This window comes from Arachis ipaensis, chromosome B8 (assembly GCF_059453495.1).
Source record: "Arachis ipaensis isolate K30076 ecotype BB chromosome B8, ASM5945349v1, whole genome shotgun sequence".
Lineage (NCBI taxonomy): Eukaryota > Viridiplantae > Streptophyta > Magnoliopsida > Fabales > Fabaceae > Arachis > Arachis ipaensis.
Window position 1 is genome coordinate 6677081 of NC_142443.1, and position 142572 is coordinate 6819652.

Below are 142572 nucleotides of genomic sequence, written 5' to 3' on the forward strand. Positions count from 1 at the left end.
AAAATAAAAATTTGCTGTTATTTTTTTCCTTAGCAAGTTACTTTGTATATCTATTTCCTTCTTTATGTATGTGCTAGAAGTTTAGATCCTATTCCTTATCAATGTAGATTGCAATGTGCTTGGTAATATTGTCAGGATGTTGTGAAATTTTTTCTTTATTCAAAATTGTTAAAAAATAACCGCTCTAGAAATCGTATTTCACTGTTACCTTTTTTTTGTCTTAGGTCCCACAGTCTTCAAATCATGTAAAATTTTCATAATTCATCCTAAAGGTTGTGCACACTTTCAAATTGACCTTGTATCCTATAATCCACCTCCCTAGATAGATTCATGTTATCCCTTTGTAGTTTATTTTACTATCATTTTCCTCCGTTGCACCATCCAAATTTATCTTAATATAGTTTTCTGGAGGGCTTGCCAACTTATGGAAGCTTCTGTTTTTATAGGTTGAGATTTGAACATTTGATACTTTTTAAAATTTTTTTAAATGATCAAATATAAAGGAAGATCACTAGATTCGATTTAGCTAGTCTCTTATAGGAAGGTAAAAATTAAAAATCTCTTTATTACTCGATTGGATTGACCTAAATCCGATGTTAGATTTCATCGAATCCATGTATCAAAGGGAGCTCTAAAAAGGTAAGTTAACTAGTAAGAATGTTCTATACCCATATTTGGATGCTGCCGGATAGTCTCACACCACATGAATCAAATATTATTCAGTATTCTTAAATTTTTTTTACGTTCAAAATCGTGCTTATTTTCCTAATTTTTGGACAAAGATAATCTTTTTCTCTCACCTTCTCCCCACGCCTATTTAATCAAATATACGATGGACAGTTGTAACGGTAGTAACACTATCATCATCAATGAAGTAGCCAGAGAGTCCTCCACTACACCAACCAAACAACAATGCCACTCTTTCCACTCTTATCTAATCGCACACACATCACACATACTCAGAAAACGCAAAAGAAAACAGAAGGAGGGAACGAAGAAGACAGAGAAAGAAAGAAAAGAAGAAGTTGTTCGATGATGTGGCTGCAGTGGCTGTAGGTGACGCTGAACCAAGAACAATATGGGGTCAAAATCATAGAGACAAAATCATAGGTGACGCTGAACACTATTATTATTATTATTATTAAAGAATTTAGAATGATCTAGAGAAGGGGGTGCATCTATGGCCTCCTTTTGAACCCTTTTGCCTTTTTTTAATTTTGACTATAAGGAGAACTTAGTTGCTGAACTGTCTGTCAAATAGAAACTCAAAAGACAATTTTATTTTGTCTTTCCACGATGTTTTAAGAAATAGAGCAACTTTTTACTTTTTTGAAAAACTGTAACTTCTGAGATAAAGGTAATGTAAGAGACATTTTTATGTTGTCTCTTCATGAAAAAAAAAACAGAAGAAGAGTATAGAAGAGAGATTTATATAGGAATGACAATTTTTTTCAGTGGGGAGGGTATCCGCTGGGGAGCAGATTTGGGGGTATTTTTATCCGTGAAAGGTGGGTATGGGTACCCGTGTAATAAACGAGATGGAGGCAGAGGCAGAAATCCCTATCTCGTGGGTATCCGTTTATTACTCATGATCATAAAATTACAAAAATAACCTCATATATATATATATATATATATATATATATATATATATATATATATTTGTTGAAACCCTACTCCCAAACCACAATTTCTACGCTTCTCTCTCTGACTCTCACTCACTCCACTGGCACTCTCTATTACACGAGCCTCTCTCTCACTCAATCTCACCAACACCTCGTTACCTCCTCCTTCTTCCTTCTCACTGCGTCGCCGACGTTCTCCCTCTCTGTTCCTCATGTCGTCGTCCCTCACCTTCCTCTGTCACTGCCGCCGTTTACTTTCTTCTTCTCACTGCTTCGCTCGCTACTTGCTTCTAGCTTCACCACCGCCTCCACTTCACGACAAAGCCTCATATCTACGATGTCGACGACAACCTTCCTCTAGCAATGCCTCTAGTCCACGACGTTGATGATGGCTCTTTCACTAAGACTCTGCGTCACCTCTACTCAGTGAAGACAACAATGACTGTGCTCCGTGGTCGGCCACCTTGTAATAAGTTGAATGTTTATGTTAATTGATGAAATTGGTTTTAATATATACTTTAATTTTTAATTGATAAAATTGTTATGAAATTGGAACATTGGAATTAGGGTTTAAATTCTGTTAATGTGAAATTGGGTTTAGGTTTAGGGTTTGGATTCTATTAATGTGAAATTGGGTTAGGTTTTGGGTTTGTGTTTGTTAATTGATAAATTTAGGTTAGATTTAGATTCTGTTGCTGGGGAACTGAAATTAGGATTTTGATTCTTAATGTGAAATCGGACATTGGATTATAATACTAAGTTTATTGTAAAACTTTTGTTGTTTACTGGGGTTTTTTTTCTTTTTAAAGTTTTTTTCTTATTTGTTTCCTTCAAACCCGTAGATATCCGAATATCCGACGAGTACGGGGTCTCCGTTACCCGTAACAGGGACGGAACAGGGACATGAAGGGTTTCTGGAGGTGAGGGGCGGGGGCAGGGGGCATGTCCCCTCCCATGGGACCCGTTTCCATCCCTATTCACACAGTCATATATCTTGGTTCAGTCGCCATGTGCAATGTGACCTACATTCAGTCTCTCCCACAATAGTGGAAGAATTTTCGCTATCTTTCATAAAGATTACAAACACCAATTTATTTAGGATTCAACTCAATTTTATCTAGGACAAACCAAGCTTCTACCCAAACTAGATTTGGCTAGGTTCACTCGCTAGACTTGCAACCACTAAGTGCTCACCCAACTTAGCAAGGGAATCTCCTCAGGAATACGTGTACAAAACAAAAAAACTTACAAAGGAGTTTTGATATAATTTTCTAACTTTTTCTTATAACTCTTTTTGCCTTTTCTCTCAATGGCTTTTACTGATTTCTTACTTAATGTCTTTTTCTATTGAAAAATAAATAAAAAAAGATGAACACTGAAAAACAGAAAATTTAATGTAAGACTCTGAAGGAGAAAAAAGGGATAGCTTGTAAGCTATGAGAATCCAAAATGTGTGCTCACTTCTTTTTTTTTAGCATCACGATTTAGGTGGGTGGTTTCATATGCAAAGCATTTTCCTCTCAACTCATCATAGGACATTTGTTTTAGGTTACCACTCTCAGCAATAACAGTAACTTTAGTTTTTCACTCTTTGGTTCGGCTTCTCAATATTTTTCTTACTAGCACTTGTTCGGTGTGAGTCATTCCCATAGCATCCAAGGTGTTGATGATGACCGAGAATCTCTCACATTTTATCAATAGTTTCTCCTTCCTTCGTAGCAAACATCTCATATTATTTTCTTAGCATGTCGATCCTTGTTTCCTTCACTTGTTCGGTGCCCTTTTGAGTTATTTGGAATTTATCCCAAATCTCTTTTGTTATTTTGCACCTTGATACCTTTCGATATTCCTCAAAACTAATTGAGCAGTGCATCATGTTGATTGCCTTGGCATTTAGCTCTACCTTTTTCTTGTCTTCATCATTCCATTTAGCTTCTTCTTTGGGTGTTACTACTCCTTCTGCACTTGTTTTTGTTGGAATTTGTGGACGGTTCACAATAATTTTCCATTTATTGTAGTCAACAGATTGGACAAAAATCCTCAACCTTTCCTTCCAGAAGTTGTAGTTCTTGCCATTGAAGAAGGAAGATCTATTGTTGGATTGATCTTTAGTGAGTGTGTAAGCCACGATATTTGAACTTATGTTGTTGGCCATTCAGATATTTTCTCCAAGTTGTGAAGCTTGATCTCTTAAGACCAAGATTTGGTACCAATTGAAGGTTTCAGAATGGTTTAAAGAAGGAGGTGTTGAAGGTGGGTTTATTCTAGATAGGATTGAGTTGAATCCTAAGAAAAATTGGTGTTTGTAATCTTTGAAAGATAGTGAAAATTTTACCACTGTTGTGGAAGATATTGGATGTAAGTCACATTGCACATGGTAATTGAATCAGGATATATGACTTTATGAATTTTTCTTCTCTACTCTTCTATTTTTCTTTCGTGAAGAAACAAAATAAAAATGTCTTCTATATTACCTATATCTCAGAAGTCATAGATATTCAAAAAGTAAAAAGTTGCTCTGTTTCTGAAAACGTCAAAAAGAGATAAAATAAAATTGTCTTCTGAATTTTTATATTACTTGACAAACACTTCAGTAACTAAATTTTTATCCAGTCAGAATAAAAAAAAATATTCAAAAAAATCATAAATTCAATCTTCCTTCTCTAAACCATTTGAAACCTTCAATTATTATTATTATTATTTAAGTTTTGAGAGAATTAATAAATAGTCTTAGAAAATAGGAGGGTGTAGTCCAAAGATAAGGGTTAGCATCTATGTATTAAAACTTAAAAATATATGTCTCATCAGTGCAAAGTGCAAAGTGCAAAGTGCAAAGGCATCTTGATGAGGGGTGTATATGAAAATCTTACTTTAATGCATAAGATACCCAGAAGAGAGCTAGGCAGCAGCCACATCAATCACTCCCCTTTCATTATCTTTTCTTCTTTTAATTTTCTTTTTATCTCTTTGCGATTGTGATGACTTCATGTTGTCACCTTAGATACAAGATAGACAGATAGAAACAGTGCAATAATCATAACCAAAATTGAAAATGGAAATGTTTCATTGCCACCCTGTTATTACTATACCTAGTCTCCTTACCCTCAATGCTACAACCAATCATCACTGTAAAATTTTTACCTTAAAATTTCAGGTACAACCATTTGTAACAGAAAAATCTCAACGTATTACGTACTACTTCACTTGCAAATATTATTTTCATTTATTTATATCTTTTCATTGTAAAATAGAATATACAATTTACTTAAACTTGTTTATTATTATTATTATTATTATTATTATTATTATTATTATTATTATTATAAACAACTCAAACCCTACTTATTACATACAATATGTATATATGGAGTGCAAGTCTTGTACTTGATGATTTGCTAAATCTTCCATCAATTAGATGATAGTGACCTAGTGGGTTTGAAACCTATATTTATTACCAAAACCAAGTAAATTTTATTCGGTTGAAGTTCACTTTCTTCTTATCAATTTTCTCTCTCTTTCATTTGTGTCATAAGGTGTTAGGCGTCTAAATCACCTAGAGGTTTACATAACAACTTTCACCATAGCATTTTTTATTTTATTTTATTTATTTTTTACTTCTACGGTGCATATTGATCCAAAGAAGAGACAAAGTGTGAGATTTATAGTAGAAGGATCAAGAACTAAAAAAACAAAAGGTGTTAGAAATATACTACATTTATTTGTTACGTGTGAATTCTTTTAGCAAGTGTGACGTGTATGGATATCGGCGTTTGGATAGGATTGGATTGTTTCCGGTACCTTAAAATACCACTTTGAGAGTTGGAGATCCTTGCCGATAAGAAAAGAGCAGCGCAAGTTTTGGCTACTGGCTAGTTGGATTCTTCTCAGTTATATAGATTATTTGGCTACAACGGAATGATGTCATATTTCAGAATAAGACAACAGAAATTAAAAAATGTGTGGATCAATCATTTTCTTGTGCTACAAAATGATATAATAGATAACTCATGTTATTGATGGCTATGCCAAAAATGACACAGGAGTTGCTTATCCTTTATATTTATTGTTTACCTTTCTATGCTCCACCTTGAAAATAAAAATAGTGAAAATAAAAACATTAATATACAGCTAAATTCCAATTGAACAAATTAAAACTTGATTTTCAATGGTCTCAGCCAATAGAATTTAGGTACGACTGTATGATTGGATTGTGAGAGAAAAAAGTCAGCAAATATAATGACTCTAAAAAAAAAAAAAGAAAAAGTAATAATGTATGTATGTAATTGTAAACAGATTTTGAAACAGAGAATCAGATATGGGATAGGGGAAACATCATGTTGTGGCTGCCAATGCCCATGCCATTTGCCTTTTTAATCAAACCACCTACCAAAGCATATCCCCTTTTTCGTTCATTTTCATGTTTGATTTATTTATTAATATCTTTTGACATCACATCTTGTCATATACGTGATTATGTATTGAATTTAAGATATTATGAAAATTCAACTTAATCTAAGAATAAAACATAAAGATTTAATATTAAAAATAGATGTTAAAAAAATTACATAAAAGTACTACATATAACATATTCTTAAATATTAAAAATTTAAAAAGATAAAAATACAAAAAAAAGATGTTTCTATTACTGCTATATTTTAAAAAATTAAAAAAGTATATATTTTTCAATCTCTAATTTCAAATGCAAATTTTATTTTTTACAATAAAAAATTTGTTAAAAGCCAGTAATTTTTAGTATTTTTAATTATTATTTTATTAACATAAATATTAAATTATTTTTAATAAATAAATTTAACTAATTTATATGTATAAATTTTGAAAAATATAAATACAAATTATATTAATTTATGTGTATAAAATTCAAATAAATATAAATATAAATTATATGTTTCTTGTGTGTAAAATACCTATAAATATAAATATAAATTATTGCTAATTAAATGCTGACAAAAAAATAATAATATTTACTGAACACTTAGCATTGTTGTTTCCAATATTGTATCTCATCATATACTAAGCAATTATAAGCATAACATATCCCATCTATTACATGCATTGGCACCTGCCAAGTGATTTGTTTTCACTTTTCAGGTGGCTCAACTGCCACATAAGACGGCGCTGCCACAGAGAGAAGAGCAGTGATGGATCTTAGCTCATATAGGTGCTGCTTACTTGCAATGATTATATAGCTCACCACATTAGTAGTGTCTTCATAAAATGGCTGCATGAGCCATCATTCAAATCCTTGAATCCACACACCACTATAAAAGGGTCAACTAGGATACCCTTCCTTCTCTCAACTCGCATGATAAAAAAGAAACTAAGTCCCTTCTTCCCTCCAATGGCATCAAAGTTCTTCTTCACCTCTCTCACTTTGCTGGTTCTTTTCTGCTTGCTTCTTGTGAAAGACACTTCTGGTTTGTCAATAATCTTTTTCTTCTCGTTTCTGTCACAAACTTGGGAAGAAAAAAAAGAAGGTATCATTCATAACATGTTTTGTTTAATGGCAGATTATTGCAATGCTAATAAGCATGGATGCTTTGATGCTCAGGCAGCTGTTCTCAAGGAGATTCGAAATAGGAAGGTCTATCACTACTTATCACTACTTATCACTACTTATGCTTTAGATTCTATACTTTTGTTTGTGGTACAATTTATAACACTATTTCTACGTTGTTAATTGGTGCAGGTGTTTTTTGCTTTCAAGGATAAGAAAACAAGTCTGAAGGCTATGCTGCAAGGATCATCATCATCAAGAATGATAAGAGATGGTGAAAAATCAGTGAGTTGGGAGCTGAGGAGGGTTCCTTCTGGTCCAGACCCACTCCATCATAACGGTGGCATTGGCAACCCCAAGCCTCAAACCCCTTAACTTCATATATATATATATAGTTCTGTTCTCTTGACCTATTAGTTTTCTTTTTGTTATCACTGTGAAAACTGAAGAGTGTTTATCTACTTAGTAGCTATATATATAGTTTAATCTGGGGAAAGAAAAATGCAATGTGTAGCAGTGAAGTTCTCTTACTTTGACATGCACTAGAATATATATGTGTCAGCTTAGCTTGTTCCTGTTCTTCTTTTTTGTTAATTAGTATTATGTTTTTTTAATTTTAAGCACATCTAGTAAAATTTTATGAATCACACCATATCACAATGGCAAAGAAATCAGCTTACCATACGATAAAGATTTTAGTGATGTTAACCATAACTAAAACCAGTGAAGTATGGCAGATACTGAATCTAGAGAAAAAGGAACAAAAGAAACTGATCTTCCTTCTTCCATGACATTTTTTATATGCTAAATAGAGACATTTTAAAAATAACACGTAAAAAGTATATATTAATCGACGGTAACATTACTCTTAGCAGTAGATGTGATATTGGGTCTGAAAACCAGTGACATTTTCATTATGGCAATTTTGTGCTTACAGCTCATAGTGTTGATCATGGATTGGATTGAAACGGAACCTTTATGAATTATGACAGTTATGTGTTTTGGCCCTTTCTAATTCTTCCACCCGAATAACTACATAAATATGCAAGTATATGTACCATCTTCTCTGATAACTAACCTCGATCTTCTATTCTCAAATTTGTACTCATGATAGCCATAGTGAGAGAAATGACATCAGCAATAACACATATGCTGACGCAACCAACTATATTTTGTGACAATAGCCAAATCCAATAACCAAATCTGGCTAAACATATTCTCTGGCCCTACAACAAACGAAGATACTATTTAAGGATTTCAAATAAAATGTGGTAGTACATTTTTTTATTAGTTTAATTTTGCATCGATTATTTCCTTTTTAATCTCTCAATCAAAATTAAAATTCTAAAAATTGAACTGAACATTCGGAACCATGACCAAAACTCGATAGTGAACTTAAAGTTGAAGGTGATATTATGTATAAGTCTCAAGAACTAAAGCTCGTACCTTTATGCGCCACACTTCTTGACGCTTGCATTTCCTCAAAGAATTTGAAGAATTTGAAACGAATCCACGCGGTCACCATTACCTTAGGAATTTCAAGCCATGACTTCATTCGAACCAAGCTCGTTTCTTGCTACGCTTCCTGCGCCCAGTTGCACCATGCAAATACAATATTCTCCTTCGCAAATCGCAAACCCACTTTCCTCTTCAACGCTCTCATCAGAGCCCATTCCAACCTCAACAATTTTGCCCAATCGCTCTCCCTGTTCCGCTTCATGGTTCTCTCATACAAGCAGTTTGATCGCCACACGTTCCCTTCTGTGCTCAAGTCTTGCGCTGGATTATCGTCGCTGAGGCTCGGTAAACAGGTCCATGGAGCAGTTGTGGTTAATGGGTTTTCCTTTGACTTGGCAAATTTGAATGCTTTGATAAGCATGTATGCGAAATGTGGTGACTTGGCTTGTGCCCGCAAGGTGTTTGATGGAATGCTTGAGAGGAACGTGGTTATCTGGACAACTATGATGGCGGGTTATGGGATGCATGGAATGTTTGGGGAGGTGTTTGAGATGTTTGATAGGATGGTGGAGGCTGGGGAGAGGCCTGATGGCGTGAGTTTGACGGCGGTGTTGTCGGCGTGTAGCCATGGCGGATTTGTGGAGAAGGGAAGGGAGTATTTTGAGATGATGGAGGTGAAGTTTGGTATTAAGCCAGGGCTGCAGCATTACACTTGTATGGTGGATATGTTGGGGAGGGTTGGGGAGGTTGAGGAAGCAGAGAGGTTGATTTTGAGGATGGAGGTTGAGCCTGATGAAGCATTATGGGGTGCCTTGTTGGGGGCATGTAGAAATCATGGGAAGGTGGAGGTTGCTGAGAGAATTGCAGAGAGGGTTTGTGGGAGGGAATTTAGTTTGGCTTCATCAGTTTGAATCCATGATAATTCTAGCTATATGTATGAGCAAGTTCATATATCTTGCATGATCAAACTTAATTCTTTTATATAGTTTTTTTCCGGGGTCTAATCTTATATGCAAATTATAGTTAATCATTTATTTGAATTCGATTAACATTTACCAGTTCAGTAACAAAATTGAATCATTGGGCAAGTCAATTACAAAGCTCAATCACCCTCAAAAGAATGTTTTACAGATAAATCCGGAACATAGCCACATAATTGAAGATCAAAAGACAAGAGCTCCAAAGCTGCATAAATATGCTCATTCTCTTCATGAGATTTATCACCTGCCACAAACTTGTGCACGCTTGAATCAATCTCAATGGAGCTAAAGCCTGGTTGCTTTTGAATCCCACGGACCTTCATTGCCCTCCTAACTTTGTTTGCACCTTCCCACTTTCCAACCGCTGCATAAATGTTAGAAAGGAGCACATAATTGGAATCTCCACCAGGATCCAATTCAACAAGATATCTCATCACTTTTTCAGCCAAATTAATGTCCCCACGAGTCCTACAAGCAGCAAGCAATGACCCTAACACCACTTCATTAGGCTTCATGGGCATGTTCTTGATCACATTCAATGCCTCTTCCAATCTCCCAGCTCTACTATAGAGATCCACTAGACAACCATAGTGCTCAATCCTAGGCGCAATTCTGTGAACTCTCGTCATGTAATCAAAGATTCTTATGCCCTCATCTATGAATCCGGCATGGCTACATGCTGTTAGAGCACCCGTGTAACTGACCCCATTAGGCTCAAACCCTTCCCTCTGCATTGAACTGAATAAATTCAGAGCCTCGTCCGCAAGACCATTAACGGCGCAACCTACAATGGTTGAGTTCCAAGACACCAATGTTCGCTCCAACATGCTCTCGAACACTTGACGAGCAAACTCTATGCACCCACACCGAGCATACATATCAATCAACGAGTTGGCAACCTTAACATTGTGCAATAACCCTTGTTTCGCAGCAAGTCGATGCACCCACAAACCAAGACCAAGTGTCCCCAAGTTGGCACACGCAGCAAGGACAGCAATAACAGTAACATAATCAGGCACTGCACCAGCGAGCTGCATTGCCCGAAAGCACTCCAATGCTTCCTCGTGACAATCTCTCTTCACAAAGCCGCCAATCAAAGCAGTCCAAGAAATGGCATTCTTCACAGGCATTTCATCGAACAGGTGGAGAGCACATTCCGTCTCGCCGTTCCTCATGTATCCATCGATCATGGTGTTCCAAGTCACCAAATTTCTTACACCCATTTGGTCAAACACCAACCTTGCAGAGCCCACGCTGCCGCACTTTGCGTACATGTCGATCAACGCTGTGCCAACGATGACGTCGTTGACGTCCATGCAACCCAGTTTTCGAGCGTGCGCATGCAATGCACATCCGAAGGAGATGTTGCTGTGAGATGGGTAGTGAGCGCAACCGGAGAGAAGAGTAATGAGGGTGATGTGGTTGGGTTCGGCACCGGCTTCCCTCATGCGAACGAAATCGGAAGCAGCTTGGAGTAAGTTTCCGTTTCGGCAGTGCTGAGCTATGGAGGATGTCCATAAGACAGTAGGGTTTGGGTCTGAGGATTTTTGTGTGCGTCTTAACAACAAACTATGATGTTTTGTGATGTTGGGTTTTATGGAAGACTTGGAATTTGTCTGAGGTGGAGGATGGGGGAGTGATGATGTTGGGGTAGCTGTGCACGCAGGTTGCAGCATGGTTCCTTACGGTTATGGACTTATGGGTACCCCTCTTTCTTTTTTGTTTTGTTTTCTTTATCCTACTCTTTTTTTTTTTCAAGTAAATAAATAAAAAGGAAATATTATATTATTATGTTGAAAATACAAATATTCTCTTTGACAGAAATACTCTGATATTATGCCTTAAGTTTCATGTGGTACTCACTGGATCACCAAACTAAATTTGAAGGTCTATTATCTATTATCTCTTCGATTTGTATGCCATCGCATGAAATCAAAATTAAGAAAAAAAAAAATCCTCAAAAACATGTGACCATGTTTTATAGGATTTATGGCATTTCTGAGTTCGGCAGAATACTATTTCATATCACTATCAGCCTTCAATTTTTCAACGGCTATGGTCCAATTGAAGAAGGAAGAAAAATGTCGGTTCAATTTTTCTTCCCAATACAACTATACAAGTGACATTTTCAACTTCTCATTTTTGGTGACAAGCATGAATGAGATTGAAGAACTCTGCACTCTCTTTTGCTTGAGCTTTAGCCCTACCACCAACTTCCCTGCATTAATCTTGCACCTTTTTAAAGTCTTTTTGGACAAAGAAGTTGTCCGGTAGGAACATAACACACAAACTACAAGTAACATGATAATCAAGTACTAGGACTAGTAGTTAGGCACCTTCAATCAATCAGTATCAAACTTGTAATATGAATCATAACAACCTTTGTTTTAACATTTGTAATATGCTGGCTAAGTTGTTGCTATGCATGTGTAACAATCAACCTTGTATTGTATGGATAACAGAAGACTTGCCAAATGAAGTTTCTATAAAGCCAAATACTAAAATAGGACAAAACAAAAACTCTTTATCTACATCTTGGAATAGTATTTTGAAGTGTTTCACTGTCCACAAACAACACAAAAATCACAAAACAAACAATGTAATGGAAAATTTTTTATTCAGGTAAATAGCACTATAGTCTATGGCAATAAGAATCACAAATTGTACCGGACTTGGCTCCAAAATCATCTAGCATCAGCAGAGGTAAAAGAATCAGCAAAACCAGAAGGCTTGGCTGCTATACTACTTCCTCTACTGTTTTCAGTACTGGCGCCATAGCTAAATTCATTGCTCTCTGCTTCCTTCCAAATCTTCAGCATTTGTGGGAGCGGTCTACTGTAGTCAATACCAGAGTCGTAATCTAACTCATCATCAACCGGTTTCCATTTCTCAACCAATGCCACGAGTACATTCACTACATGACTCATATCTGGCCGGTGGTGTGCCTCCCTTGCAGTGCAGTGTCCAGCGAGTTCAGATACAATGGATATGCTCTCGAAAGCCTCGTCAGTTGCTTCCAAAGCTGGATCAATGGCAGCCATGAGCTTTTCTTTGTTTGATTTGATTCGCCAAAACCATTCTGCTAGATATCGTCTTTCCTCCGGCCGGCTCTCATCAAGCGCTGTTAATCCAGTCAGTAGTTCCATCAGGACCACCCCGTAGCTGAACACATCAACTTTAGTGGTGATTTTCCCCATCACTGAAACATATAGACAAAACTTAGTATGCGGAGCTAGATGGATCAAACTGAGAAAAATTGAAGATTTAAAACAAGTGAAAGATGCTAATAAACAGAGATAAACTCACAAGTGTAAAGATGCTAACAAGGATGATGCAATGCATAGTAACTCATAAGTACTTAACTATAAGATAAAGGATACAAAGATCATATTCTGAAATATAAACTGATTGAACTTATAATTAGACATTATCTTCTTGTTAATTATCTAAATGTAGTAGGGCACCTGATTAAAAATAATTGTGTAGTATATTTAGCTAGATAATTTCCTACTTTACTAGGGGCATGATAAATAGTTGTGCTTTTAGCTACTCAATGAATAGAACTGAATTTTAGAAAGGCATTGACAATTACAAAGGTAAACAAAAATTGATAGCAGAGTACTATAGAACAATGTTCATTAACAAACTCAAAAGCAAGCACGAAAACCGAATTTACTCACTAAATTTTTCATCGGTAAATTAAGTTCTTTTAAGAACATTCCAGCTGAATACAAACATGCAGCAGATACGATGCCTTAAGAATAGTGTGATCCTGTTATTAAGTTCTAGAGGTAATTAAAAGTAACACCTCTTACCTGCATATTCAGGGGCAAGGTATCCAAATGTTCCAGCAAGCTTGGTTGCCACAGATTTTTCGCCATCCGGAGCAAGCTTAACAAGACCAAAATCCGATACTTTTGCGTGGAAATCATCACCAAGTAGAATATTAGAAGACTTGAGGTCTCTATGGATGAAGGTCTGGCAGGCAAGACCATGAAGGTATTCGATCCCTCTAGCAACATCTAGAGCTATTGCAAGCCTTTGTGACAAAGACAATGGTTTCAATTTCAAGTTTTTCCAATGGAAAAGATGTTGGCTAAGAGCACCAAGAGGCATATATTCATAAACCAAAAGTCTCTCATTGCCTCCAATGGAATACCCCAAAAGAGATACCAAATGCCTGTGACGAACCTTTGAAAGAACAGCGATTTCAGCTTCGAACTCCTCCAGCGCCTTGCTGCTGATAACACCATGCTCCATTCTCTTCACTGCTATTTTAGTCCCATCTTCAAGTTCACCCTTGTACACAGTTCCAAACCCTCCACGGCCTAGCTCATTTTCTGAAGAGAAATTGTTGGTAACCTTGCGTAGGACTTGAACCGAAATGACAAGGTTTCCAGCCTCAATTATATGAGAGTTTTGAGTCTCACCACTAATGTTACTCAGAGAACTTGTCCCAGTCTTAGTTGATAAGCTTCCAGTAGTGGTATCTGAGACTGTGACTTTAACCACATTATCCCGATTGGATGGATCTCTCGGGTGCACCACAATGGAACTTGGAGCATCCAAGGAGGCCTTTTTCTTCTTCATGGAACAAATGAAGAGGAAAACAACCAAAGGAACAGCAACTACAAAGACTGTAATTCCAGACACAATTGCCACTGTCTTGAATCTTTTGGAATGATCCAGTTTAGATTGACTTGAACTTGAATTCATATTGGGATCATGTGCCTTATGAGAGGAGGATGAAGGGGGTGACAGGTTGTCTGGAGAAGGATGTGAATTTTCAGGCGGCAGAGACATTCCTCCACTTTCAGTAGTAAGAAGAGGGTTTCCCACAATAACAACCTTAACATCTTCGCGAAAATTTGGCAATGGGGGCTCAAGATGGTTGTCACTTAAATCAAACAACCTCAAAGATTTCAATTCAGAAAAATTACTAGGAACCATGCCAGTTATGTTATTTCCTTCTAGCCTAATTTCAAGTAATGAATCTAACTTAGCAAGTGAGGGACTAAGAGTACCGTTGAGCTCGTGCCGTGGCAAATTGATTATAGATACCTGGTGGTTGGAATTGCAGCTCAATCCGAACCATGGCCCTGTGCTCTCTGTGCTTCCAGTGCATGGATTGTTGCCTGACCAATCCGAAATGAGAAACAATGGATAGTTCAGATTATCCAGAACATCTAGCAGTGCAGTAACTTGAGGATCACATTCATGCCCTGGCTTAATTTGACAAAAGAAATTGTTATTATAAGAAACATTTGCAGCCTTAAATTCTGGTATTGGACCCATTAACATGTTATTGTTCAACACCAGTAACTCAAGTTCCATTTCTGCTAGGGATTCAGGAATCAAGCCAACAAGTTGATTACTATTGAGGTTGAGCTCTTGCAAGGAAGTAAGGTTTCCAATATCATGTGGAATTCTCCCATTGAACTGATTTCCATGTAGCCAAAGCTGTCTTAGGAAAATCATTGAAGAAACAACATCAATAGGACCCGTTAACCCTTCACCTTCTTGATTGTTCAACCATAGAACCTGGATAGAAGATTGAGCAAAAGTTTCCGGAATCTTACCGGATAGCCTGTTCCCGGAAAGCCTCAGGTTCGTTAGGGAAGGCAATGTGCCTAGGAAATCCGGCAACGGTCCAACCAAATTGCAATTAACAAGAGAAAGATTGGTTAGTTGCACTGATTTTTCCAAATCAAGAGGAAATGACCAACCAGTAGTTCCATTTAATGGATTTTCTTCCAAAGACAAAACCCTCAAGCTGGTAAGTCCGTTGAAGAAATCTGAAGGGATTGCTTCAAATGCATTGTAATCCAAGAAAGCAAATTCCAACTTAGATAATCCACTGAAACTAGGCAACATCCCAGTGAGATTGTTCCTTTGAAGGCCCAAGTTGTAGAGTTCTGAGAGCTGATTGAAATTTGGAGGCAATGTTCCTCTGAGTCCAAGATTCTTGGCCTGAATCTGAGTGACTCTATCACCACTGCAGAACACATAAGGCCATGAAGGAGGGCCACATGGATCATCTCCATCTTCCGGCCATTTCAGAAGCTCAGGATTCTCTAACCCTTTTCTGAAAGAATTCAGAACTTTGAGATCATTTGGGTCTGTGTCACCATAACACATTCTCATAATTAGGCCAAAGAAGAGAAAGAACAACACTGCCATGATGTGGCTACCTTCCATTGTTACTCTATAAGGAAGAAAAAATAGAGAACCCCAAGTACTCAAGGAAGGAACTTTGACACTAAACTCAGAACCCCATGAAGGAGAAAAACCAATGTCTCTGTCTCTCTGACTTGTGTGGCCATAAAAATGAGGGGCAGTAACTGCAAGAACTAGAAACACAGAAGCTCAGAACTCAGAAGAAGATAATTACATTGAGTGTGTGAATGAGAATGTGAATGTGAGTGTGAAAGTGAGTGCTTGTCTTGTTTGTAACTTAACTAAAAATAGGCATAAACAAAAGGGAATTAAAATTGAGAAAATGTTGAGTACCTCAGAGGATTAGGAAGAATAGAATAGAGAGAGACAAGGACATTGCAATGTGGAGTATCGTCAGCTTTTACATTTTACTCTGCTTTTCATCAGAGAAGGAAGGAACCTCAAAAAAGTGTTAGTCCACTCTTTCCTCTTCAAACCTTCCCTTCTCTTCCTTTTCTTTTTCTCTTCATTTTTTATTATAATTCTCGGCATCTTTTATGGATTGGCCTTGAATGGGAATTATAAATCTTTTTAGTTTTTGTAATTCGATCTTTGAATCCTATTAACATGAAAAAGAGACAAATTTATTTACCATATGACCAGGTCAATGTTAAATAAAAGGGTAAATTTGTCATTGTGTGGTATAAATGGAAAATTAAATGGGTTCTATTGGTGGCTAGTTTTAGAATTTTATTTTTGATAATATTAAAGACAAAAAAAAAGATAAAATTTGTTTTATTTAATATTTATTAATTATTATAATAAATAAATAATTAATAAATACTAAAAAAAATAAATTTTTACTGTTTTTAATTAATTTATTTTAATTATCAAACATTTTAATTTTATTTTATAATTAGAAAACAGAGAGGTATTCGTAGTTATCGAGGTACCTAAATGAGTAACTCACTAATGTTGTAGGCTTGTAGCTGTTGACTACTTGTTGTGGGGAAATAAAATTAAATAAATAAATTAAACAAATATGTGGTACTAAAAAGAGAAAACAACAATGGTGGTGGGTCCCATGTGTTGTCCTAGAAGTTCCATAGATTTGTTAAGCTTTTGTGATGGCGGCTCAATTCTAGGAAGGCTTCCCGCTAATGTCGGTTAACCAATGCTAACAGTATCATGCATGATTCATGACTATGTATCTTTCTCTTAAAGTAAAAACTAAAACAAATAAATGAACCTGTTATAATTTAATTTTAATACTGCAATGCATGAAGAGTGGAGACTAGAAACGATTTAATGGTGACTTATGGAATTCATTACAGTCAACATGAAAAACAAGTAATCAACTAGTTGCAATAAATTATTTGGTGCATTGTGTAAGAAGAACCTACACATGCATATGCTTATGGAAGTTGATTCTGCTAAAGTCATAGGGTGGAATTAAAAGAGAAGTTTCTGTGTCTTCTTTTATAAAATACTGCAATTTAATTGGAGGCTGGAATTGAATTTTGAGAATTTCATAATAAGCTTACTCCACTTTCTACTGTTTACACATATATTCTCTCCACTTTTTGAGTTTGGCATAGCATCCTAAGTTACTTTGTCTATATTGTTAAATAGTAATTCTCCTAGAAATACTTTGTAAATGGACAACTTTGCATTTACATCCAAAAATAAATGTAGTTAATCTAATCCTATTGGGAATAATAGGATAATTTAATTTATTGCATGATGGGAGTGTATAATTAAGCCAAATTGTGATTGTCATGGAAATTCCTTATGTCAGTATAGCATCCAACAAGTATAAGGATGCATGAAATAAAGTGCACAACTGAGAATTCTGATCAAATTTTGTTGGTTCTGATTTTGTCTAACACATTTTTATCCCAAAGAATAAATTCTTATGTTAGTTTTTTAAGTGTACTTTGATCAATTTATGAAGTTGTAAGTTGACTAAAAGGAAGAAAAAACAAATTATTTTGCTCTTTCTTTAGTGTTACAATTAGAAGTTTCTTCTTTTGACCAAAATAGAGGTGTGTGAACTATGAAGAAGTGACAAGCATCAAAATAGGGTCTTCAACACATAACATATAAAGGTAAAGACACTATGCATTAGAAGATTGATTTGTCTTTTTCCAAAATATAAAGTAGCATATTAATACAAACTACTATTAATGTCAATTTTTCTCAAGTGTCGGTAGTGACAATTAGGCTAATTTTCTAAGTCTAAATAATTTGTAATGAAAACCAAATTATATATATAAGTATCATAGTGATGTTTGTCAAAGAATTGGACCCTTTGTGGGGCTAACATGCAGACATGTTGTTAGGCAAAGTCATGAATGTGAAACTTGTTTAATTAAGTCATTGGAAATGACAATGTTTGTTTCTGTGTTTAGATTGAGAACCATCTTTATCAAAGTATGCACGCCTTGTCAAAGCAATCATAATTTTACTTTTACATTAGTATCTTCATTCCGCATTTTTCGCATCTCCATTGGCTTCCAAAATCAAAGAATTCAGCTCCTATAAATATGGCAGTATAAAATCAAACTCAGTCTATAATTGTTTATGCAGATGTTCTAAGTTTTAACACTATTCATGCACTAGTAGCAGAATATTGTAATTTTTTAATAATTATGAAACCATGGCAAAAGTACAATCATAATATCTACTACTATTGCCTGAGACAATTCAGCTGCAGGGAAATTTTAAAATGTAGATTTTCCTTAACTCATTATTCTAGAGCTTTACAAATGAAATAGTAAATTTATACTTGAGAATAAGCTTTTCTCCTCATTTTCTTCCAGTGATATGCTTAGTGAAAGTTACAACAAATTCCTTCCTTCTTTCTTCTTACTTAGAAGATATAATTAAACCCTCTTGACTTAATATCTCTACTAAGGCCTGAGCACATAAGAATTTTTTTTTTCCAGATGAAATATCTCCAAAGTTAAGGAGTTCTCTCTAAAAAGGAAGTTTATCTTTTTGATAGTTTTTAATGGCATCTATAACCTTTGATGAAAATGTGTCATCCTCAGGGTAATAAGCAATAGGATCTGGCAATGGAGGCAATGATGCTAGGCTGAGAACACCCTCCAGAAATGCATGTAAACAGTATGCTGAATATGTAACATGGTATCCACCTTCTTGAACAATTACAAGGCGTCCATCACTGTACTGTTTTGCAAGATCATGAACAATCTTCCCAATTTTTCTATAACCCTCCATTGTTAAGCATTGCCTTCCATTTGGATCAAACTGAGGCACATAAAGTAAGTAAAGATTCTTTATTGTTAGATAATGAGGGAAAAAGTAAAGATAATGTGATTTAACTATTTTTAACATTGTCATGTTCCATTCAATTGAAGTATATAGAAGGAAATTTTACACAAGAAGTATTTTTTTAATATCTTATTTAAAGGATCCGATTGTGAAGGAAAACTGACTTAACTTCTGTTGTAATTGATGAGAACAATCTTTTTTGTGATTGAAATGAAACAGATAATTTCTAAGGGTATATTTGGTTGAGGAGTTAAAAATAGGTGAAAATGCTAACTATGGCAAGAGTATAAATCATGAACCTAAAAGAAAATGATAAACAGAACTTACTGCACTTGAGTCTAGTCCAATTGTCAAAACAATCAAATCAGGTCCAAACTTCTGGATTGATGGAATAACCAATTCATTGAATGCATAAACATATCCATTGTCCCCAGTTCCATTTGGTAGAGGTATGTTCAAATTGTAGCCATAACCTTCATCTTCTCCTAGCTCATCAATGGATCCATTATGGGGATGGGATGGACCCCATGATCCATGGTTCATATGAAGGGAAATGGTAAGAACCTTATTAGACCTATAGAATCCCTCAGCAGTACCATTCCCATAATGAACATCAATGTCTATAACTGCAACCTTGTTACACACACCAGAATCCAAGGCCAATTGTACTGCAAGGCCAGCATTGTTGAGGAAACAGTAGCCATCAGCCTGAGAAGGTTGAGCATGGTGGCCAGGGGGCCTAACCAAGGCATAAGCAACTTTTCCATGTCCATCAAGGACATGCTTCATTGCACAGAGTGTGGTTCCAGCAGCAAGAAGTGCTGCATCCCATGATCCAGGGTTCAAGAATGTGCCAGCACATAGCATTTTCCCTCCTCCTTTATCAGCTTCTACTAGTTCATTTATGTATTCTAGCAAATTACAAAAAAATTGAAACTCTATCAAGCACTATTTCATCTCAATTAATTAATTAATTAATCCTACTTATCACCATCCTAGTCCCCAATTAGACTTGCAAATTCCAATCTTAGCAAGTGCTTCTGCTGGCTAATGCAACAGGACTCGCATACATAAAAGTTCAGATTTTTTTTATACAAAGATCAATTTTTTACCAGAACCCAATTTCCCTCCAAACTTAAGAACACTAAAAAGCTCCCAAGATCAAAGCAATTATGGCAGCACAGAAATACAAGAAAACAGAAAACATAAAAAGCTAAGGCGATGGAGAAATGAAGAAGATAGTAAATAGAAGGTACCAGGGGTGTGAAAAGAGAGGAGCTGAGAGATGAGAGCAGGTGAACCAGGGTGCCAAGAAATGAAGGGAGAAATAGGACCTCTCTTGAGGATGGAGACCATGTTCCTAAGCCTGTCAGAGTTCTCAGGATGCTTCTCCAACACATCCAAGAAGCCAGGGTCGTCACCAGTGTCAAACACTCCAATGCCAGTTTCGTGCTTCAGCATCCCTTCGTCCCAGAAAACGTTGATGTGGTTCACTGTGACTGTTGAACATGCTTCAGTAGCCATGGCAGCAATGCTTCAATATCTTTTCCTCTAAGCTTTTCTCTCTGCCGTCTGCCCTTTTTTTTGTCATGGGCCGTCTGCCCTTAAGATATTATTTGCACAGACTTGGGCTGACACCAACAATCTTTTTTGTAAAGCCCAATTGATTTATTTGGGCCTATATGTATTGTGTATTCGGAATGAACCCTTTCCAGCCAAAAATGCAGTAAATGGACCTATTTGGACAAATAGGCCCAATTTAAAACTATATTCATCCTTCAGCAAAAGAAATTATTCACGTCCAAAAAAAAAAAGCAAAAGAAATTATTTAAAAGGTTATTTAATATGGTTACAACTTGCAAATGTACTAGACTACTAGGCCTTCATTTTTAATTAATAAAATTGAAAAAAAAAAAGAGTCAAAGTGTACAACCTTGGTGAAATTATTCGATAGTCCTCAACTATTTTTTATTTTTAATTTTCATTCTTCAACCCCCCCCCCCAATTTCTAATAAAACTTTAATTCAAATCTATAATATACTAAAATTCCAGTTATTTTATTGTACTAATTTGATTACATAATTGTGTCTAAAAACATTACTAGAAATTGGAAGTTACAAAATATATATTTAAAGAATCTACTTTCGAAATACATAATTTGGGGACCAAAAAATAATTATATTTTTAATCACGTTTGCTTAATGTTCTAGATTATTCGGGGAATATGCAACTGAATTAAAAAGTTTTCAACCACTTTCATGTAGTATCGACCCTACTAAAGCAAGTACTTTCAAGTACATAGAGTGTGTTCATATTACATCATATCATCATATTATATGTTTGTCTCAAAAAATAAGAATGCGGGTCAATTTAGTTCATGCAAATTGAAAGCAGCCTCTCTCCTCTTTGATGCTTTTCTTACCCACTTAGCAGAGTGCAAACTGATTCAGCCCAAAAGATTTGAAAAAAATATCTGACTTTCCGTAGTTTCAATATTATAAAAAGAATTTACGGTACTATCTTGACTTTTCACATCGAAGTCACAAAGAGTTAGTAGTGCTCTTTGGTGGCGCACGCATTAAGCTTGTCTCTCAAATATAATGCTTCTATTCTTTTTATGACTAGTAATTTTCATCATGTTCACTCTGTTCACCGATAAGCAGATCCCCTAATTCCTCACTCTACATATATATAAGATATCGGTTGATAAGCGAATTACATACACGCATGATAATATATAGTGTCCAAGAAAAAAAAATAGTATTAGTTAAATAAAATATTCTATGTACACTAAAAAATTAAATAATATATTATTCGGTTGGTCGGTTATCAGACGGTTTAGGGTTGTTAATTGGGTGTGAAGATGGGTCTCTGCCTTGGCCTGGGTCCTGGGGACGAGTAGTGTGAGCAGCCAACTTCTCGGGTTCTTCGCGAGTTGAGGGGGGTGCCACCTGCAAGGACACTCCGACGCTCAAGTCAGTCCGTGTACAAGTGGCGGAGAGGAAAAGTTATAATGACGTACCTTGGGGGAGGAGTAGGACCCTTTCCTTATATACCCTGTCAGTAGGGTGGGCCCCACGAGGGAAGGCCTCCTTCCAGGAAGCTTCGTTTTCCACAACTGTCATGCAGCTAGTAGTAAGGGTGCGTGTCCGGGCCGCAGACCGAGCGGGTACGACCCGACTGCACGGACCGGTCTGTTCATGGGTCGAGGCGGCCATTGTGCTCAGTTGGGCTGGGCCGTAACAGTGCCCCCAACGCGCCAGCTGCGGTCATGAGCGCTGTTGATGTCGCGTTCCTTTTCTCCTTCGCGAGATGTACGGTTAGTCGGTTACCCATGATGAAGACGCGCCTTCTACGCGCGTGTGGATCTGCTCGCTGCGGAGATGCGCCCTTCGTCGCCTCGTTTATCGCGCTGAGCATTTAATGCTCTTAATGGCAATTCAAAACCACGCGAGAAAAGACCATTATACCCTTGTCTTTTGCGCTTCTCGGAGTTAGTTTCCCTTGCAGTTTTCATTTGGTTTCACTCAGTCCCACTGCATCTTCTTTGCTTCCTCCTCGTTCTTTCAAAAATCTCCACCGCAAACCCCTGCTTCACACAGATCGTCATCGATTCTTCGATCCCCTTCCATTACCATCCTTATCCTGGTAGGCTTTCTATTCTTTTTCCCTCATATTGATATGGTATTGTTTATCTCTGTTGTTTGTTATTCTAGCCTTTGCATGTGTATTGTTGCCTTGATATGAATTGCATGTTTGTTTGAGTTTTAACATTAGGTGACATTAGGTAGATACTGTAGGGGGTTGCCATTCTAGGATTTTGCTTTTCCTGGCGCTACACTCGACTGTAGATTTATACCTTGTTTTGTAGTTATCGAATAGGCGAGTTATAGTTTCTGGTGTCATTATCGGCTTCTCGGCCTCTTAGACTGATATTGGTGGTGCCCCACTGTAGGTATGGCCCAGCGTCCCGTCGTAAGGGTCGTGAGACCGGCACCCTATGACCGATATGCTTGGGTGACTTCGGATGTGAAGGATTCCCCCAACCAGATGTCCCTAGAGGAACTTACGGAGTTCCGACAGGCCGACTACCTTTGCGGGGGGACCGACGAGGAGGCTAATTACGCGGCTTTCGTTCCTGCCGATAACGAGCGAATATATGAACTAAACTTGCACTTTCACCAGGTCGCTGACTGGATGTGGTTGTATAAGACCATGTTCACTCGTTTGGGAGTCCGCTTTCCCTTCTCCTCTTTTCAAATGGCGCTGCTCAATCGATGTGATGTAGCGTCGTCCCAATTGCATCCGAACAGCTGGGCTTCCATCCGCTGTTTCGAGATGGTGTGTGAGCACCTGGAGCTGTCGGTCTCAATTGAAGTATTTCTTTTTCTTTTTTACTTTAACAAATCCTCCCAATGAGGGGAGGCCTAAAAAGGGCTACATGTGCTTCGGGCGGCCCAGGGTCGGAGGATCTTCGGCGTATTCGAAGATTCGTATCACGGTTTTAAGGACAAGTACTTCAAGGTTCGTCCGGCCGAAGGTCGGCATCCTTTTTGGTTGACGCTAGAGGGAGAACGTCGCATACCGACGTACTGGAGCTTTGGAGTAGGGGCTAACACCTTTACCAATATAACGTATAAAGAGTTGTCCCCCGAGAACAAGAGGATTGCCGACGTCTTGTTGGCTGTTTTCGGAAAAAACCTTGTTAACCCTCATCTTCTTATGGGTGACCGGGATATGGCCAGGAATTATATACGTGAGTAGCTGTCTAGTGATTTGTTTGTGCTTACATGTTGTTTTGGTTTATCTTCCCGATTTGACGGTTAACTGTTTTCCGTGTTTCGTTGCAGTGTCAATGTCTGCCGAGGTGACTGGACTTGAGGGTTTATTCGACACCTTCTTGGCTGGTAGTGATGACGACTCCGCTACCCCCGCTCAGGAAGTGCCCCCTGAGGATACCGTCAACCCGGAGGTTCAGTCCCAGCCCTCCCAAGGGGGTGGCCAGTACTGGCTTTGGATCAGGTCCTCATCCTGAGGTGGAAGTCGAACCGGAGCCCTGGGAAGAGGCGGAACTGGAGGAAGAGGTGGTCGTTGTTGATAACCCAAGGAAGAGAAAACCATCCTCCAGTCCTGAGGGGGTTCTTACTGTCATGGAGAAGAACTTGGACGCCGGGACCTTCATTGATTCTCAATTGCTTTCCGGCACGGAGGACTTCTTCTTTGGCAGGGACCTTTCTTCTCAGGCGAGGTGGATGTACTGTACTATGCTCAGGGGGGCCGCCCTAGCTTAAAAGGCTGAATCTGCTTTGGCGGGAACCCGATCTCTTGAGGTGAATCTTGAATCTGCTGTTAAGGCTAACGCCAGGTACAGAGAAGAAGTGAAGTTGCTCCGAGAGCAGCTTTCAGCTGCCGAGTATAAGGCCAAGTCAACCGAAGAGAAGGCTAAGTCAGCCGAAGAGAAGGCCAAGGTTGCTGGCGACAAGCTGAAGGCCGCAGAGGAGAAAGTGAAAACCTCTGACGCTGCCGTGGCCCGGCTTACTGAGCGGGAGCTTACCCTGGAGAGTCAACTTAACTCTTTCCAAGGTCGGGTGGTTGAACTGGAGAAGGAGCGTGATAAGGCGCTTTCCTCGGTCAAGGCGGCTCAGGTTGAGACTGCTGAATTTAAGAAGAAGTATAAAGAGACCGTAAAACAGGGCAAGAATGCCATCCTGGTGACCGAGGAAGCTCTTAAAGCTCAAGTAAAGCTGCTGTCTCCCGACTTCGACACCTCGGCTGTTGGCGTTTTCAAGACTATCAAGGATGGCAAGATCATCGACATGCCGAAGAAGTGACTCGTCCTTGTAACTTGTATGCTTTTGTAACTTGTAACGTTCACAATCTTCGAACTGTTCGAATTTGTTTGCCGTTTAATCGGCTTGTGATAAACCGTTTGTTTCCCGCCTTGTCGGCGCTTACTTTCCTTTATTTTCTTTACCGTTTGGTTGGTATTAACTTATTTGTTCAAGAACGTTTTACCGCTTAGTTGGTAATTAGCAATGCTAGGTCATGGCTTTTGTCGTTTCGATAGCCACATGTTATGGCGTTTTCCTTTGTGGTGCCTGGGGTGATCAGTCCCGGTGTACCGTATCAGCTTGAGACCGTTTACTCGTCGTGGTGGCTTAATTAAGTAACAACGAATACGAGAAAGGAAAGAGATGACAAGTAGTATATAATTGGTAATAGTAAATGGCTCAAACGTAAAATGGTTTAAACGAATAAATGATAGCAAACATATGTCAAGGACAAGCAGTTCGTCATAAAGTGTTCTTACTAAGCCGGTGGGTTTGTTCTAGGAATAGAATCTTCTCAGATTGCCCGTATTCCACGTTCTCGAGACTTCTTTGCCGTCTAATCGCTCTAGCTTGTAGGCGCCATTGCCGATTACCTCTTTCACCCTGTAAGGCCCTTCCCAGTTTGTCGCCAGCTTTCCTTCCCCTGGTATCGGGAGCCCGATATCATTGCGCCTTAGGACCAGGTCGTTCCGTTCGAACTCTCTTTTGAGCACCTTGGTATTGTAGCGCAGGGGCATTCTTTGCTTTAGCGCTGTTTCTGATAAATGAGCCATCTCCCTGGATTCGTCCACCAAGTCCTTTTCCACGGCCTCTTTGACTCCTCCTAAGAGTAGTCACAAACTCGGCTCCCCGATTTCAACGGGAATTATTGCATCTACCCCATAGGTGAGCCCGAAAGGCGTTTTCCTAGTAGCCGATTATTGAGTTGTGTGGTAGGACCAGAGAACCGAGGCTTGTTCGTTTGCCCACGCCCCCTTCTTCTGGTCAAGTCGTTTTTTGAGGCCCTGCAAGATGACCTTGTTCGCGGCTTCAACTTGTCCGTTGGTTTGGGGGTGCTCAACTATTGAGAATTTTTGCTTTATGCCCAAACCGGCAAGGAATTCTCCGAATTTTTTATCAGTAAACTATGTCCCGTTATCTGAGATGACGACTTCCGGGATACCAAATCTTGCTATTACCTGTCTCCACATGAACTCCCGACAATTCACCGAGGATATGCTAGCCAACGGCTCAGCCTCTATCCACTTTGTATAATAATCAATGGCCACTATCAGGTACTTGACCTGCCCTGGCCCGACCGGAAAGGGTCCCAACAGATCGATTCCCTATTGTGAGAACGGTCGGGAAGCCGTCAGGAGGCTAAGTTCGGTTGCTGGTGCTTTGTGGAAGTTGGAATTCTCTTGGCATCTTTTGCACCTTCTCACGAATTCTGATGAGCTTTCTGGCTAGAGCCTTTCCTCCGATGTGGTGACTGCAGCATCCTTCGTGGACTTTCCTGAGGACGTAGTCTGTTTGGTCGGGACACAGACACTTCAGCAGTGGTTGGCTAAGCCCTTTCTTAAACAGCTGGCCCTGTATGATCGCATACTTAGCCGCTTCTCGCCTTATCGTCTTAGCCACCTTTTCGTCACTAGGGAGTTCGGCCTTTTCTAGGAAGTCGATGATCAGGTTCATCCAGGAGGGATTTGCCTGAGTCAGGTGTAAAGCTACTGCTGGTTCTTTTATTAAACCTTGAATGAGAGACCAGTTTCCCATCCCTGGTTTTGTACTCGCCAGTTTCGATAGGAGGTCTGCCCGTGTGTTCCTTTCTCTCGGCACGTGCTGGACCGTGACCTCCTCGAATTGCTTACTCAACTCTCTGACTTTTTTCAGGTATTTCTGTAATAGCGAGTCTCTGGCTTGGTAGGTCCCATTGATCTGAGAGGTCACAACCTGCGAGTCACTGTATATCTCTAGTCGGGTAGCTCCGACCTCTCTTGCTAGAGCCAGGCTGCCCAGCAGGGCCTCGTACTCTGCCTGATTGTTTGACACTGGAAACTCGAATTTGACCGACTACTCGTATCCAACTCCAGCTGGGTTTTCTAAGATTATTCATGCTCCTCCGAACGTTTGGTTGGATGCTCCGTCCACATGGAGCTTCCACCGTGTGTTCGGTGTCCCGGGCGGGTCCCCTGTTACCTCTACCAGGAAGTCATCCATGGCTTGAGCTTTGATCGCGTGCCTGGGTTCATACTGTAAGTTGTATTGGGAGAGTTCAATAGCCCAAGTCATCATTCTACCCGCCAGATCGGGTTTCTGGAGTACTTGTCGGATTGCCTGATCCGTTTTGACGACTACTTGGTGTCCTTGAAAGTACTGCCGCAACCTTCGCGACGAGGTCAGGACTGCATAAGCCACCTTCTCCAGCTTGCTATACCTTAGCTCCGCTCCTTGTAGTGCTTTACTCACGAAATATATTGGTTGTTGGGTTTTCCCCTCTTCTCGCACCAAGACCGCCGCCAAGGCCTCATCGGTTACTGCCAAATACAAGTATAGTGCTTCTCCATTTCTAGGCCTCGTGAGGACGGACGGCGCTGAGATTATCTCCTTAAACTGTTTGAAAGCCTCCTCACATACCGGAGTCCACTCGAACGCGATCCCCTTCTTCATCAGGTTAAAGAAAGGCTGAGCCTTGGCCACCGATGCGCCGAGGAATCAGGATAGTGTGGTGAGTCAGCCCGCCAACATTTGGACATCTTTCACACTTCCCGGGCTCTTCATCTGTAGGATTACTTCACACTTTTTTGGGTTGGCCTCCACCCCCCTTTGGGTTATCATGAACCCTAAGAATTTTCTGGCTTCGATAGCGACGGCACACTTCAACGGATTGAGCCTCATTCCGTGTCGACGAAGAGAAGTGAAGACATTCTCCAGGTCACCTATGAGGTCGTCGGCTTTGTCGGTCTTGACCAAGATATCGTCTACATACACCTCTACCATCTTGCCGATGAGGTCTCTAAAGCCCTTGTTCATCAGCCTTTGGTATGTGGCCCTTGCATTCTTCAGTCCGAACGGCATCACTTTGTAGCAGTATGTCCCTCCTGGCGTTATGAACGCCGTTTTCTCTTCGTCTGGCCGGTGCATCGGTATCTGATTATACCCCGAATAGGCATCCATGAAGCTCAGATACCGGTAACCCGCCGCTGCGTCAACAAGAGCATCGATGTTGGGTAGGGGGAAGGAGTCCTTTGGACATGCTTTGTTAAGGTCAGAGTAATCCATGCACATTCTCCATTTCCCACTGGACTTTTTAACCAGGACCACGTTTGACAACCAAGTCGCGTAGTCGAGTTCCCGAATGAAGCCTGCTTCTAGTAGGCTGGCCGTCTGTCTGGCCACCTCCGCTGCCCTTTCTTTGGACATTTTTCTCCTCTTTTGGGCGACTGGCTTTTCCTCTGGTCTCACGGCCAGATGGTGCGACATGAATTGGGGGTCTATGTCTGGCATGTCGGCCGAGGTCCAGGCGAACAAGTTGACGTTGGCCCTGATCATCTCCAGCAGGGGTCCTTTCAAGTCATGGGGTAAATTTCTGTTTACAAAGGTAAACTTCTCATCCGAGTCGCCGACCTTGAACTTTTCAAGGTCGCCCTCTGGTTCCGGCCTAGGTTTGTCATCAACTCTGGCGTCCAGGTCGGCGAGAAAAACACCGGATGCTTCTTTAGACTTCTTTCTCAGGGAGAGGCTGGCGTTGTCGCATGCGACCGCCGTCTCCAGGTCTCCCTTGATGGTCCCCACTGACCCATCATCAACAACAAACTTCATTAGCAGTAGCTTGGTGCAGATCACTGCCCCGAATTCGTTGATGGTCTTCCTCCCCAGGATGAGGTTGTAGGCCGTGGAGTCCCTTAAGACAACGAACTACGCCATTAGCGACCTCTTCCCCCTGCCTCCGCCGATGGAGACCGGGAGGGAAACTATGTCATTTGGCTTGATGAAGTTATCGCCTAGGCCTACTACGCCGTGTTGGTGGCCCCTCAAGTCGGCATCCTGTAGGCCCAGAGCATTGAATACATTGCGAAACATAATATTGGAGTCGGCCCTGTGTCCACCAGGATCCGCTTTACTAGGCCGGTGCCCACTCTGGCTGTGATCACCATCGGCGGGTTCTTCGCAACCTCGTCAAACCATTGATCTTCGGGGCCGAATGATATTAAGGGTACCCTTCGGGAGAGCAGCGTTGGGCCAGAGGACATAGCTAAGACTTTGGTGTCCTTCTTGCTAGCTGATTTCGATCTGGGAGGGACGTCTCTTCCGATCACCACATTTACCACAGTGAGGCCACGCTCACTGTCCTCCTCGGCTTCCTGTCTTTGCCTCACGGTGCGACTTTTGTCCTCGGCTGATCGGTCCCGGTCCCTCCTCCTTGGTTCCCTTATAAGGTGGGAGAAGTCAGCCAATTTTCCTTCTCGGATGGCTTGTTCCAGGGCGTCTTTCAGGTCGAAACAGTGTTAGGTCTTGTGGCCATAGCCCTTGTGGTAATCACAATAGAGGTTTTTGTTTTCTCCCGTCTTGTCCTTGAGTTGTCGTGGCTTCGACAAGATGCCCTTGTCGGTGATCTGTTGATAGACCTCAACGATTGGGGCCGCTAGGGGGTGTAGTTTGTGAACTTTCCAACACGGGGAAAGGGCTTGAAAGTCTTGGCTGACCCTCCGTCTCTGGAGTGTTCCTTAGACCTCTCCCCGCCGCCGGACGGGCGGGCATTAGAATATGCAGGCTGTCGTTTATTGGCTGCCATGACCTGGCTTACTTCTTCGTCATTGATATATTCCCTGGCCACGTTCTAGATTTCCTGCATCGTCCAGACGGGCTTGGTGGTAAGGTGTTTTCTGAAATCCTCATTTAGTAGCCCGTTGGTTAAACACAAGCTGGCCACCGAATCGGTTAGGCCATCAATCTCCAGGCACTCATCATTGAATCTATCCAGGTACTTCCTGGTTGGCTCGCTGGCTCGTTGAGTCACTCCTAGCAGGTTAATCGGGTGTTTTGCTTTAGCGATACGCGTGGTGAACTGGGCCAAGAAGGCGCGACTGATGTCGGCAAACGTGGTTATTGAACCCTGGGGGAGGGAATTAAACCTGCGAATTGCTGGCCCAGCTAAGGTTACTGGGAAAGCCCGACACCTTATCTCATCGCCTACCCCTTCCACGTTCATCCTGGCCTCAAAGGCCGTTAGATGTTCCTGGGGATCTTGAGTACCATCGTACCTCATATCTGTCGGCTTATCACAGTGCTTCGGCAGCCGTACTCCGAGGATCGAGTGGTAGAAAGAGGTCACCCCCATGACCACCAGTTGCCGGGTTCTCCTCGATCTCTCCCTACTATGCTCTTTGTTAGGCCGGCTTCTGCCTGCCCTTTCTCTGTGGTGTTCTTGTTGTGGTTGGCACGTTCTTCCTCGTTCTCTGTCGCCTTCCCAGTCTTCCTCTTTGGTATCTCTTGTTGGTGATCGGGTATAGACCAAAGGATCTCGTCGTCTCCTTGGCGCCTCTCTGCTTTCCTGGCTTTCTGATTCTATCCGGGGGCTCAGAGTGTGCCTAGAGTGACTTCTTCGGAGACTCCTTTCTCCTCTTTGAGTGGATCGGAAACACTCTTGACTAGGAGTAGGCTGACGACTTTCACGGTTGGCTACTTCTCGCTCTAAGTTCTGAACCCTATGGCGCGGCTCTTGTATTATTCTGGCGCTGTCACTGCCTGTTCCTCCAAAGGGTCGTCCCTCGGGATGCCGCGGGGGGGATCCGGCGCCCTCGCGAGTGGGAGCTCCGACGGCTACCCTTCTGCTTCTGGGATCCATTCCCTCCCCGCGGGGCCCGGCTTTGCCGTTAGCCCCACCAGGAACCAAAACAAAGTCCATATCGGCAAGGTCCCCACAGACGGCGCCAATATTCGATTGGTCGGTTACCGGACGGTCTTGGGTGTGAAGATGGGTCCCTGCCTCGGCTTGGGTCCTGGGGACGAGTAGTGTGAGTGGCCGACTTCCCAAGTTCTTCGCGAGTTGAGGGGGTGCCACCTGCAAGGACACTCCGACGCTCAAGTCAGTCCGTGTGCAAGTGGCGGAGAGAAAAAGTTATGATGACGTACCTTGGAGGAGGGGTAGGACCCTCCCCTTATATACCCTGTCAGTAGGGTGGGCCCCACGAGGGGAGACCTCCTTCCAGGAAGCTTCGTTTCCCACAGTTGTCATGCAGCTGATAATAAGGGTGCGTGTCCGAGTCGCAGACCGAGCGGATTCGACCCGACTGCACGGATCGGTCTGCTCATGGGCCGGGACGGCCATTGTGCTCAGCTAAGTTGGGCCGTAAGTCTGTAACATATATTATGTATTATGTATATTAATTATAAAACTTTTTAATAAAATAATCATTATCTGAATAATTAAATTGGTCGTGGTAAAATAATTAAATTTACAATAAATGAACAATTAAATTTATTTATAATAATATAATAAAAAATTATAAAGAATTAAATACGTATATTTATATGTTATAGTTAATTAGTGGTTAAATTTTAGTATATAAGTAACATAATTAAATTAAAAATAATGTTATATATCTAAATTTTTTTTATGAACTAAATTCAACCAAATTAAATAATAAAATTTAAAATAATACTAACTATAACTAATTTTTATTATATTAGACTAATTTAATTATACTTAATTAACAAAAAATTTGAATGCGTAGCATTATTTTTAAATTAAATAACTTGTCACATACATGAGAATTAGTAAAGAAATTAAAACTTTATGTGCTTAGTGGTTGTCGTAATTATGAGAATTGTAATAAGCGTTGTGGACTTGTGGTCTTAGATTTTTACAATCTTCCAAACGCTGTTTTTTTTTATGACAAGCTAAGTGATGAGGACTGTAGTTAATGCCCCACTTTCTCATGTAGTTTTAAAGTTTTCTGTTAAATCCATCTAATAAAACTACCAACTTTGTAAGTGGAAGGGAAAAAAAAGACCTGATTTAATTTGTGGCTGAAAGCACATACTAAAAAAAAAAAAATCAATATTGTCAGCTTTCAATTTAGAATTTTCTTACCTGCCGCAGGGATTTTCTTGAAGAAGAAGAAGCACTAATTCATTGATATGAGCAGCTATTGGTCGTTATATGTAACTTATAAACATATTAAATTGAATAAGAATGCATGCATAGTTAGGAGAAAAGCTTAGCTGGCACGTTTGACATACATGTTATTATATATATGATTTAATCTAAATAAAGTGCGCAAACTATTTTGCATGAGATATATTGACGCACGCCGCTGACTGCTTAGATTCAACTCAGTCAACTTTTTATTTGACCCCTGCCCCTTAACCTTAAAAGAATATACTCCATCTCTTCATTCCTAATTCCTTTTACCTACTAACATATACCGAAAGTGAGTTACTACTTATTCGTGAACTAGTTATGATTCAACCCATTAACAGAGTTTATGAGTTTATACGTCAAATTTGAATTCGAATTTATACATTATATATTTTATATATTTATATTTTTTATTTTTAATTTTTAATTGATAGCTCATGAATATTTTTTAATAAATTTATTTAAATTATACCACAAAAAAATATTTTATTCTATACAAAATAATTTAAAAAATGGCTTAAAAGATGTTAGAAGTACTATAAAAATTTGTAATGTCCTAATGACTTAGGACATTAAAGAAATACTCCACATAGCCACTAATAATTTAGAAATTAAAAAAAAAATATTTTTATAATGTATTTACCTAAATCACTAGAATATTACAAACTTTTATAGTATTCATAACATCTTTTAAGCTATTTTTTAAAATTATTTTGTATAGAATAAAATATATTTTTTAATTATTTTGTATAGAATAAAATATTTTCTTTCATTTCTAAATTATTATTGACTAAGTAGAATATTTTATTTAAAATTTGAGTACATGCATGTATTTACCTAAGTTATTATAACATTACAAATTTTTATAGTACTCCTAACATTTTTAAGCCTTTTTTTTAAATTATTTTGCATAGGATAAAATATTTTTTGTAGTATAATTTAAAAAAATTTATTAAAAAAATTTATTAAAAAATATTCATGAACTATTAAAAATGGACAGAAAAGTATTGTATGGAATTCGAATTGATAGCTCATTAAAGAAGTCTCGTAATTAAATATTTTGTTAGCTTTTTTTTAACGTATGAAATAAAATATATATTTTTTTAATTTTTAAATTATTAATTTTTTTAATAAATTTTTTAATAAAATTTTTTTAATAAATTATTAATTTTTTAACAGCATAATTCGAATTATACCATGAATTACTGTGTGTATAATTCGAATCAAGCTGGTTCGAATTAGTCTGTGCGTGTGTTTGTGTGTAATTCGAATTAGTGTGTGCATGTGTTTGTGTATAATTCGAACCAAGTTGGTTCGAATTATGTAGAAATAGAATTCGAACTAAGCTGATTCGAACTACATATAAACGTTGGTAGAGGCTTATTTACGTAAATTATTTTCTCTCTTACTTATTTCTGTTTTTTACCCTAGATTGAAAGTGAATAATAAATCTAATTAAATTATAGAAGAGAACAATATATATACACACACATTAATGTTTGGTATAAAATTTTATAATCATATTTTATATATAATTTTAATAAAGAGTATAAACTATAATTGATAAATAATATATATATATATATATATATATATATATATATATATATATATATAATCTTTTATACATAAATTATTATTTATTTATATAAAATTATAAATTGTTAATAAATTGAATCATAAGCCAAATTTAATTTTAGTGAATGGAGTTCAAATTTTACTTCGACACTTCCTCCCTTACCTACTATTAGTAACGAGAAACAAAGGTAGTGCATATACATATATAGAGGTAATTAATGTATGTACTATCCCAGTATATATAGCAGTGTGAAGTTTTAATTTGTTTGATCAACGTTATCGTATGGAACTTTGTATTTGCCATGTCATGTGTTGCATATATACCTACCTTGCTTCGTTGAAACTTGAAAATATAATAGTGAAGTAGAGTAGTAATGCGTCAACCATAAATGTAAAGCAAATTATACTTAAATTGATAAAGGAATCTTTAATTAATCTATACGAATTAAATTAGATAAAGATCAAAATATCATTGATATATAATATAAGTATACATATCTCGTATTTGTATATATAAAGAACTATATATATAATACAATAATGTTACAACTTTTTTATGAATGAAAGAATAATTAAACTCTTATACTGTATTTAATTAGTTAATTAAATTGATTACTGAACAATCACTTCTATGGTTGAACTCCTATTTTGTTTCGGCGAACATATTGAAGACTCATGAATTCTGTTGTTGTGATGATGTGGCATTTTGTCACGAGGGAAAAACCGTTTCATAATCCCTTCACGAAGCAAAGGTAACGGTCTTGTTCTCGTAGCTTTTGTTTGATCTTCATGAACATTATTATTATGACTCTTGAAATGTGCCAAGGATGCTAATTCATCAACTTGTTCCGAAATTCTTTCAATGCTAATCACAACATCCATTAGGAGTGAAGCCATTGCAGCAATTGCCACTACCTCTAGTAGATTAACCTCTACTACTCCTCCTGAGAGATTTGATTTTAACATAGTGCTTAGGGATTCAATTGCCTCTTTGGCATTTGCAATGTGAGCCTTATAATTTGTTTTTGATAAGCATTTCATTGATTTAATTGATAAAGATAACTCCTTCAAAGCCTTCCCGGATTCTAAGCAAATGTGTTGGCATGTATCCTTAATTTTGTTCCTTAGTTCATGTGTAATCTACATACAAAAAATCAACATGTATATGTTAGAAAGTAAGCTATATATATTAATTAATTTTATTCGAGGATTTATATAATGAGAAATAATTAATAATAAGAGAAATGCTAGGGGGCAGCAATTTTTGTGATTTGTAGCCATCAAATAGCCATCAAGATGATTTTAATGGTGTGAGATTGGTGTAAGATTTCATCCAATAGCTCACTTTTCTTTGCTAGTTACATGCTGATCAGAATTTAACAAAGTTGCTGGTCTCCTAGACTTTTCCTAATAATAATGCATGGTAGAATGAAGTGCTCTATTACATACTTGGATCTTAGACTTAATGTGGTAATCTAGGGCTTCAATTTTGTAAGCACATTGCCTCGTTGAGTTTCCAACTTTCAAGTATTGCTTCCATGGATGATTGAATTGAAACTTGCCATGTCGAGGTTCCCATGAAGCCAAATTAGCCTACAAGACAATAAGGATTGCACTTGTTGGTAAGTTTATGTATTTGACGTTTTTTCTTATTAATGTAATAATAAATTATTGACTATGTTACGTATATACTAAAATTAGTTATTAAAGTAATCATTAATATAAAATATATGTTGAAAATAAATTAAATTATACATGTATTTATATATAAATACATTGATAACTAATTTTAATAATTGATTTTAATTTGGTGTACGAATAATATTTTGCTAAATCATTATATGTTAGTTTATACGCATTAAACTAAAATAAAAGCAAACTTGGGATTTAATTTTACCATGTTTTCTTCCTTTGTTTTTGAATTAAGAACACTTTCATATTCCTCAGCAAATGATTTCTCATTCTTCTCCTCCGATACATTAAAGGAGTCATTGATGAACCCTACAAAGAAATAAAGTTTTATCTTTTAGTTAATTTCCTTACATAGAATTTAAAATAATCACCATATATATAATATCACAATTAATTAATATAGATGTTTAAATAGATATGTATATACCTTCTAAGAAATCGCCTATCTTTTCTATGTTTTTAGCAACGGAATTATGAAGATCCTCTCCTATCCACACCGGAAATATGCAAGCGGATACAATCATAGACAAAATGCTTCCAATGATAATTGTGAATAGTCTCTTGCAAGATAATTCTAGTGTTTCACTCTCATCATTTCTATAACCGGATATAGATACAAGACTGAAGGTTAATATGAAAATTGAGAATCCATAATCATATTTTGCTTTCACTCCAGGGATACACCTAATATATGTCATCACCGCACCTGTAACACAACAATAATAATAAATTAATGATAATGTATAGATGATGAATTCTTTAATTAATCAATAAATTCATACATTATATTATATTATATTATTTTTAATTAATTAATTTGGTACCTATGATGAAGAGAAAAATTGCCAATAGTATTGGCTGATTTGTCTTTCCAGGCAAAGTTGCTAGTTGTTGAACTCCAAAACCTAGAAAACCACCTAGCAATGTTGCTGCCATTCTATTTAGTCCTTTTCCAAGAGTTGCTCCTGAAATAAATGGAAAATTGAATTAATTAAGTAAGTCATGCTTATTAGAAGTTTAGACTATAGATATATATAAATCTAAAAAACATTTTTTTATTTAATTTGTATCGAAAATATTATTTACATCTAAAAGTCAGTTATTAAATCAGTCAATATATAAATATATATTTAATTTATTATTGTAATTAAATATTTTTTAAATATTGTCTTTTTATTCGGTCTTTAAAAAAAATAAAAAATAAGTAATTTTTTATTTTTTAAATAATTGATACGTGAAATGAGTATTTAAATTAATTAAATAATAATAAATTCTTAAAAAATTGATAAAACTGAATTTTAAAAAATAAATAGTATTTTTTTAATTTATTTTTAATAAATATTTAGTATTTTAAGATGATAGTTGAATTTGTATGTATAATAATGATGATGTAATGATAACGAAAGGTGAAGACATATATATAGGTACTTACCAACAGAAAATTCCATGACAACAACGACCGTCATAATAGCCCACAATGCATTGACACCAAAGCTATCATAAAGAGCTTGGACATAGAAGAACATGGAGACCAATGTGAGTGCAAATCCTACTTTGAGAGAATGAGTAATCCTTCTAGGATCATCTTGCCCCGATTTCTTTATTTTCTTTGCAACATTTGTAGCTTTCTTGCATGATTTCTTGGGCAATTGTCTAAGCCATTGACAAGCACAAGAGAAATATGTTGCATTTTCTTGAGATGTTATAGGAGAAGCCATTGCATATGATGAGAGTGTATATTACTAATTGTGATTAAGGGCATAAGGTTGGGTATTTATAAGGTTATTAATGAGTGCATATGGCTGCTGATAAAAACAAATAGTTATCAGGCTTGACTCAAATGAAATTAGTGCGTGCGCATTTTCTTTATGTTGCTTCCGTGATATTGCAATGCTTTTTCCACCACTATTCAGACTTTGATACTCACTACAATTCTTAATTACTTTTGCTTCTCTTTCTTTTCATTGCGCTTCTTATTTTTATATATATTATTACTAGTTTTTCAGATAAACAACTTGTACTTATTTTTTGCATGTATGTGTATGTTTTTATTGGTGGAAACAATCATTTCTTAATTGGATGTAATTATTTGAGTCACAAAATTTTTTTCTTGTAAATTCTAAGATAATTGCATCATTTGCATGCCTATGTATGTATGGCTTAAATTAAATAATATAAGACATTTCATTATAACACAATTTCTTGCTAACACATGCGCATGTTTGTTAGTATCGAGATAATTATAATGGGGTAATGTTTTTGTTTACTATGGTGATTAATTAATAATTTAATGTTACTTTTAGTAGTTTTTCTTTATTACATTTCTAACGTGTTAAATTTTTTTTATAGATTTTTTTCTTTTATTGGTCTTGTGTTAAAATTATAAGGATTGAACTCTTAATTTTTAAGTTACAAAGATTCTAATACTATATCATAAAATTACTTATAAATAAAAGGAGAGACATAATAAATAGTTATAGTTGTAACATTTTTAAAAAGTTAGAGGATAAATTATTTTTGTTTTGTATTACCGAATGATATAAATCAGTTATATACATATTTTTAATACACAAAGTAATCACATCTTTAACAATTCAACTTATAGTTAAATTTTAGACAAAAAAATTATCTTTGAAGCATGAATTAATTTTTTCTAAAATTATATATTTATGAAGTTTTATACTTCTATAGAAGAAGAAATAATGTGATAAGTTTAATTCTTAAACTGATTGAGAAAAGTCGTAAAGTGTAACTTAATCAAGGGTATGAGATGGGTAATAGTAATTTAGAAAAGTTTTAAAGAATAATAATTTATTAAAGAATATACATATATTTATATGATGAATTTTATCATACCTTCTTTAAAATTATCCCTTATGATATATATATTGAAAGTGATTCACTATATGAGTTTTATGAAGTGGAAGAAATCTTTACGAATGCAATTGATACACTTGAAGGTAGAGGAGAGCTTATGGTTCGTGATGACAGATGTCATAAAGATATTTAAAAAGATTTTTCAGATCCTCAAGTCATAAACACAGTTAAAGACATTGTTGTTGATGATGTAAAATACAAGTTTTAAGAGATGGTAGATTCGGATCCTCATGAGATTAAAAAGATTGTTGTCGATGAGATAGAGATCAAGTTGAATTGAATTGTAGACAACAATAAGATTTGCAAGATGAGGTGACAATTATGTACAAGAATTTAATCACTTTCATGAGACACAAGTTTTGCGAATAGTGAATTCCGAGGATGTTATCACCATACAAAAGAGGGTGGAGGAGGCACAGTAGATATACGCTGAGGTTGTGAGAAGTTCTCCATATCTCGGTAGCACAAATGTTGTCACGTGCAACGAGCTGAATACGTATACACCTTGTTAATGGGTTTATGAGTTTCCCGCAAAGAGATTTCTCCGGCAGTGACAACCACCACTACCACCATAAACTGGTGGTGCTAAACTAAATTTAAATAATCACAAAAGAGAAAAAAAAGATAAAAAACATATACCTAAGTATTATAGTTAATATTTAATTTAATTGTAATTATAAACACTATATATATTACACGGGATAATTTACTTTTTATTTTAGAGATGACATAGTAGCATTCACCTATTTATATTATTATTACAGATCAAAAGTATTTTGTTTATAGAGTAATATATAGTATATGAAAGAAACGCAGTCCAATCAGAATTTGTAAAAATTTAACAGTAGTTGTTGAGAATTCAGTTTATGCATGCATTATTATTTAAAAAAAAAAATACAAAAAGGTTCTTTAACCCTTAGGATAACTAACTATAATGAACTGTATAGTAATAATACATTTGAAAGGTCAATGAGGAGAAGCAAAGTTTCCTACCTAATAGAATTGATTTGACTTTAAGCATATGTGTACCCTTGATATTATACCTATACAATAGGATTACCAATACCACTACTCAACTTTTAAAAAAAGGCAAAATGGAACATAATTATTAGTGTTGAAGAAGTATTAACATCGCACTTCCACTACCAATATAAAAAGGCATTTCTACAGTATATTATAGAATTTACGGTAATGTAAAAAATAAAATAAAAAATTATTATATTTAATTTAATTTTTATATTTCTATATATAGAATATTTATAATTAAACACTTATTATATATAAATGATTTAATTAATTTAATGATAATTAAAAAATATAAAAATAAAATAAATATATACTATTTTTAAATTAATTTTTTTTATTTTTTTTTAAATATTTTGTAGCATTTAAGGATGATGGCTACATATATGAATTTGAATCTTAAACTTTGAATTCAACAAGCCTTCTCATGGCTGTTTCTATTGAATTGAATAACAATTTGCAAAAATGACACAAGTGAAAAAGAGCCTTTATTTTAATTAATTAATTAATTAAATGGGCTAGCAGACCGAAAAGAAACAAGTTGCGGACAAAGCAACCAACAACAATTAAACAATGTCTTAAACAAAATAAGAACATATGTATGCATAGATAAATAAACACATAATTAAATCACATGCCTTCTTTTTTTTTTTTTTTTTTAAATATATATAGTACATGAAAGTGGCGGCTTGATTTCCTGAGCAGCTAGAAAACAAGTTAATAATAAGGTAATGAACTTGGACATACATGATTAAAGCATTGAATAAAGTAAGAGTATTAAATAGGAGCTGTCACATGCTTAGAGAATAATGAGAATATGGAGGTGGTGGGCTGGTGGCTAGCAACCTCGTATGCGCGCGTTTTTTTTTTTGGTTATATGGATAATTTGGGCCAACATATAAGGTTGGGCTGAATCTTTTTGGAACAGCAGAGTAATTAGGCCCATAAAGAACAAAAAATCAACAAAAAAAGAAGCTGCAGATTCTGGAAAATTGTTATCATTTAATTAATCTGGAAATACAATATATAGTTCTTATCACATTTTGATCCAACACAAGTTCCATATTAACTGATCGATTAATTCCCATAATGAGAAAGTAAAATGCTACAAGAGAGGCTAGTTGATTGTAATAACATGATGAACTCCAATATTTTTCTCTTGAAGATCATGAGGAGGAGAATTTGGGTAATTTGGTGCAACTTTGCTGTCTTTGTTCTTGAATTTTGCTTGCACGGATAATTCATGTACTGACTCAGCGATTTTCTCGGTGCAAGAAACCACGTCAAGCAGCAAATAAGTCACAGTCATAATAGGAATATCCTCAAACAGATTGGTCCCTTCCCATAACCCTGATTTCAGAATGGACTTGAGGTTCATTGAAACAAGCTTAGATTTCTCAATGCTAGGGTTTGCAGCACATGGTGGAATCGTTTTTTGGATTGACACTGATAATTCCTTCAGAGATTTTCCTGTTTCTTTGCTTATTTGGATGCATGTCTCTTGCACTTTGTTTTTTATTTCTGACGGGGTCTGTATAAAAGGTCAACGTTATTTGAAGATTAATCACATTTAAGAAGTTTATTATAATTTAATAAAGGAGGAAACTCAGGTGCAATCAACTTCACGTGAAGTTGATACCTGAGAGCTGTTAAATTATTTGACTAATTTTTTATCTAACGGCTCTTAGATATTAACTTCACATGAAGTCGACCTCACCTGAATTTTCACCTTTAATAAAACTAAATGAGAATCCAATTGGTACCTTGGTAGAATCAAGGAAGCCAGTAAGAGAATCAATGAGGCAGGCACATTGCCTTAATAAGCTTCCAATCTTCAAATATTGTTTCCAAGGGTGACCATATCTGAAAGGACCATGGCACGGTTCCCACCTTGCAAAATTCGCCTTCAAAATATATATCCATATAATAATAAAGTAAATCATTACATTAATAATAAAGTAGTCAATTTCGTAAGTCTAAAATAACAAGAATAGCAAACAAAATATACTTTTAAGAGTCGGTTTTGATTCAACCGATTAATCGAAAATTAAGTATTAAATTTGTCTAATTTATGATAAATATCGATTATTATCATTGATTCAATAAAAAGTCGATTAAAAAAATCCATTAACTGATTAAAATATTCTCGTTTAGCGATTAAGGATATAAAAAATATTTTTATTACAAATATTTTAAACCTCTAACTTTATTGATTTGGCAACTGACTCAATTTTTAAAAAGTTAGACGAAAAGATAGAGTGAATATCTTACCTGACCCTTGATAATTAACTCGAAAGGACTACGAGACTTTTGATAAAAAAATATCTAACTTAGTTTTTGATTTTTTTTGGGACTGATTAGTTCTTGTGCCAAAAATTTTTTTTAATACAGAACTAATCAGTCCCATAAAAATAAAACTCAAGAGTCAAATTAGATATTTTTTTTTGTCAAAAATTTCATTGTCTTTCAAAATAATTGTCAGAGACTGTTTAAAATTTTTTCTCTGAAAAGATATAATTGATTAATTCTCCAATATCCTTACCAAGCTTTCTTCGGTAAGCTTTGAATTGAGAACACTTTTATATGCTTGAAGGTTTGACTTATTGGAACCTTCGCCCTCTGATGTTCCAAAACATTCATCTCCAAAACCTGCAGTATAACAGGCCATCTATTTCATATCATACACAACATATAATTTAAAATAACTTTACTTAAAATTGGATAATACTATATATATAGAAATTAAAGTATTTCAAGTGTTTTAATATTTTATATGTTCTACTAATTTAGTCATTAATCTCAATTAGATTTAATCTAAGCATAATTAAGATCAATAGCTAAAGTCACTGAACATTTGAAATACTAAAACATTTGGAATATAATGCTTTCAATATTATATATACTAAGTACCTTGAATAGAGTCTCCTAGTTTTTGAAGATTCTTTGATACTAACTTGTGAAGATCTTCACCTGCCCATATGGGGTACACAATAATGGAAACCAATATCCACACTAAAACACCTGTGAAAATTGTGATTACTCGTCTCTTTGCTATGTCTAATAAATCTTCGTCTCGGTAGCTAGGTAGAGATACTATGCAGAATGTCAAGATAAACACTAAAAACCCATAATCATATCTTGCTTTAATTTGAGGTACAAATCGCATATATGTCATTGTCGCAACTGCATTCATTTATTCAAATTTCATATTAGTCAAATAATTTTAATAATTAATTACTATAATATTCAATTGAACAGGCAAATTTTTTATATATATCTTACCTATGATAAAAATTAGGGTTCCAAGAAATACTGACCCCACAATATGTCCTCCCATTATTGAATCAACCAAGTAATAACATCCAAGTCCTAGAGCACTAGCCAAAACTGTTGCTAAACCTCTATTGAAACATTTAGCAAGTGTTGCCCCTGCATGTGTCACGCATATATAAGACTTAGTTAATTATTATTAAACTAGAAAACAATTCTCCAAATAAATTAAAAATTTAATTTTGATGCATATATTTAATTACGTAATTTCACATCAGCAAAAATAACTATATTTTATATTAATGACGTGAATGATTATCCAAAAGAATAAATATGATTGCACGACTATATAAAACGTTTTACACTGTTAGTGTATCAAAATTAAACTCACACATTAAATGAACAAGTTTAATTAAATGAACTTGCCTACGGAAAATTCTGAGACAAGGATGACGGTTATAATTATCCACATGGGGTTTTTATCAAAACAAACGAAAAGAGATTTAACAAAGTAAAATGCAGAAACTGTGGTGATGGAAAGTGCAACTTTGAAAGAATGAATAAGCCTTCTAGGATCATCTTCTGCCGGTTTCTTCAGCTGCAACATCACACCAACCATCTTAGCAACAAACCGTTGCCAAAACGTGACATTATTATTATTATTGTTGGTATCTGCTATAACTTGAGATGATGATGCCATCATCAGTTAGTTGCAGCCGAAATTGGACACACAAGTCCAACCCCAAAATGTTTTGAATTATTATTGTGCTTTGTGTGTTGTGTTTGAATGTAATGTAAGAACGTAACATTGTCCTATTTATAAGAGAAGTTTTGTTGACCAATGAACCCAAAAGGATTATAATAATCAACACTTCTATGTTTTCAATCCATTATACATTCAATGCATTAAGAATAGATAAAAAAAATCACGATTTTTTTAATTTTATCCAATAATATTCGTATAATTCTTTTTTAATCATTTTTAAGATATTTTTTTTGCTAAGAATTTTTTCCAATACCTTAAAATATTGGTTAACTAAATTCCTATTAATCAAATTTTTTGTTTCATTGTGTTCTTGTATCTGACAGACTAACCAGTATTTTATAAGGATATTTGTTAATATTATTAATGTAAATTTATTTTTATTGAAATATATGGTACTCAATTTTTATTTTTTCCCATGCATGAATTGAATAAGAAGTTTTAAAAATTTTAAAGGCAAATAACAAGTGATTGATCCATTTGGCAGAAAGGTAGACGAAAATCGGTATTTGCACTAAAGTTATATGTTTTTTCAACAATGCTAGGAAGTAAGAGGTACCAACTAAAAACCAGCAAAATGTTTCTGGATGAATCCAAAATATCTAGCTAGGTGGATGATATTTATGCTAGGTATTAGAATGTTTCTTCTACTAAGTATCAGAATATTTCTTTTTCATACTAAATGAATGTTCTTTTATATATTTTATAAATTTTTTTATATACTAAGAATCGAAATTGTTAGAAGTTCCGTGATCTCCACCCCTATTTCTCCAACGTATCGTTCAGAATTTTAATTTGGGGTAGAAAGCAATTAATATCAAATATTATAAATTAAAAACAAATAAAATTAATTAAATATAATTATAAATTAGTTAAGTTGTTTACTTTTTGGTTGATCACCTTTTAGTTCTATATATATATATATATATATATATATATATATATATATATTTAATTGATAATCTATCTTATAAAAAAAGATCAACGCAAAGGACACACATTATGACCCAAAATTTAAAAAAAAATAAAAGAATCTCCATTAGCGTATGGCTTGGGAGTGTGTTGACCAATGTAGGCCAACGTGTAAAACTATGTGTTATGAAAACAAATTATTGATTAATTGTCCAATAATCAAAGTGATTTAAATTGGACCACCAATTTAACCCCTTCTCTTTCCTTGTCTGAATAATGACATTGAAAGATGCTTGTTTTTAGATTAATTAAAGAAGTTTATATTTTTAGGGACGGAATAATCCTCCTGGGATCTGTCACTTTTGGGCAACAAAATAGGTTAAATTTATCCAACCAATTCGATTATCCGTTTAAATAGACAAATCTTTGTTTAAAAATTTAAATATTTTTTAATTTTAAATTAGATAAATTGAATATGATTAATCTGAAAAAATAATAGATTAAACAAGTCGGTCTATAGACTAAACAAGCCGTTTATTTATTTTTTTATATTTTTTAAAAATATCACTTTTTCTTAAATTTGAAATACAATAAAATTTAAGAATACCTCATGCAGACAGATATCACACGTCAATAAAAAGCTGGTCGCAATGTCTAATTGACTTAGGCTTGTGTTTTGATGCAATATTTTGGCACCACATTTTTGGTTACATTATCGCAGCAATTTTACTCACTTTGGGCACTGAAATAAACTCTTTAATTTTTTTTTTCTGCGTTTGTTTATAGATACTAAACACTTAGACAAAAACATAAAATTATATTTGATAGATAAAATATAAACAAAAATATTAAAATATTAATAAAACACATAATTTATTTTTTAGCTTTTTTATTATTTTTATCAAATTTTTTATAATTATATATTTCTTTAAATTTTTATATGAAAAAATAAGAATAAAATAAATTTTTATAATTTACTCTAATTTATCATAAAACAAAATATAAGAATATTAATTTTTATGTCTTTGTTTTTAATATCTTATTCTTATTATTCTGTCTTATTCTATTTATAGAATAAAATATAATTTTTTAAAACAATAAAATATTAGGCCATAAATCACAAAAAAAAAAAAAAATTAGTTGAGTTAATTCAGAAAAAAAAATGACAAAAGAAGCTGAAGATTCTGAAAAATTGTTCTCAATCAATTAATCTAAAAATTAAATACGAATATAGTTGTTATTCACAATGATTTCAGTAAATGATGAAAAACATTGAATATGTAAATTAAATAAACAATTTTACATAAACATCTGGTCATCCAAAATAAGTCTTAAGAAAGAGTAGCCAAAATATAAGCATCAGTTTTTTTTTTGTGCAAATTTTGATCCAAGACAAGTTCCCTATTAATAAGTTTATTTCTATTTTACAAACCCACATTTAACAGATTGATTAATTTATTGTTAACTAAGGATTTATTGTATGTTAACACAAGGGAGGCTAGTTGATTGTAATAACATGATGAACACCAATGTTCTTCTCTTGGTCCCCATGGCACGGTTCATCAAGATGAGGAGGACAATTTGGATAATTTGGTGCAACTTTATTGTCTTTTTTCTTGAATTTTCCTTGGATGGATAATTCATGTATTGACTCAGCGAGTTTCTCAGTGCAAGAAACCACATCAAACAGCAAATAAATCACAATCATAAGAGGAATATTGGTTCCTTCCCATAACCCTGATTTGAGAATGGACTTGAGGTTCATTGCAACAATCTTAGATTTCTCAATGCTAGGGTTTGCAGCATATGATGGTGAAATCTTTTTTTGGATTGACACTGATAATTCCTTTAGAGATTTTCCTGTTTCTTTGCTTATTTGGATGCATGCCTCTTCCACTTTCCTTTTTGTTTCTGATGGAGTCTATATATATAAAACGTAAACATTTCAAATTATTTTTACAATGTCAACTAATCACATTTAAAAAGTTTATTTTTCTTACTAATTGTAATTTTAGTACCTTGCTGGTATAATCAAGGAAGCCAATAAGAGAATCAATGAGGTAGGCACATTGCCTTAATAAGCTTCCAATTTTCAAATATTGTTTCCAAGGGTGACCATATCTGAAAGGACCATGGCACGGTTCCCACCTTGCAAAATTCACCTTCAAAATATATAATCATATAATAATAAATCAAATTATTACGTTACTATATAATAAAGTTGTTAATAATTTCGTCAGTCTAGAATATTATTCTTACCAAGCTTTCTTCAATTTGCTTTGAATTAAGAACACTTTTATATGCTTGAAGCTTTGACTTATTAGATTCTTCACCATCTGATGTCCCAAAATATTCATCTCCAAATCCTGCAATATAAATTTGTATTCCATTAGGAAAATATCCCAGCTATTTCATATAATACACAACATATAATATAAAATGAATTTAATCGCTCTCTTAAACCTTATAATTTTACTAAATTTTTTATTAATTAAGTTTTTATACTTTTTTTTCTTTTTAATTAGGTCTCTACATACTTTTAATTTTATAATGAAGTCTTTTTTGTGTCAAAAAACGTTAAAATTAACAAAATATTTCTTCTAAAATACATACAGTAAAAAATTTAGTTAGATTTTTAATTATGAATACGTTTAATTTACGAAGAAACATTTAGTTAACTTTAATATTTTTTACACTAAAAATGACATAATTTTAAAATTAAAAGTAATGATAGAAATTCAATTGAAAAAAAATATCTATAAACCTAATTACAAACTTGGTAAAATTATAAGGACCAATAGAATAATTCAACCTATAAAATATTAACTTCATTTAAAATCGAATGATATTATATCTACTAGATAGAAGTACCTTCAATAGAATCTCCTAATTTGTGAAGATTCTTTGACACTAGCTTGTGAAGATCATCACCTCCCCATATGGGGTATACAAAAATGCACACCGATACAGAAATTAAAACACCTGCGAAAATTGTGATCACTCGTTTCTTCACTGTATCTAGTAAATCTTCGTCTCGATAGCTAGGTACAGATACCATGCAGAATGTTAAGATAAACACTAAGAATCCATAATCATATCTTGCTTTCACTTGAGATAAAAACCGCATATATGTCACTCCTGCAACTGCATATATTCAATTTTCGCATTAATCAAACAATTTTAACTTACATAGTATATAATATTCAATTGATAAGGTATATTACCTATGATAAAAATTAGGGTTCCTAGAAGTAATGGCTCCACAATGTGCCCTCCCATTATTGAATTAACCAAGTGATAACATCCAAGTCCAAGAGGACTAGCCAAAACCGTTGCCAAACCTCTATTGAAACATTTAGCAAGTGTTGCCCCTGCATGTGTCACGCATATATATATATAAGACTTGGTTAATATATTATTGAACTAGAAAACAATTCTCCAAATACATTGAATGAACAAGTTTAATTAAACGAACTTGCCTACGGAAAATTCTGAGACAAGGATGACGGTGATAATTATCCACATGGGATTTGAATCAAAAGCATCATAGAGAGGTTTAACATAGTAAAATGCAGAAACTAAGGTGATGGAAAGTGCAACTTTGAAAGAATGAATGAGCCTTCTAGGATCATCTTCTCCCGGTTTCTTCAGCTGCAACATCACACTAACCACCTTAGCAATAATCTTGCTAAAAACGTTAACCAAGCATTGCCAAAACGTGACATTATTAATGGTATCTTCTATAAGTTCAGATGATGCCATCAGTAGCCAAAAGTGGACACACGGTTCCACCAGAAAATGTTGTGAATCAAATAAGAGGAGTTTGTGTGTGGTTGTGTTTGAATGTAATGTAAGAACGCAAATTCTATGATATAATGTCGTCCTATTTATAAGAGGAGTTTTGTTGACTAATGTAAACAAAAGGATTTTAATATTCAACACTTCTCTCTGTTTTCAATCCATTGGATGCATTGCTTACTTTAAAAATAAAAAAATTGCGTTTTTCTGAAAATGTTAAGGATATCATATATCCTACATATTTTTAATATAAAAAAATATATTTTTATGAGTAATGCTACATGAAATTTAAAATGAACTCTCAAAATCAATTATTAGTATAAAATATAAATTAAAATATAAAATATATATTAAAAATAAATTAAAATAAATATATTTATACGTAAATATATGATTGACTAATTTTAATATATAAGTAGTATTTTTTATCTTTTATACATTAAGTGCATGATGAATGACAAATTAAAAATATCACAGATTTTTTATTTTTTTATTTTTATCCAATATTTGAATAATGAGTTTTAACTAATTTTTAAGAGATTTTGTTTTTCTAAGACGATTTTGTTAATAAAATTCATATTTATAAATTTTTTAGTTTATTGTGTTCTTGTATCTCACTAATAAATATTTATATGAATATTTGTTAAGATTATTAATGTAAATTTATTTTTTTATAGTACAACTTTTTTTTTCCAATGCATGAATTGAATAAAAAGTTTTAAAAATTTTCTCTCTTATATTTATCCTAATTAACAGTAGTATAAATCCTTTTAGAGTTGGTAAGCTCTTAACAGGTTATTATTATGTGTGTGTTTAACTGTTTATTGAAGGTATCATTAAAGGCCGCAATTAGAACTGTCACTAACTAGGTGATATTATTAAAGTCAGAGTTAGTGAATAAATTCAAAACAAAAATGATTAAATGTATAGTACTGTAACTTGTTTATCCCTATACGAAAGTATTAATTAACATATTTTATTGATGAGTATGAATTAAGTATTTAGATTAGGATTAACTACTGTTCTTTAATTTCTGGGGGTGCGGTATCGTATTCATACTTGCATGTAGGTATGTGTATTGCTACTGTGGATTGTGTCAACTTGCATCCTTATTAATTAGCGGTAAAAACTCAGATGCAAATTAAAATCACGTAAAATTAATAGTTGAGAATTATTAAATAATTTAATAAATTTAATTAAATTATTATTTAATAATTATTTTAGTTATCAACTTCACATGAAATTAACTAAAATTCCACCTTATTAGAATTACATATTTAAGCATGCGTTGAAATATTTTGTAGACGTAGCCAATTTTGTTTTTTTACTTATTTGAAGGAGGCCAAAATGTGGCTCCGTACGAAACCATAATCTACCGTAACTCACCACTGGGTTTAAAGCCGTCATGTGATCTTTCCCTTTCAACTTATTGTTCTATATTTGTATTTGTATTGTTCTATATTTGTATTGTTATTGTTCTATATTTGTATTTGTATTGTTATATAATTAAGTTGTTAAAATTTAAGTATATTTTTTTTTTTGGTGACTAAATTTAAGTATATTTGATTTTTAACAATTATATTTTATACACATAAAAATTATTAATTAACAAAATCAATCATTTATATGCAATGCATTTTAAAGTATATATTAGTTGATTTGGTGTTTCATTTATTTTTAAATATTTATTTCTGTATGTAATAAAAGAATTATATATATGACAATTTTGATATCAAATTAAATTTTATTTATCATCAATCAAATTTAAGCTTAAAACGAAGAAAATAATGAAACTATTTTGATCATTTTTTTACAAGGAAAATTTAAATTGTTTATTTTGAATTAGACAAAATATCTCATACAAATACTTAATAATTTTAAACTTATTTTTATTAATATTTAAGCAAAACAATTTAATTTAATAAAATTAAAATACTCATAAAGAATATTTTTCCACTTCCAAGCCAAGTATTTTATCCAAATTTTAGTAAAAACAATGTACCAAAGTTGCGTTTGGTTTTAAACAATTTCTCTCTCTTCTGACTTTAGTTGTATTTATTAGCATTTAATCTTGCTAACTTGTGCAGCAAAAATCTTTTGGTGCTAATAAATAGCATAGCCGCCATTGTTATAAACTTATCTGGAGTGGATAGTTTTCATTTTCCGTTGGCTTCTTCTAATATTTAGCTGGCACTGGCTTAAGGATTTTGCTGTTATTACTAGTCTATTAATAAAAAAATCATCCACAAACACGTGCTTTATAGAATCATCCCTCTAAATACGTTACACTTGAGAATGCTAATTAAGAAATTAATTTAATGTGTTTCGATGAATTATCCCGCTTTACACTATTTTATTAAAACCGAATTAGTAATCGAACCGATTAAATTATTGAATAATCGAATTATTGATTTAACCAATAAATTATAGATTAAACAGATTAATTTAGTCATAATTAAATAATTATATAAAATTTTATTATTATTTTTATAATAAGTGTTTTTTTAATTTTATTTTTATATTTTAATAATTTATTATATTATTATATATTATATATAAGTATTTATTAAAAAAATATATTGTGATGAATAATTTTTTTTTATTTTTTTAATTTGTATATAATTAAAAATATAATTAATTTAATATTTAAGAATGAGTGATAAAAATTAAAATGAAATTAAATTAGTAATGAAAATGTTATAAGTAAGGTTGGGAAAATCGGTCCAATAAATGAATTGGTAAGGCGACTGGTTCATTGATTTAATGATCTAATTGAGGTTCAACTGATTTAATTAAATATTAAATAAAATTATTAAAAATTATATATATAATTTTAAATATATAAATTTAACCATTTTTAACCTAATAAAATTTAAAATTTTACAATTTCACATAATAACTATAACTTTATTGAATGAAACAAATTTTATTATTTCATTCACTAATAACTATTAAAATATCAAAGCATAGCATTTTCGATGTATAATAAACCAGCATTAATATATGAAAGCATATAACCAATTTGGGATTATTGGACATCATTAAAATTAACACACAAAATTAGAAAATCAAAAACCAACAACAATATTATTATAACAAAATATAACAAATAAAGAATAATAAAAAATTAATAAAATCTCAGCAATTCAAAATCAGTGATCTAACCCATCAACTCAATTAGTATTATTAACAACAAATCAACAGTACAAAACAAGCAAAAAATCAAAATCAAATTCAAGAAACAGTGCTTAATGCTGAATGCTAACTAGAAGAAGGGACAGAGAGACATCAGAAAACTAGCAACAATATTATTATGCAATCTCAATAACTCAGAATAATCAGAAATTAACAAAATCTCAGCAACTTAGAATCAGTGAACTAACCCAACAACTCAATCAGTATTATTAACAACAGACCAATAGTACAAAACAAACAAAAACAAATTCAAGAAGTAGTGTTTAATGTTGACCAGAGGAAGGGGCAGAGAGATAGAGAGCGAGCTTGACGGCGACAAAGAGAGAGTTCGACGACAACAGTGAGGAGAAGAAAGAGTTCGACGACAACAGCGAGGAGAAGAGAGAGCTCGACGGCGGCGAGGAGAATAGAGAGCTCGATGGCGACGGCGAGGAGAAGAGAGAGCTTGAAAACGACGACGACAGAATCTTCAACCCTACTTCCCATGACGAGACGACGCCGACGACGCTGACGAACACAGAGAGAGAGCTCGACGATGACAACGACGCAGTGCTGCGGTGCTATGGAGGTTGCGATGGGCGGTGGCTGTGGTCTACGGGACTGGGGGCCTAGGGTTTTTTCTTTGTCCTTTCAATTTTCAAAGAGGAGAGGAGAGGAGATGAGTAGGGCCTGGGAGGACTAGGTTGCTTTTCGGGTAGTCATTTAGGGTTTTTTTTTTCATAAAAGTCAAAACGACGCTGTTTTGGAGGGCTTCACTAAACCGAAAGACCTCTAAAATATCGGCCGATTTCGCCAGTTCATCGGTTAATCGCTGATTCGACCGGTTTTTTGACCAATTTTTTGTTAGACGATTCTTGAGGTTAATCGAACTGTCCTGATGACCGATTCTTGGTTAATCCAATTGAACCGACCGATTCGATTTGGTTTTTAAAACTATGGTTATAATATTAATATATATAATAATTAGAGAAAATTTCACTCCCCTCCTTGCGAGATGCTAAAATGACACTCCCCTCCCCTCTATTTATAAAATGTATATTCACCTCCCTTATAACTTTTAAAAAACCTCCTCTTTAATCCATTTTAATTTTTTTGTGTTAACTAATTTTAACTTTATACATTTTTCAAGAAAAAATAAATTATTTTTTAACAAAAATACCCTTTGACAAAAATTTTATTTTTTGTCATTAATTTTACTTACCAAAATATCCTTTAATAAATTATTTTTTTATTGATTAAATTGTATTTTTACCAAAATATTTTTAAAAAAATTTAATAATTAAATTATTTTTCTAAGATACCCTTCAATAATTTTTTAATTATTAATTAATATTTATCAAAATTTTTGTTAATAACTTTTTTATATTTTACTATTAATTTTTTGATATCAATATATATTATTTTAATATTAAAAAATTTTAGTAAGATTATTAATTGTTATACATATTAATTATACATATTAACAATGGTAAGACTTTTTTATTTAGTGTTAAAATAATATACATTGATATCAAAAAATTAATAGTAAAATATAAAAAATTATTAACAAAAATTTTGGTAAAATTATAATTTAATAATTAAAAAATTATTGAAGGGTATCTTAGAAAAAAATAATTTAATTATTAAATTTTAAAAAAAATATTTTAGTAAAAATACAATTTAATAAATAAAAAATAATTTATTAAATAGTATTTTGGTAAGTAAAATTTAATGATAAAAAAATAAAATTTTTGTTAAAGGGTATTTTTATAAAAAAATATATAAAATTAGTATTAGTTAACACAAAAAATTTAAAATAGATTAAAAAAGGGGTTTTTTAAAAGTTATAAGGAAGGGAAATGTACATTTTATAAATAAAGGGGAGGGAAGTGTCATTTTAGCATCTTGTAGGAGAAGGGAGTGAAATTTTCTCTAATAATTAGCATATAAAGTGTTAAACAGCAAGATAGCCTAATAGCAATGTTAGTTGCTTACAATACTAGTTTGTTTGGTCCACATTTCTACTTGAATCGATCATATTGTCGGTTTACTAATTTTTCAATCAAATCGATTCATCCGATCCGATTTTAATAACTATGTTTATTTCTCTATTCATTTGTATATTAAATTACTAATTAAGAAATGAAATATAAAACTTTGGTTACAAAATTATTTATGAAAATACTTTTTTTTATGAACATCGGGGCAAAAGTGCCCAAAAAAATAAGAAAACTAAAGAGAGACTACTCTAGGGAGAGAAATACCTATAGAATCAGCATGAAAAGCTAAGGAAATACAAGAAGGCATATTGAAAAAAATATGACAGTCAGATGAAAGACTATGACCAAAGTGAGCCAACCTATCAGCACAAGTATTTGCTTCCCAAAATTGGTGATGAATATTCCAACTAGTAAGCTTGCTGCATCTGTTTCTGATAGCCAAGACTAAGGATCTAGTAGCATGTAAGTCAATTTTCTCCTGGAGGCAAAGCTTCACTGCAACAAGGGAGTCTGCTTCAATAATCAGATGAGAGCAAGCAATATTCAAAGCTAGCTCCAAGCCTAGTAAAATTCCCCAAAGCTCCGTTGTCGTCACTGTTTCGCCATCCAAATTCGCACTAAAACAAGCTATAAATCCTCCATCAGAGTCCCTTAGGATCCCACCACAAGCTGCTCTTCCTCCATCTAACACAGAGCCATCCGTGTTGAGCTTAATAAACGGGTGATCTGGTGGCTTCCATTTGATCTGTCTTTCAATGAAATTGCAAACCTTCTTCCTGCTCTAAACAAGCTCGAGCTGTGCCAAAGAGTAGTCCTTCGCTAAGTGGAAGGCCAAAAAATGAATGCTATTCTCTGCTACAGCCTCATCGCTATCAAAGATCACCTTATTTCGACGAAACTAGAGTGCATTCATTGTGCATACAAAAAGGAGGGGCCAGTGAACCCCTTTGAAGAGGGATTGGGATGATAAATTCTCCAACAACCAAGGGAGGAGGGGGGTGTTGAAAAAATTACCAACTCTCAATCTGACATCAATGCTCATCCATGCTTGTCTCGCGACTCTGCAGTCTCGGATCACATGGAGCATCGATTCGGTTGCCTCACCACAAATAACACAAGATCCATCCTGGGCCATATTTCTTTTGACTCTAATCTCATTTGTTAATAGGACCTCATTTGCAACAAGCCAGCAAAAAATATGCAGCCTTGGGGAGCTTCAAGCTTCCAGATCTTCGAAAACAACTTAGCTTTAGAGTTATCTGAAGGGCTTAGGTAGAGAGAGCAAGCTGACTTGATAGAAAACGCACCGTCTGGTGTCAACAGCCAGGCTAGAATATCTTCTCCCATCTCTGGTTCAGGTGTTTTCGTCGACCTAAAAACGAGAATCCAATCATCGCCTAGGACTACTGCAATTCGATTGAGATCCCACCTCTGGTCTGATATATAGTCACACACCCGTTCCTCCAACATATCAGAAACCACCTCGGGCTGAGCAAAATCAATCAGGTGGTGTACCCCTGGCATCCAATGATCAATCCAGAAGTTAACATTTTCACCGGACCCAAGTCTCCAAACAAGGTTGTCAGCAAACTTCTTCCAAACATGAAAGATACCTTTCCAAGCATTAGATGAAGATAGATGTTTTGTGATAAGTGGCAGGGAGTCATCACCACATTCATACTTGCTACGGACTATATTTACCCATAGCGCATCCTTATTATGGATTAATTTCCAGGCCAGCTTCATAAGATTTGCATTATTCAACACTCTAGCCGGTTTGAGGCCCAAACTGCCTTGGCTTTTAGGAAGGCAAACTTTCTCCCAACTCATGAGATGAAGTTTCCTCCCCGAGCTAACACTTCTCCACAAAAAATTCCTGCAGATTTTATCAATGCTATCACAAATGCTTAGAGGAAGTTTCATGGTCTGCATGACATAGGAAGGAATAGACGCCAGTGCTGATTGGGTGAGAGTAACTTTGCCCGCAAGAGAAAGATTTTTAGCCTTCCACGAACTAAGTCTATTAGCCATTCTATCTAATATGAATTGAAAGTCCTCCTTCTTAGAACGACCATGAAGGAGAGGGACTCCAAGGTACTTACCCATATTGTTTGTTAGCCTCATTCCCAAAGCATCACTCAGTTCTTTTTTCCTAGCGAAGCACATATTATTAGAGAAGTAAACACAGGATTTAACATAATTTACCTTTTGACCCGAACATTTACAAAACAAATCCAGAATTCCCCATACAACTTCAACCTGCTCCATGGAAGCTTTCCCGAATAGAACAATATCGTCAGCAAAACAAAGATGGGAGAGTTTCGGCCCACCTCTATTCAAAACCATTGGCTCCCAAAAATTCTGATTAAGAGCAAAGGAGATAGTCTGAGACAGTCTTTCTATACATAAAACAAAGAGATACGGTGACATAGGATCACCCTGTCGAATACCTCTGGAAGGAGTGAAAGAAATGGACGGGATACCATTCCACAGGACTTTCATCTCCACAGACGAATAGCAATGAGAGATCAGGTCAACTAGATTATTTGGCAGTCTAGCTTCAATTAACGTATCCCTGATAAACTCCCAGTTCAAAAGATCATAAGCTTTTTTCAAATCTATCTTAATAGCCATATAACCGTAAGCACCTTTCTTGATCCTCATGGAATGGATGGCCTCTTGGGCTATAATAATATTATATGCACTCTGCCTGCCAGGGACAAAACTTGACTGGGAGGGGCCAATTAATTTGGGCATGACCTGTTTTAGCCGATGAGAGATAATCTTTGTAATGAGCTTATACGAAACATTACAAAGCCCAATAGGTCGAAAGTGGCTAAAAGTTTCTGGAGCGTCAATCTTCGGGATAAGCGAGATATAAGTGCTATTCGCCACTTTAATTTCTTCATGATTGTTGAAAACCCAGAAAACCCAATTTTCCACTGAGGTTTTAACAGATTCCCAGTTGCTTTGATAAAACATCGGAGGCAGGCCGTCAGGCCCCGGCGCCTTCCAGGCTCCCATAGAGAACATAGAAGATTGGATTTCTTCAACAGTCACCATTCTTCCTAGCTGGTTTTGCTCCTCATATGATAGAGTCGGAAACAAGCCTGGAGCATTTAGTTTCTCACAATTCCCATCATCAGTATACAAAGTTAGAAAGTGTTGTGCTCCAATATTTTGAATTTGTTGCACATCATCGATCCATTGTCCTTCTGCATTTTCAATCATAGTTGCTCTGTTTCTTCTCCTCCTGGAAGATGCTGTGCTATGAAAATAAGCAGTATTTTTATTACCATAATTAATCCACTTGCACCTAGAACATTGCTTCCAGTAGACTTCTTCCTGAATAAGCAAAGTTTCCAATTCCTTCCACAATTGGATTTGAAGATTATCAAGAAAAGGATTCGGCGTGAAACTGAGATGAGCAGATATACCATTTAATCTCGCCAGTAGCCGATTTTTCCTTTTAATAAGATCACCAAACACCTCTCGATTCCAAATTTTAGCAGCCTCCATGAAAGTAGAGATATTTACCTCCAGCTGTTTATCAACATCCCAACTACTCCTTAGCAAGTTATTAAAATTGTTGTGAGTCATCCATGCTGCAATAAACCGAAATGGGCGAGTAGAGGAGCCAGGATTATTTGCAGATCTCAAATCGAGTAATAATGGCACATGATCAGATTTTAGTTTTGGAAGATGCTTTACTACTGCATGATTAAATCTTTGAACCCAAGAAGGGTTCGCAACGTACCTGTCTAATCTCCTTCGAATACTACCTCTCTGCCAGGTAAATGGTTGTCCTTGAAAGCCAATGTCTTGGAGACCACATTCAAATAGACAATTTGATAAGCGAGCATGATCCCTGGAGAGATTTGAGGCACCCCCTGTATCTGCCAATGAGAGAACACAATTGAAATCACCCCCCACACACCAATCACCATGCACCAGATCCCCTAATCTTTGCAGATTTTCCCACAATTCGGATCTTGGTCCAATATGAGGTGAACCATAGACTACCATCAGATACCAGTATTGTTCATTACAAAAAGAAACTCTAAGGTGAATAAATTGCCTATGTGACTCAATAACATTAACATCCCAGAGACTGCCATTCCACAGAAGCCAGATCCCGCCTGAGAAACCACATCCTTCCACTAGATGCCAATTCGGGAAACCAAATTTTTGAGCCACCTTTTTCGCTTTAGCCCCCGAGATATGTGTTTCAAGTAAACAAAGAAAACCAGAATGAAATCTATTGCACAGATCCTTCATCAATCTGGAGAAACCTTTACCATCTACACCTCTATAGTTTCAATTTATTATATTCATGATAAGCAGCAATAAAAGGAGACGAGGGACCAAACAGCCAGAAATTACTGCGCATTAGGCGTAGCACCTGTGGCGATATCTGCCACCATGTTTTCTGAAAGCACCCCAATAGGGGATATATCTGAAACTGACTTACTAGCATTTACGTTCTGATTTGCTCCTGGGTCAGGGGGATTTGCCGCCGAATTGCTCACTCCAGGTTTGAGGCGAAGCTGCTCCACCATTGCATAAGCTTCCATGGATGGTAAGTGAGTTTGAACCCCAGGAAACATCCCGTACTCCCAACCGTCACTACCTCCCATGCTTTGAGCTTGTTTAATTAAATTAATAGAATCCCAATAATTTTCCTTTCTCCGATTGTGGACCTCTGTAGAACTGGAACCTTCTATCTCCTTCCCCTTCCAAGTAGACACACTCGTATTTCCTACTGTCCCCTTACTCTGATTAGTATGAGGTTTTTGAGTGGGTTTTTTATTTTCTTTTCCTACTGTGGCAGGTTTTGCAAGCATAGCAGCTTTATTGGGCTGGGGTTTTTTGGTCCTGGACTCCAGATGAGCTTCATTCTGCCTACCCACCAAGTCCATTTGTGTCGACTCCTGGTTCTCTATTTGGTCTAGAACCTGGTACCTTGAGCCCATGGCAACATTAATTCCCTTGTTTAGATCAGGCCCAGAGACTTTTTTCTTCATATTTTTTCTTTGGGGCCTCTTAACTATCATCCAAGGCCAAAAAGAATTCAAGGTGTTCCCATTTTTCATATCTTCATTCAGATCTGACACCCCAATATTCCTTCCCATAATATTTGTAACTGGATTAACTGAATTCGAAGCTTCTGGCACCAAGGTAGCGGATTTCACAACCAAGTTCTTCGAAACATTTTCTGATTGACCACCACCATCAGTGCACGGTGGTTGAATCTTCTCCTTCCTTGTCCCTCCTTCTGAACATAGCTCAACTCTATGACCATAACGGCCACAACCGAAGCAAATTAAATGTAGTCCTTCGTATTCCACTTTGAAGTCGCGACCCAGTACTTTGATTGCTGGAACCAGTTTGCGCCTCAGGTCAATTTCCACGCACAAACGTGCAAATTTTTCTCTAGAATGAATGAAAGTATTCTGGTCAATCTTTAACATTGTTCCTATCTTTTCCTCAACTCTCCATAGAAATTTATCAGTGTACAACTCCACAGGCAGTTCGGAAATACGCACCTAAACCGCAATTTTTTGGACAAAATCATTTGAAGGTTGGAACAGGGGCCTCCATCTCTGCACCAACAGATAGTGGTCTGCAACTTGCCATGGACCTTTAAATAAGGCATGTCGATAGTCACCTTCATCCATGAATCTCACTAAGAAGAAATCACCTGTTAAGTCAATTACTTTGAGATCTCCATTCCGTGACTAAGCCCTCCGAATCCAAGCCTCCATCGCTCGAAATCTTAGACTCTTGCCAAGCAGCTTCACAATGAGAGAAAGTTTCCATGGTTTGCACCACTGATCATATTCCTCAAAGGAGACTTCCACTACCGATTTTGGATTGAAGGGAGCCTCCTCTTCCAGATTCACATCCTCCTTCTCCTCCAAACCATAATCCTCAGCCACTAACTGCATAATTTCTGTTAGAGACAATACAATTCCCGTATCATCCGACATCAACCTGTCCTTGTATGTACTTACTTGTTCCGGATCTTTCATCCTCAGTCCACACCCATCAAGCGGGGTGCTCTTGTTCTCACTCGATTGAATCCCCTGGCTGGAATTAGGGTTTTCTATGATCATACTTTCTCTGTCTCTAACAAATTCTACGTTGTCATCTGCATCCGGCAGTGATTCGTCCCCATTCGGCTTTGCTTTCTTAACGCTGCGAAGCCTCAAGTCTTCTTCTTGGGGAGATTCCTCTTCTAGCGGCTGTGCACTCTCCAATACCATTCGGTTTCGTGACCTAATCCTTTTTTCTCTCAATCAATTTCTTTCTGGACTACAAGCAATACCGTTTATTTATGAAAATACTTCTATCGAATAATTTAATTATAGGATAAATATAGTATATATTATTGTTTATTGTACTTAATATTATGTTGTGTAAAGATGAAAAAAAAAGTATTTAGTATATAGATTATAGAATATTGAATTGAAATAAATACAAGTGATTTACTTATTTTGTTTAGATGGTATGATATATGATTTACATGTATCGTAATACTATGTTTTTTCGATTTTTTGTTTGTTTGTCTTATAAATATTTTGAAAAAAAAATCTAAAATAAGCTTTGTAAATTTGGAAAGTAAAAAATTAATATAAAATTGGTAACTTCTATTATATTTAAACCTTATTATCTTAATTAGTCACCAAAAAAACCTTATTATCTTGATTTTAAGTGGTTTAGTTTTTCCCTTTTCTACTTTATTAACTTTTTTTTTTAATTAATCCTCTCCATTTTTGTGTATTTTAAAATAAGCTTCCAAAAACAAAAATATACCATTTAGCATTTGTAAACCCAAAACAATTCTGTCCATCACACAGAAGATCGCTCCAGATATTGGGACTTGGTATAAAAGTATTTGCTTCAAACCTAAGCCACACAAGTTCGAATCCTAGCAGTGGTGGCTAGGTTAGTGTGTGTGAGTGTGTTTGTATGACAAAAAAAAAAGTAGTAATCAATATGCTATATAACTATATTAGTATATTATTTCTCCAACAGATCTAAATACAGAGTATCACTCTTTATTAGGCTTTATATCACAGACATGTTAATAAAAAAGGAAAATAAAGTAACTAAGCTAATTCATTCTTCTATGATTGATTTACATGCACTCTGTTTTTGTTGTTTTTCCTTTTGACTTTCTTATTTGGTATACGGATACCTAAAAGCCTTGCAAGCCATTGTGGGTTTCCAGTGTAGAAAAAGGACCATCCTAAGAGCACTCCAACCACCACTCCACATGCATATCCCACTGCAACAGATTTCCAGCCAAATCCAAATTTTTCTTCATCCTCAAATGTCAAGGATGATGAGGAATGTCCATTGTCATCATTGGCACCACTGCATGATTTTGATAAAGGGAGTCCACACAACATTGCATTTCCCACATAGGAGTCATTTTGGAATGTGTTGAATTGGCCACCTGCAGGTATAGCTCCCTCTAATTGATTTTGTGAAACATTTAAAACCGACAGAAAATTCAAATTTGTTAAGGCCAAAGGAATCTCACCCTTCAGCTGATTCCATGAGAGGTCCAACCATTCCAAATTTCTCAAGTTACCCAAAGTTTGTGGAATGGTGCCAGTTATTCTATTATGTGAGAGATTGAGTCCTTTGAGGGAATCTAATTCTCCAATTACCTGTGGGATTTCACCCACAAGTAAGTTATTTGACAAGTCTACAGTTGTAAAAGTCATCAATATTTTCACTAGTTCCACTGACTGATCTTTCATGTTGACCACTATTGATGCAAAATATGATCGATAGCCGGAATAAGTGAAACTCATATATTGCAACCCATTATGAGTGTAACTGACATTCATCATTCCTTGAAAGTTCTTCAAGAATGATACTGGCAAGGACCCACTAAAATAGTTGTTGGAGACATCAAAAACTCTCAACTTTGGAAATGCATGTGCATCTCTAATGTTGGAGGAGTTACTGAAGGTACCATAAAATTTATTTGCTCGTAAAATGAGTACCTGTAGCTCTTGAAGCAATCCTAGCCAACTAGGAAATGTGTCCTCTATGCTATTTTCTCCAACGTCCAGAACTTGTAGTTTTGTGCAGTGGGCCAGGGATTTGGGTAATGCTCCCTCCAAGAAGTTGCCATTCAGTTTTATAGTATCTAAGACATTACCTTTAGGGAAGATTCTTGGTAAGGTTCCACAAAGGTTGTTCATATGCAAGTCCAAAACTGTGAGAGAGGGTAAGGTTGCCAAACATTGTGGAATTGTTCCTGTCAAGTTGTTGTGAGACAAGTTGAGAATTTTAAGAGAGCTTGCATTGAATGTTTCACAGTCATTAGGAATGCTTCCACTCAAGTTGTTATTAGATAAATCAAGGAAGATAAGATTAGCCAATCTGAAAAATTTATGGGGTATATTTCCCGTGAATTCATTAGAGCGCAGGTCTAGAAAACCAAGACTTGGATAAACCCCAAGTGCTTCTGTGATGTTTCCAGAGAAATGATTGCCGTCAAGCCTTATTGTAGTTAGTGTTAAACAATTTCTCAAGGAGTTTGGAAAAATCCCCGAAAAGCTGTTGTTATTGACTGCCAAAATAGATAGCATCATACCGCTGCACAAGTTAGGTGGCAGTACTCCTGAGAAGTTGTTGTTACCCATACGAAGCTCTTTGAGGTTTGAGAGCTTGGACAAGTTGGACGACAATGGTCCTTCCATCTCACAATATGAGAGGTTCAGGAATTGAAGCTTAACCAAATTGGTATACAATGATTCTGGTATTGTGCCATTAAAATAGTTGAAAGAGAGGTCTAGAAAAGTCAAGTTGTGGCACTTCATTATGAAACTTGGGAATTCGGGAGTGAATGAATTGAAAGACAAGTCAAGGTATGTTAAGGAAGGCATGCATGAATAATCAGACCAGTGAGGAGGAGATGCAAAGTAGTTTCCTCCAAAGTCAAGGTACCATACCTTTGGGAGACTTATGACCTGATGGGGAATAGCACCATTGAAACTGTTGTTGTTGAAGCTGAGATATTCGAGTTCCCTTAAATGTCCTATCTCATAAGGCACTGTCCCTGTAAAGTTGTTGCTTCCAAAGTCCAAGAAAATGAGTTTGGAGAGGCTGCCAATTTGAGGTGGTATTGACCCATAAAAGCTGTTATCATTGAGGTCAAGGTGAGTGAGATTTGGTAGGGAAGCAAAATCGAAGCCATGAAGGGTGCCACTGAGATCGAAACCAGAAAGGTATATCTCTGAGACAGTTGTGTTTGTTGTTTTGTCGCAAACAACGGCATCCCAAGTACTGCAAAGGTTGTGAATATTGGAGAGGGACCATGAATTGAGAAAAGGAGTGTATAGTAGGCTGTTTTTCCATTTCACAAGGACTTCAGCTTCTGTTGTTGGAGAAGCTGTGATTTTCCGTGAAAGCAAGAACATCAATACTAACATTATATGAAAGAGAACATGATTGAGAACACAATGTGTTCTTTCAAAAGTTGCCATGTCTCACCGAATGACTTTTATGGCCACTCTTTGTTTAAAGCTTTACTTTGAATGAGTTGTAATGCTGGTTAGCTTTGCTCCCTTATATTTACCATATAATCACCATTATTTATATTAAGATTAAGACTAAGACTAGTCTCGGTAAGCTTATTTCTTTTCTGAACATATTAAAATAGCTATATGGTGTGGACCATTTGATCCCCACACGCGGTTTGTTATGTCAGTAGTGGATCATAAATTCATAATATTAGAATGAGACTGGGTGATGTGTGCAGAGGTAAATTAATTATATTATATAGTATATTTTAATAAGTATTATATTATTTAAAAATTGATTAGATAATATGTAAATTAATATTATATGGCTAAAACAGTTGTTTTGGGCTCGAATATTCACTCGAATTAGAATCAATTACGAAATAAACTTTAACATCTAATAAATTTAAATATAAACCTAGTCAATTAATTTGGTTTTGTCTTTTTTATTCTTTTTTTTTTCTGTTTAGTTACCAAAAAATAAACTAATGTTAAATTTAAATTGTTTTATTTTACAAAAATTTTTAGAATATTTATTTGATAATTTGTATATAATTTTATATAATTATTCAATTTAAATATAATATAAATTAAATTATAATTTATTATTTTAAAAATTTAGATTCATTTATTATTTTTAAAAAATACATAATTTTTTTTATATTAGAGTTGTGTAAAATTATATCTTCATTTGTTGCTTTTATTTTTATGTTTGTTTCAATTGTCATATTTTGTCTTCTCATATGGTGTTCTTTAAGTTACAAATAATTTAAAAAAATTAAATAAATGAGAATGAAAAACATTAAAAATATAAATTAGTTTTATAATGATGATATATTTGAATATATCTAGAAAAGAGATGTATCAAATTTAAATTTTATTTGGGTTTAGAAAAATAAATGAGAATGAAAAATACCAAAAGTGTAAATACAAAATTATGAATAATTTTATAATAATGATATATTTGAATGTATTTAGTAAGAAAATATGGCAAATTTAAACTTACTTGAAAGAATTTTCGCTAATTGATATGAGAGATTAAGAAATAAAGATAGTAGTCTTATGTAACATGTAGAAATAAACCAAATAATGTACTAATAGAGTATTAATACGTTTAAATTGTAGAATTTTAATATTTAAAATTGAAAATTTTTATAATTATTATTATTATGACAGGAGTTAATATATATTATTTATTGTATTTAATTAGTACTTTATGTTTTAATTGAACAATAATTGATGAGAATTTTTTTTAAATATTTTACTAAAAATGGTTGATTGATTTTTTAGTTTTGTCAAGTAAGCAAAATTTTTTATGAGATTTGTTCACATTTTGGCCCAACAAATAAAAGTCAGGCCCAATAACACAAAAAAGACCCACCAATAAAGGTGGACTTCACTACAAATCCGACCTTTTTAAGGAATTCGGACACCAACACAGAAGTCTAGCCCTACTTACCTTAAACGAGTAACTGCCTTTTTATATATCTCTTACTATCTCTACCTTATCTAGAAGTTAGATTCTAACAAATTTTCAAGATAAAAGGAACGATTATCCATCAGAAAAGATAGAATTATTTCAACAAATGTGGTCATCAACTCTATTATAAATACACTGGAACTCCCAGAATTCACGTTCTAATCTACTAAAAATCTACTTAAAAAATCTTTACTAACTTAGATATCAGAGTTTCTTGCAAGTTGAACTCGGACAGGCAGCATTTCAACACCAAAAAGATTGAACGCCACCATATTCAAGAATCTCGACCACATATTCAAACCCAAACCAATATTTTAAGTAACCCTCAAAAACAGTATCGTTAGAAAAAAAATATAACTTAAACATAATATAAAAAAATTTAGATATTAACTTTTATACAATAAAAATAATATTCTTATTTTTTTAATTAAGAGAGGATCGGCAAGTCTTAAATTACAGTAGTTATTTACTTGACTTGGTCGTTTTATTTCGTGTTAGTCAAGTAGCACTTTATATTTTTATCATGACCATATTTATTTACTTCTAGTGGATTGATTAGCGCCTCAATCCACATTTTTGCAAGAGGTAGTTAAATGAGAAATGAGTGTGACAGGTTTATTATATATGTGGAACTCAAATTTATCTTCAATTTGTTTTAGAGATATCAAGAAGTGGTCACAAGATTGAAAACTGAATACTAATTATAATTAGTAATTATTAATAAATAATAATAAGTATAGATTAATTTGTAAAATGGTATCGGACTCTTATGAAGCAAGAAATCAGTGAGGGGCTAATGCAGAAGCTCACTGTTAATACAAAGAGAATGAAGAGCGAAGAGAATGAGGGAGATTGAGAGAATCTTGGGGCTTATTTTTATTGAGACGTGTAATTTACTCTCCAACTGAATATATCTATTAAACAATAGATAGTCGTGGTTTTATCTTCGAATTGGAGACTTCTCTGTATTTCACGTCGGTTCCAGTCCCAGGTGGAACTTCTCCTCCACGGTGGCTTCTCCTCCAGCGTGGCTTCTGATCTTAATGTCTGCATGTGCTCTTCTGTCACTCCGCCGTCACCCATCCCTTTCATCTCCTCGCTCACGCAACCTATGAATCGCTCACGCAACCTGTGTTCTTCATGTTTTTGTTTGAATAGGTAATGATTAGTTGGAACCCTAGGAGCTTTGCTTTTTTCTCCTTACTTTCTTGTTCTCTGCCCTACCAAACTCTGTGTACGAGTCTTTCTTGGGAGTTTGCTTCGTCGCCGTTTATCCAGGTTAGCTTTTTTCCAGTGGAGGCTCAAATCCAGGATCTCCGATCAATCAATCAGGTGCATCCAAACCTATTTTGCTCTTCATCGTTTTTCTTTTCCTTCATTGTGTACATCCTTGTGATCAATCTTGGTTATTGTTCCAGGGTTAACTCAGATTTAATTGTCTAGGGTTTGTGAAATTCTTAATTGTGCAAATTGCAATCATTTTTTTGTATCTGTTCCATGGTTAAGCGAGATTCTATTGTCTAGGGTTTGTGAAATTTCTAATTGTGCAAATTGTGATCATGTTTGGTATCTGTTTGATGGTTAAGGGAGATTTTATTGTCTAGGGTTTGTGAAATTCCTAATTTTTACAGATTGTGATCATTTTTGGTATCTGTTCCACAGTTATCCCAGATCTTATTGTATATGGTTTGTGTCATTTGTAATTTGAAAATTGTCTATGTGATTTGGCTTGTTTGTGGGTTCATGTTCTTCGTTAGATTCTTTCCAAGTTGCTGTTAATTTTGAATATGGTCTATGAATCTGTTTCATCTTCTTGATTTCGTTATTTAGAATTTGATGTGATTATCATTTCTCCTTTTGCTATCTCTTGAATTGTTTGTTGCATGTGGTTTGTCTATTTCATCAATTTTTGGAATTTTATAATCATTATAAATATTGTCTTGTTACTTACCTTTTCTTATATTTATGGATGATGGGTTTGTTTTTGTGAATGATTGTCTAGGTATGGAATTTCTACCTAATCTACTTTCTCCATGATGATGTGATTGACAGGGTTCTTTCAGAAAATACAGAGTATAGACCCAGCTTCTCCTATTCAACTTTTGGATTCCCAATTTCATTCTCTCCTATTCAATTTTTGCATTCCGATTTCCATTTTGATTCACTAATCCCTTTGGATTGTTTGGGCTGAATCTAGCAATTTCTAATTTTATTCTGCATTCAGAATCAAAATTTATAGACCTAGCTTCTCCTATTCAACTTTTGGATTCCTAATTTGATGTTACTAGGGAATTCTCTTCTAGGTAGTCTATTTGATGAGTGGTGATATGATTGATATGAATTGATTGATAGCTTCTTTGTGATTTATTTGCATTTTGATGAAATCTTTTGTTAGTCAACTCACTTGCGTTTGAATTCTTTATTGGTTATGCAAAGAGTGCTCTATATTTCGGCTGTTGCATAGAAGTAGAGCTGATTGTCATGAATTTTTGTGCTTCTTTGATAAAGGAATATGCTTTTGCCACTCCCATTTAAATTTTGTACTCCCAATTCCATTCTCTACTGTTCAAGTCTTGCATTCCCATTTCAATTCTGATTCAATAATCCCATTGATGGATCTTTCCTCTTTTTTTTTTACGCTATGTCCATCAAATCCATTAAGTTTACCTAAAATGAATTGCTGGTTGCATGTGGGTTGTGAGAATCATTATCAAGGAATTGGTTTTGTAGCTAATGTATTCTATCGGTGGTTATATGATTGACAGATTTTTATTGATGTTTCTGTATACTTTTTTTCCCATTCATTTGCTGTTTCCAATGTATGCCTACCTAAGACACTTACCAACTCTCATTGCCATGAGTACAATGATTGTTTGGGGTAGTTGATGACTGCCTTCGCTATGGTGTAATGACATGTAGGTGCAATATAGCAGGTATGGTGTGATATCTCATTTTTTGGTCCCTATTTCTTGATTTCTTGAAAGTTTCACTTGTTTTTGCTGTTTTTGTGTTAGTTCAGGTTTTGCCCCTCTCATTAGTTGTCTCTATGGCATTGAATGGAGATGGATATGGACTCATATTTTGTTTTTTCTGCATTTTCATATTCAATTTGAATTCAAAAAGGTGATCCTCTTTCATACAAGTAGAGCTAACTGTGATGCATTTGTGTGCTTCATTTAATTATATCCAAAGTAGACCCATTAAATCCTATATATCAACTGATGAATCTAGTTTTAATCTTTTACTTTGTATATATTCAACAAATCCATTTAGTTTTTATACTTTTTTTGTATTCAGAATCATGTTCTGTTATTTATGTTTGATTTCAAATTTTATGAAGCACTCTCATAATTACATTGAGAGTAGACCCATTGAATGCAATATTAAAATTTCATGAATCTTTTTTTATTTTTTTATTTTCTGTATATTCAACAAATCCATCAAGTTTAGATCAAGTGAATTGGTGGTTGGATGTGGGTTGTGTGAATCATGACGAAGGAATGGGTTTTGTACCTAATCTATTCTATTGGTAGTGATGTGATTGACAGAAATTGATGTATAGCTTGCTGGTTGTTTATTTATATGTTTTGATGTTTTGAATTTAGGTCAATTTTATTCTATTTTTTTATTCTTTATATAAAAGTACTTTTTGTCTAACTAGGAATTCCCTCCTCCAAAAACATATACCTTCACTATGTTATCTTCCGTTGAAGATATCTTCTGCACCGTTAATGATGTTCTGCCATACATTCTTCACTGAAAATGTGGGTATCCCTATCAAGGTATGGGATTTCTATCTATTTAGTCAGTGGTGATGTGATTGATAGGAAGGAAGTGGCTTTCTCACAATCAGATGGCATCACTCCACTGTTTGTGTTACTAGGGAATTCTCTTCTAGGTAGTCTATTTGATGAGTGGTGATGTGATTGATAGGAATTGATTGATAGCTTCTTGATGATTTATTTGCATTTTGATTTGTAATTTGATGAAAGCTTTTGTTAGTCAACTCACTTGCATTTGAATTCTTTATTGGTTATGCAAAGTGTGCTCTATATTTTGCCTGTTGCATAGAAGTAGAGCTGATTGTCATGAATTTTTGTGCTTCTTTGGTAAAGGAATATGCTTTTGCCACTCCCATTCAAGTTTTTCCCTCCCAATTCCATTCTCTCTTGTTCAAGTCTTGCATTCCCATTTCAATTCTGATTCAATAATCCCATTGATGAATATTTCTTTTTTTTTTTTAAGTTATGTCCATCAAATCCATTAAGTTTACCTAAAATGAATTACTGGTTGCATGTGGGTTGTGAGAATCATTATCAAGGAATTGGTTTTGTAGCTAATGTATTCTATCGGTGGTTATGTGATTGACAGAAATTGATGTATAGCCTGCTGGTCATTTATTTATTTTTTAAGTTCAAGTGAATTGCATTACATTTTTTGTTCTTTGTGTAAAAATTAATTTATATATCAGTTGTTGGATGGACATACAGCTCTTTGGCCTGAACTTAAGAGGTTTATTGAGAAAAGAATGGCCTTGTGCGAGTAAAATGGCTTCATGGTATTGTTTATCTAACTAGCACATCTCTTTATCAAAAGAAAAATCTATCCAGCAGCTGCTCTTCCCATGAAAATGTCTTCTGCATACATAATATGGTTGTGCTATATATTCTTCATTGAAAATTTGGCAATCATTATCAAGGTATGAGGTTTCAATCTCACCCATTTCCTGAATGTTGATGTGATTGACAGATTTTTATTGATGTTTCTGTATACTTTTTTCCCATTCATTTGCTGTTTCCAATGTATCCCTACCTAAGACATTTACCAACTCTCATTGCCATGAGTACAATGATTGTTTGGGGTAGTTGATGACTGCCTTCCCTATGGTGTAATGACATGTAGGTGCACTGTAGTAGGTATAGTGTGATATCTCATTTTTTGGTCCCTATTTCTTGATTTTTTGAAAGTTTCACTTGTTTTTGCTGTTTTTGTGTTGGTTCAGGTTTTGTCCCTCTCATTAGTTGTCTCTATGGGATTGAATGGAGATGCATATGGACTCATATTTTGTTTTTCCTCCATTTCCATATTCAATTTGAATTCAAAAAGGTGAGCCTAAAGTCCTTGATTTTTTCTATAAAAGGATGGTTGTGGTCCACATTCAATGCACAAACATTCTGCTGTGTTTTATTTCCTCCTAAGCTCTATCTACATCAAAACTTTTCTGTTTACATTTGATCTATTTCATCAACTCTATTTACCTTCTTTGTTTCTTTTTTTTTCTGCAATGCCTCCTCCATTTGATATGATTTCTAAGATGCATCCTCCTAGAGAGGCTTGGAGGCTAAAAGTTAGGGTTCTAAGGCTTTGGGTTGTCCCCTCTTTTGGGAATCATGATGTTCCTAACTCAATGGAGATGATTCTCCTTGATGAGCATGTTAGCCCCTATTAGTTTCTCTTTTAAATATGGTGTTACTTGTTATTTTTTAAGTTTTTAATTTTAAATGATGTGTTTCACTAATCTGATGTTGTTCTTTTGTTGGATTTTCAGTGTGGAAAAATTCAAGCTACAGTTAAGAAACCACTCCTTAATAGGTTTAGGGATCATATAGTTGAAGGTCAAGTTTATAGAATGGCATACTTTACTGTTGTGTCAAATCATGGTAGTTATAGAGCAACTTCTCATAAATTCAAATTGGTTTTCCTTCACCGAATCATTGTTGTAGCTGTTGATGAAGATGTTATCCCTAAGACTTGTTTCAACATGTTTCCTTTTTCTGAGCTGTTGAACATGACCAAAGATTATGATTTTTTAGTTGGTGTGTCTATCTTCTTGGTTTGCTGTTATTCAAGTTTTTTTAACAAATGCTTTCAATATTTAATAGGTTGTGTTTATTTGAAATAGATGTCATTGGACTTTTAACTTCAGTGGGAGAAGAGAAAGAATATGCAAAAGAGGAGAAAATTGTGAAAATGATTGTGCTTGAATTAACTTCAAAAGAGTATGTTGATTGAGTCATTTCTGCTGGTTTCTCTTTATGTTTTAATCATCTTTTTTTCTTGTTTTCTGTTTGATCCTTTGTCATGTTTTGAGTTTCAGTCTTACAGTGAGATGTGCATTGTTTGGGGACTATGTTAATCAAGTAAATTATTTCCTTGCTTCTGGCTATGTGGAGCAGCCTGTTGTAGTGATTCAACTTGCTAAAGTCAAGTTCTTTAGGGGTAAATTGTTTGTTTTCTGTACATCTCATTGCTACTCTAGGTGTTGTCTCCAATAAACTTTGCTATACTATTTCTGTGTTGCTATGTAGGTCAAGTAGGCCTTCAAAATGTGATGTATGCCACACAAATATTATTTAATCCTGATCTTTCTGAAGTTGTGGAATTCAGGCAGAGGTTAGGATATTTTATTTTGTTGATTTTTATTGTATTCTTTATTTACAACCAATCTGGAATAACAAATACAAGTATTTGCATAATTTTTTTTAGGTATGGTTGAGCAAGGTGTCAATGGTACCCAACCACTGTTTATTGCAAATGAGGGTAAAGTTGTCTCCTTGGAAGATGATTTTATGCGTTTAACTAGAAAATGCACTATTGAAGAGCTTTAAGATAACAATGAGGTTGTTTTCTTTTGAGTTAGTTGTGTTTATATTTATTTTATACACAAATGAACTGAAAAGGAAAATCAAAGAACAATTTCTAGATCTATTTTTTTTCATATTGTTAACAAATTTTGAAATGCCGATTGGATAGGAGGGTTCTTTTATCATTTTTGGTACAATCCAAGGTATTGTTGAGGATGGAGGTTGGTGGTATTCTGCTTGTGTGTGTGGAAAGGGTATCTATCCTCAAAAATGGTACATATTACTGTGATTTTTGTTTGAAGCACATAACTAATGTGACTCCAAGGTCAGAAATTTTGTTCAAAATGTCTTTTCATTTTGTCTTGTGGATTGTTTATAAAAATAATGTTTCTTGGTATTATTTATTCCGAATCATTGTGTTCCTTTTTTTTCTCTGCAGATTTAAAATTAAAGTAACAGTTGAAGATCATAGTGGGGAGGATATTTTCCTTCTCTTTGATTGTGAGGCATCTTATTTGCTTAAGAAATCATGTGCTGACTTGTTTACCGAGGTTCAAAGAGATGCAAGTGTATATTCTTAGTTTTCTTTTGTGTATTGTTCACTTAAGGGATGTGATATGTGTTATTTAAACTCTGTATTTCTTATGTATTATTTTCAAAATAGCTTGTATGTGGGGATACTTATCCTCCTATATTCCAAGAGCTCATTGGAAAGAAGTTACTGCTGAAGGTTGATACCAAAGGTGTGCCACATGATACATTTTATGGCACTTTCCGAGTTAGGAGAATATGTGATGATCCCACCATTATTGCCATGTTTGAGCTTCCCGATTATAATGGTGATGATGAGTCTACTCCAAAAAATATTAGATATACATATAATTATTTTTACATTGTGTAAATTCATGTTTTGTTCCTTTTTTTATTGTGTTGTGGTGAATTTTTCTTACCGTTTTATGTATTTTTAAACTCTTGTGGCATATGAATAGGAGCCTGATTTACACAAATCTGTTCCCTGTGGAGAAGGAGATATTGGTATTAAGAAGGAGTCATCAAAGACTTTTATCAAAAGTGAGAAAGTTGCTAGTGAGTCTTCTGGGATTTTATCTAAAACCCCATTTTTTATAGATTTTTTGGCTGGAAAACAGCCTGCTATTTCCGAAGGGACTGAGTTTGCTTCCTTAATTAATGGTGAACATGGAAATGATGAGAAAACACCCAGCAATGATACTGTTAGTGATGATCTTTCTGCTGAACTGGATATATTGCTTAGCTCACCAGAAAAAGAAACTCAGGTGCTATTATATAATATTTTTTCCCTCTTTCCTATGTGTTTTTTCTAAATGGATTTTGCATTTCTTGAGTGACTTTCATAGCTTTTGTTAATTTCTTTGTGATAGGAGGTGTTGTCCCACGTTATTGATGCACCTTCCCAATATGGAGAGAAGCTTATTCATGAAAATCATGTTGTCTCCTCCAAGGGCAAGAGAAATCTGAATCCCCAATTTCAAGAGGCTGCTGCTGATGCAGATGGGCGTGGGTTCAAGATTGCCAAGGTTAATAGAGTTTGATTTAAGGTGTGGGATTGAGCTGCTGTGTCTAGGTGTAGGAACTTTATATAGTATGTCTACAAGTGTTTAGGAAGGCTTATGATTCCAAATACATCGAAATGTAATCATGCTGGCTGGATGGTATTTTGATTTGACCTTTTTAGATTGTGTCCAACAAATAGGATTGTCAGATATAGGAATTTTCCTTTTGTGTTGGCTCGGGTCATCTGCAAACTAGGTCTATTCTCAACTCCTTCTTTTGTAATAGTGACTTTGCTAGGGATTGGACACATTTTCAATGTTGTACCCTCTTTAGGTTTCATACTAGCATATGTAGTCAGATGTTGGGATCCTCCTTATCATAGGAGAGATAGCCATATATAATTGTGTATATCACTATCAGTATTTTAATGAAATGCGGCAGTTCTTATTTTTATTTCTTTATTGTTGTACAACTTTATCTTTTCATGTCAATTAGTTATTGGTGTTGATTATAATACTTTATTTTTTTTATGTTCTGCGTTATCAAAGGTGTGCATGGTTATATAAGTTCTTTGTTGGTGTGTTTCACAAGTTCTCTTTGCAGCCACCCCCCTTTTTTTTTACCTCTTGCTTATAGGAACTTAACAATGTGGATGTCTTTTGGGCAATGAATTAGGGGTAGTTCTTGCGATTTATGTTTCAACCTCTTGTTTTCTTTAGTACGAGTAACAAAGATGTCTCATAATTCTGTTCATGCTAGAGAATATAGGCGAAATTCTTTGAAAAGAAAGCGAACACAAAGTCACCATCGAAATGCAAAAGGTCAGTACTGAATTGACCTTCGTGATATTTTTAGTGTTTTATGTTCCATTTTTCAGTGATTTGATATCTATGGGAGTCTTTTGTAATTTATTTTTGTTTTTTAATGTTTTAGAGGTCCTCGATTCCTCGATGCCTGCTCTCTCTTTGAATGATTATATGGGTAATTTTTTTTGCTCTACCTATATTTTTTTAGTTAATCTTTATGTTTCTAAAAATTTATCTGTTTATTTTATATGTTTCCAATGTTTCTGTTTATTTTTATTTTTTAGAAAATTTAGTTGAGGTGTCTCAGAATGTTAATCAGAGTTCAAATTTTATCTTGTCAGGTATAATAATATCTTTAAATGTTTTATCCTTGTTCAATTTTATTTTTGTTAAATTATATTTTAAGTTCTTTGAATTTATATCTAATAATAGATTGGTTTGTTGATTTATTATTGTTTTTTTACACTGTTATAAAATTCTTTATGGAATCATTTAGATCAGTATATAGGTTTAATTTATATTGTTGTTTCAAACATATACAAGTACTAGAGGTTAATAAATTGTTTAATTAGTGTTTATTCTTGTCTTGGACAATATGAAAAGTTTTTTCGTTATGTGATTGGATTCACGTAATTAGTTAATTAATTAACTTTTCTAGCTAAATAATAGACAAGGGATATTTCTTGAAACTTTCTTAATTTGATGTCATAATCAATAGTTGTATATTAAAGAAAAGTTTAATTATTCTGTCGGTTCCTCTAATTTTTTTTTAATCTTCTATTAGTTCCATATAAATATTTTTTCTTTTAGTTCTGTCTGTGAATTTTTTTTTTTAGTTTTTTCAATTATGCCTCCCTTGATAATGATTCGGTCAATTGTATAATGAGATGTTTACAACAAAGAATATAGTGCATGGATTCAATTAAAAGAAAAAGGAAGCCTTTGTAGCTAATTAAGAAAAAAAATTGTGCAATGACTCAGTTAAAGTAAAAAAAAGATATACGCACTTGGTTAAAAATTTTACAGGATTCTATGGACCAATAGAGGCATTAAAGTCTAAAAAAATACAAAATGATTCTAATAGTGATTTAGCTTATTTAATTGCAACCTAGACAATTAGTATGAGTGATTAAAATAATAAAACAAAGTCTATTCTAACATTAAAAAAAATCAAACGGTTCTTGAATGTGCATTAAGCTTTATTTATATTTAGTTATTTAATAAATCAATGTTAATTCTGATTGGTTTTCATAGTTTATTACATTTTTAATGTTCAATTTGCACGTTGATTATTAAATAATTAATTGATTTCTTATTTCATCATTAATTTTTTTTTTATGTTTGGTTGTCAAATATATATTTACATAAATTTGTGTTATTTTAAATTAAAATGGATGATATAGACCAATTAGAAATATATGATCTTTCGATAAATTCATTCAGTCAAGTTGGTTCTGTTATTGATCATCCTCTGTTCTTACAAAGTGAGATACAAGGTACGCTCTCTTTCTTAAATCATCTATTATTCAAGAATAGTAAAATAGAAATCTTATTTACTTAGTTCTAAAAGATTCCATTGTGCTTCTGTGATGAGATATTATTCAGGCAGTGTAAAATAGAAGTAGTGTTTTCTGATATATTTTTTTGACAAAATTTAAACGATTCAAGTATTTATTATATATTATATCTGTAAGTTAATGGTTTATTCATTTTATGTTGAATCTATTTCATGCCATCTAATTGAGATAAAAATTTTTTTTATTGTTATGCATGTTTTTTTTCGCTTTATCTTTACCAAGTTGTCTTGACGTTGGTGATCCTAACTATGAATGTTCAATCTGTGGGGCGTGTTTCTGGTTATCAAAACGTGTTGAAAGAGACTCTATAGTTAATCGTCCTATTTTTACTGTTTGTTGCTCAAAAGGGAAAATTCAGTTACCTTATCTCCGAAAGCCCCCAGATCTGCTATATAATTTGATTAACGGACATGATAGCAAGAGATTGTATTTTCAAAAAATTATTTGATCTTATAACAATATGTTTGCCTTCACGTCTCTTGGTGGTAAAGTTCTGGATTCAGTGAATGATGGGAGTGGTCCACCGCAGTTTATAATAACTGGTCAAAATTATCATCAGATTGGAAGTTTGCTCCCGGATCCTGGTCAGAAGCCTAAATTTACGCAATTATATATATATATATATATATATATATATATATATATATATATATATATATATATGACACTCAGCATGAGATAATGCATAGGCAGAGAATCTTTCGGTATGTGTGTTTGAAGTTTTGTTGTTAAATTTTTTTATTTTATTTCCCTAATGTTTTAATGTTATTTGCATTGAAAAATAGGTTTATATCTGTCATTGCATAGTTATATTGTGTTTTATTCCCGTTATAATGCGTTATTAATCATTTCTGACTAATAATGATGTATCAAAACATATCATAATTGTATTATGTGTGGTTTTTAAATATATTTTTGTGGTTAATGTATATTTATTTTAGGCAAACATCTGAGATAGATAAAGAATTGATAACTGAGTTGTTGCAAATGATCGATACTCATAATGTCATAACACAGTCATTTCGAAGAGTCAGAGAATTCTATCAGTGTCATCCATCCGAGATCTTCTCTTTGAAGTTGTATTCGCATAGGAAGGTTGATCGAAGAACTTACAATACTCCCTCTTGTGACGAAGTTGCTGCTCTGATTGTTGGAGATTTTGATTCGTCGGATCATGGTCGTGACATTATTGTTCGATCTACTGCTGGTCAGTTGCAACGTATCTATGAAACTCATGCTCTATATTGGCCTTTATAGTATCCGCTGTTGTTTCCATATGGCGAGGATGATTACTAGTTGAATATTCCTTATCGAGGTCAACAGGAGGGATATGTCCCTGGAAGGAGAACAAGGGTTTCTCTCAGGGAATTCATATGTTTTCGTCTGCAGATTAGGGAGCAAGAAGATGGAATTATTCACAAGTGTAGGCAATTATTTCAACAATTTGTTGTTGACTGTTTCACCATGATTGAGTCCCAGAGGTTGTATGAGATTAGAATGAAGCAAAGTACAATTAGAGGAGAAGTGCTTCAAGGAATAGAAGAGGCTATGCGTCATGGTGATGACGAAGCTTCTTCAATTGGGACACGAGTCATCTTGCCTTCTTCCTTCACTGGTGGTAGACGTTATATGTTTAATCGTTGTCAGGATGCGATGGCAATCTGTAAACATTTTGGCTATCCAAATTTATTCCTTACTATTATGTGTAATCCGAATTGGCCTGAATTTCAGCGATTCACAGAGCGAGAGCGAATTTCCATCGTTGATCGTCTTGATATCTCTTGCTGTGTCTTTCATGCTAAGTTGAAATGTCTGCTAAGCGATTGACAAATGAATTTTTGCCGGTATAGAAATTATCAAATGATCAATCGTAGTATAGTCTAAACCGACGCAAAATCCTTTATCAAACAAATCTACAATCTATATCCGAGAGTACTAGTCTCCCGAGTCGTTCTCCCTTGGAATTGCCAAAGTGTACATCTTATTGATTTAGTAAGCTTTGTTGGAATTCTTTGAAGGTTTTAGCAAGGTAATGAGAAACGAACAATCAATTATCAAAAGACTTGGCTTAGGGTTGGCATTAGAAATTCTATCCTTATAGTCCATTCAATGTTGATAACAATTAGGCCTTGCTTCATTTAGTTATCCCCTAGGTATAGAGGGAGGTCAAATGAAAGCAATCAACTTGAGTCACAAGTCCTAGCATCACCTTATGGGAATCTAGCTTTAGTGCACTCCAAGCCAACTAGCAATCCCTAATTCCAAATCAACTATTGATACAACTATTCAATTTCTTCCAAGGACCAAACCCTATGCCAAGTGTGAGAATTCTACTCCATAGCTAGTGTTGTCATTTTATCAAACATGTGATGAGCAAGAAGGAAAGTCATAGTAAAATGAGAAGAAAAGTCAAATTGAAAGTATTGCAACACAAAGATCTAACAACAAGTCTCAAAGAGTAGCAATGAAAATCCAAAATAGAGATGAAATCCAAAATTACAAAGTTGAATTCTAGATCTATGAGAATTGATCAATTGTATCTACTACTTGAAATTGGAGAAGAAAATATATGACATGAACAAAGTGGAGTGAGAATTGTAATGGATCTCACCAAAAAGTCATTGAAAATTCAGAAATTAGATGAGGATGAACCCTAGTGAAGCTTTGAATCTCCCTCTTCTTCCCCCAAAAAGTGTAACTAACTCTCCTCTCTCCCTAAAAATGTCTAGATCTAGAAAATGAACTAACTAAGTGTCCTTAACCCTTGTTCTTTTGGTCTTCTTAAGCTTTTCCCGCCAAGGTGTTTCTCCAAGAGTGGGATCCTTAACTGCCTCCATGCCTAAGTCACGTGACTTCTTAAAAAATCATATTCGCAAATCGGCGCGCACGCGCAAGGCACGCGCACGCGCCGTTGAGACGTCTTGTAATGTGCGCGGAGGCGTGATGTACGCGTGCGCGCCCATGAAGATCCTGGCTTAGCCGCTTCTCAAGCCGGCTCTTGGCTTTGGCTCCACGTTGCCCTATCCGCGCGGGCGCGTAAGGTGCGCGCACGCGCCCATGCGGAGATTTCCAAAGCTTAATCCTCATGCTTTCTTCCTTTGTACCCGTCTTCCTTCTCTCTTTCGGTCCATTCCTACTCTATATCCTGAAACCACTTAACACACAAGTCACAGCATCGAATGGCATCAAGAGAAGATTAGAAATGTATCCATTTTAGTGCGAAATAAGCATGTTTTCATTCATGAGGCGAAACTAGGAAAGGAATGCAAAATCTTGTATTTTCATATAGAAAGTGTGTGGAATCATTGATAAAACCCCTGAAATCATCACAAGATAAATCCTCAAATTGGGGTTTGTCAACCTCCCCACACTTAGATTCTAACATGTCCTCATGCTTAGAGAAATGCGAAGAAACACAGAAGACCGAGGGATTGCAAAAGTATAAGACTCATGAAGTGCAACCTACTTATATGCATGCAACTATGACTATGACTAGTGCCACTATCCACTTGGTTGGGAGCAAATTAGCCTTCTTAGGACATATGCGAGCACATGGGATACGATGGTGGTCAAAGCATAGGACTTGCCACTTTCTAAGCATCAAATGCAATATGCGCAACCTTACATGAGGAATGCTCGCGAGAGCCGGGAATCAAAGGATTGAGCATCGAACCCTCGTCGGAAGTGTTTGCACTCTAATCACTCGGTGTTTGGGGTTTATTCTCTCAATTCTCCCCTAATCATGCTTTCCAAGATTTGTTTTTCATCTAACAATCAACAATTATTCAGTGCATGCATACAATTATCATGAGGTCTTTTCCTAGGTTGTAATGGGGTTAGGGTCAAGGTAGGGTCGTATATGGCTAGTGGACTTAGGATTTGAATCTTTGATTAACTTGAACTTTTCCCACCTAACCTATATAATGACCTATACAATTAAGTGCTAACCTAACTACCCATTCCTCACTTTTCCACATACTCATGCATTTTCTTTTCGTTTCACTATACTTATGCATTGATTCCTCTTGAGCTTCACTTTGGGGCATTTTGTCCCCTTTTCATTATTTTTCCTCTTTCTTTTTTTTTCTTTCTTTTTCTATTTTTTTTTCTTTTCTTTTCCATATTGTTTTTCTCAATTTTTTTTTCTATATACAAGAGCGTCAATGCATGAGGTTTTACATTTGATCAATACATGAGTATGTACCCAATTCCCAATATTTTCAATAATAATACAAAATACCCTCTTATTCACCCAATGTCCCAAGGTTCCCACACTTGAATGATACTCACACACACTAGCCTAAGCTAATCAAAGATCCAAATAAGGACTTTTATTGTTTTCCGCTTAAAGGCTTGTAATGTGCTAAATTAAGAACAAAGTGGGTTGATCGCAGGCTCAAATTTGGCTAACAAAGGAAGATAGAAGGTAAGGCCGTTTGGGTGAGTGAGCTAATGAAATGATGGCCTCAATCATATAAATGCATGAATACACTAAATAATGGACATAAAGAATCAAACAAATCAAAGATCACAATCATAGGAGGAGAATAATGCACACAAGAAGGAAAAATAAGTGGTTATAAGATGTAACCACACCATTAGGCTCAAATCTCACAAGCTTGTGTTCTTAGCTCAAAACCATGTTCCAAAATATAATTCTTCATGCAACTTTGGCATCAAAGCATTTAAAATTTGCAATGCCATGGTCGTCCCACAGTGTTGGTTTCCTAAGAGAGAATTTCATTATTCCAACCAAGCAGATTTATCATGCGAATGGTGTCAACTAAAACCTAATCATGCAACCTATTCTAATTTATTCGGATTTATTCAGATGTTACCTACGGAGATCGGTCGGCCGACCTCCCCACACTTAAAACTTAGCACGGTCTCCGTGCTAGAGGTTAGGCGCACTCGGCCGAGTGTGCCACATCCCCAATGCCATTGCTATCTCCGCCTGAAGTTGCGGTGGAGGTGGAGATATCGGGTTCTTCCATAGGTGGGGTGATTACGCTGAGAAGCCTCTTCACATGAGCATAGCGGAATAAGGCAAGCTCGGCGGTGATTGATGACCCATGTGTGCTTGGGAGCACGTAGTGAGCTAGAATTTGGGCCCATGCCGTGGCTTCTTGAGTGAGGTGGCGGACATCTAAACCCTTGGGTCTTCGCTTTATGGTCCCCCGAATCCAATATGCGTCGGGTAAAGCAATGACGCGGAGGATCGCACTCCAATCGAATGCGCGGTCAACGCATGTAGCCAAGACTTCTTGGTAGGCGTCATATGCATCCGTTGACGGTTCAATCCCAAGGACTTCTCGGATGGTTTCCACGGTGACCGACACTTGTTTCCGGCGCACAAATATTGATGTGAGATGAGGTGAGTGGAAGTTGGAGTAGAATTCCACCACCCATGAGAGATTGGCCTCCGTTGGTTGCCTCAAGAGGAATCTCCAATGCCTCCGGTCAATGTGTGGCATCACAATCGGACTGAGGTGAGCCGGTAAGACTAGGAGAGGTTCCGGATGGTAATTCCTTTCAATCATTCTGGAGTAAACAAGTTCGCAGTAACGGTTGGGAAACTTGTTTGAATCCTTAGGAGGGTTGTCCTTCTCTAGAACGTTAACGGGGCCCTTGGTCTTCTTCAGGAGGGGCCTGGCCGTTAGTTCTTGGCGCGCTTTATTGGAAGCTGGCTTCTTGGGGCCTTTCCCGTTGTCCTTTTTGATGACCATCCTGTGGAAGCAAGAAAGGGAAAATATCAAACTCAAAGAAGTGGAGGTACATGAGCTCTATGTGATGAAAAGTAATGCCATAAAATATGGGTATCTTTGTTACATGACAGCTGCAACATGTAACTAGGATAATGTGTGAAGAGCAAAGCAAATTATTTTCATGTGGTGCTAGGGTAGTTTAAGCATGCAAGGAAGAGGCATGAGAAGCACACACCCTTAGGGACCATAATTGGAAGGCAAGCTAAGAAAATGGGAAAGAATGGTTTGTGGAAAGTGGGGATGCACTCAAAAGTGATTGGTTGAGAGGCAAGGTAGTCACAATGAGTCTAAATTTCAAGTGTGCCTTTCATCGAACACTTGGTGTGCATTCTTCAAGTAGTATGTGATTATGTGAAAATGAGAGCAATGTAACATTCCACAATCCATTATTAACGATTATAATGCATATTGATTGCAAGAAAAGTAAGTAACACCATTCATCTATTCATGTAAGTGAGTTTGGGACCTAAGTGCTCATGAAGAACAAAGAAGAAAGAAGGAAGTAACTAGAGAAAGGAGGAAGAGAGAAAGAAAAGAAGAAGGAAGCTACCTAAAAGATGGTGCAACTAAATGAATAAGAACTACAAGAGATTAATGGACTAAGAGGGAGTCTAGTATAATACCTTGTGAGATAGAGAAGGATATGGGAGAAGAAGAGCAATGAAATGAGAATGAAGGGGTGAGTGTGCCCCCTTTTTGTTTAAAGAAGGTGTCGATCACCGGCGCGTGCGCGCGCGGTGCGCGCTCGCGCAGGGAGCGAGGTGGACTAGGGGCGCGCGTGCGCACAGTGCGCGTGCGCGTCTATGCGCTTGGGCTAGTGGCACAGGGGAGGCACAGGGGTGGCATAACTCTCTGGACGAAGTACCAGAGATGGCTTCAGTGCTTGTTGGTGCGCGCGCGCATAGTGCGCGCGCGCGTCCTCGTGGTTGTGCCCCAGGCATGAGAGGGGCCTGGAGGGGGCTCAACTCTCTGTGAAATGGCCCAGAGAGGAGTGCAGAATAAAAGGGCGCGTGCGCGGCTGCGGCGCGCGCGCGCAATTCGTGCTCGCCTTGCATGGACGCGTGCGCGCCAGGTGCGCGCACGCGGCAAAGGTGCTGGGCCGGTGGCTTAGTGTAAGCTTGAGAGTGGCTTAACTCTCTGTGGGATGTACTAGGGGGGTCAGCAAGGCAATCGGCGCGGACGCGCACAGTGCGCTTGCGCGTCGATTGGCAGATTTCGCTCATGTGCGCGGACGCGCCATTTGCGCGCATGCGCAGAGGGGTGGTTTTTTCTAATTTTGCAAATGTTTACACCACTTTTGACATTTCAAACCCTCCCCCATACAGCCACTTAAGCACTATAGCAGGGTATTTTACTTGGTAAACTATCAAGGAAGTCAACAAATGAAGGGGAGTTTTCATTAAAATCTAGCTAACAAACATGAAGTCAAGTGTCTATGTACAAATCGCAAAGGAAGATCTTACCATGGTGGGGTGTCTCCCACCTAGCACTTTTGTTTAACGTCCTTAAGTTGGACTTTCAGTGGCTTATGGTGTTTGTTCAAGAGTTGCATCCCTCAAGAGGAACACTTCAAATTCCTTGGCATTCTTTCTTTGCTCACCATGATACAATTTGAGACGGTGCCCGTTTACCTTGAAGATGTCCGGGTTTGATGGGTGGCGCAAGTGGTAGACTCCATAAGGTTCTACTTTCTCCACTTGGTAGGGCCCATCCCACCTTGATCTAAGCTTTCCGGGTAGTAATCTCAACCTTGAATTGTAGAGAAGGACTAGGTCACCGGGTTGGAATTCTCTTCTCCTAATGTTCTTGTCATGGATGGCTTTCAACTTTTCCTTATAAAGTCTAGAGTTGTCGTAAGCTTCCAATCTCAAACATTCTAGTTCTGCCAATTGAAGCTTTCTCTCTACTCCGGCCCCACCCAAGCTCATATTACACTCCTTTACGGCCCAATAAGCTTTGTGTTCAATCTCCACCGGTAAGTGACATGCTTTACCATATACAAGCCGGAAGGGGCTCATGCCAATGGGTGTCTTGTAAGCCGTTCGATAGGCCCACAGTGCATCGGAGAGTTTAATGCTCCAATCTTTCCTATTCGGCTTTACAATCCTTTCTAACACATGCTTGATTTCCCGGTTAGAGACTTCGGCTTGGCCGTTTGTCTGAGGGTGGTAAGCCGTGGCGACTTTGTGGATGATGCCATATTTTCTCATGAGGCCGTCTATTCTTTTGTTGCAAAAGTGGGATCCTTGGTCACTTATGATTGCTCTTGGGGCGCCAAAGCGACAAATGATATTGTTCCTCACAAAAGAATACACAACATTAGCGTCGTCCGTTCGGGTGGGGATTGCCTCCACCCATTTTGACACATAATCGACGGCTAACAAGATGTAGAGAAAGCCATTGGAATTTGGAAATGGTCCCATGAAGTCGATTCCCCATACGTCAAAAATTTCGCAAAAAAGCATATTTTGTTGGGGAATTTCGTCCTTCTTGGAAATATCTCCAAACCTAATACATTGGGGACAAAATTTGCAATAGAGAGAGGCATCTTTGAGAAGAGTTGGCCACCAAAATCCGCAATCAAGGATTTTTCTTGCCGTTCTTTGGGGCCCGTAGTGACCACCTCCTTCGGAAGCATGGCAAGCGTCCAAGATTGCTTGGAATTCGGTTTGAGGTATGCACCGTCGCATTATTTGGTCCGCTCCACACCTCCACAAATAGGGATCATCCCAAATATAGTATTTGGATTCGCTTTTCAGCTTATCCTTTTTGTTTTTGTCGAGATTGGGAGGGAAAGTGCGTGAAACCAAATAGTTTGCGATTGGGGCATACCAAGGAACCACTTCCGAGATTGCATGCAAGGCGTCTAAAGGAAAGGAATCATTGATAGGAGTGGTGTCGCCTTTTGGGTTTTCGAGGCGGCTTAAATGGTCCGCCACTAGGTTTTGGGAACCGCTCCTATCTTTGATTTCCAAGTCAAATTCTTGTAATAAGAGCACCCAACGAATTAATCTCGGTTTTGATTCCTTTTTTGCCAACAAGTACTTTAGTGCCGCGTGATCCGAATACACTACTACCTTGGAACCAAGAAGATAGGCTCGGAACTTGTCCAAAGCAAAAACAATAGCCAAGAGTTCCTTTTCGGTAGTAGTGTAGTTGGATTGGGCTCCGTCTAATGTTTTGGAAGCATAAGCTATGACATAGGGAATCTTACCCTCGCGTTGTGCTAACGCGGCTCCTATCGCATAGTTCGAAGCATCACACATGATTTCAAAGGGTTGAATCCAATTGGGTCCTCGTACAATAGGGGCTTGTGTCAATGCTACCTTGAGTTTGTCATATGCTTCCATACATTCCTTGCTCATCTCAAATTCGGTGTCTTTTTGTAGTAATCGAGAGAGAGGTAAGGCCACCTTGCTAAAGTCCTTGATGAATCTCCGGTAGAATCCTGCATGTCCAAGGAAAGAACGGACTTCCCTCTCGGAGGAGGGGTAAGGTAAACTGGATATGACATTTATCTTTGCCGGATCTACGGAGATGCCTTCCTTTGATACTATGTGTCCCAAAACAATGCCTTGTTTGACCATGAAATGACATTTTTCAAAATTTAAGACAAAGTTTATTTTGGTGCATCTTTCTAAGACTTTTTCAAGGTTACCTAAGCAATGCTCAAATGATTCACCATACACACTAAAATCATCCATGAAAACTTCCATCGATTGCTCTAGAAAGTCCGCAAATAGGCTCATCATGCATCTTTGAAACGTTGCCGGTGCATTGCATAGGCCAAATGGCATACGCTTGTAAGCATACGTTCCAAAGGGGCAAGTAAATGTGGTTTTTTCTTGGTCTTCTAGAGCAATATGAATTTGGAAGTATCCGGAGTAGCCATCAAGAAAACAATAGTATGATTTACCGGCTAACCGATCAAGCATTTGATCGATAAACGGTAGTGGAAAGTGATCTTTTCTTGTGGCCGCATTCAATCTTCGGTAGTCTATGCATACTCTCCAAGAATTCTGCACTCTTGTTGCTATAAGTTCACCACTTTCGTTTTTGATTGTTGTCACTCCGGACTTCTTTGGCACTACTTGGACTGGGCTTACCCATTCACTATCCGAGATAGGATAGATGATGTCCGCTTCAAGTAGCTTAGTGACTTCTTTCTTTACCACCTCAAGAATGGTTGGGTTAAGTCTCCTTTGAGGTTGTCGGACCGGTCTTGCTCCTTCTTCAAGAAATATGCGGTGCTCGCATACTTGGGGGCTTATTCCCACTAAATCCGCCAAACTCCACCCAATTGCCCTTTTGTTTTTCCTCAATACATCAAGCAATTTTTCTTCTTGTTGAGGAGTTAACTCTTGTGCAATTATCACGGGTAGCTTTTGGGCTTCATCAAGGTATGAATACCTTAAGTGAGGTGGTAGTGGCTTCAATTCCATCTTCTTGTCATTCATTGAAGTTTGAGTTTCCGGATAGTTTGTATGATGTGTAGTATTTAGTTCGCTTGACTTTTCATTTGCTTCGTCGACCATGCACTTCTCATCTAGTCTTGCAAGATGCACTTCGGCTACTATGTTGTCGATTGGGTCGCACCGAAATAGGGAGTGGTTCTCCGGTGGATGCTTCATTGCTTCCTCTAGGATAAAGCTTACAATTCTCCCATCTATTTCAAATGAGTAGTTCCCCGAGTAAGCATCAAGCTTAAATCTAGAAGTCCTCAAGAATGGCCTTCCAAGTAGGATAGATGATGCTCTCTCGGTTTCGCTTGACGGCATTTCAAGGACATAGAAGTCAATCGGAAACACCAACCCTTTTATATTCACCAATACATCTTCCGCAACACCCGCTACGGTTATTATGCTTTTATCCGCTAGGACAAATCTTGCCGTCGATCTTTTTAGTGGGGGCAAGTTCAATACCCGATAAACGGAGAGCGGCATGATGCTAACACATGCTCCGAGGTCACACATACAATCTCTAATTGAACTCCATTGACGGTGCAAGTGACCATACAAGGGCCCGGGTCATCACACTTCTCCGGTAATGTTCCCATCAAAGCGGAAATAGAACTCCCCAATGGGATGGTTTCCAATTCAAGAATTCTATCCTTGTTTATGCATAAATCCTTGAGGAATTTGACATATCTAGGAACTTGATGGATGGCATCAAAGAGGGGGATGGTTACCTCAACTTTCTTGAACATTTCTACCATTTTGGGCTCGAGTTCCATGCGCTTTTTAGCTTTCTTTGCAAGTGTTGGAAATGGAAGTGGTTGAGCAATTTCTTCTTCCAAGGTTCTTTTGGCCTTGGTTGTCTCTCTTGTTGGTTGGGCTTCATCCTCAACTATGGCTTGTGGTGTCTCCTCTTCCACTACCTCTTCTATATCTATTCTCTCTTCCCCTTGGGCGGTTGTGATAGGACTTGGGTCCTTTGCTTCCTTCTCTTTTAGTTGTGTACCGGATCTAAGGGTGATGGCGTTGATGCCCCCTTTTGGATTTGGTTGAGGTTGAGAGGGAATGACACTTTGGATTGGGGGTTGAGGAGTGGGGGTCGATGGTGTGTCCATGCGTGCAAGAAGAGCTTGTAGTGTAGAGGTGAGGCCGGTGAGGCCGGAAGCAAGTGTGTTTTGTAATTCCTTTTGGCCTTGGATAATGGTCCGGAGTGTTTCGTCTTGGTTGGAGGGGGTGGTTGCATATGTGAGTTGAGGAGTTTGTGATTGGTTGGGTGGTGGTCTTTGATGTGGTGGTTGATATGTTTGGTAGTTTCTTTGTGGGTTTTGTTGATTGTATGGTTGATTTTGTAAGTTGTATGGTCGGTTTTGTGAGAAATTTTGCGGGTTGTTATTCCATCTTTGACCTCCTCCATTGTTGTTGTTGTCCCTATTCCCTTGTTGGTGATTGTCTTTCCAATTTTGATTATTGTGTCCACTTCCTTGGTTGTAGCCTCCTCCTTGATAAGGGTGTCCTTGGTTAGGATTACCTCCTTGGTAGTACCCTTGATTGGGGTGGTCATAGAAATTATGGGTAGCCGCCAAGGTGTTGTCTTCTTGAAGGCTTGGGCACTCATCCGTGTGGTGAGAGTAGCAAGAGCAAATGCCACATACTCTTTGAGGGACCAATTGTTGGTTGTGTTGTTGAGGTGGTGGAGGGTGTTGTTGATATGATTGAGGTTGTTGTGGTTGTTGTTGGTTCAATTGGAGTTGCCTCAAGACGGATGTCATCTCATTCAAGGATTGAGTTAGAGCGGTGGCTTCACTACTAGTTGATACCTCGTTCACGGTCCTTGGACGGTTGACTCTTCGCCTCATATGTTGATTGGATTCGGCTAAGTCAATAATAAGTTGCCATGCCTCCTCCGCGGTTTTATATTTGGACAAAGAACCATTGCTAGAGGTGTCCAAGAGGGTTCTATCTTGCTCTCGCATCCCTTGACATATGTATCCAAGCAATACTTGAGTGTCGAGCATGTGATTAGGGCATGCATCTAGTAGTTTGCGAAACCGTTCCCAATACTCATAGAGTGGTTCCGTCTCACCTTGCACAATACAAGACATTTCCTTCCTTAACCTATCCATCTTTTCCGGGGGCAAGAATTTATCCAAGAACCCCCTTCTAAGTAGGTCCCAATCGGAGGTAACTTCACTAGAGAGAGTGTAGAACCATTCTTTGGCCTTGTCCTCAAGAGAGAAAGGGAAAGCAAACAACCATATAGCAACTTCATCGGACCCTTCCCGTCTAGTGGTCGAGCATATGCGATGGAAGTCCTTGAGATGTCGAATAGGGTCTTGTGCGGGAAGTCCGTGAAACTTGGGTAGGAGGTTGATCAAAGCGGTCTTCAATTCAAAGTTCGCATTCAAATTGGGGTGAGTTACATGAAGGGGTTGAAGGACATAATCCGGTGCACCCGCTTCCTTGATGGTAACTCTCCTTGGAGCGTCCATGGTATTAGTACCTAAAACAAAAGAAGAATTGTTAGTGAGTTTGCTGGGAGTATGATTAATGCCTTCTTTGAGTGACGGTTCAATGTTCACTTCTAGTAAGGTGGTTGAGGTGGTGAAAACCTCTTCACCTTTTCCAAATCTTAACCGCCTCCGAGCTTGTCTAATATGAAACAAAGTTCGTTCTATTTTCGGATCAAAAGGGATTAAGCTCGGATTCGGTTGTGAACGCGTCATGCAATGAAGGGGAAATGGGATTCATTGTAACGATGAGGAGTTAGTCAATTGCGTAGTATACAATGAAGTGCAACTATGTACATATATACACACTTAATCCAAAACAATAACATGGCACACTAAGCATTTCCCCGGCAACGGCGCCATTTTGACAAATGAATTTTTGCCGGTATAGAAATTATCAAATGATCAATCGTAGTATAGTCTAAACCGACGCAAAATCCTTTATCAAACAAATCTACAATCTATATCCGAGAGTACTAGTCTCCCGAGTCGTTCTCCCTTGGAATTGCCAAAGTGTACATCTTATTGATTTAGTTAGCTTTGTTGGAATTCTTTGAAGGTTTTAGCAAGGTAATGAGAAACGAACAATCAATTATCAAAAGACTTGGCTTAGGGTTGGCATTAGAAATTCTATCCTTATAGTCCATTCAATGTTGATAACAATTAGGCCTTGCTTCATTTAGTTATCCCCTAGGTATAGAGGGAGGTCAAATGAAAGCAATCAACTTGAGTCACAAGTCCTAGCATCACCTTATGGGAATCTAGCTTTAGTGCACTCCAAGCCAACTAGCAATCCCTAATTCCAAATCAACTATTGATACAACTATTCAATTTCTTCCAAGGACCAAACCCTATGCCAAGTGTGAGAATTCTACTCCATAGCTAGTATTGTCATTTTATCAAACATGTGATGAGCAAGAAGGAAAGTCATAGTAAAATGAGAAGAAAAGTCAAATTGAAAGTATTGCACCACAAAGATCTAACAACAAGTCTCAAAGAGTAGCAATGAAAATCCAAAATAGAGATGAAATCCAAAATTACAAAGTTGAATTCTAGATCTATGAGAATTGATCAATTGTATTTACTACTTGAAATTAGAGAAGAAAATCTATGACATGAACAAAGTGGAGTGAGAATTGTAATGGATCTCACCAAAAAGTCATTGAAAATTCAGAAATTAGATGAGGATGAACCCTAGTGAAGCTTTGAATCTCCCTCTTCTTCCCCCAAAAAGTGTAACTAACTCTCCTCTCTCCCTAAAAATGTCTAGATCTAGAAAATGAACTAACTAAGTGTCCTTAACCCTTGTTCCTTTGGTCTTCTTAAGCTTTTCCCGCCAAGGTGTTTCTCCAAGAGTGGGATCCTTAACTGCCTCCATGCCTAAGTCACGTGACTTCTTAAAAAATCATATTCGCAAATCGGCGCGCACGCGCAAGGCACGCGCACGCGCCGTTGAGACGTCTTGTAATGTGCGCGGAGGCGTGATGTACGCGTGCGCGCCCATGAAGATCCTGGCTTAGCCGCTTCTCAAGCCGGCTCTTGGCTTTGGCTCCACGTTGCCCTATCCGCGCGGGCGCGCAAGGTGCGCGCACGCGCCCATGCGGAGATTTCCAAAGCTTAATCCTCATGCTTTCTTCCTTTGTACCCGTCTTCCTTCTCTCTTTCGGTCCATTCCTACTCTATATCCTGAAACCACTTAACACACAAGTCACGGCATCGAATGGCATCAAGAGAAGATTAGAAATGTATCCATTTTAGTGCGAAATAAGCATGTTTTCATTCATGAGGCGAAACTAGGAAAGGAATGCAAAATCTTGTATTTTCATATATAAAGTGTGTGGAATCATTGATAAAACCCCTGAAATCATCACAAGATAAATCCTCAAATTGGGGTTTGTCAGCGATCTGAAGGAAGGTGTGTTTTTTGGTCCACTTAGCGCAGGTATGTTATTTCTCGGTTGGCATTTTAATTTTTGTCTGTTGTCCTCGGACATGTAGTTGTCTGACTTCTAAATGATGTTTTTGTATTTTTTAGGTATGTATACTATTGAGTTCCAAAAAAGAGGTCTACCACATGCACATATGTTACTATGGCTTAACGCGGAAAGCAACTTACAAAGTATTGAAATTGTTGATGAATTCATCTGTGCCGAGCTACCTAATCCCCTCAAATTTCCAGCTCTTTATACTGTTGTCACCAAGTACATGATCCATGGTCCCTGCGGTCGACTTAGATCGAGTTCTCCTTGCATGAAAGATGGTAAGTGCTCAAAATTTTATCCGAAAAGATTCGTTGACCAAACAAGCTTTGATGAAGATGGCTATCCGATATATAGACGTCGTAATATGGGTGTGACAGTGAAGATCAACGACGTTGATATTGACAACAGGTTTGTTGTGCCTTATAATCCACTGCTGTTAATGAAATATCAAGCTCACATAAATCTTGAGTTCTGTAACAAGTCAAACGTCATCAAGTATCTTTTTAAGTATATCAATAAGGGTCCGGATCGGGTGACTGCAACTGTTGGAGAAATATATCATGTTGGTGAATCTTCTCAGGTGGTTGATGAGATCAAGCAGTATTATGATTATCGTTATTTATCATCGTCTAAATCCATGTGGAGAATTTTTGCTTATGATATTCATCATAGATGGCCGTCAGTACAGAGGTTGACTTTTCACTTGCCGAACCAGCAACATGTTATATTCGATGATGCTGATATCACTATTCATGTTTATTTGCGCAACAAAGATTTGCTGACGATGTTTACGGGTTGGATAATGGCCAACAGGCGGTTCCCGGATGGGTGATCTTTAACATATGTTGAATATCCAGGCAAATTTGTCTATTGTTCGAACAGTAGGGAGTGGAAGCCGAGAAAGAGGGGATTCTTAATTGGAAGATTGAGTTTTGCTCATCCCTCATCTAGTGAACTTTTCTATATGCGGATGCTTTTGAACGTGCAGAGAGGTTGTACCAGTTTTCGAAGTATAAGTACCGTGAATGGTGTTACTTACGATACATTTTAGGAGACATGTTCTGCCATGGGATTCTTGATAGATGATAAAGAGTATGTTTCTGCTATTAAGAAAGTCACCGAGGTAGCGTCCGCTGCACAGCTAAGGAGGCTTTTTGTGATGTTGTTACTATCTGGTTCCATGGGAAGGCCTCTGTCAGTTTGGGAACAAACTTGGGCTTATTTGTCTGATGATATTCTTTATCGCAGAAGGCATGAGCTGCAATATCCCAGTAAGAATTTTGTTCATGATGAATTTATTATATGACAAGCAGGCACACACGGACACAGATAGTGCAGAAATGATATTATCGTGCTAATATTTATTAATTATCGTTAAACGTAGATCTAACAATGAGTCAGGATGAGTTGCAAACATTTTGTTTGTTGGAGATTGAGAAACTATTGCAGAGTAATGAAAAATCATTGAAAAATTATGCTGGCATGCCGGTTCTTAATAACTCTTTAGTCTCTCAATTTAGCAACTTGATGCTGTTGCGTGAGTTGCAGTATGATACTGTTTCTTTGACTCGTGAGCATGATACAAATGTCTTAAAGTTAAATAAAGAACAGAGGGTGGTCTATGATAAAATTATTGATTGCGTTTCAAATAAGAGGCACTGATTCTTTTTTGTGTACGGGTTTGGTGGCACTGGAGAAACTTTTTTATACAGGATTTTTTCGGCTAGATTGCGATCTGAGAAAAAGATTGTTATAAACGTTGCTTCTAGTGGTATTGCTTCTCTGTCGTTACCTGGTGGTAAGGTGGCTCATTCTATGTTCAATATTCCTGTTGAGCTGACTGAAGATACTGTTTATCGGATTAAGAAGGACAGTGCAAAAGCTGAGGTAGTCCGATTGGCCGATTTGATTATTTGGGATGAGGCACTGATGACTAACAAATTAGCATTTGAGGCGCTTGATAGGACGTTACGTGATATAATAGTTTCGGTCTCTGATAGGAATAAAGATTTACCTTTTGGTGGGAAGGTGGTCGTTCTCGGTGGTGATTTCAGGCAGGTCTTGCCAGTTATTCCGAAAGGTTCTCGTGCTGAGATTGTCATGGCTTCGATAAATTCTTCTGTCCTCTGGAAATATTGCGAAGTTTTGCATCTGATGAAAAATATGAGGTTAACAATGGGATTGAAACAATCAACTCCTCAGGAGTTAAGGTCATTTTCAGATTGGATACTTCAAATCGGTGAAGGTCGATGTAGAACAGTGGTCAATGATAAACTTTTTGTTGATATTCCTTCTGATATAATCATTCCTATCTTGGAAAATCCAGTGGAAGATATTGTAAATACAATCTATCCGAATTTGGTTCAGAATTTTCGTGATCCAAGCTTTTTCCAGGATAGGGCAATTCTAGCTCCGACTATCGACAATGTTGAAGAGATAAACAATTATATAGTTGACTTGTTGCCCAGGGAGGAGAAAAATTATCTCAGTGCTGATTCGATATGTGGTAGTGATGTCTATTCTGATGTTGATGTTGATTGGATAAATATTGAATTCTTGAATCAGATTAGGTGTTCTGGTCTACCTAATCATTCGTTGAAGTTGAAAATAGGCATGCCTATTATTTTGTTAAGGAATATTGATCCAGCTGGGGGTTTGTGTAATAGGACCCGACTTGTTGTGCGAGATCTAGGGAGAAATGTGATCGGTGCGGATATTGTTTCTGGTAGCAATGTTGGGGATAAAGTTTTTATCACCAGAATGAATATGATTCCCAGTGATACGGTTATACCGTTTAAATTCCAACGCCGTCAGTTCCCGGTTTCTCTGTAGTTTGCGATGACAATAAACAAAAGCCAGGGTCAAACATTATCAACAGTCGGTTTGTTCTTGCGTCGTCCTGTGTTTTGTCACGGTCAACTTTATGTAGCTCTTTTCCGAGTTAGGAATAGAAATGGTCTTAAGATTTTACTTTGTGATGATGGATTAGTTGATCCTATCAGGACTGAAAATGTTGTATTTACGGAAGTTTTTGATAAGATATAATGTAGTTTCTTCTTATACCTTCCAATCTTATCTGTGTAATTTATAGTTTTGTTTTGGTCTATGTTTTCTTTAGAGAGGGACAATTTCTTTGGGGTATGTCTAAAATCGTCTCAACCATTTTGTGTGCACTAGATGCACCATTTTTTATGAACCGTTAGATTCTATTAAATGAAAATCAAAGGATGTTATGAAAGAAGAGTATTCATACGATTTATAAATATAGAATATATTAGTATATATTAGCATATGCGTGGTTTCAACTCCGATGTGGAGAGCTATCCGCGTTTCAGGCCCGCAGACATCCAAGCTGGATGTTTTTCTCCAGCGTGGCTTCTCCTCAGGAAGGGTGCATGTGCTCTTCTCTGCTTTCACCGTCAGCTGTCTTTTGTCGCGATTCCTTCACGCAAGCCCCTTTTTTCACGGATTTAGTTGATCAGGTAATCATCAAATTGAACCCTAACCCCTTTGTTTTCATCTCCTGATCTGCTTTCCTCTGCCCTACCAAACGTTGTCTACAGCCTCTGTTTCTTCGGACTTTGGTTCCCTGTCATTCATTGCAGGTTAGGAATTTTCCCATAGAGTCTCAAATTGAAGATCTGCAACCAATCAATCAGGTACACTCTTCTGGTCCCTTTACTTCCAAACCTGTTTTTCTCTTCATCGTTTTTCATTTTCTTCATTGTGTATATCGTTCTGATCAAATTTCGTATCTCTTACACTGTTAATCCAGGTTTTACTGTCTAGGGTTTGTGAATATGCTAATTTGTGAATTGTCTATCTAGCTTCGTATGTTTCTGGGTTCATGTTCTTTTTTACATTCTTTGAAAGTTGCTATTAATTTGAATATGGTCTATCAATTGGATTCATCTTCTTCATTTCATTATTTGCAATTTGGTGTTAATTTGATTATCATTTCTCCTTTTGTCAGCTGTTGAATTTTTTTTTTGTATGTGGTTTGTCTATTTTATCAAATTTTTGGTTTTTATAATGATTAGAAAGATGAAATTTCTACTTATGTTTTCTTATATTTATGGATCATGGTTTGGTTTTGAATCATTGTCTAGGTATGGGATTTCTACCTAATCTACTTCCTCAGCGGTGATGTGATTGCCAGAGTTTTTCCAACAAAGTGAGTTTATGGATCCACCCTCTCCTATTCGAGTTTTGCATTCCCATTTTCCTTCTCATTCAATAATCCATTTCAATTGTTTGTTATATTGTTTAATTTCACTTTTTGTATTTTTCAATAAAAACTATTTTATATTTCATCTCTTGCATTTCGTAGACATAAAGTTGTTTGTGCTGAATTTAATAGCTTCATTGAGAAAGGAATGGGTGTTGTGACACCAAGTTGGCATCACGGTCCTGTGTTATCTTCCCTTAAAAATGTCTTCTGCACATATAATGATGTTCTGCCATATATTCTGTATCTTTTTGAAAATATTATATTTTATTAAATAACTTGATTATTTATTTTTTTAAGTCTAATATTGTTTTTTTCCAAAAAAATAGAAAGAAGCTATATTGTTAATATATTAATAAAAATAAAATATGACCATGTTATTAATGAAAAATAATTATTTATTTTTTTATAGAAAGAAAAGTTAGATGATACCAATGCAAATCTAATTTTAATGTTTTAAAAAAATTTTATTTTAATCTGAATTAGACTATATCCATACAATTTTATTTTATTTTTGTTATTTCTAAGATATATATTTAAGTAATAATCTACAAGTAAAGGAGTGTGGAGTAAAATCGAAGCTCAACAATAAAGTAAGAATCATTAAGAATAGCATACGCGTGGTTTCATCTCCGATGTGGAGAGCTCTCTGTGTTTCAGGCCCGCAGACATCCAACCTGGACGTTCTTCTCTAGTGTGGCTTCTCCTCAGGAAGGGTGCATGTGCTCCTCTCTGCTTTCACCATCAGCTGTCTTTTCTCGCGATTCCTTCATGGAAGCTCCCTTTTTACGGATTTAGTGGATCAGGTAATCATCAAATTGGACCCTAGCCCCTTTGTCTTCGTCTCTTGATTTGGTTTCCTCTGCCCTACCAAATATTATCTACAGCATCTGTTTCTTGGGACTTTGGTTCCCTGTGATTCATTGCAGGTTAAGGATTTTCCCATAGAGTCTCAAATTGAATATCTGCAATCAATCAATCAGGTACACTCTTTTGGTCCCTTTGGTTCCAAACCTGTTTTCTTTTTCATCGTTTTTCTTTTTCTTCATTGTGTATATCCTTGTGATCAAATTTCATATTTGTTACACTATTAATCCAGGTTTTACTGTCTAGGGTTTGTGAATTTGCTAATTTGCGAATTGTCTATCTGGCTTCGTATGTTTCTGGGTTCGTGTTCTGTTTTACGTTCTTTGGAAGTTGCTGTTAATTTGAATATGGTCTATGAATTGGATTCATCTTCTTCATCTCATTGTTTGCAATTTGGTGTTACTTTGATTATCATGTCTGCTTTTGCTAGCTGTTGAATTTTTTGTTGTATGTAGTTTGTCTATTTTATCAATCTTTTAGATTTTACAATGATTACAAAGATGAGATTTCTACTTATGTTTTCTTATCTTTATGGATCATGGTTTGGTTTTGTGAATCATTGTCTAAGTATGGGGTTTCTACCTAATCTACTTCTTCAGCGGTGATGTGATTGGCAGAGTTTTTTCAACAAAGTGAGTTTATAGATCCACCCTCTCTTATTCGAGTTTTGCATTCCCATTTTTGTTCTCATTCAATAATCCATTTGAATTGTTTGTTATATTGTTTAATTTCATTTTTGTATTTTTTAATAAAACTATTTTATATTTCATCTCTTTTATTTCATAGACATAAAGTTATTTGCGCTGAATTTAATAGCTTCATTGAGAAAGGAATGGGTGTTGTGACACCAAGTTGGCATCATGGTCCTGTGTTATCTTTCCTTGAAAATGCCTTCTGCACATATAATGATGTTCTGCCATATATTATGTATCTTTTTTAAAATATTAAATTTTATTCAAAAATTTGATTATTTACTTTTTTAAATCTAATATTATTTTTTTAAAAAAATAGAAAGAAATTATATTGTTAATATATTAATAAAAATAAAATATGACCATCTTATTAATGAAAAATAATTATTTATCTTTTTATAGAAAGAAAAATCATATGATAGCAATGCAAATTTGATTTTAATGTTATAAAAAAAATTATTTTAATCTGAATTAGATTCTGTCCATACAATTTTATTTTATTTTTGTTATTTCTAAGATATATATTTAAGTAATATATATTATTAGTAGTAACTTTTTTATAATGTATGTATCAATTATTCTTGGTGCCTTCTGTCTTCAATTTTTTTTATTATTTTGGTTTTAATATTTAAGCCAAATTCTAATTTGATGTCTAATATTTTAAATATTTTGTTTTAGTTCAAAATAATTTTGTACGAGTTTAATATTATTTCAGTCTTAAATTTGATACAAATACTTTGTATTAGAAAAGTGTAATAACCAAAATTTGATTTTAATGTTATAAAAAATATTATTTTAATCTGAATTAGACTCTGTTCATACAATTTTATTTTATTTTTGTTATTTCTAAGATATATATTTAAGTAATATATATTATTAATAGTAACTTTTTTATAATGTATGTATCAATTATTTTTGGTGCCTTCTGTCTTCTATTTTTTTATTTTGGTTTTAATATTTAGGCCAAATTTTAATTTGATATCTAATATTTTAAATATTTTATTTTAGTTTAAAATAATTTTGTACGAGTTTAATATTATTTCAGTATTAAATTTGATACAAATACTTTGTATTAGAAAAGTGTAATAACCAAAAGTTTTTTGTAATGCTTTTTTTCTCTGTACAAAATATCTCAAACAACTAACCATCAATCATTAGTGCTCCAAAAAAAATTTATGTATTTCATATTTAATTGTTTCAAAATAAAAGATTCTATTACTATTTAAAGTTTTTGTATTATAGTATTGTTATTTAAAGTACTTAATTATGCACTAAAATATTATGTATTTGTTAGAGTATATCAATGTTCTTCTTTTATATTAACCTTTGATTTCTATGTAATATAATCTAATAGTCTATACAAATATGGCATACTCTATAAGTACATAATTATTGTTCTCATTTAAGATATAATTTTTTCAAAGTAAATATTAATTTTTTCAAACTATAATTATGGTGAATATTAATTAGTTCTAATTTTCTTTGAGTTGATTAAAATTTTATAAAAATGTCTTATTGTTATTCTACTACAAGATTATATAAAAAAAATATCTAATTAAAAAGAGAGTAGAAGTTGAGAATAGAAAAGGTCAATTTTTTATTACTTGAACTCAAGATCATTAATTAAGTCCTATTAAAAAGACTTTTAATACCAAATTTGTTAATAATAATCAACTTTTTGTTTTAACATATATCATATTTAAGAAGAAGGAGCGAATATTTTATAAAAAAAATAAATAAATCCATAATTATTTTCTTATCTAATTTTCATAATTTGTATTTTAATAATTTTTGTGTCACCTAAAATTTTTATCAATAATTTAGTTATTTATTTATTTTTTTAGCTTTTTGTGATTTTTCGTCATTTTTATGCGCATTAACAATAGAAAAAACAATTGAAAAAATGTAAACATTACTTAAACTTTAGGATACATAAAATTTATTAATATAAAAAACTCAGAAATAAATAAAGAAAATAATTCATGATATATTTTTTTCAACATTTAGCTCTTCTTTTTAATTGTCATAAATACTAAAAAAAAAAAAAATAAATGCTTCTTAACAATTCGAATATTAAAAGTCTTTATGATCATTAGTAATTAATTCTTCATAATGGTCTAGTGTAATTTTTTTTTAAAGAAATTTAACTATCTTTTATTTTTGTGTTTCTTTAATTTTTTCCTAGGTTTAAGAAGATCAACAGTAATCACCAACAAAGAGTAAAAAGCCAAAGGTCACGACCCACCCTCTCCACCTTTCCCCCGGTCAAAAACAAAAAAGAAACAACGACAATAATATACTTACTGAACCTCCTTCATCTCTCTTTGTATCGTCTCACCTCGCTAAACCCGCAAAGTCTAGCACCGAACTTTTCCATATTCAAAACCCCATATTCTCCTACAGGATACTAAGCTGTCATCATCTGCGGTGGCTCCCAGTGCTTTCAATCCGTCCAACAGACCAGTCTCCCTCGGTGACTCGGCGGATACTTCTTTATCTTCAGGTTTTGACAGATTGAGACAATAAACTTCAGCCAAGTAACAAAGGAGGTGTTGTTAGGGTAAATCCTCAAAAAACTAAAAACCAAGGACCAATTTTAGCTTTTGCCCTAATGGTTGCACTGGTAACTAAGTTTTCTGTTTTGTATTTTTTCTTTTGGGTTTCTTTTCAATTTTGCTAGCTTTCTTTGTCTTTAAACTTTTTTTTTGGGACATGCATGTATTATTCAGTGAAAGTTTAGCTGCAAATTTAAAGGGAAAGAAAGAAACAGTTGATTTTCAGCACATGGCATGTCTCATACTTCCTTGAGCGCAACATCTGATTCTTATCAAGTTGTTTTTGTTTATGCTTTCTGTTAGCATGATTTTAATTTTACATTTAATTTTTTTTTTGTTCTTTACAATGATCAGTTATTTTGCAAAATACTCCAACTATTAATCCCAATTTTATATTCTCAGGTATGGCTTTATTCTTTTAGGTTTTGTAAACTCTTCCTCAACTTAAAAAATATAGTCATTGTTTACATTATTTTATTGATTATTTTAAAATATAAAAAAGGTTTTTTTAAAATCAGTTTTATCATATTTATAATTTTTGAATATTCATTTTGGTCTTTTATATTTTATTATCGATTTAATTTTTCTATATTTTCTTTTTTTCATATCGTTTGTAATGCATGTTCTAATTAACAAACTCATAATTCATGACTTTTTGTTTAAATAATTATTAGTAGTAGTGGTTAGCTTTCTGAAACTTCTGAACATTATAATTAGGATCAGTAAAAATTCAATTTACTAGAATAAATAACGATATTTTTGTTCATCTATTTCTTCTTTTGTTTATGAATGGTTGCTGTTCCTTCTTTATATTTGTTCTTTATGTTTCTGGATTCAATTTTATCACTTATTTTTCTTGAATTTGTTGAAATCTCCTATTAGGGTTTACTTTATTATAATACTCTCTTTTGCAGTAAGAGACAAGATATTTTTGTTGTTATTGAATCTTTATACGAAGTCTCTATATCTGATAAGGCTGAATGGCAATGGATGCTGATAGAGAAGATCCAAACAGGTATGGTGCTGAGCATTAGAGAAGATGTTTTCTTTGCTGCGTTTTCAATTCCATTGAAGTCTCATCTACTTTTTCATTCAATATATTTCAGATTAACTTGTGAAAATTTTAATGTCAATTAAATATCGATGTTATGCCATTTATAATTTTTTTTAATTCTTTCTCAAGTATTTTTCATGTTGTAATTTAATTTTATTGGCTTCTCATTTATATGTAGACCAGATTTCAGAAGTTGACGTAATCTGTAAAATATGTTGTATAGTAGTTTTTCAAAGTGATTTCTTGGATATTTTTCATTAATATAATTTTAATTTGTTACTTTTTTTTTCTTATTTACTTGGTTTCTTGGGTAAAAGTCTCAATCTTAGATTCTAATCATACCATTATGTGCTAATAGGAGATTTTTAGCAACCCAGCAATATTGGCCCAGTGGAAAAGACCTTATTTTTAGATTTCAGCTTTTCAGTAAGCAGGTAACCAAATATATTATGGAATATTATATCATGCATGTTAACCGATTAAAGAGGTGGGTTAGATCTTTAACTTCGAATGGTTTGTTTTTAATTTATATTCAGTTAGTGGTCTTTTCTACTTTCCTCCTCTTGATAGTTTCTTTTCCCTGTTAGATAAGTTTGATTAGCTAAACTCTTAGTTCTTGATCTTTCTAATCTAAAATGGGTGTAGGCTACAACAACTCTAAAAAGATTAGTTTTGATAAATTATCAATGTGAATTCAAAATAAATAATATAATGTTTACTAATCATACATATATTGATACTGACTTTAAAAATTCAGCATTTATTAATACATGAAAAGATGATTCAAAGTTTATGTACATGATTTGGTTTCAGAATCCATCAAGATAACATCAATTTCTTTTTCATTGTTTCTTTCAAAACTTCAGTATTTTTTCCTTGACATTCAAAAAGACCTCATATGTGTTAGTTACTTAGTTACCTATTTTTGTGATGCTCATTATAATGCCAATTCATTTACATGATTATTGTTCTCTTGTGTTGCTCAGTTGGTAATAATGGTAGATTTAAAGGTATATATACCTCTCTTTGCTAAATAATTAGGTAAAATTATGTGAAGCATTTTTAGCATGTTTTGTTACACATAAATTAACTTTAAGAAGAAATTTGAATATAGAGTGAGAGAGCTCTTCCCCCAACTTTTGTTTCAACTCATGGCGAGAGATTAGGGCCAATGTTCTATGTCATTGACGAGCTAGATAATTGTTTAGTGCTGGAGGTGATAAGAAAGAATGATCAGTTGCTCATAACTGACTACTCATTTGAACATATTAGAACTTTCTATTTTATCGATAGAGGGGCATCTGTTCAATTTAGGTATGTCGATTTTGAAATTTTTTTTATTTCATTGTGGAATCACGACAACCAACCCATCCAAGTTCACCTTGATCCTGACTGCTATGTGCCTGAGCTAATGGACCCAGAGACACTTGATAATGTATCAAGAGTATTTCACATAAAGTATACCAGAATTGATGAGGACTCATCAGCTGATGTGATTGTTCTATCTGGGTCTGAACCATCTGATGATCAGTTTTCATCAGATGGTGATGAAAACAATGATCAAGATGGCACACTGGTAGGGGATAATCCGCATAATTCAATAGATTTGTCTAGTGGAAGCACTTTATCATTGGAGGTCAATGAACAAAATAACGTGACAAACGAATTGTCTGATGATAGATAATGCTAAATGTAACTTTTTTCTTTGTGTTTTGGATTTTAAGATCATGGGATAACTTGCTATTTTTTAGTGTGGTGACTAATGTATTTATATTATCCTGAATTAGATACACTCCAGAGGTTTATTATGAAAAGATCATCACAGCTTCGGATCTGGGTCAATCTAGATTGGTAACTTGATCTCAAAAGAGTGATTTCTTTTATTTTTTTTTTCTTGCAAGCTTATTGAATATTCTTCCTAAATCTGTTATTCATTGTGTATGAAAATATTATGTTTATCTTAACTATGAATTATTCGTTGCAGTATTTGGCTTCGAAATTTGCTGCGTATCTTAAACTATCTGGAGATGGTTCGATTTGGACGATCACTGGTCCAGATTCCAATGTAGAGAAGAATGTGTTCTTTTTTCACTTACTGAAAAGTGGAAGAAGAGGTGGAGAATGGAAGTTTGGGGTCGGGTGGAATGAATGTTGTAGAGTATACAATTTAAAGGAGGGGGACATCATTACCTTGAAACTCGGCTCGATAGCTAACCGCCAAATAGAGTTGTCGATTCAGCGATGTTAGGCCTCCTATGTATAACTCTATTTGATAGATATTTTGAATTATATGTTAAGTTGTTTTGGACATATTTTGATTTTTGATTAATGAACAAATTTATATATGTTGTAAATATTTTGTTTTGGTATCAATAGGTATCTTGACGTAATGTGTTTTTAAGATTATACGTAATAGTAAACTACATCTCTGTTGAACTTCTTTTTCCTGTTTTTTAGTGTCTAACAATTGTTATTATATTTTATTATCTTTTATTATCTTAGAAAACATGTTATACTATTTATTGACATATTGAATAATTGTTGTATTCTATTATTTTATTTTAATGTAGTGATAATTTTGTAATTATCCAAATTTAATACAACATATATATTTTTATAGAATACATTTTAGTTATATTCTTAGTATTTTTCTTTTAAAAAGGTTTAAATTTCCTGAACCCCGTGCATTGCACGGGTTATCACGCTAGTAATGGCAATACATTTATAACAATATATAATGACAATACATAAATTTGGTGTCTAAGATTTCTTTTTAGTATTACCCTTTCTAATTAACTTCTTCATTTAATGTTAGTTACTCATTTCTGAAAAAATTCCCATTACTCCACTTAGCCACCTTGACGTAACTTTCACCTCTTATCCATTTTTCTCTTATGATTTCATTTCTTATTAATATTATTGAATACATTCATAGATTTTAAAAATACATTAATCTCATGCCAATATTAGATTTGCTTTTAAACATTTAGATGATAATAATAATAATAATAATAATAATAATAATAATAATAATAATAATAATAATAATAATAATAATAATAATAATAATAATAATAATAATAAGAGTAATTCTCCACATACAAGTGATTTTCCATACAAGTCATACAAGTCATTTATAAACACGCCGTTTCACGTTTTTTTTTGTGCCTCTTCTTCTTCTTCTTCTTCTTCTTCTTCTTCTTCTTCTTCTTCTTCTTCTTCTTCTTCTTCTTCTTCTTCTTCTTTCTCTGTGTCTCTTTTTCTTCTCTTTCTCCCTCTTTTTTTATTGAAATTTCTTCTCCTCTTTTCGTTTTCTCTTTCTCCTTCATCAAAATCACCAGAAAAAACGAAGAAACATTATTCAAGGTACGTTTCTTGCCTTCTCTTTCTCCTTCTTCTTCTTCTTGCTACACGTTCTTCTTCCTCTTCCTGTTCTTCTTCTTCATTTACGTGCTTTTCTCTTTGTTTTCTTTCTTCATTATTTTTGGTTTCCATTATTTTTTAACATCAAGCTCTGAAATTATTTTTGAAGAAGAAGCAGTAGCAGAAGATGAGGAGGAAAAAGAGAAAGAGTTCTGAATTATGCATAAGGTGTACTTCAACGAATTTTGGGTGTATTTCTTAAATTTTTTGGGTGTATTTTTGTAATCCTTTGGATGTATTTCTATAATTCTTTGGGTGTATTGATTTCAAGAAGAAATATACTGTCTCTCCCTATATTGGGTGTATTTCTTAAATTCTTTGGGTGTATTTCTTAAATCCTTCGAGTGTATTTCTGTAATCCTTTGGGTGTATTTCTGTAATCGTTTGGTTTATTTCTGTAACTGTTTGGGTGTATTTCTGTAATCCTTTGGATGTATTTCTATAATCGTTTGGGTGTATTTTTGTAATCGTTCGGGGGAAATTTTTGAAGTTCCATCATCTTCAAAACAATTTCAAAGCTTGATTTCAGAAACCATGAAAATCGAAAAAAACAGAAGGAGATCGAAGGCAAAGAGAGAACGCTTTTCCATACAAATCATACAAGTCATTTATATTCACGCTTCTTCTTCTGCTTCTTCTTTTGTAACGCGTGTGTTAGGCCCAACTTCTTCTTCTTCTGTAATGCGCGTGTTAGGCCCAACTTGTAAGACTTGTAAACAAAAATGACTTGTATGTGTAGCACTCCTATAATAATAATAAAATTGATCCAAATCCAAATAATAGATAGAACGGTGATAATATTAGTGGGTATAAATTATCATTTTTTAAAAAGTTTAATTCTTACTTAATAAACTTTTAATTATTTCCAATATACTATGTTACATATATCTATAATACAGTGTATTATGATTGTTAATTATTCACTTAAAAAATTTACACTATTAATTTAATATTTAAAGTTTTTTTATTATGATACTATTTTAATGTACTCTAAATTTTTATTATATATTTATAATTTTAATAAAAGTCATTCTTAAAATAAATATTAATATTATTTTTTAATTTTTTTTGTCCAGCCAATATTAAATTATTTATATTAAAAAATTTATGTAATTCAAAAAATATTATTTACATATTAAAAATTTATTTTTAAATATTCAAGTATTAGAATTGGTTCAAATAATATACTGAATGATGATAACATTGGTTAGTTGTGTATATATATTCCATTAGTTTGTTAATTTTATCTTTTGAATTATTTTTTATTATGATATTATTTTAATGTATTTTAATTTTTTATTGTATATTTATAATTTTAAAAAGAATTATTCTTAGAAGAAATATTAATTTTATCTCTTAATTTTTTTAGCTCTGACAATATTAAATAATTTATATTAAAATATTTAGATAATTCCAAAATTATTATTTATACTATAATAAAATAACAATATACAAAGAAAACATGAGAGTTTGATGTTTAATTCTTTTTTCTATTCCATGAGTTCTGCTTAGTAGTTATTGTATAAAATATTTATTTTAAAATATTGGTAATTTTTTACTTAATTTATACTGTAAATAATAACATTTTATGTAATTTTATTTTGTTTAATATCTAATAAATTTAGATTCGGATTTTCTTTTATTCTTTTCCAATTGAAATAGTCTCATTGCATGATTGACAACTTTGATTTCTATCATAATAACTATTTTTATCTACTATTTTCTATTTACTATTTTTTATTTTTGTCATAATAACTATTTTTTTATTTTAATAATAATTGTTCCACACAGAGAAGTGCATCCTGAATTGGAAATAGAAGTAAGAAAAATTGAAAAAAGAGTGAAACAAATTAAAAGATAAATTAATAGAGTAAAAGAATTGAAGAAGAAATTACATATGATTTTTTTATAACCGTTATTGAAATAGAGATGAAAATGAGATAGAGAAGATGAGTTATTGTTATGAAAGTGGTTTCTTTATGTAACATAACGGAGAATGTAACAACCGCCCCTTCTAGAAACAAAATTAAATTTAAAGTTTGAAAATCAGTTAGGAGATAAGTTTAGAATTTTGAAATTTTGGATAGGAACTGGTAACCACCCTTAGTTTGAAATTTAAAATATCCCAACCATCCCATCCCCAAATGTATATAAATAGGGGAGCACCCATAGGTAGAAAATCACTTCTCTCAAACACTTATCCTCTCCATTCTCTCTCTACAAAGAAATAACATTCTGTGGGCAAACACAAGAGGCAAGCTCAAAGAAGCGTTAGAAAAGAAGGTAGGGAATTATGTTTTTAAAAATGCTTGGCATGTGTTATGTTCCATTCTTTATTATTATTTTCTTCCATGTTATCACGACATTAATTTTCTCTCACTCACCTTTCATTCATGATGATCATGTCTCTCCACCATGCCATTCACGTCTTCTTGAATCGTTATTATATGTCTCCGTATGATATTCATTCAATTATTTACTATACCCATTTTGTGCTCTTTCATATAATTATGTTGTTAATATTCCCTTTAGGTCGAGAGTACATGCCCTCTTAAGATGCTTATTCAATATCCTATATTATTAAATTAATATTCCCTTAGGGCCAAGAGTACATGCCTTCTTATGTCTTGTTCAACATATAGGTATATGTGTGATCTCTTACGTGGTTATATTATTATTTATAATATTTTAATTCAATTATTTAAATTACCCTATTTTATCATGTGCATCCATGTAACCTATTATACCATTATGTTATCATCATTCCCTTAAAGTCAAGAGTACATGCTTTCTCAAATATTTTATTTAAAAATTTAATCCTATGTGCATCTATGTGATCTCTTCTATCATTATTCCTTTAAAGTCAAGAGTACATATTTTTCTTCAAAATATTTAATATTCTTATAATGTGCACTTATATGATTTTTCCCTTGTGTACGTTTAAAACAACCTAAATGTAAATTGAACTGAGGGAATGATCCTTCGGTAAGGGAAGGTGACCCCAAAGACAAGATATCGATATGATCCTTCGGTAAGGGAAGGTGATCGATCGAGATGATCCTTGGGTAAGGGAAAGTGATCGAAAAACGTTTGGGATAAGAACCTTCGGTAAGGGAAAGGGACTATCCCATCAATTTTATATAATAATATATCTTTTTATATGACTCTCTTCTTGTGTATGTCTAAATAACCTTGATTGTAAATTAAACTGAGGGAATGATCCTTCGATAAGGGAAGGTGACCCCCAAAGACAAGATATCGATATAATCCTTCGGTAAGGGAAGGTGATCGATCGAGATGATCCTTCGGTAAGGGAAGGTGATCGCCAAAACGTTTGGGATAAGAACCTTCGGTAAGGGAAGGGGACTCCCACTTATACCGGTTTGAGCTCAATACCCTCCATATAAGTTATAAATTAAGAAAGAAAGAAGGCGCGAATGAAAGCTTGAGTTCTATGTTTTCCTTAGATTTAATTATGATTATGTTGATGTTATCCTTCTATTTTCCTATATGTTTCCCCTTTCTTTTACACACATGTTTTACAAAAAAAGAAGATGCATATTACATGCCATGTTATACGCTTGTTTTTAAAATCCCGCACGTGGACTGGAGATGGATATGGAGGTGTTACATAGCACTCCTACTGAGACGTTAGGTTCTCACTCCCTTTCTTTTCCCATACTATCTCCAGAGGAATATGGCACAGCGGATAGAGATGACGCAGTGCCCCCTCGAGGGTAACTTCTGAGTATGACCCCTCGAAGCACGCGTGGGTAGTTGCGACCACTACTACCGTGCTCCAAACTATCTACTTAGGTCGAGAACTCGTGGAAGAAGAACCCCAGCTGCCCGTCATAACCTTCCTAGATAGGGACGCTTCAACATCTAGGAAGCGGTCATCCAAGGTGGTACACCTTGAGTCCGACCCCGAGACCGAAGAAGAGAAATCCGACAACCCTGGCCAGAAGGAATACACCATGGAGGAGGACCCAGAGGAGAAGTTGAACCCTTGTGGAGGCCCAAAGGTGGAATACGTATCCTACTCCCCCATTTCGGCACCCCGTCGAGTTTTAGTTCATCCCATGCAACGGAACCAGGTCTTCACTGCGCGAAAGGGTGTTGGAGGGAGACCCCTGGTACCTCGATTCGTGAATAACTAAAGACTCCTGATCAAGGATAGGATAGGATGCAAGTAGGGGAGCCTCTTCAACGAGATTAGTTTAGGACGTAGTTAGCTTCTTTTCCTGTTTTAGTTCCCTATAAGTATTTTGAAACGTACTCATGGTTAAGATGTTTATTTCACTCTAATTCAAAATTCCAACGTTTTAGCGCTACTCATTTTCCGCTCTACACGTATTTACTCCTGCCTCGCGTAACGATTAAGTCATTCTTTTTCTTGGATCAAGTATGGCACCTTATTTTAAAAACCTCCACGATAGTATAAGAACTTAGGGTGTTACATTATTGGTATCAGAGCAAAGTCGATCCTAGGAGATATGACTAATGAAGCCTCTTCCTATGGTTATCCATAAAAAGGGAATGTCCAGCAGTTCCCCCACCCTCTGCCGATGCACCCCAACGTCAAGGACGAGTCTTTGCCCTCAGCAGGTCTGTCAGAGGGTGTGCATCCTCATTTCAGGTAGATCATACCTTGCTAACCTAGTGTGCCTCCCTTTAGTAGGATTAGACATCATCCTAGGAATGGACTGGCTCAACGAAAACCGAATCTTGTTAGATTGTTTTGAGAGAAAAGCCATCTTCCCTTCTCAATCCATACGAGACACACGTGACCTTCCAAGATCCTCCGAAGACACCAGTACGAGGCAAGAATATGCCTTGCTAAATTCGGTAAAAGCAGACTCCCATCAGGAGTTCTGTGAGATACCAGTAGTACACGACTTTTCAGATGTCTTTCCCGAAGATATACCCTCGTTTCCCCCAACACGAGAGGTTGAGTTCTCCATAGAATTGATATCTGGGACAGGGCCAATCTCCAGAGCCCCTTACCGGATGGCTCCAGTGGAGCTCACTGAACTGAAGAACCAACTAGAGGAGCTGCTGCAAAAAGGATGCATCAGACCAAGCGCCTCTCCCTGGGGAGCTCCAGTATTGTTTGTGAAGAAAAAGGACGGCAGCATGCGTCTCTGCGTGGACTATAGGCAAACTCAACAAAATCACGGTGAAGAACAAGTATCCCCTCCCAAGAATAGATGACTTAATGGACCAACTACAAGGTGCAACAGTGTTCTCAAGAATCGACCTGAGATCAGAGTATCATCAAATAAGGGTAAGAGAGGAAGACATTCCAAAGACAGCATTTCAAACGAGTTCACAGTAATGTCTTTTGGGTTGACCAATGCCCCCGCCGTCTTTATGGACTACATGAATAGAATTTTTTGACCTTACCTCGACAGTTTCGTGGTGGTATTCATAGATGATATTTTGATTTTCTCCAAGACAGAAGAAGAACACAGGGAGCACTTGCGTGTAATACTGGGAATCCTTCGAGAGAAAAAGTTGTACGCAAAACTATCCAAGTGTAAGTTTTGGATGAAGGAGGTACAATTTCTTGGACACATGGTTTCCGGCGACGGAATATCAGTGGATCCCAGTAAGATAGACTCGGTACTAAACTGGGAAAGGCCGACGTCAGTCACAGAAATAAGGAGTTTTTTTAGGATTGGCGGGCTACTATAGAAGGTTCATAAGAGGGTTTTCTCAACTAGCCCTGCCGTTAACCCGTTTAACCAGGAAGGATACCCCGTTTGCTTGGACGCCAGACTGCGAAAGAAGCTTCCAAGAGTTAAAGTGTCGCTTGACATCCGCCCCAGTACTAGCCTTACCTAACCCCGACATGGCCTTCGAAGTTTACTGCGACGCCTCAGGACAAGGATTGGGTTGCGTACTAATGCAATGCAAAAAGGTAGTGGTGTATGCGTCAAGACAACTGAAGACCCACGAAGCCAACTATCCAACTCACGACCTCGAACTAGCCGCGATAGTATTTGCGCTAAAGACATGGAGGCATCATTTGTACGGAGCTAGGGTTTCAAGTATTCTCCGATCATAAGAGCTTAAAGTACCTGTTCGACCAGAAGGAACTCAACATGCGACAAAGGAGGTGGATGGAGTTTCTTAAAGATTATGACTTTGTTCTAAATTACCACCCAGGAAAGGCTAACTTGGTGGCTGACGCTCTGAGTCGGAAGGTACTCAAGGCATCATGGCTGATGATAAAAGAGGCAGATTTGATAAGGAATTTCAGAGACATGAACTTACAAGTCACCCTCGCTCCAAAAAGCATACGTCTGAACCACCTAACAGTGGCAAGTCAATTCAAAGAACAAATAACTAAGGCACAGAGTTCTGACCCCAACTTTCAAGAAACCCTGCGCCTTGTCAAAGAAGGAAGATTGAAGGGCTTCACCGAAGGAGAGGACAAGGTATGGAGATACCAAGGTTGAATCTGTGTCCCAAGGGAAGGAGACCTTCAAAGCAAGATTACGGAAGAAGCCCACAGAGGAGATTTTACTATTCATCCTGGCATGACGAAGATGTACCATGATTTGAAGAAGATGTTCTGGTGGCCAGGGATGAAAAAGGATTTAGCCACGATCGTGAATAAATGCCTGGTTTGTCAGAAGGTAAAAATCGAACATCAGAAACCATCAGGGGTATTGCAACCCCTTGGCATCCCGAAGTGGAAATGGGAAGACATATCGATGGATTTCGTCATGGGACTACCCCGTACTCAAGCAGGGCGTGACGCTATATGGGTCATCGTGGACCGGCTTACAAAGACTGCCCATTTTCTACCAGTTAAGGCGACCGACTCATTGGAAAGACTAGCCACGCTATATATCAGAGAGATCGTGAGGTTACATGGGGTACCAATGACCATAGTCTCGGATAGAGATCCAAGATTCACCTCGAGGTTTTGGAACGCATTGCAGAAGGCATTCGGGACGAAATTGTGCCTAAGCACGTCATACCACCCACAAACAGATGGACAAACGGAGAGGACCATCCAGACGTTGGAAGACATGTTACGAGCTTGTGTCCTAGACAGACCAGGAAAGTGGGAGAGTCACCTACCACTGATCGAGTTTGCTTATAACAACAGTTACCATGGTAGCATCGGGATGGCACCATATGAGGCACTGTACGGGCAAAGATGCCAATCTCCTTTATGCTGGTACGGGCCAGAAGAGAAAGGCTACTTAGGACTGGAGTTAGTAAGACAGACCACGGAAGATATCAAGAGGATAAGAGAAAGAATGCGCACCGCCCAAAGTCGACAAAAGAGTTATGCAGATCAACGAAGGAAACCCCTCGAATTTCAGGAAGGCGATCACGTATTCCTAAAAATCACCCCCACCACCGGGGTAGGGAGGGCTCTTAAGGTACAAAAACTAAGCCCCCGGTGCCTGGGTCCATTCCAAATCCTCCGGCGTATAGGAAAGTCGGCATACCATCTTGCCCTACCACCAAATCTATCAAGACTACATGACGTGTTTCATGTGTCCCAACTCCGAAAATACCAGCACGATCCAAGCCATGTGTTGCAGCAAGAGGATGTAACACTCAAGGACGACCTGACTTTTGAACTACCAGCCATAGAGATTGTAGACAGAAGTACGAAGCAACTAAGGAGCAAGACGATACGACTGGTAAAGGTGGCATGGGGTAGCGGCAATTCCAGAGACTACACATGGGAAAAAGAGGCAGACATGAGACAGAAGCTCCCGGACTTATTTACAGGTAACAATCGTGGTGAGAATCTCCTTTTCTCCCCAACAGTAAGAAAATTTCAGTAGGACCCCTAAGTTAGTTAAACGACCCTTATCGACCAAGTTCAGACATGGAATTTGGGGACAAATTCTTTTCTTATGGGGGTGATAATGTAACAACCGCCCCTTCTAGAAACAAAATTAAATTTAAAGTTTGAAAATCAGTTAGGAGATAAGTTTAGAATTTTGAAATTTTGGATAGGAACCTGGTAACCACCCTCAGTTTGAAATTTAAAATATCCCAACCACCTCATCCCCAAATGTATATAAATAGGGGAGCACCCATAGGTAGAAAATTACGTCTCTCAAACACTTATCCTCTCCCTTCTCTCTCTACAAAGAAAAAACATTCTGTGGGCAAACACAAGAGGCAAGCTCAAAGAAGCGTTAGAAAAGAAGGTAGGGAATTATGTTTTTAAAAACGCTTGGCATGTGTTATGTTCCATTTTTTATTATTATTTTCTTCCATGTTATCACGACATTAATTTTCTCTCACTCACCTTTCATTCATGATGATCATGTCTCTCCACCATGCCATTCACGTCTTCTTGAATCGTTATTATATGTTTCCGTATGATATTCATTCAATTATTTACTATACCCATTTTGTGCTCTTTCATATAATTATGTTGTTAATATTCCCTTTAGGTCGAGAGTACATGCCCTCTTAAGATGCTTATTCAATATCCTATATTATTAAATTAATATTCCCTTAGGGCCAAGAGTACATGCCTTCTTATGTCTTGTTCAACATATAGGTATATGTGTGATCTCTTACGTGGTTATATTATTATTTATAATATTTTAATTCAATTATTTAAATTACCCTATTTCATCATGTGCATCCATGTAACCTATTATACCATTATGTTATCATCATTCCCTTAAAGTCAAGAGTACATGCTTTCTCAAATATTTTATTTAAAAATTTAATCCTATGTGCATCTATGTGATCTCTTCTATCATTATTCCTTTAAAGTCAAGAGTACATGTTTTTTTTCAAAATATTTAATATTCTTATAATGTGCACTTATATGATTTTTCCCTTGTGTACGTTTAAAACAACCTAAATGTAAATTGAACTGAGGGAATGATCCTTCGGTAAGGGAAGGTGACCCCCAAAGACAAGATATCGATATGATCCTTCGGTAAGGGAAGGTGATCGATCGAGATGATCCTTTGGTAAGGGAAGGTGATCGAAAAACGTTTGGGATAAGAACCTTCGGTAAGGGAAGGGGACTATCCCATCAATTTTATATAATAATATATCTTTTTATATGACTCTCTTCTTGTGTATGTCTAAATAACCTTGATTGTAAATTAAACTGAGGGAATGATCCTTCGGTAAGGGAAGGTGACCCTAAAGACAAGATATCGATATGATCCTTCGCTAAGGGAAGCTGATCGATCGAGATGATCCTTCGGTAAGGGAAGGTGATCGCCAAAACGTTTGGGATAAGAACCTTCGGTAAGGGAAGGGGACTCCCACTTATACCGGTTTGAGCTCAATACCCTCCATATAAGTTATAAATTAAGAAAGAAAGAAGGCACGAATGAAAGCTTGAGTTCTATGTTTTCCTTAGATTTAATTATGATTATGTTGATGTTATCCTTCTATTTTCCTATATGTTTCCCCTTTCTTTTACACACATGTTTTACAAAAAAAGAAGATGCATATTACATGCCATGTTATACGCTTGTTTTTAAAATCCCGCACGTGGTCTGGAGATGGATATGGAGGTGTTACATAGCACTCCTACTGAGACGTTAGGTTCTCACTCCCTTTCTTTTCCCATACTATCTCCAGAGGAACATGGCACAGCGGATAGAGACGACGCAGTGCCCCCTCGAGGGTAACTTCTGAGTATGACCCCTCGAAGCACGCGTGGGTAGTTGCGACCACTACTACCGTGCTCCAAACTATCTACTTAGGTCGAGAACTCGTGGAAGAAGAACCCCAGCTGCCCGTCATAACCTTCCTAGATAGGGACGCTTCAACATCTAGGAAGCGGTCATCCAAGGTGGTACACCTTGAGTCCGACCCCGAGACCGAAGAAGAGAAATCCGACAACCCTGGCCAGAAGGAAGACACCATGGAGGAGGACCCAGAGGAGAAGTTGAACCCTTGTGGAGGCCCAAAGGTGGAATACGTGCCCTACTCCCCATTTCGGCACCCCGTCGAGTTTTTGTTCATCCCACGCAACGGAACCAGGTCTTCACTGCGCGAAAGGGTGTTGGAGGGAGACCCTTGGTACCTCAATTCGTGAATAACTAAAGACTCCTGATCAAGGATAGGATAGGATGCAAGTAGGGGAGCCTCTTCGACGAGATTAGTTTAGGACGTAGTTAGCTTCTTTTCCTGTTTTAGTTCCCTATAAGTATTTTGAAATGTACTCATGGTTAAGATGTTTATTTCACTCTAATTCAAAATTCCAACGTTTTAGTGCTACTCGTTTTCCGCTCTACACGTATTTACTCCTGCCTCGCGTAACGATTAAGTCATTCTTTTTCTTGGATCAAGTGTGGCACCTTATTTTAAAAACCTCCACGATAGTATAAGAACTTAGGGTGTTACAGAGAAGTTCTGTCATAAAAGATAATATTAAAACTTAAATTTGAACACTAAAATTTTAAAGTGAGTTATGCTCTGTAAATTATGTCAATCACTCTTCTTACAATAGTAGCTATGGTATTAAATATTTATTTATTTATTTTTAAAAATCTAATTTTTTAATTCTAAAAGTATTGATATTTTCTTATTTAATTTATAGTGTTAATAATATTTTATTTTATTTAATACCTAATAAATTTAGATTTGATTTTTTTTCACAAGGTTGAATTGAAACAGTGCTATTGTACCATTGACAATTTTAATTTTTGTTATAATAATTATTTTTTTTACTATAAGGTTACAGATTAAATATTTTTAATTTAATTTATACTGTAAATAATAATATTTTATTTCATTGGTTACCCGATAAATTAAAAGAGATATAAGAATTTGATGTCCAATTATTTTTTTCATTTTACTTCTATCACTATAACCCAAAACAACCGATACAATTGTCATTATTTCTACCATTATAAGAACAGTCCAAAATAACCCATATGTAGTTATCATTATTTCTACTATCATAAGAACAGTTTGTTCGTATTATTTCATATATATTGTTTCGTACTCTTTTATTATATTATTATCGTTATTTTTTTATTTTTATTATCACTCTTTTTTTATTTTTTCTATTTATATTGGTATGGACATTTATTATAAAAATAAAATTTTCAAAACCAATAAAAGGTAAAAGTATATCTTAGTTGGGATGTATTATTATTTAATGCTAAAGTAATATACAAAATACTATTAAGATATATTGTGATACATATATACAATAAATTATAGAAAGAAGGATTCTAACCGGTATAGAGTATATGAAAGGATGATCAATTCATTGTATCAATGAGACCAATAAACAATAAACTAAGTATTACTATATTAATGACAATGACAATTGTATTGATTATACGTATTTTTATTTTAGAGTAATTCTTGGCATACAAGCGATTAAGGCTTGTAAGCCTTACAAGTTCAATTAAAACTAACGCTCAAAACACGCTTCGAACCATTCTTCTTCCTCTTCGTCTTCTCTTTCTTCTTTTCTTTCGTTTCTTGCCTTCTCTTTCTCCTTCTTCTTCTTCTTACTGCACGTTCTTCTTCCTCTTACTCTTCTTCTTCTCCTTTTCTTTCGTTTCTGCACGTTCTTATTCATCGTCTTCCTCTTCTTCTTCATTTACGTTCTTTCTCTCTGTTTTATCTTTTTTTTTTTCGATTTTTCATGGTGAAATCGTTTTTGAAGTAGAAGAAGCAGTAGAAGATGAGGAGGAGAAAGAGAAAGAGTTCTGAATTATGCATAAGATGTATTTTAACAAATTTTGGGTGTATTTCTTTAAATCCTTTGGGTGTATTTTCTGTAATCCTTTGGGTGTATTTCTATAATCGTTTGGGTAAATTCCTGTAACCGTTTGAGTGTATTTCTGTAATTATTTTGGGTGAACTTCTGTAATCGTTTGGGTGTATTTCTGAAATTCCATTATCTTCAAAAAGATTACAGAAATACACCCAAAGGATTACGAAAAATACACCCAAAGTATTTAAGAAATACACCCAAAATTCGTTGCATAATTCAGAACTCTTTCTCTTTCTCCTCATCTTCTGCTGCTTCTTCTTCTTCAAAACGATTTCAAAGCTTGATTTCAGAAACTATGAAAATCGAAAAAAAAAAACGAAGAAGAAGAAGAAGAAGAGGAAGAGGAAGAGAAGAAGAAGAAGAAGAAGAAGAGGAAGAGGAAGAGGAAGAGGAAGAGGAAGAAGAAGAAGAACCGTTCTGAGTGTAGCGCTTTGAAAATAGGAAACGTTGAATAACGCATTAAAAGGCCTAGTAACTTGTAAGTCAAAAAGACTTGTATGTGTAGCACTCCTCTTTATTTTAATATTAATAATTAAATGTGATATTAAGCCAATGAGTTATAGCTCAAATGGTATAGTCTCTCATACTCAATTAAAAGGTTACGGTTTCATCAGAAAGATAGAGAAATATTGAATAAAAAGTAATGAAATAAATTTTTATTATATAATAATAATACTATCTATTTAGACGTATATACTAATTATGTTAAAAATTTAATTTTTTTTAGCCATAAACTCAGAAGTGCACAACTAGCTCATTTTGGTAACAAACAATAATATAAATTCCTAATAAATAAATGTAATGTCATTTAATTTATATTTTGTCATATATAAACTAAGACTAATGTCATTTTTTTTTTGTCTTTTCAAAAGATTCGGTGCAAAACAAGATATCTCATCAATTCTACATATTTTAATTGAATTAATTGAATTCGTTCCTATAATAAGGAATCAATTTAATTGAATAATCTTAAATCATTTATATAATTATTTTTATGGTAAAAAAATGTGACAAATTTTCAAGACTCAAAAAATTATTAATACGAAGATGTATGATAAATGACGAAATTTTTTCTCAGATACACAATTTTTATATTCTCCTATTTTATTTATTAATTATTCTTATAGTTTGATAGAGGAATGCTAGGGGGCCAACAACTTTTGTGATTTGTAGCTATCAAATAGCCATCAATAATGGTTTTAATAGTGTGATATTTTATCTAATGGCTCACTTTTCTTTGCTGGTTACATGCTGGCCAGAATTTAACAAAGTTGCTGACCCCCTAGACTTTTACAGTTTGATATTCAAAAACAAAAAAGACAAGCATTCTCATTTCTTTTGTTTTTTCACTATTTATAGGAAAATTAAGCCTCTTCAGATCTAAATTCACATTTTGACCTACCACTTAAAAAAAAGGAAGACAAATATTAATATCCACAACATTTAAATAGAATTATCTTTTGTAAATAATTAACATATATTTTGATTTATATATACTCTTTTTTGAATCAGGATAATATTATTATCATTATTTTTTTAACTATGTTTTTTCTGATAATATATATATCTCTTGATTTGGTGCTTTTATAATTTAATATTTTAAAAAAAAATTTATAGTAATTTTAAGGTAAAAAAATATGATATAAATAAGGTCACGTCAATATTAAAATAATAATAAAAATATTTATCTAATAAATTTAAAAAATAAATAATATATTAACAAAAGAAGAATATTTTTTTAAAAAATAATAGAAAAGCGGCTCAACAGACAACATAGTACCTGTTGAGCCGCTAATATAAATAATAGAGGAGTATCATAAAATTAACAAATTTTATAATTTGTAATCATCATTAATATTTTTAATAGTATAAAATTATATTTAATAGTATTATTCACTTTTCGGTTAAATGTTAGATCAGATTTTACTCATTTTAATAAAATATTGGTCCTAAATTTTCTTTAAATAGTAACTAACCTTCTACGTGCCACATCAGCAGCAATGATAACTGACTCAGCACCACATCAGCAATATCTCTAACCAACTAATGACTGTAATTAACCAACTAGGGCCAGCAGCACTGGATCGTTGATATACAAACTCCTCAATCGTATCAGGTTGAAAATTCAATCCGTAAATTTTTTTTTTTGGGTTTTCATCCCTCAACGTACATTACACTAGAGCTACGTACTCTATGTTGTGAAATAAAAGATATATATAATAGAGATGTATAAATAAAAGACTCTAATATTAAAATAATTAGTTCAATAATAATTTATATATATATATATAATAATATTATATGTTGTAATGTGTATATATATACAAAGATAGAAAGGAGTATTAAAAATAAAGAGAGAGAGAATCGTATTTGTTTATTGTTACAATCTCAATATAATAAAGATGATTAATATTGCTATTAATATTATATGTAAAGAGTAATAGAAAATAGAATTTAAAATACTTATAAAATAAAAGAAGAGAAAGAACTGTAGTAGAAATATAAAGAGAAGAGTATTTGATTGTAACATAAAGAGAGAGTATTTGATTTTATTATTGTTGTGTATATTCTTTTGCCTCAGATCATGCTTTTATAGGCAAAGAGAAGTTTACTTTTCAAACTACATTTATTTCTTTCATCCTAAGAACTTGTTCTCTTCAACGTAGAAAATGGGTTGCTCATTAAATGGACATCCATTCTTATCCTTTCCTAGTCACAACACTCTATATAATTTTTGAGAATGCTAATTAAGAAATTAATTTAGTGTGTTTCGAAAAGTAATTCCCCGGATTTACACTATTACTTTCTCTGTTCATGTGTATATTAATTAAGAAAAAAAAATACAAAATTTGTTATAAAACTTAGTTATAGTAGTTTAAATATATTATATATTATTATTTATTGCGCTTAATATTATGTGGAGTGTGAAGATAAAAAAAGTGTTTAGTATATAAATATTACATTCAAATAAATGCGAGTGATTTACTTGTTTTGTTTAAATGATATTATGTATGTTTTACACTTATTGTTATATTATGTTTTTTTGGTTTGTTCTGTACTTTTGTTTGTTTGGCTTCTTAATATTTTCAAAACAAAAATCTAAAATAAGTAGATTTGTAAAATTAGAAAGTAAAAAAAATTAATCTATATAAAATTTTGTAATTTCAATTATATGTAACTTTTATTATTTTGATTTTACACGTTGAGTAGTGTTTTGTTTTATTTTATTATTAACTTTTTTTTTTATTTTAAAAGCGTTTAATCCTTAGCAAAATTATATTAAATAATTTATTATGTATAAAAATTAATTAATAACAGACAAAAACCAAATCGTTCACCACTCCCACACTAAGGGACCTATTGCACAAAATAATTCATTTCATCATTTGATGAGAACCAAAATAAAGTGGTAATGAATATGTTTTATTATTTCCCCAACAGATTTAAACACATAGATATTAGTCTTCATCAGGCTTTATTTTACAGACACGTTAATAAAAAGGAAAATAAAATAATTATGCTAATTCATGCTTCTATGATCTTGCATGCACTCTGTTTTTTCTTTTATTTTTCTTTCTCACGCTCTTATTTGATATACGGATACCTAAAAATCTTGCAAGCCATTGTGGGTTTCCAGTGTAAAAAAAGTAACATCCTAAGAGCACTCCAACCACCACTCCACATGCATATCCCACTGCAACAGGTTTCCAGCCAAATCCAAATGTTTCTTCATCCTCAAATGTCAAAGATGATGAGGTACGTTCATTGTCCTCATTGCCACTGCATGATTTTGACAAAGGAAATCCACACAGCATTTCATTTCCTCCATATGAATCATTTTGGAATGTGTTGAATTGGCCACCTGTAGGTATAGCTCCCTCTAATTGATTTTGTGAAACATTTAAGACCGACAGAAAATTCAAATTTGTCAAGGCCAAAGGAATCTCACCTCTAATCTGATTCCATGAGAGGTCCAGCCATTCCAAATTTCTCAAGTTACCCAAAGTTTGTGGAATAGTGCCACTGATTCTATTATGTGAGAGATTGAGCCCTTTGAGAGAATCTATTTCTCCAATTATTTGTGGAATTTCGCCCTCAAGTAAGTTATTTGACAAGTCTATGGTTGTAAAAGTCATCAATATTTTCACTAGTTCCACCGGCTGATCTTTCATGTTGACCACTATTGAAGCAAAATATGATCGATAGCCGGAAGAATTGGCACTCATATATTGCAACCCAGTTTGAGTGTAATTGACATTCATCATTCCTTGAAAGTTCTTCAAGAATGATATTGGCAAGGACCCACTAAAATAGTTGTTGGAGACATCAAAAACTCTCAACTTTGGAAATGCATGTGCATCTCTAATGTTGGAGGAGTTGCTGAAGGTACCATAAAATTTATTTGCTCGTAAAATGAGTACCTGTAGCTCTTGAAGCAATCCTAGCCAACTAGGAAATGTGTCCTCTATGCTATTTTCTCCAACGTCCAGAACTTGTAGTTTTGTGCAGTGGGCCAGGGATTTGGGTAATGCTCCCTCCAAGAAGTTGCCATTCAGTTTTATAGTATCTAAGACATTACCTTTAGGGAAGATTCTTGGTAAGGTTCCACAAAGGTTGTTCATATGCAAGTCCAAAACTGTCAGAGAGGGTAAGGTTCCCAAACATTGTGGAATTATTCCTGCCAGGTTGTTGTGAGACAAGTTGAGAATTTTAAGAGAGCTTGTATTGAATGTTTCACAGTCAATTGGAATGCGTCCACTCAAGTTATTCTTGGATAAATCAAGGAAGATGAGATTAGCCAATCTGGAAAAGCTGAAGATGCTGCCTGACAAGTTATTGGAGAACACAGAAAAGTATTTTAAACCAGTTAGTTGAGCTATGCTGTTCGGCAACTCTCCCTCCAAATTATTTTTCTCCACATCAAAGTAGAACAGTGACTTGAGGTTTCCTATTTCTCTGGGAATGGTTCCAGTGATCTCATTCATGAAAAGATCTATCAATTCAATGTTTGTAAGATTCAAAATTGTTGAGGGAATTGTACCAGAGAAGTTGTTTTCAGAAAAGTCTAAACTTATCATTTCCCTCATGCTTCCAATCTCTTTAGGAATGGGACCAGAAAATTCATTGCTGTACAAAAAGAGGTACTGGATTTTCTTGAACAGACCAATTTCTGGAGGGACCTTTCCTGTCAACAAGTTTTGTTGGAGTTGCAGACTTATCAACTCAGTCCAATTAGAAATTAGTGAGGCAGAGAGTTGACCAGAAATGGAATTATATGATAATCCCAATTCAGAGAGCTTGGTCAAGTTAGATAATGAGAAAGGCAAAGGACCTGATAGATTATTGCCTGATAAATCAAGGCAGGTTAGATGAATGCATGAGCCTAGTTCCAAAGGAATTGAAGAGTTTAAAAAATTCCCTCCCAGATCAAGATGTCTTAACTGCATGAGTTGGTCTAGGGATGATGGAATTTCCCCGCGGGCTGAAATGTTACGCAAATCAAGAATTTGAAGCCCAGCTATGAATCCTATTTCCATGGGAATAGGACCAGTGAAGTTGTTGTCACCCATACCAAGCTCTTTGAGGTTTGAGAGCTTGGACAAGTTGGACGACAATGGTCCTTCCATCCCACAACCTGTGAGGTTCAGGTATTGAAGCTTGGCCAAATTGGTATACAATGATTCTGGTATTGTGCCATTAAAATAGTTCAGAGAGAGGTCTAGGAACGACAAGTTGTGGCACTTGAGTATGAAACTTGGGAATTCGGGAGTGAATGAATTGTAAGACAAGTCAAGGTGTGTTAAGGAAGGCATGCATGAATAGTCAGACCAGTGAGGAGGAGATGCAAAGTAGTTTAATCCAAAGTCAAGGTACCATACCTTTGGGAGACTGGTGAGCTGATAGGGAATAGCACCATTGAAACTGTTGTTGTAGAAGCTGAGATATTGGAGTTCCCTTAAATGTCCTATCTCATAAGGCACTGTCCCTGAAAAGTTGTTGCTTCCAAAGTCCAAGAAAATGAGTTTGGAGAGGCTGCCAATTTGAGGTGGTATTGACCCAATAAAGCTGTTATAGTTGAGGTCAAGGTGAGTGAGGTTTGGTAGGGAAGCAAAATCGAAGCCATGAAGGGTGCCACTGAGATTGAAACCAGAAAGGTATATCTCTGAGACAGTTGTGTTTGTTGTTTTGTCGCAAACAACGGCATCCCAAGTACTGCAAAGGTTGTGAATATTGGAGAGGGACCATGAATTGAGAAAAGGAGTGTATAGTAGGCTGTTTTTCCATTTCACAAGGACTTCAGCTTTTGTTGTTGGAGAAGCTGTGATTTTACATGAAAGCAAGAACATCAATACTAACAATATGTGAAAGAGAACATGATTGAGAACACAATGTATTCCTTCAAAAGTTGCCATGTCTCACCGGCCTCTCTTTGTTTAAAGCTTTACTTTGAATGGGTTGTAATGCTGGTTAGCTTTGCTCCCTTATATTTACCATATAATCACCATTATTTATATTAAGATTAAGACTAAGACTAGTCTCGGTAAGCTTATTTCTTTTTTGTACATAATAAAATAGCTATATAGTGTGGAGTGTGGACTATTTGATCCCCACACGCTGTTTGTTATGTCATTATTGGATTATAAATTCATAATACTAGAGTGAAACACATATGATGTGTGTAGAAATAAATTTATTATATTATATAGTATATTTTAATAAGTGTTATATTATTTAGAAATTGATTAGATAATATGTAAACTAAGGTTAAATTTAAATTGTTTTATATTACAAATATTTTGTAGAATATTTATTTGATAATTTATATATAATTTTATATAATTATTTAACTTAAATATAATATAAATTAAAATATAATTTATTATTTTAAAAATTTAAATTTATTTACTTTTAAAAAAGACATAAATCTTTTATATTAGAGTTGTACAAAATTATATCTTTGTTTGTTGCTTTTATTTTTCTATTTGCTTTAATTATCATACTTTGTCTTTTCATATGGTATTCTTTAGGTTGTAAATAATTAAAAAAATAAATTTAAATGAATGAGAATGAAAAACACCAAAAATATAAGTTAGTTTTATAATTATCATATATTTGAATATATCTAATAAAGAGATGTGTTAAATTTGAATTTATTTGGGTTTAGAAAAATGAATGAGAACGAAAAATACCAGAAATGTAAATACAAAATTATGAATTAATTTTATATAATGATATATTTAAATGTATTTAGTAAAAAAATGTAGCTAATTTAACTTACTTGAAGGAATTTTTGCTAATGAATATAAGAGATAAATATAATAAAAATAGTATAGTCTTATGTAGCATGCAAAAGTAGACCAAATAATGTAATAGTATAAGTATTAACACATTTAAATTATAGAATTTTAATATTTAAAATTAAAATTTTTTATAATTATTATTATTATGAAAGAAGTTAATATATATTTATTGTATTTAATTAGTACTTTATATTTTAATTTAACAATAATCAATAAGATTTCTTTTTATTTTTTTTAAAAGATTTTACTAAAAAAATAATTGATTAATTTTTGAGTTTTGTCAAGTAAGCAAAATTGTTTACATGACATCGTTTAAAAAAAAAAAAAAAACTTAAACACAATATAAAAAAAAAAATAGATATCAACTTTTATACCATAAGAATAAATATTCTTATTTTTTATTAAAAGAGGATCGCAAAACTTAAACTACAGTAGTTATTTGCTTGACTTGGTCGTTTTATTTCGTGTTAGTCAAGTAGCACTTTATATTTTTATAGATTAAGACTAGTGTTCGTAAGCTTACTATATGGTTATAGACCATTTAAGTCAACCACCATACGCAGTTTGTTATGGAAATATGGGATCATATCATACTCAATAATAGAGTTAATATGGGTTGTTACTTGTAATGCTGGTTAGTGGTTAGCTTTATGCTCCCTTACATAATACAATAATCGCCATTATTTCTATATTTGGTCCACCACACGCGGTTTGTTATGGAAAATATACATACATGCATGGTTTCAACTAAAAGAAAATCCTAAAATAAAATTGAACGTGTCTACTGAGTTCGAATGTGTGAATGCAGAAAACCAGTAAAGTGATCGAAGCTGTAAGAACATGAGATCATAAATTCAAATTCACATTTGTGTTCCGTATCTTTTATGGAGACACGACAGTTAAACTTTCTCAGCTTGCAGGTTGCAGCACATTTATATGCTTTACTTAGTCCCTTATTCTTCTAGAGTCAAGTATAACACATTATACACACCCAAGGTTGACGGGTATTTCATATTTGTAGAACTCAAATTTTTCTTCCATTTGGTTTAGAGAAATCAGCAAGTGGTTAAAAAAATTGAAAATTCAATACTCATTATAATTGAGAGGCTAATGCAGATGCAGATATCTATGCAAGTCACAAAACATTGTAGCAATAATTTACAAACCACACATAAAGCTTCTTCCAATTTAGGGCCCTAATTAGAAAAATCAAGAGTATAAAGTGCATATTAACCCTCTTCCTTACGCATCCTACAATATCTATACATCAAATCTTGAATCTATCACCAAACTGCTACCAAATACTCACTACCAGAACCACCCTCCACACTAAAAATAAAGGATACAACACAAGTCACCCTTCCTTTGTTTTGGAGGGCTTCACCAAACCGGAAGACCTTTAAAAAATTGGTCAATTTTGTCAGTTCATCAGTTAACTACTGGTTCGATTAATTTTTTGACCGAATTTTTGTTAGACGATTCTTGAGATTAATCGAACTACTCTGATGACCGATTCTTAATTAATCCAATTAAATTGGTCGATTCAGTTTGGTTTTTGAAACTATAGTTATAAGGTATTAATATATATAATAATTAGCATATAATGTGTTAAACAGCAAAGTAGCCTAATAGCAATGCTAGTTGCTTACAATGCTAGTTTGTTCGGTCCATATTTCTACTTAAATCGGTTATATTGTCAGTTTACTAATTTTTTAATCAAACCGATTTATTTGATCCGATTCTGATAACTATGTTTATTTCTCAGTTCATTTGTATACTAAATTACTAATTAAGAAATGAAATATAAAACTTTGGTTACAAAATTATTTATGAAAATACTTCTATTGAATAACTTAATTATAGGATAAATATAGTATATATTATTGTTTATTGCACTTAATATTATGTTGTGTAAAGATGAAAAAAAAGTATTTAGTATATAAAATATTGAATCGAAATAAATGCGAGTGATTACTTATTTTGTTTAGATGATATGATATATGATTTACACATATCGTTATACTATGTTTTTTCGATTATTTGTTTGTTTGTCTTATAAATATTCTGAAAAAAAAAATCTAAAATAAGCTTTGTAAATTTGGAAAGTAAAAAATTAATATAAAATTGGTAGCTTCTATTAAATTTAAACCTCATTATCTTGATTTTAAGTGGTTGACTTTAGTCTTTCCCTTTTTCTACTTTATTAACCTTTTTTTTAAAAAGAATTAATCCTCTCCATTTTTTTTGTATTTTAAAACGAGCTGTCAAAAAACAAAATAGCCCATTTAGCATTTCTAAACCCTAAATAATTCTGTCCATCACACAGAAGATTGCTCCAGATATTGGGCCTTGGTATAAAAGTCCAACGTTAATAAGGATAATTCCAAAATAAAGTGGTAATCATTAATCAATATGTTTTATTATTTCACCAACAGATTTAAACAGAGAGATATCAGTCTACATTAGGCTTTATTTTACAAACACGTTAATAAAAATGAAAATAAAATAACTATGCTAATTCATTCTTCTATGATTTACATGCACTCTGTTTTTGTTGTTTTTCCTTTTGACTCTCTTATTTGGTATACGGATACCTAAAAGCCTTGCAAGCCATTGTGGCTTCCCAGTGTAGAAAAAGTAACATCCTAAGAGCACTCCAACCACCACTCCACATGCATATCCCACTGCAACAGGTTTCCAGCCAAATCCAAATTTTTCTTCATCCTCAAATGTCGAAGATGATGAGGCATGTTCATTGTCATCATTGCCACCACTGCATGATTTTGTCAAAGGGAATCCACACAGCATTGCATTTCCTCCATATGAATAATTTTGGAATGTGTTGAATTGGCCACCTGTAGGTATAGCTCCCTCTAATTGATTTTGTGAAACATTTAAGACCGACAGAAAATTCAAATTTGTTAAGGCCAAAGGAATCTCACCCCTGATCTGATTCCATGAGAGGTCCAACCATTCCAAATTTCTCAAGTTACCCAAAGTTTGTGGGATGGTGCCAGTTATTCTATTATGTGAGAGATTGAGCCCTTTGAGGGAATCTAATTCTCCAATTACTTGTGGGATTTCACCCTCAAATGAGTTATTTGATAAGTCCATAGTTGTAAAAGTCATTAATATTTTCACAAGTTGCACTGACTGATCTTTCATGTTGACCACTATTGAAGCAAAATATGATGCAAGGCCGGAATAATTGGAACTCATATATTGCAACCCACTTTGAGTATAATTGACATTCATCATTCCTTGAAAGTTCTTCAAGAATGATACTGGCAAGGACCCGCTAAAATAGTTGTTGGAGACATCAAAAACTCTCAAATTTGGAAATGCATGTGCATCTCTAAAGTTGGAAGAGTTATTGAAGGTACCATAAAATTTATTTGCTCGTAAAATGAGTACCTGTAGCTCTTGAAGCAATCCTAGCCAACTAGGAAATATGTCCTCTATGCTATTTTCTCCAAGGTCCAGAACTCGTAGTTTTGTGCAGTGGGCCAGGGATTTGGGTAATGCTCCCTCCAAGAAGTTGCCATTCAGTTTTATAGTATCTAAGACATTACCTTTAGGGAAGATTCTTGGTAAGGTTCCATAAAGGTTGTTCATATGCAAGTCCAAAACTGTGAGAGAGGGTAAGGTTGCCAAACATTGTGGAATTGTTCCTGTCAAGTTGTTGTGAGACAAGTTGAGAATTTCAAGAGAGCTTGCATTGAATGTTTCACAGTCATTAGGAATGCTTCCACTCAAGTTGTTATTAGATAAATCAAGGAAGGTAAGATTAGCCAATCTGAAAAATCTATGGGGTATATTTCCCGTGAATTCATTAGAGCGCAGGTCTAGAAAACGAAGACTTGGATAAACCCCTAGTGCTTCTGTGATGTTTCCAGAGAAATGATTGTCATCAAGCCTTATTATAGTTAGTGTTGAACAATTTCTCAAGGACTTTGGAAAAATCCCCGAAAAGCTGTTGTTACTGACTGTCAAACCATATAGCATCATGCCACTGCACAAGTCAGGTGGCAGTAGTCCTGAGAAGTTGTTGTTAGAAAGATAAACATCAGTTAAATTAGGACTGTACTTCCCAAAATCTCTGGTGATGCTGCCTGACAAGTTGTTGGAGAACACAGAAAAGTATTCTAAAGCAGTTAGTTGAGCTATGCTGTTTGGCAACTCTCCCTCCAAATTATTACGGCTGGCATCAAAGTAGTGCAGTGACTTGAGGTTTCCTATTTCTCTGGGAATGGTTCCGGTGTGCTCATTCATGAAAAGATTTATCACTTCAATGTTTGTAAGATTCGAAATTGTTGAGGGAATTGTACCAGAGAAGTGGTTTTGAGAGAAGTCTAACATTATCATTTCCCTCATGCTTCCAATCTCTTTAGGAATGTGACCAGAAAATTCATTGCTGCACAAAAGGAGGTACTCGATTTTCTTTAACAGACCAATTTCTGGAGGGACCTTTCCTGTCAACAAGTTATGATCGAGTTGCAGAATTATCAACTCAGTCCAATTAGAAATTAGTGAGGCAGAGAGTTGACCAGAAATGGAATTATATGATAATACCAATTCAGAGAGCTTGGTCAAGTTAGATAATGAGAAAGGCAAAGGACCTGATAGATTATTGCCTGATAAATCAAGGCAGGTTAGATGAATGCATGAGCCAAGTTCCAAAGGGATTGAAGAGTTTAAAAAATTCCCTCCCAGATCAAGAAATCTTAACTGCATAAGTTGGCCTAGGGATGATGGAATTTCCCCGCGGGCTGAAATGTTATGCAATTCAAGAATTTGAAGCCCAGCTATGAATCCTATTTCCATGGGAATAGGACCAGTGAAGTTGTTGTCACCCATACCAAGCTCTTTGAGGTTTGAGAGCTTGGATATATTGGACGACAATGGTCCTTCCATCCCACAACCTGAGAGGTTCAGGTATTGAAGCTTGGCCAAATTGGTATACAATGATTCTGGTATTGTGCCATTAAAATAGTTCTGAGAGAGGTCTAGAAAAGTCAAGTTGTGGCACTTCATTATGAAACTTGGGAATTCGGGAGTGAATGAATTGGAAGACAAGTCAAGGTGTGTTAAGGAAGGCATGCATGAATAGTCAGACCAGTGAGGAGGAGATGCAAAGTAGTTTCCTCCAAAGTCAAGGTAGCATACCTTTGGGAGACTTATGACCTGATAGGAAATAGCACCATTGAAACTGTTGTCGTAGAAGCTGAGATATTCGAGTTCCCTTAAATGTCCCATCTCATAAGGCACTGTCCCTGAAAAGTTGTTGCTTCCAAAGTCCAAGAAAATGAGTTTGGAGAGGCTGCCAATTTGAGGTGGTATTGACCCAATAAAGCTGTTATGATTGAGGTCAAGGTGAGTGAGGTTTGGTAGGGAAGCAAAATCCAAGCCATGAAGGGTGCCACTGAGATCGAAACCAGAAAGGTATATCTCTGAGACAGTTGTGTTTGTTGTTTTGTCGCAAACAACGGCATCCCAACTACTGCAAAGGTTGTGAATATTGGAGAGGGACCATGAATTGAGAAAAGGAGTGTATACTAGGCTGTTTTTCCATTTCACAAGGACTTGAGCTTCTGTTGTTGGAGAAGCTGTGATTTTGAGTGAAAGAAAGAATGTGGATGCTATTATTATATGAAAGAGAACATGATTGAGAACACAATGATCTCTTTCGAAAGTTGCCATGTCTCTCCGAGGCACTTTTATGGCCGCTCTATGTTTGAAGGGTTGTGACTTGTAATGCTAGTACGTTAGCTTTGCTCCCTTATATAATACAATAATTGCCATCATTTCTATTAAGATTAAGACTAGTCTTGGTAAGCTTACTATATGGTTATAGACCATTTAAGTCCACCACCATACGCAGTTTGTTATGGAAATATGGGATCATTTCATACTCAATAATAGAGTTAATATGGGTTATTACTTGTAATGCTGGTTAGTGGTTAGCTTTGCTCCCTTACATAATACAATTATCGCCATTATTTCTATATTTGGTCCACCACACGCGGTTTGTTATGGAAATATACATACATGCATGGTTTCAACTGAAAGAAAATCCTAGAATAAAATTGAACGTGTCTACTGAGTTCGAATGTGTGAATGCAGAAAACCAGTAAAGTGATCGAAGCTGTATACCACACGTGATTTGTCATGAAAGCATGAGATCATAAATTCAAATTCACATTTGTGTTCCTTATCTTTTATGGAGACACGACGGTTACACTTTCTTAGCTTGCAGGTTGAAGCACATTTATATGCTTTACTTGATCCCTTATTCTTCTAGAGTCAAGTATAACACATTTTACACACCCAAGATTGACGGGTATTTTATATTTGTAGAACTCAAACTTTTCTTCCATTTGGTTTAGAGAAAACAGCAAGTGGTTAAAAAAAATTGAAAATTCAATACTCATTATAATTGAGAGGCTAATGCAGATGCAGATATCTATGCAAGTCACAAAACATTGTAGCAATAATTTACAAACCACACATAAAGCTTTTATGTATTTAGATATAACACTTCCAATTTAGGGCCCTAATTAGAAAAATCAAGAGTATAAAGTGCACATTAACCCCCTTCCTTACACATCCTACAATATCTATACATCGAATCTTGAATCTATCACCAAACTGCTACCAAATACTCACTACCAGAACCACCCTCCACACTAAAAATAAAGGATACAACACAAGTCACCTAAGAGTTCACTAATAGCATCACATGTTGGAGGGAACATGTGGAAACAGTTACAATATGGGAGAGTACATATTAATTCTGAGGTGCTCTTCACTAACTTAGCATTATCAGATATGAGATAGGGAACAGTTAGAAGTTAACACCACCAGAAAACTTTGGATCGGATTGGAATGGATTGGATTTGATGTTAGTCATTGCAAGCGTAGCGCATATCATACTTGCTCTCAACACATCCATGCCAAGAAACCGTACGTAGCTCCTGGTGGGTGGTTCATTGCAAACTACTAGGCCTACCAGTTGCCGGAATCTGGGTAGCTTGCGGAAAAGACTGATATGCCATCATGTTCTTGTCACCTGCATTCGATGAAGACACATTTCCCTTCACCGTTTGGTCCAAAAGCCGAACCAGCGACATAAATATTTCCATCCTTGTTATGTCCCTATTCGCCTGCAAAACTTGACAAGTTAACTAACTAACTAGCACCATATATGAGCATTGAAAAGCATGCACACACTCTTAAAACATTACCTCAACGGCGAAACGAGCCCAGATTTTGTCATTTCTTGCTTCCATTACCCCCTTTAGTATAGTTAAGCCTAATCCTCTGATTAAATCAGCTATTTCCAGAAAGAAACCTCGTTCCTCGCAAAGCATCTATTGGAATAACCAAGAAAAGTGATGAGAGGTGATAAAGAAATATGCAAAAAAACTTGGTAAAGCATTGCAAACTACCTCCACTAGCATCTGACGAGGATGGTTCAGATCCTCAACTATAATAGGGCAAACCATTGATTGTGAGCCAACCTCGTACGCCCATGTAGCCCCTCCCTCAAAGTTGTCTTTCAAAAGCAGTCCACCTTCCTTGCTGATAATCTGCACATTCAAGAAAGAAAGAACATGGGTTGTTCCCCCTTATTCTTCAAATGAAAAAGCTATCATCTACATATTCTTTTGATAGTCCTTTATAGCATAAATGATGCAAAACCAAAAAATTTTATTTGAATAAAAGGTTTGATTGGTACAATAGTGAACTTTAGGGTACAATAGTGAACATTGTCCCTTACCTTTGAATCCCCAGTTTGTTTCAGCTTGTCAGCATGCTTTGTCACACTCTGCAAAAAAAGCATATGCTTGATGGTACGTTCCAGCAGTGCATCTATGCTACACTGTTAAATCATCACAAGAGACCAAGGGGAAAAATATTCAGTGTTGTTACATACAAAATCATTCATGAACCAAAATACTAGAGTTATAAAAGAGATATGCTGGAATCAAGTATATGAGCAAAAAGAAGTCAATACCTTTGCTCCATTTGGCACAATTTCCCGTAACTCTTTTACACGATCTTGAATCATTTGGCGATCCTTAGGTCGAGGCCTAGGATTCTCTCCCGGTTTAAGCCTTTTGCGATTCGATTTGCAAACTTCATCAGGCCGCTTGGAGTATCCAGTCGAAACACTATTTTCAAGCTTAAGCTTGCTACTATTTTCAACCCATGAACTAAGTTGGGACCCAAACATAGAAGAAGTTTGGGAACACTTTCCATCGTCGTCCTTAATACATCCAGACCTCATGGAATTTTCAACAGCACCTGTTTTACCCTCACTCTTAGGAATACCAAACATCCCACCCTGGATATGATCAGGCATAGCCGGCTTGTAGGCACGAGAGGGAACTGAACAGGTACTACTTGTCAAAGTTGTCCTGCAAGACATGTCATCAGAATTCTGTTTCATGACAGATTTGGTCTTTGAAACCACAGCATCCAGGAGGTGGTCTGTGCCTGTCCCAGAAAATATGTCACTCTCTGATATTGCTTCACTTGCAGAGTAATAATCAGAGTTCATACCCTGCATATTCATACATGTTGGCTTTTTATCCATATTTTCTGTATTAGATTCAGATCCAACAGCAAACAACTTATCCCAGTTTCCACTCAGAAGTTGGTTTTTGAAATCTGCTCCTAGAATATCAAACAGATCATCACCTGATGACGGTTGAGCACAAACTTGTTCTTGTTTAACATTCTTCACCATAGATTGACCAGTAACATGTTTATTAACACAATCTTGGACAAAATCAGGGCTTTGATCTCCGGTAGTCACAGGCTTTGAAGGTAAAGCATCATGAACATGCTTCACATCTACAGAGAGAAGCTTCTGATCAGAACCTTGTGGAGGCACAGTAAAGGAACCTGAGTGACTGAACAAATTAGCCAGAGAAGAACCACCTGCTTCACTTGAACCATCACTTTTAACTCCAACCCCACCCCCTTGTGCTCCGGATAAATCACCAACAGACACATCTGGAGTTCTTAAACCAGAATCAGTAACAAGACTTGTCCTCAAAAGACTACTCACCCCACCATGTATTGGTATTCCAGCAAGTAATGAAGCACTGCTAGAACTTTGATTGTGATCAAGTATATGGCCTCCATCTGTCTTTAGTAGAGACATGTTTAATGTACTTGACGCATTTATACTAGGATTACTGTGACCTTGATTCCCAAGGACTGACATCATTTGTTGCTCCATATATTTTAGATTGCAATCGCTTGCAACTGATTGACCGAAACTGGATAAGCCATTGAATGCAGATCTTGCATTATATGAAACAGAAGGCTGCTGTAGGCATGAACCTCTGCTTGAGGGTATCATTTCAGCCTCCACAACCCTATTCTCACTTCGGCCAGCAAAGTTTGTTTTAATCAATGTAGTAGCATTTGGTTGGCAATAACCATTTGATATCTGGCTCAGGTTATGAGTTTTGGGAGTCAATACTGAACCTTGGAAGTTATTCATTTCTCCCCTTATAGGACAGAGTGTTTGAACAGTTGGCCTTGAAACATGAGATGGGTTACTTTGCTCATTTGAGCCATTAGATACTGATGGAATGCAATGTGAGGGAATTCCAGGTGGTTCGACAGAGACAGGCAAGCCGCCAGTAGCAAGTGCTCTTCCAATGGAAGGACTTCCTGAATAATCTTCCGATAGAAGGGCACCGGGAATGCATCCAAGTTGCAAGATCAAGCTCTTTACATCATTTACAAACCCAATATTCTCCATTATCTGTAGCGGTTGACATTGCTGAATTAATTGCAGAAGAACGTCGAAAGAGAATGTAAAGCATAAAAAACAATTACAATGGCGCATTCACACTAGATAAGAGGGCATTGCTAGCTTATTCAACTCATAACATGCAGCTTTCCAGAATGTCTATCCAAGATTTATGCAATTCATCATATTCATGTGATCCTGAACTAATATGCTGAGTATGTGACATATACACATGTAAGCTAACAGAGGCTACTCACTCTTGACCAAAATATTATATTACAATGTGAGATACTCTGACCCAGCATGATAATTTTGGGGATATTGTATCAGATTAGATCTCTTCAGAACTACAAACATAAGAAAAGGACTTACTGGCAAGAAAGATCCAAGTTGAACAACCCCATGGGGAAGCACAGGAATCACTGCAACAGTCTGCATAGACAAGAAAACAAGGTATCATAATATAGCAACATGAACTCTACAAAAAAATGTGGAGCATAAAGAAGATCACAAACCTGCATTCCAGCTGAAAGTTGGTGATGCATCTCAGCATATACCTAAGAAGAGTGCACCAAAATAAGAAATCAAAACGAAACTCATCAATTACAGCCCTATATAATGCATATTACACAATTTCCAGAAACTATATTAAATTGAGAGAGCATAAACAGGAGTGCAAGCTTAAAAAATATTGTTCACAAAACTTTAACTGAACCACAACATCTGCAATATACAGCAAAAATTAGTCAAGCATTCTTAGGAACAGAAGATCAAATTAATACCTCAGGTGGATATGCATCTCTACTAAAATTGTTGAAAAGAATCCACTGATGGTTGCCAGTAAATGCAGCGCGTCCAATTATTCTGAGTTCGCAACAAAATGAAGTATGTGAGTCACTACAAATTTTCTCTTAGGATCCTGAATCCCCAATAAATATTCAAAGAATAGAGGGAACAGGAAAGCACCTACCCTTCACCTGCGATATTGACTGAATTATTCACTGTCATTTTGTTAATCAAAGAACAAACTCTGTCCTCCTCTTGGATCCCCATCTGAGACGAGCGAGACTCGGAAGAAAACCAGCTGCCTTCTCCATTCCCAAAAGTTGGTTGAGGGAAAGAACATGGCAATGGTTCATAATAACATTCTTCCCAGATCAATAGTCTGCCATATGAAACTACAATCAGTTAACTCAAATAAAGTAACTAAAATACTTTCATATGTTCAGTTATATGTATAAGGTTAAAAGCAATGATGCATCATAAGTTGCAAGGATGACAAAGATAGATCATATTTTGGCTCATTACCAAAGCAAGCTATTTTGCAGATTCGCTCTCAGAATCACAAACAGATCAAATACAGTAGGTAGTGCGCCTCTGGCAACTAGGGCAAATAAACTTCAATTTTCTTTTCTCTTTAACTAAGATTCTCAAGGACAAATCAGAAACAATCAAAGCACTAAGCTCCAAAATAGTAAGAATGAGTATAAAAGTGAACAGAATAAGAATAGAATCAAATACAAAGAAGCAGTAAATGTAATGAGTAATGACCAACAAAATGAGAGCCTAACATCTCAATAATATCTAGGAATCAAGGCAACCCCTAAAATGGAATATATTATCATAATTTCTTATGAGATCCACCCATATGATTAGGGAATATTGAACGAAAGAATTTTCAATGAATCAGCTAAATAATTTACTCTCAGGTTGCATTATCCAGGTTTTAGAAAGAAAACAAAAATCTCAAATTTATCATTAAGAGAAATAAAGGGCACACGCACAAATCAGCAGCATAAACTCGAAAGTAAAAGTAAGGGTGTAAAACACTATTAGCTTTTCTTAAAATTACTCATAAACCGAAGTAGCAGCCAAAAAATCATGCTTTGATGGATTTAGAAACCACAAAAAACAAACAAACAAAATAAAGCAAAATGATTTCACTTCTTTTTTGTTCTTTTCATTTCTCTGCAAAAATCAACCAGGTACTTACTTTGAATTGTTGCATCCGATCTTCCAGAACACAGCATAAGACCACTGATTCCGACCGCAGAGAGTCTTTAAAGCTTCTTTCAGCAAAAACCCCATCTTTCTTCCAACGGGGTATTCTCAAAACCACACAAAAAAGTCCTTTTCTTTTTCCTTCCTCTGACCTTAAAGGAAGAACAACAACAACAGCAGCATGCACCAACAGAAGATAAGAAACAGAAAAGAGTAGAAACCTTCAAATCCGATGAGCATGCATTTTCCGGTGAGTGTTGCAAAAAAGTCCTAACTACCGCGGCATGATCCTCTTCCCGCCTGTTTAGTCCTCAATCCACCACTTCTCTTTCGCTGCGGATCCAAGTTCCCGGCGATGAGTTTCCGGCAGGCCATCCTCAGGAAGAGGAAGACGTACGGAAGAGAGAGAGGGAGAGAGCAAAGCAAAGGAGTTAGCTTTTGAAGTTGGGTTCACACTATGCCACGAGCTTCAAGGTTGTAGAGAGCAACGATCTTGTCCATTATTGAGGGAATGGGAAACGATGAAGATAGAAAAAGAAGAGAACTTTGAAGTGGGGAAGTGAAGGCGTTGGGGTGTGTGAGGTCTTAGCTTGTTGAAGAGAGAGAGAGAGAGAGGAAAAGGGTTCAGGTTCTGAGGGCTGCGCTCTGTGGTTGTGGTGTGTGGGTGACAGTGGAAACTGTGAAATATTATTCCCACTTGTTCTGGCTTTCCATTTGTGAGAAAATAAATGGAAGTGTTTTAAAGTGGAAGGGGTTTCACAAAGAGGAACGCTTTTGAGGGGAATTACATGCAGAGCCACCAGAGAGAGAGAGAGAGACAGAGCTTGCTTTTGTCGGGTTCTAAAACAGTGTCGGGAGTAGTCAGAGAGAGGGAAAATGTTTGGTTTTGTTTGTTTTGTTTTGTTTGGGTTCGGTGAGTGAGTATTGTCTCTGAGAGAGAGAGAGAGAGAGAGAGAGAAGAAGAGGAAGAAGATAGGAGAGAGAAATGAGTGTGTGAGTGTAAAGCTTGGGACTTGGGAGAGAGAGAGAGAGTGCGGATTACTATCATGCTCACGTCACCTTAAGTTTTTGTGAACTAACATGAAATGCAATGTTTTCTTACTCTTATAAAAATTTTGTCAAATAAAATTGAATTAAGTGTCAATAATTTTATCAACTATTTTAATAATTAGATATGCTTTCTATTTGTTTCATAATTTCTTTTATTATCAAGTAAGTTTATCATTTAATCTAACAATAAAAACAATAGAAGACAAAATAAATAATAAAAGAAAAAAAGAAAATATAAAAAATAAATTTTTAGTTAGTTAACATTAACTATTTTTTAAATATAATTTTTTTTTAGATTCTAAAATCAAATATAAATCTAAAAATTTTTTACAATTAGAACAAATTAAACATAACATGAAATAAAATGAGAGATGCAGGATATTGAGATCAAAATTAATAATATAATAAGATAATTAAACATAATTTTTATGTATTATTTAGGATATTTTTAAATTTTAATGAAGATATTTGTCTCACCACTGTCTTAGTAAATATGTTTTTATTTAAAATTTTTAGATAAATAAAATAATTTAAAAAATTTTATTAATATTGATTACAAAATTAACTTTTTTATCATTATTCAAAAAATGATATTGTTAATTTTTTTTTTCCAAAATTTAGTCTCTACTCATCCACTGTTTTATTAGCTAATTGTAGATTAAAAAAATAATTTCTTAACAAAAATAATATCAAAAAATTGTTTGCCACAAAAGTTAGAGTGGTTAACTTTGTAGACAAATTTTAAAAAATAAATAAATAAATAAGCACATATGAATTGTATTGTAAAAAGCTGAAGAGAATATCATTTTATTAATGTATTTTTGACCCTTGTTAAGGGAGTGATTGTGTGTTGATGAATGATAGGACAGGGTAGGAGAAGGGTGAAGAAGTTTTTTGATTGTGTAGTTTGTATAGAAGTTGGATACTTATTATGAGACATGATTGATCACTGAGGTGGGAAAATCATTATGTGCAAAGGATACTCCTTTCTCATCACTGCTCCTATCTAACAATAAACAAGAATGAACAAAGTAGGAGTACAATGTTTTGTGTTTTAATGTTCAATTCAATTATTAATTACGTAACCCCATATATAATTATGATGCATGTTAGCTGAATTTTGGACACTTCAACTTATTGCTAAAAACTCTTTCATTAGTATCAAAGTTTGATGATGGCAATCATGGAGTCTTATTGATAGTAATTATGCTTTAGACCAATGATTACTGCTACAAACAAACATTGCCAATTAAATTACTGGATAATATGGATATATTTTAGTAGTGTTTTGGGAGTATGATTACATTTACTGTTTTGGACTTATGTGATAAGTAATTAATATTTTGGAATATTCGTTATTTTAATTATATTATGTATATATAAAATTATTGTTAAATTAATTATTTATATAAAATATATATTAAAAATAACATATAAATATATATATAAACAATTGTAATGAGATTACTGGTTTTATGATAAAGTAAAAAGTTTTACTAATTTGATGATAGTTGTTTTGAATATTCATTTTAGAAAAAAAAAATAGTAATGTTTTTAAGTAACTGTTAGTTAATAACTTATGATCATGATTTACTGAACCCATAATTTAAGCGTGCTATAATCATCATTTGTGATTTGCCTGAAATTTATTAGGTAACCTTATCATAAATTACTATTTATTTTGTTCACCATTTTTATTTAGAGAAAATTCAACTCTCTTCTCCTCTGAGATGTTAAAATGACACTCTCTTCTTTATGTATATTATCTTTCCTTCTAATTTTTAAAAAATCTCCTCTTTAATCCATTTTAAATTTTTTGTGTTAACTAATGTTAACTTTATCTATTTTTTAATAAAAAATAAATTATTTTTTTAAAAAATACCCATTAACATAAATTTTATTTTTTATCATTAATTTTGCTTATCAAAATATCTTTTAATAAATTATTATTTTATTGATTAAATTATATTTTTATCAAAATATTTTCAAAAAAATTAATAATTAAATTATTTTTTTCTAAGATACCTAGTTTTCAATAATTTTTTAAATATTAAATTGTGATTTTATTAAAATTTTTGTTGATAATTATTTTTATATTTACTATTAATCTTTTATATCAATATATATTATTTTAACATTAAATAAAAAAATCTTATCACTGTTAATATATATAACAATTAATATATATTGATATTGAAAAATAATCTTACTAAAATTTTTTATTAATGTTAAAATAATATATATAGATTTTGAAAAATTAATAGTAGAATATAAAAAAATTGTTAACGAAAAATTTGATAAATTATAATTTAATAATTAAAAAATTATTGAAGGGTATTTAGAAAAAAATAATATAATTATTATATTTTTTAAAAAATACAATTTAATCAATAAAAGAATAATTTATTAAAAGATATTTGGTAAACAAAATTTAATGATAAAAAATAAAATTTTTTCTAATGGGTATTTTTAAAAAAAAAATAGATAAAGTTAACATTAGTTAACACAAAAAGTTTAAAATAAATTAAAGATGAGGTTTTTTAAAAATTAGAAGGGAAAAAAATGTACATTTATAAAATAGAGGAGAAAGGAGTATCATTTTAACATTTCGCATGAGAGGGGAGTTAAATTTTCTCTTTTATTTAATATTACCACATTTTAACACAAATCTTATATTAATGTATCTAAATATTTATATTTAAAAAAAAAAAAGTAAAACAAGCAATGCAAATGTAAAGGCGGCAGCTTGACACTGATGTAAGCATCTTCAAACAAAAACATATAAATTAAAATCATATAATCTAATTACTAATAATGCTTCTTGGGTCAACTTGAAAGATAAGTTATGCCCTAGATTTCTCTATATATGTATATAGATAAAGACCACCATCATCTTCAAGTGTTACAATCAAAGGACCACCTCATTCCTGAGCAGTAGGAAAAATTGAAAATCAATTGGACCACTTCTTATTAAGGGATCAAGAAGGAAATACAACTAAGACTTAAAAAGAAAAAGGTAACAAGTAGCAAAGAAAGTCTTATATTAAGGCTATTGCATTGATAGCTAATATTTGAGTTTTTTTTAATTTTTATTTCAACAATCAAATTGGAAAAGAATTCAAATTTGATGAATTTGTGGAAATTTGAATGGGACAATACAGGTTATCTAGCATCAAGATTCTGAGAACCAAATCATAATGGTCACTTGAATAATCTTGAAAGTAACCAAACTCATTAAGCAGCCTCCATTTTCCCCCCTCCACTAAAAATGTTAATTATATTGCTATTCAAAATTCAAATGGAAACATAACTTCTTTATGAATAAATAGACTTCTAATCTGAAATATACACCTTTGGCTAAATATATACAATCATTTTCCTGTTCTTACCTCCTTTATTCTTATTATTTTCTACTTTACTTTTTGTGGGGCTCAAAAAGACATGGGAGTAAAAGAGGGTAAAAGAAAAAATAGAAAAAAAAAAAAGAGTGATATTTCAAATTTACTCTAATATTTTTTTTTAAGACAAGTTAATTCTTGAATTAATTAATCCTTGAACTTTTAGAATATTAGACATCTTGTGTCATAGATTTCACTTAAAAAAAAAAAGGATACACATCACATTAACATACATAAAAAAGATTATATATATATATATATATATATATATATATATATATATATAATTACAATACAATGTAGCCTAATAAAAAAAAAAAAAAGGCTCTTCACAATACAATGTAGCCTAATAAGTTAAAAAAATAAATGTACTTGGAAGTATATATATATATATATATATATCAAAATGAAAATATTTATTTTATCTTTCTCCTTCTCATTCTCAGAAACGCATGATGGTTTTAAATTTGCACCAAAGTCCCAAACCATGCTATATTACATTCTAGGCAAGCATTGAAAGTATTTCCTTTCTATCTTTCTATATAGTAATAGTAATTATATATAAAGTGCTCCCTTTTTTTTTAATTTCATGTTTCGAGGAATAGAGACATTTGCCTTTCAGATTTTAAAAGAAAAAAGAATGATCTCAACCCTTTCTTGGCTTGGTGGGAATCACTGCTATCGGTGTTAAGAACATAGATATATATGTATGTATGGTTTCAGTATCAGAGTGATAGCATTATATATTTCTTCTTCGTCAGTTTGTGGTGTTTCTTGTTTGGAAAGAAACATTGTTAAATTGTGTGTATGTATCGGTCAGGCTGCAATCAAGTATATGCATCATGCACCTATGAACCTATAACCTCGAATAATTGAAGGATTCAAACCACAGGGCACCATTAATTTATATAATAATAATAATATGTTGCATTAAAAAATCATTTAAGAGTTCTAAATTATATATCATTCTCAATTTTAAATAAAAAATTTTAGATTTATTTTTATGTTTTCAAAAATTAAACATATATTTAATCTTGTAGTAATTTAAATATTAAAAAAATAAATTAAAAAATTAAACTAAAATTTTTAATCATTACTCTGTATATGTGTATATGGAGTTATGGACCACCTCTTATTAGCTTGTTCTCATTTCTCAATTTTATATTCTGTTCTTGGGTTTTGATGCCTAAAACTAACATGGATATCAATTTTTACTTTTATTATATATCATTTTTATAATTATATGCTGCTATATATATTCTGTTCTATTCTTTTCGTGTCCCCACTGCAATTTTTTTATTTGGCTCAATGTGCTTAGCTGGTTGGTTATTGGCATCCCAGTAATTGTCCCAAGCTACCTTTTTCATTAAATTAATCTTTTCCTAATAATTATGACACTTAATTTTCTTGGGCGGCTTTGTATGTATACTTCAATCATTTTTTACTTACATCTTTTTTCCTTGATTCTTTTTTATAGAATATCTAATTTTATTTGGATAAATGTCGCCTTTATGTACATTTTTTCATAATTACCACTAATTAATTGTTAAAAATATAACTAATATCAGTCATTTAAATATATATAATTAGATGAAAATTCATATACAATTATATTTATATATATTGTTAGATGTTAATTTAATTAAATAGATTAAATTATTTAATAATTTTTAACTATTAATTTTATATAAAAATAATTGTATATGAATCTCTATGATAAAATTAACTTAAAATAAAAAAGGAATAAAATTTATGTGTAACAAACAGAGACGAATTTACTTATTAATTTGTGGGGCAAGTATCCCACTAGTATTTTGAAAAAAATATACAAAAATATATGTATAAATATATATGTGTTATATTAAAAAATTGTATTTGTTTTTACATTAAAAAATATACGTATTAAATTTGATGTCAAAATATTTTAAAAATTTTGTTAACCTATACATTAAGAATATATTTTAAAAACACCATAAAAAAAGATTTGACAAAAATTATTGAAATTTTTTTTTCGTATTTTTAACGTATTAAATATATTAAAAATTTAAAAACTCTTAACATGTTCCCTTAGAGTATAAATTAGCTAATTTCTTTATTATATATTTTTTAATTTTTAAAATTAAATTTTAGTATATTATCAGTATAAAATAAATTTTTGCGTGCATCTAATTACGTAATGTCATATCATAAAAAATAACTACCATTTACATTGATCGTGTGAATGATCATAAAAAATAGAAATAATTGAACAACCGTATAAACTATTTTACATTATACATCAAAATTAAACTCTAATTTATATCTAAAAATATAAAATAAAATATTACTATAACATTATAAATTAATGAATTTATTTAGTTAAAATTTATATCTTTGAGTTTTTTTACTCAACTTTATTATTATTATATTTAATTTATAAAAAATTAATATTTAATATTTTTATGTTATTTATTTTTATATGTTTTGATATGGTTATACAAACTTTTTTGTTATTTTAATGTGTTTCATGTTTATTCCCACGACTTAAAAGTTATGAATCCGTGACGGGTAAGAAACAACCATAGCAATGAAAACTAAATGGTATTGTAGATAATTGGTTGGTGTTCACTGCTATGCCTTTCATTTAGTGTTTGAGAAATAAACAAAGATGGAAAAAAAGACATAAAAAGATGGAGCACTAGTTGGAGACACGAGTGTGCGGTTCTTTATGCGGTTTCCTTTGTTACTTTTATTATTTCACCTAACTCTAGGTTAATTATAGTAGTAATTTTTGTGGGGAAACGAGTAAAAAGATTCCTATTCAAAGTTTCTTATATGAAATGTTTCCAACCTCAAATGCTTCTTCTTGCTAATAATTATTTTCTCATCCTATTGGCTATATATGCGTTCCCTACTGCAAATTATTAATATATATATTAATTGATGTATGTTTGTATTAATTAAAATATCTATTAAACTATATGTTTAAAATAATTTACACAAACCTATACATATAATGATTGGTTTGAGTGTTTAGAATAATAATTATCTCTACACGTAAGATTCTCAATTTTAATTCTCAAGTTTTTTAGAACACATGGAGTAAAATTTACTCTAACAAACTTATTGTTATATATTTATTTATTTCACTGATGGTAATCTCGGAAATAACATATATATATATATATTAAAAAATAAAAAAATAATCAAAATTTATTTTATTTAATGATTATTTTGATTTTTTTTGTTATCAAATATCTTGGAAATATTTTCGAAAGCTTAGTATATCAACTTATATCAAGGAAACAGTTTCTTCTGCAGATAATCTGCATAGGCATGATGAGTTAGAAAGATGGAATAAATTATATGGGGAGACAGAGTTAGTTTAAATATTTTTCAGAAGTTTTTTTTTCTTTGAATATTATCTTTATTTAGTTTGTTAGAATCGGTGCTTAATTATGGTATCAAATGTTCATCAGTAATGTCCTGTACATTCGATCAGATTAAAATATTTTTATTCTCCATATATTCTAAAAATTAAGTATAAAAAATTAATTTTTTTAATTAATTAGTTAACATTAGCTAATTTTAAAAACTTTTTTTTGAGGATTAAAGATTTAAAATTTAAAATAAAAAATGTTATTTAAAAATATTAACCGATATTAACTGTAAAAATTGACTCTTTAATTAAATGTATCTTAAAATATTTTACTTCATCTATAGAATTATCTCTGATAAATTTATTTAAATGATATCTATGGAATAAAAAAAAAGTCATGAAAAATTATTACTAATTAGTGTAGAAATATTCTCTTGTTATTAAATTGTATGGATCAAATAGGAAGAAAAAACAAAGATTTGAATAAACAAATATTATTTCAAGTATGCAGCATGAATGAGAAAAAGTAGTTTTTGGTCTCAGTAGTGTGGTCTTGTTTTCAAAAGATATACATAGAAGTATAAAAGTAGATGAAGATGGAAAAGAAGGTTTGTTGAGGATTTGCATATATAAATGTTTGTCTCAAATAATCTAATAATAGTTAAGAGGGTATTAAGGGGACCAGGAATACTATTTAATCATAGGATAATATGATTTTCCTTTATAGTATACTGTGTACACGTAACATGTGAAAGCTTAAGCTAGGTCATTTATTTTATGAATAATTTGACAAACCTATATATAGTCTTATATATAGAGGCTCTTTTTTGACTTGTCTTTTAGAGCCCCGGTTTGTAAAATATTAAAGGTAACTGTAAAATACGATGTCCTTTCATGTTTGGATAGGGCACTAATTATATATAAAACTGTTAATTAATTATTAGTTCCAAATATCCCCAACCACCTATGTACACTAACTAATACCGTTGATTATGACTCTTTAATTAATTTCGGTCTTTTTTTATTGATTATTAGTTATTAATTAATGGATGTCACGTGATGACATAGGTTTTTGCAAACAAACGAAATAAATAAATTAAGAATAAACACCCACTTTAATACTCAAGAAATTCTATATATTTAATATTTAATAAATTTGTATGCTTTAAATTTTTTTAAAAAAAATACTCCATCAAATCAATTAGTCTTTTATCATCTGAAAGGAACTAATTTATCTTATATTTAGTGATATTTTTTAATTTAATTATTTTATAATAAAATTTATTATAAATTTATTTATTTAATATGCATATTACAAATTTAACTGAAAACAATGAATGAACTAATCTATATGACATGAATAATTTTAAAGAATTTTCAAATAATAAAATTTATTAATAATTAAAATGACTAATTTAAAATTATTCAAAATCCAATTTAAATGTTTATTCGTATATTAAATGCATGTGATGTTGCTTGCTTATTTCTGTTGCTACAAAATTTCTATCATTTTGCAACCCCATTTTTTATAAGCGGAGTGAACTATCAATGCGATTTTTGACTATTTTTTTGAATAACTACGTAACTTTTCACGAAAAAATAATTTACTTCGATCCATATCTTTTACTTTTTAAAACAACACAGTTTTTTTTATGTATTTTTCTTTATTAAATTTGAATGAAAAACGTTAAGCTGTCATGTTACAAAATTGAATTAGGGATGTTTAAATTTAAATCGATTCAAATTAAACTGCTCATCCAATCTAATTCAAACCGAAAACTGATTAAAATCCAATCCACCAAAAATAGGAGAC

The 142572-nt window shown here is 34.4% G+C and overlaps 16 protein-coding genes and 1 pseudogene across 19 annotated transcripts; 6 read left to right on the plus strand and 11 right to left on the minus strand.

Annotated features, from left to right (window-relative positions):
- Window positions 1–6984: 6984 nt before the first annotated feature.
- Window positions 6985–7515, plus strand: LOC107610379 (uncharacterized). The gene is made up of 3 exons (XM_088495285.1): window positions 6985–7060; window positions 7154–7227; window positions 7333–7515. Exons 1-3 carry the CDS (start codon window positions 6985–6987, stop codon window positions 7513–7515), a joined length of 333 nt encoding a protein of 110 aa, XP_088351411.1.
- A 927-nt stretch (window positions 7516–8442) lies between these two features.
- LOC107614447 (putative pentatricopeptide repeat-containing protein At1g56570 pseudogene) lies at window positions 8443–9599 on the plus strand (annotated as a pseudogene). Its single transcript, XR_015895921.1, has one exon. The product of XR_015895921.1 is annotated as a putative pentatricopeptide repeat-containing protein At1g56570 pseudogene (transcript).
- A 39-nt stretch (window positions 9600–9638) lies between these two features.
- On the minus strand, window positions 9639–11451 carry PDE247 (Tetratricopeptide repeat (TPR)-like superfamily protein). The gene has a single exon (XM_016316653.3). It carries the CDS (start codon window positions 11252–11254, stop codon window positions 9701–9703), a length of 1554 nt encoding a protein of 517 aa, XP_016172139.1. The 5' UTR covers window positions 11255–11451; the 3' UTR covers window positions 9639–9700.
- A 496-nt stretch (window positions 11452–11947) lies between these two features.
- Window positions 11948–16304, minus strand: LOC107613852 (receptor protein kinase TMK1). Of its 2 annotated transcripts, none has more exons than XM_016316024.3 (3): window positions 16089–16304; window positions 13394–15919; window positions 11948–12777 (listed from the first exon to the last, which is right to left on the minus strand). In XM_016316024.3, exons 2-3 carry the CDS (start codon window positions 15774–15776, stop codon window positions 12263–12265), a joined length of 2898 nt encoding a protein of 965 aa, XP_016171510.1. In that variant the 5' UTR covers window positions 15777–15919; window positions 16089–16304; the 3' UTR covers window positions 11948–12262. The 2 variants fall into 2 exon arrangements, with proteins under 2 accessions (XP_016171510.1, XP_016171508.1); XM_016316022.3 differs by having other exon boundaries at window positions 13394–15928.
- A 2049-nt stretch (window positions 16305–18353) lies between these two features.
- Window positions 18354–20635, minus strand: HDA08 (histone deacetylase 8). The gene is made up of 3 exons (XM_016316512.3): window positions 20288–20635; window positions 19359–19942; window positions 18354–19007 (listed from the first exon to the last, which is right to left on the minus strand). The coding sequence occupies exons 1-3, from the start codon at window positions 20553–20555 to the stop codon at window positions 18714–18716; spliced, it is 1146 nt and encodes a 381-aa protein (XP_016171998.1). The 5' UTR covers window positions 20556–20635; the 3' UTR covers window positions 18354–18713.
- A 5586-nt stretch (window positions 20636–26221) lies between these two features.
- Window positions 26222–27511, minus strand: LOC148547087 (uncharacterized). Its single transcript, XM_088495286.1, has 2 exons — window positions 27041–27511; window positions 26222–26878 (listed from the first exon to the last, which is right to left on the minus strand). The coding sequence occupies exons 1-2, from the start codon at window positions 27509–27511 to the stop codon at window positions 26222–26224; spliced, it is 1128 nt and encodes a 375-aa protein (XP_088351412.1).
- Window positions 27512–34175: 6664 nt separating this feature from the next.
- On the minus strand, window positions 34176–36973 carry LOC107610378 (aluminum-activated malate transporter 2-like). The gene is made up of 6 exons (XM_016312437.3): window positions 36688–36973; window positions 36080–36220; window positions 35683–35961; window positions 35461–35564; window positions 35013–35156; window positions 34176–34703 (listed from the first exon to the last, which is right to left on the minus strand). Exons 1-6 carry the CDS (start codon window positions 36971–36973, stop codon window positions 34176–34178), a joined length of 1482 nt encoding a protein of 493 aa, XP_016167923.1.
- Window positions 36974–40272: 3299 nt separating this feature from the next.
- LOC107610377 (aluminum-activated malate transporter 2-like) lies at window positions 40273–43125 on the minus strand. Its single transcript, XM_021108086.2, has 6 exons — window positions 42852–43125; window positions 42438–42584; window positions 42066–42338; window positions 41698–41804; window positions 40919–41059; window positions 40273–40686 (listed from the first exon to the last, which is right to left on the minus strand). The coding sequence occupies exons 1-6, from the start codon at window positions 43123–43125 to the stop codon at window positions 40273–40275; spliced, it is 1356 nt and encodes a 451-aa protein (XP_020963745.2).
- A 2473-nt stretch (window positions 43126–45598) lies between these two features.
- Window positions 45599–47862, minus strand: LOC110265216 (aluminum-activated malate transporter 2-like). Its single transcript, XM_088495287.1, has 6 exons — window positions 47580–47862; window positions 47325–47471; window positions 46972–47244; window positions 46360–46466; window positions 46119–46262; window positions 45599–46021 (listed from the first exon to the last, which is right to left on the minus strand). The coding sequence occupies exons 1-6, from the start codon at window positions 47860–47862 to the stop codon at window positions 45599–45601; spliced, it is 1377 nt and encodes a 458-aa protein (XP_088351413.1).
- A 12210-nt stretch (window positions 47863–60072) lies between these two features.
- Window positions 60073–62648, minus strand: LOC107612101 (uncharacterized). 2 transcript variants are annotated; one of them, XM_021108718.2, is made up of 2 exons: window positions 60622–62648; window positions 60073–60534 (listed from the first exon to the last, which is right to left on the minus strand). In XM_021108718.2, the coding sequence occupies exons 1-2, from the start codon at window positions 62579–62581 to the stop codon at window positions 60203–60205; spliced, it is 2292 nt and encodes a 763-aa protein (XP_020964377.1). In that variant the 5' UTR covers window positions 62582–62648; the 3' UTR covers window positions 60073–60202. The 2 variants fall into 2 exon arrangements, with proteins under 2 accessions (XP_020964377.1, XP_016169412.2); XM_016313926.3 differs by having other exon boundaries at window positions 60073–62648.
- Window positions 62649–69381: 6733 nt separating this feature from the next.
- Window positions 69382–70705, plus strand: LOC148547088 (replication protein A 70 kDa DNA-binding subunit A-like). Its single transcript, XM_088495288.1, has 6 exons — window positions 69382–69531; window positions 69646–69913; window positions 70000–70096; window positions 70195–70316; window positions 70406–70491; window positions 70586–70705. Exons 1-6 carry the CDS (start codon window positions 69382–69384, stop codon window positions 70703–70705), a joined length of 843 nt encoding a protein of 280 aa, XP_088351414.1.
- A 191-nt stretch (window positions 70706–70896) lies between these two features.
- Window positions 70897–72252, plus strand: LOC110265635 (uncharacterized). The gene is made up of 5 exons (XM_088496151.1): window positions 70897–71006; window positions 71121–71250; window positions 71346–71544; window positions 71669–71976; window positions 72082–72252. Exons 1-5 carry the CDS (start codon window positions 70897–70899, stop codon window positions 72250–72252), a joined length of 918 nt encoding a protein of 305 aa, XP_088352277.1.
- Window positions 72253–75057: 2805 nt separating this feature from the next.
- LOC148547089 (uncharacterized) lies at window positions 75058–90137 on the plus strand. Its single transcript, XM_088495289.1, has 5 exons — window positions 75058–75181; window positions 75383–75434; window positions 75539–75804; window positions 75913–76407; window positions 89359–90137. Exons 1-5 carry the CDS (start codon window positions 75058–75060, stop codon window positions 90135–90137), a joined length of 1716 nt encoding a protein of 571 aa, XP_088351415.1.
- Window positions 90138–90371: 234 nt separating this feature from the next.
- LOC107610376 (uncharacterized) lies at window positions 90372–94740 on the plus strand. Its single transcript, XM_088495290.1, has 11 exons — window positions 90372–90576; window positions 90690–90900; window positions 91018–92089; window positions 92641–92787; window positions 92911–92964; window positions 93081–93095; window positions 93415–93479; window positions 93666–93776; window positions 94282–94339; window positions 94463–94516; window positions 94633–94740. Exons 1-11 carry the CDS (start codon window positions 90372–90374, stop codon window positions 94738–94740), a joined length of 2100 nt encoding a protein of 699 aa, XP_088351416.1.
- Window positions 94741–117412: 22672 nt separating this feature from the next.
- Window positions 117413–120341, minus strand: LOC107610374 (uncharacterized). Its single transcript, XM_021108716.2, has one exon. It carries the CDS (start codon window positions 120290–120292, stop codon window positions 117413–117415), a length of 2880 nt encoding a protein of 959 aa, XP_020964375.1. The 5' UTR covers window positions 120293–120341.
- A 3353-nt stretch (window positions 120342–123694) lies between these two features.
- Window positions 123695–126956, minus strand: LOC107613076 (uncharacterized). The gene has a single exon (XM_016314922.3). It carries the CDS (start codon window positions 126878–126880, stop codon window positions 123695–123697), a length of 3186 nt encoding a protein of 1061 aa, XP_016170408.2. The 5' UTR covers window positions 126881–126956.
- Window positions 126957–127674: 718 nt separating this feature from the next.
- Window positions 127675–133961, minus strand: LOC107613074 (transcription factor LHW). The gene is made up of 10 exons (XM_088496292.1): window positions 132946–133961; window positions 131923–132117; window positions 131735–131816; window positions 131468–131509; window positions 131325–131384; window positions 129198–130964; window positions 128961–129062; window positions 128629–128769; window positions 128425–128550; window positions 127675–128343 (listed from the first exon to the last, which is right to left on the minus strand). Exons 1-10 carry the CDS (start codon window positions 133038–133040, stop codon window positions 128167–128169), a joined length of 2787 nt encoding a protein of 928 aa, XP_088352418.1. The 5' UTR covers window positions 133041–133961; the 3' UTR covers window positions 127675–128166.
- Window positions 133962–142572: the final 8611 nt, after the last annotated feature.

Excerpts from the sequence above, each read along its gene's own strand:
- LOC107610379 (XM_088495285.1), top strand. The coding sequence starts at position 6,985 with ATGGCATCAAAGTTCTTCTTCACCTCTCTCACTTTGCTGGTTCTTTTC. Across the intron at positions 7,061-7,153 it reads TCTTGTGAAAGACACTTCTG|ATTATTGCAATGCTAATAAG; the intron begins GTTTGTCAATAA and ends GTTTAATGGCAG. Across the intron at positions 7,228-7,332 it reads AGGAGATTCGAAATAGGAAG|GTGTTTTTTGCTTTCAAGGA; the intron begins GTCTATCACTAC and ends TAATTGGTGCAG.
- PDE247 (XM_016316653.3), bottom strand. The coding sequence starts at position 11,254 with ATGCTGCAACCTGCGTGCACAGCTACCCCAACATCATCACTCCCCCAT.
- LOC107613852 (XM_016316024.3), bottom strand. The coding sequence starts at position 15,776 with ATGGAAGGTAGCCACATCATGGCAGTGTTGTTCTTTCTCTTCTTTGGC. Across the intron at positions 12,778-13,393 it reads CCTTGCCCCTGAATATGCAG|TGATGGGGAAAATCACCACT; the intron begins GTAAGAGGTGTT and ends TATATGTTTCAG.
- HDA08 (XM_016316512.3), bottom strand. The coding sequence starts at position 20,555 with ATGGCTACTGAAGCATGTTCAACAGTCACAGTGAACCACATCAACGTT. Across the intron at positions 19,943-20,287 it reads CCTCTCTTTTCACACCCCTG|AATACATAAATGAACTAGTA; the intron begins GTACCTTCTATT and ends GTAATTTGCTAG. Across the intron at positions 19,008-19,358 it reads TTGGACTAGACTCAAGTGCA|TTTGATCCAAATGGAAGGCA; the intron begins GTAAGTTCTGTT and ends TATGTGCCTCAG.
- LOC148547087 (XM_088495286.1), bottom strand. The coding sequence starts at position 27,511 with ATGAAGAAGGGGATCGCGTTCGAGTGGACTCCGGTATGTGAGGAGGCT. Across the intron at positions 26,879-27,040 it reads TGGATGACTTCCTGGTAGAG|GCAGAGTACGAGGCCCTGCT; the intron begins GTAACAGGGGAC and ends TCAAACAATCAG.
- LOC107610378 (XM_016312437.3), bottom strand. The coding sequence starts at position 36,973 with ATGGCTTCTCCTATAACATCTCAAGAAAATGCAACATATTTCTCTTGT. Across the intron at positions 35,962-36,079 it reads AATTTTTCTCTTCATCATAG|GTGCGGTGATGACATATATT; the intron begins GTACCAAATTAA and ends GTTGTGTTACAG. Across the intron at positions 35,157-35,460 it reads AAACAAAGGAAGAAAACATG|GCTAATTTGGCTTCATGGGA; the intron begins GTAAAATTAAAT and ends ATTGTCTTGTAG.
- LOC107610377 (XM_021108086.2), bottom strand. The coding sequence starts at position 43,125 with ATGGCATCATCATCTCAAGTTATAGCAGATACCAACAATAATAATAAT. Across the intron at positions 42,339-42,437 it reads AACCCTAATTTTTATCATAG|TTGCGACAATGACATATATG; the intron begins GTAAGATATATA and ends AAATGAATGCAG. Across the intron at positions 41,805-42,065 it reads ACTAGGAGACTCTATTCAAG|GTTTTGGAGATGAATGTTTT; the intron begins GTACTTAGTATA and ends GTTATACTGCAG.
- LOC110265216 (XM_088495287.1), bottom strand. The coding sequence starts at position 47,862 with ATGGCATCATCTGAACTTATAGAAGATACCATTAATAATGTCACGTTT. Across the intron at positions 47,472-47,579 it reads TGTCTCAGAATTTTCCGTAG|GGGCAACACTTGCTAAATGT; the intron begins GCAAGTTCGTTT and ends TGACACATGCAG. Across the intron at positions 47,245-47,324 it reads AACCCTAATTTTTATCATAG|TTGCAGGAGTGACATATATG; the intron begins GTAATATACCTT and ends GAATATATGCAG.
- LOC107612101 (XM_016313926.3), bottom strand. The coding sequence starts at position 62,581 with ATGGCAACTTTTGAAAGAACACATTGTGTTCTCAATCATGTTCTCTTT.
- LOC148547088 (XM_088495288.1), top strand. The coding sequence starts at position 69,382 with ATGCCTCCTCCATTTGATATGATTTCTAAGATGCATCCTCCTAGAGAG. Across the intron at positions 69,914-69,999 it reads AGATTATGATTTTTTAGTTG|ATGTCATTGGACTTTTAACT; the intron begins GTGTGTCTATCT and ends TATTTGAAATAG. Across the intron at positions 70,097-70,194 it reads CTTGAATTAACTTCAAAAGA|TCTTACAGTGAGATGTGCAT; the intron begins GTATGTTGATTG and ends TTTGAGTTTCAG.
- LOC110265635 (XM_088496151.1), top strand. The coding sequence starts at position 70,897 with ATGGAGGTTGGTGGTATTCTGCTTGTGTGTGTGGAAAGGGTATCTATC. Across the intron at positions 71,545-71,668 it reads TGATGAGTCTACTCCAAAAA|AGGAGCCTGATTTACACAAA; the intron begins ATATTAGATATA and ends TGGCATATGAAT. Across the intron at positions 71,977-72,081 it reads CACCAGAAAAAGAAACTCAG|GAGGTGTTGTCCCACGTTAT; the intron begins GTGCTATTATAT and ends TCTTTGTGATAG.
- LOC148547089 (XM_088495289.1), top strand. The coding sequence starts at position 75,058 with ATGTTTGCCTTCACGTCTCTTGGTGGTAAAGTTCTGGATTCAGTGAAT. Across the intron at positions 75,435-75,538 it reads TTTTATTCCCGTTATAATGC|GCAAACATCTGAGATAGATA; the intron begins GTTATTAATCAT and ends TATTTATTTTAG. Across the intron at positions 75,805-75,912 it reads TATTGTTCGATCTACTGCTG|GTCAACAGGAGGGATATGTC; the intron begins GTCAGTTGCAAC and ends TTCCTTATCGAG.
- LOC107610376 (XM_088495290.1), top strand. The coding sequence starts at position 90,372 with ATGGGATTCTTGATAGATGATAAAGAGTATGTTTCTGCTATTAAGAAA. Across the intron at positions 92,090-92,640 it reads ATATGATTCCCAGTGATACG|GCCCGCAGACATCCAAGCTG; the intron begins GTTATACCGTTT and ends TCCGCGTTTCAG. Across the intron at positions 92,788-92,910 it reads TCACGGATTTAGTTGATCAG|GTTAGGAATTTTCCCATAGA; the intron begins GTAATCATCAAA and ends CATTCATTGCAG.
- LOC107610374 (XM_021108716.2), bottom strand. The coding sequence starts at position 120,292 with ATGGCAACTTTTGAAGGAATACATTGTGTTCTCAATCATGTTCTCTTT.
- LOC107613076 (XM_016314922.3), bottom strand. The coding sequence starts at position 126,880 with ATGGCAACTTTCGAAAGAGATCATTGTGTTCTCAATCATGTTCTCTTT.
- LOC107613074 (XM_088496292.1), bottom strand. The coding sequence starts at position 133,040 with ATGGGGTTTTTGCTGAAAGAAGCTTTAAAGACTCTCTGCGGTCGGAAT. Across the intron at positions 128,770-128,960 it reads AACAAACTGGGGATTCAAAG|ATTATCAGCAAGGAAGGTGG; the intron begins GTAAGGGACAAT and ends TTGAATGTGCAG. Across the intron at positions 128,344-128,424 it reads GGGCTCGTTTCGCCGTTGAG|GCGAATAGGGACATAACAAG; the intron begins GTAATGTTTTAA and ends CAAGTTTTGCAG.